The 121,896-nt window shown below is 44.3% G+C and overlaps 1 protein-coding gene across 5 annotated transcripts; it reads left to right on the top strand.

Moving 5' to 3' along the window:
- Positions 1–404: 404 nt before the first annotated feature.
- Positions 405–111,356, top strand: NFATC1 (nuclear factor of activated T cells 1). Of its 5 annotated transcripts, XM_082291891.1 has the most exons (11): positions 405–867; positions 9,720–10,818; positions 19,866–20,025; positions 43,983–44,185; positions 47,299–47,471; positions 49,459–49,599; positions 64,698–64,753; positions 66,011–66,143; positions 78,950–79,329; positions 79,441–79,636; positions 108,786–111,356. In XM_082291891.1, exons 1-11 carry the CDS (start codon positions 735–737, stop codon positions 108,833–108,835), a joined length of 2,724 nt encoding a protein of 907 aa, XP_082148017.1. In that variant the 5' UTR covers positions 405–734; the 3' UTR covers positions 108,836–111,356. The 5 variants fall into 5 exon arrangements, with proteins under 5 accessions (XP_082148017.1, XP_082148019.1, XP_082148016.1 ...); XM_082291893.1 differs by lacking the exon at positions 79,441–79,636; XM_082291890.1 differs by having other exon boundaries at positions 78,950–79,636.
- Positions 111,357–121,896: the final 10,540 nt, after the last annotated feature.

Genomic DNA, 121,896 nt, shown 5'->3' with positions numbered 1-121,896 from the left:
CTGCCTCGCCTTTTTTTCTTTTTTTTTCCCCCTCTCTCTGCCTGCCTCTTTCGCTCCCTGGTCTCCCTTCTTTCCCCACCTTCACTTTGCGACCCCGGCGCGCCGCCCGTTCTCCCGCAGGAGGGCACCCGGCTCCCGCAGGCTGAGGGGACCCCGCGGGCGGTGGCGGCGGAGCCGGGGCCGGGCGGGCGCCGTGCCCCGCGGAGGGGCGGGCGGGCGGCCGGGGCCCGTCGGTGCCCGCCGGTGCCCGCCTCCCGCTGGCCGCCCGCCGGCGGCGAGGCCGGGGCCCGGCTGACATCACGGGGCCGGGGCGGGGAGAGGGGCCGGGAGGGGAAGGGAGGTGGGGGGGTGTTTTCCAGCTTTAAAAAGGCGGCGCCGGGCGCGCAGCCCTGCGTCAGAGCGAGACTTCCCCGCTCCGCACACTCACTGCCCCGTCCCCCTCCTGCGGGTCTCCGCGGGCGGCAGCGCCTGCCGCCCCATCCCGTCGCCTCAGCGCGGGCAGTGCTTCCGAAGTCCCCACGCACACCCGCCCTCCTCTCCATGCCCCGTCCCCGGGGGGGCGGCGGCGGCGAGCTCCTGTGCCTCCGCGGGCGCGGCTACCACGCCGGGGGCGGCGCGGCCCCGGTCACCGGGTCGTGAAGGCGGGCGGGGGGGCGCGGGACAGGCGGGACAGGCGACGAGGGGCCGGCAGTGGCCCAGGGCGCGGCTCCGGGCTCCGCCGCCCCGCCGGGTGGATGCCAAGCGCTGCCCCGCCGGCCGCCGCCGCGCCGCCGTCGCGGGACCCATCCAGCGGGAGAGAGAGGCCGGCGGCGGCCCCGCAGGACGGCGCCCGCCCGCTCGGCAGCACCATGAAGGCGGCGGAGGAAGGTAACTGGCGGCGCTGCGGGGGGCGGAGGGCGGGCGGGCGGGCAGCGGTGTCCCCCGGTGTTTCCCCGCGGCGGCCCGGAGGTTCGCCGGCGGCCGCTTGCCAATAGGTGTCTCTTTCGCCTCTCGCACGGCGCCGCCGCGGCCGCGCCGCTGCTCCCGGCCGCTTCCCGCCGGCCCTGGGCCCGGGCCCGCTCCCGGCGAGGGCGTCTGGGATCCGGTCAGTGGGACACGCTTGGGGATTCCCTCCCCATCCCGCGGTTTGATCTAGGGGAGGTCAGTAAACAGCCCACCACTGCAGCCAACCCACGCTCCTGGGAAAAGGAAGGAGTCCCGGGCAGTGCCAGGCGCTGTACCGGCGCTCCCGGCACACGGAGACAGGGGGCCGGGCTGCGGGGCTCTGCCGCCCCGCGTACCCCGCGCCCCGCCGGGCGGGCGCCCTGCCGCCGCCGGCCCGTCTACGGGGAAGCGCTTGCCCCGCTATCCCAGCTCTGAATCGCGGCTTCATTCTCTGCCCCTGCTGCGAAAAGTGCCCTGAAAACACAGAGGCAAAGTTTCTAGAGAGACAGATGGTGGGAGCGGGGCTCGGGACGCGCGCAGCTCCTCCGGGCTGAACTTGGCCCTGCCAGGGGTAGCGTCTGGCTGGTGAGGGGACCGACTTCACCCTCCCCTCTTGCCAATCGGGACGCTGTTCTTCCCCCGGAGCATCGCTATCCAGCACCGCTCTGCCTATCGCCGAAACTTTCGCACTGCGTCGCTCCTTACGGCGCCTTTCGGCCCCGGCAGCGGGACCCCGGGGGCATCCCCGCCGGGCATCTCCTCCGCGCCGCGGCAGGTGCGGGGCAGCTCCCGGCTCCCCGCTGCGGGCTCGGCGGCTGCCCTGTCCCGTGCTCCCTCCTCCCCTCCCGGCTGGTCCCCGGCTCCCAAGTTTCCTCCCTGTCCGGTGGTGCCGCCGCGTTGCAGAGGCTGCTGCTGAGGCTCGAGCAGCGCGCAACGAGCCCGCACGTCCCGGCCAGAGAAAGTTGTGAGGAAGCGAAGCGGGGGGCTCATCTATGTCCAGCGCGTTCATTCTGCAGCGTGGGACAACGGGACTCCATTCCCCGGGCTTTTCCCCGGAAACCTGGAAGGGAGCTCAAGACCCATGTCTTTTAAATTTTTTTTTATAATTATTTTTATTTTTACATAGCTATTTTCACCCCAGGAGTTCATTGCAGTTGACGAGATTCTGCCAGGGCAAAAGCTACAAGCGGAGCTCTGACTGTGGCTAAACTTGTGAAGCATGGAGAGCCTTTTAGGATGGAAAGGATGGAAGCTAATTACACTGTATTTAATAGAAGTGGCTGGCATGCCAGTCGCACGCTCGGACATCCGTGGGCTGCACGCACGGCGCTTCCAATGCCCTGGGCTCCAAGGGCACTGAATACACCCACTTGTAAAAACTACATCCAGAGGCAGCTGACACAGAAAGCGTTCTGCAGCTTCTTGTAAAGGGAAAAAAAATCCCCCCTCTTTATTTCTGTGGCATTTCTGATACCTATGTTAAAATGCACCAACCCTCGTCGATAGTTCTCTTCCATGGTAGTGTATTTTGTAAGGGATTAAGAAAATAAGTCCAGCCAGAAAGCGTGACCCAATCCAGGAAACACGTAGGGGAGCCCTGTGTGTCAGGATTGCTGCCTGCAAATTAAGGTGCCACTTGATTGCCAAACTACAACAGTCAAAGAAAATACTTTATTTCTTGCTTAGTCTGGGAAGAAATTCGCAAAGAGTCCCAGTGGGAAGACCTCGCTTTTTTCTCTGTGTGGTAGCGAGGTGTGGAGTCCTTTACCTTTGAAAATGCCAGTGGTTATACCAGGTTTAATGCCATGGACAAGTTAAATTCCCCTTCAGCCTGGGGGGCTGCAGCTGGAGCAGACTGTCTGATGCATCCCTTGTTGAACCTGCTTTATGGAGTTAGAACAACTCCAGTTAACTCCAAGGAGAGGCTGGGTGGGCAGCGGCTGAGCTGGTGGATCGGTCCGTGGGTCGTGCAAGGGCGGCTGGTGACACGGAAATGGCCTTGCTGGGGTGTACCGCCCTCCCCATCGCTCCTTCCCTTTTACTCCGTTTAATGACACTGTTTCAAACTGGACTATTAACGGGAGGGTCACTGTTACTCTGGCCCCACATGGGATATCACTTCGTTTCTAACCTTTCCATGACACATCTTTCCTATTTCTCCAAGGGAAGGGTGCCAATCGAAATATTTCATTGACAGCACTAATAATGATGTCACTGGCAAATCAAGCCGTCCGTAAATAGTGTGGGACAATTTACCCACCCTGCAGGTACCACATGCGGGAGAGGCGAAGGATCGAGGGCAGCAGGTACTTGGGAGCTTCTCCTCGCCTCCCCGCCGGAGCAGAGATGGGCAGAGCGGCCGCAGGGGGGGTGACACTGGTGGTGGCTGGGGCGAGGCGGCTGTCCCGCCTGTAGGCCCTGGGCAAAGCGGCGGGAGCACATCCGTACCCGCCGCTGGGGCAAGGGCTGGGGGACGTGCACGAGTGAAGCGGGACGCTCGTCCCTGCGGCGCGGCGCCTCTCCCCAGCCGGGGCGGGCCGCCCGCGGCCTGCTCCGGCACCCCGGGGCGAGCACGGTCGGGGCAGGCGCAGGGGGAGGGGTTCCCCTGTAGCCAAGGCCTTTAGCACACTCGGGTGACTCAAGCCCGGCACTTCGGCACTCAGGGGCCCTCCGGGGCAAAGCCCAGCTCGGCTCCTGCGAGAGCCCAGCCTGCAGCGAGGCTCGTCCCGGCGAGGAGGGAGAAAAGTATAATGGGCTCAGATGGAAAAAAATTGTGTTTTCCTGGCACTTTCTGATGGAGATTTCAATCGCAAGCCTGGAAAATGGTATTCCCTGAGTTTATAACAGAATACTATTTCCATAACTGCTTAAAAAAACCTGTTCCTTTTGAAATCTGGCCTGAAGCTTCGGCAACTCAGGAGCCGAGCCGAGCCGAGCCGAGCCGAGCTGCTGGGGCGGGCGCTCCTTTGCCTGGCGGGGACCTTTAGACCGGCCGGTGTAACATGACTGGAAAGCACCTCGAAATATAAAGAAAGGCTTAATTTACTTTTTCCCTAATTTTATCCTGTACTACCGGAAAGAGGGACAGGCCGGGCAGAACCGTGCCCACACCGCCACCAGAGCCCTTTGCAGGCGCCCTCCCGGTGTGTGGCTGCGGCCCGGAGAGGACCTTTCCCTCCCCGGCACACGGAGGCGGCCGGCAGCGTTCCGAGCCCCGCTTTACTGCGCTTTTTATAGCATCTGGCACTAGTGGGTGCTGCGACTAAGTGAAATAAATAATAAATAAATGAAAGCGGAGCCTCCTGCCTCACAGACGCGGCGTGGTGGGCACCCACGTAAGAAACCTTATCAGCCCTCAGTGAAGAGGGGACACGCCGGTGTCGCCCCTGAGTGGGCTGAGTAGCCCTCTCTCCCCACTTCCCTCCCGCCGGAGCGCGGAAAAGAGCCGCTCCGGTCCCCCGCCGTTACCGCCGGTCGGGAGCAGGTGAAGTCCTGCTCCCCACCCACCCCCGGGCTCCCCATCCCGCCCACGGCGAACCCTCGGCGGTCTGGGGTCTCCCCCGGTGCCGGGTTCCCCTGCTGGGGCGAGGGCTGCCCGCGGTGCACGAGCTGCGCTGCAGGGGCAGAGCCCCGGCGGGGAGGTACGGGGGAGGCCGGGCACCGCGGTTGTTTGCATCGACCCGGAAACATCAACAGCGAGCGGGAGGGCGGATCGGAGGCGGCGGCAGCGGCGGCGGCAACGAGACAGGCCGCCCGTCGGGGCCGAGGTCACGTTACCGAGCGCAGCAGTGGCCGACGTCCCACGCCGCGCCGGGGCTCCGCGCAGCCCGGCCCGCCGGCAGCAGGTGTCCGGGCGCGACGAGGCGAGCCCGACGGGGCGGGCCGGGGCTGCGCCACCGCCGCTGCCAGGGTGCCGGAGCGTGGCGGGGGTCGCGGCGGGAGCCATGACGGGCGTGGAGGCCGAGCAGGAGTTTGACTTCGATTTCCTCTTCGAGTTCAAGCACAGCGATGAGGGTGGAGGTGGGTCGCGGCGGGGCGGCCGGGGCACCTCCGGGGGTGCTGGCGGCGGGATGCTGCGGGGCGCCCTCCTTGCGCTGCGCCGTTCGGGAGGGGGAAAGGCTACCTCCCCTCGCGGGGAGCGGGGCGGGGGAGCCGGCAGTCCCGTCCGGACAGGTCGGCCCGGCCTCGGGTGGCGCTTGTCGCCTGAGCCGCGCCGGGAAGCTGCGAGCGGGGCCGCGGTGACCGGGATAGAGTCCTGCCCGGGCGGCCGGCGCTCATCTGGCGCGGTCCTGGCAGCAGCTGAACCAGGCGCAAGGGGAGACGACCCGGGAGGCCGCCGGTGCAGAGTTTTTAGAAGTCTGGAGTTGTTTGAGATGTGCGGACCCCCTCGTTGGCCGCTCGCACGGCTTTCCCCGCTGTCTTTGTGTCTTGCCCGTGACAGAGGTTGCCCCGCTGAAAACTTCAGCCCCCTTTCCCCATCCCCCCGTGAGCCGGACATAGGCTCAGGGTTTAGCTTGAAGGTCATCTGCAAATAAAAATAACGGGCGTGAATTTGTCACGGGTCACAACTGTTCCCAACTCTGGTGACTCGGTCCGGCTGTCTGTTTTATGACTTTTAGCAATACTTGAGGTGGAAATGAGGCGAACAAGCCTGGAACTGGCGGAGAGAGGAGGTTGCCGCTTCCTGGTGCGTGGTTAACTCGTTGCGCTGTCGGTGATAGCGGATCACCGTAAAGAGGTCGTGTACAAGTGGATGACTTAACGCTGCCTCAGAGTAGGGCTGTTTGCTATGTGCCTTATTTTTTTGCCTGTAAATTCTAGCAGGTTTCCAAATCCTTGCCTGCCTAATGCAACCTGCCAGGATATGAGTGAAGGTGTTTGCACCTTCCTAGCTCTTCCCAGTTGCCCACCTCTCTGGCACAATGTCAGTGTCCAAATAGTTGTTATGAGCTTCTAATTTTCAGAAAAAGGCAGTTTCAAGAGTTTCACACCAAGCTTTCCAGATGAGTGTTCTAGTGATTAGACACATAAGTGTCTAAAGTGGAGGGGCCTAAGCAAATTAAGTGTCAAAGTCCTAGTCTGAGAAAAGTACTTAACTCTATTACGCAATTTTGAGAGCATGAATTTAAACACAGGCATAGATGTGGCTTTATCTTGAGCAATGTACCACAGCCCTCATCTTCTCTGAAGACCCTACAGACTGCAGGTGTTCAGCATTCCTATTTAAAGTATTTAAATATAAAACGGTGGTGCCCAGTGCCTTGCAGGATCAGCCCATTAATGAAAGGAATAAAACTTGCTTGCTGTGAAATTAACTAGAGGAAAAAAGGAGTTTTTTAACTACTACAAAGGGAAATGTACTATATGGAGGTGTGCTCACAACTCAAAAGGGTCCAGTCTCTTGTCCTAGTTATACTTAAGTGTGGATTTGTTGGAACTGTTACAAACCTACTGATCTATCTGATACTGGGGTTTGGCTCAGGATATTAGAATACACTATTAAAAGTGTCTTGGTAGTCAGTACACTGGTCCTGGATGCCTCTGTGAATCACAGTCATAACAGTGATGCCATGGCAAAGCATTACCTGCCTTTCATCCCTGTCAGGACTGTTAAAATATCCTACACAGCTGCATTACGTGATGCAGCATTTTATTTCTGCCTGTCTTATTCACCCTGGTGAGGAAAACATCAGCATGTTATAAATGCCGGCTATGGATGTGTGTTTGATGAATTTTGTAAATATGGAAGTTTTGGAGAATGAGCTTTTTGAGAAATTGTAGCTGGTGGTTTTTAGCTCACAAACCAAGGGCTCTATCCTGTTCCTAGTTCTGGCTTTGAGGCTTTTATATTTGGTGGACATATTTTCTACATGCTGCCTGTAGTTTTAGGATACCTAAATATGCTTGGAGGGCTTTGGATCTTGCATCTTTCTATTTTGAGTACTATTGTATGAGTTGTATGATGTGATTTTTCTTGGTCCTTTAAAAGTTGGCTTTAAAAAAATGCATAATAGTTCTAAAAGTGGCTATTCCTTGCCATGTGAATTAGGGAACTTGTTGCTCATAGCACTTGAGCCTGTCTTTTAATAATTTGTTTTTAACTGGATTCCAAAGGCTCGTCTGAGCTTTATATTGCCTATTCAGCCTGGGCTGCAGATCTCCAGCAGACTGCAGTGTTTGAATTTCACCCTAGTCATGCATTAGAATTTAAGTCAGTTGCTGGGCTCACAGTACTTACCCCTGTTATTTTGTTTGTTTACTTATTTATTTTTAATACAAGATCTGAAAGCACTGATTTTGCAGTCAGCAGAGGCAAAGCCCGCTTGGTGGGTGCAGAGCTGCGGCAGCCTGCTGAGCCCCTGGTCCCCTGCCTGGGCTGTCTGGCTGCATGGTGGGGACTGGCTGGAAAGCGATTCCCAGCTGTGCCATGTCACCAGTGCCTTCCAACTATATGCCAGACCAGGAGGCTGTGGAAGAGTATGTAGAAGAAGAGCATAGCCAGTGTCCCAGCAGCAGTGTGGTGCCATGGACATCACCTTCTTCTGGAGCTGGAGGAAGCAGTGAAGGGGCTGAAGCTGCCCTGAAGGCGCTACTGTAGACCCTTTCTCTGAGCTAATTTCTGAAACAGATAAGGTCTTACCACTGTTGTACAAAGGGCAGGAGAGGAGTGGTGGTGGTTGTAGTGACACCGGCTGGTACGGCCAAGTGGCAGGGCAGCAACAAAAGGGAACTGATTTTGGAAGGAGGGGATTCTGATCCCCCAGGCAGATCTACACCTCCATGTGACCAATGCAGTTGGATTTTGTCAAGTAGCACCTCTTTTGCTGTATTTCCTGCCTGCCTGGTTGTTTGAATAGAGCATGAAGCTGCAGCAATGTTTTGAATAATCCAGTGTTATTTGTGGCACACTGCAGTGTAATTTAATGACCCTTCCTCAGCAAATGGCCAGTATCTGAGGGCAGACTAGAGAGCGAGTTCAAAAGGTGTTGTTGCTCATCATTCCTGACCGTTACCTGCCATGACATACATCAGCTGGAGCTGCTGTGAAGCTGCCACAGCACATTAATTTTTCCTAAGTACCGTTTGCCTTGGAGTCGTTGCCAATGAGAAAGGTGAGCATGGGATCACAGGTGGATGACACCAGAGAGGGCTGAGCTGATAAACAAGAGAAAGAGAATAGCTGGCTGTGCTGGTTACCAGCTCAGAGGCTCGTTTGCATTTGCAGAGCTCCCTGGTCGCCTCGGGAGTAGCAGCTGCAGTAATTAATACAGCTTTTCCATATCTTCCGAGGGAAGGTGTGCAAGGTGACTGCCAAGGGATCTTGCCTCCTGGGATGGAAAGGGACAGGTTTCCCATGTGGACTGGCTGTGGCCACAGGGGATGTAGTGTTTCCCTCTGTCCTGCAGAAAAGTGATGCTGTTGCCATAATAAACCTCGGGGAAGGCTGATGCACTGCAAGCACATCATGGGGCTGGAGCTGGGTGCATTTCCAGATTGCTGAGAAGAACCTGTACCCAGACTCAGAGTTCAGTGGTCATTGTCCCTGATACAAAGGTTTTGCTCTCTTTTCCCAGTAAAGTAAGAGATACTGGCATAAGGGCTTGCATGTCTGGCTCATGTGTCCTGGTGACACAGAGCCTCCCTATTTTGGAAAGACTAGAGATGGTGATTCCTCATCCCACCACAGCTCAGAGCACCAGGGGCATGTTGTCCTTGGTTGAGGGCTGCCCATCTCCCTCATGGGCAGTCCACTGATACCTCTGGCTGGCAAAAAGAGTCACATATGCATCCCTGGAACGGGGGAGCAGAGCTCAAGGAGTCCCTTCAGCAGGCAGACAGTGAGGCGAGGCAGAGATGATCCCGTGTGGACCAGCTTTGAGACGCTGGCTCCTGTAGTGCAGCAGGGATGGAGGCATGTGAAGGGCATGTTGTTCCCTGTGCTCCGTCAGGGAGCCCATTGGCACAAGGCTGTGAAGTGATCTGTCACCTTCCAGGTTTTCCACAGTGGCTGTGCAGCTCTGCTCTTGCTTGTGTACACCCGGCACTGTTAAATGGTTGGAGAGCTGTCCCAGAGCACGCTGCTGGCAGCGCTTGATGTGGTATGCGCAATAACCAGCAATTTCAGTGGAATTTCAGCTGTTGCTGAGTAGTGAGACATCCATGTTTATCCTTCACCTGGCCTCTGCCAGTTGGGCTGGAGGATAAGTGGTCCCAGAAACCAAGCAGGTCAATAGATCCATCTTTTTCCAAAATCCTAGTTAACTGGAACCAGTTGGAAACTTGCTGTAATGGAAATTTCAGTTGTGTATAATTTTTTTAACAGAATGCAATTGATCTTGTTCTTTGCGTTAGTCTGCCTCCACTTTTTTTTTTGTCCAGTGTTTTTTGTGTATTCCAACTTTTCAGGGAGGGAATTAGGCTCACTTATGTAAAAACACATCTCTTTAGTTGCATCTCTGAGTGCTGCAGTCTCCTGGAATCCTGAAACAGTGTTGTTTGAAGACTCAATTTTTTGCTCTGAAGGTTCACCTAAGAAGCATGTACTCAAGACCAACTCTGTGTACATCCTCCATCCCAAGATACCTTGTCTTGTGCTGTTCAGTTAGTGTCATTTTCAAGGATGCTAGTCTGCAGCCTCTCCCCCCACATGGCACACCTGTGGGCTGGGTTGTTAAGGAGAGCTGTGCTTTTGTGTGTTGTGCCATGTCCCTCCATTTCAGCTGGGTATGTTACTAAGTGAGTATTATTTGTGCAGCACCTCATGTCATTCTTCGTTGTTTGTTTGTTTCTTCCAGAACACTATAATTATGCATCTTCAAATGTAAGTGCTGGCTTGCCTCTAAATGTGGCACATTCCTCATTGTCAACTCCATGTCATGGCCTGCAGACATCAAATCCCGTCATTTCAGTTGTCCCATCGGCAAACCATCCCTCTGGATATGGAGGACACATTGACAGCGCGGCCTCCGAATACTACCTGCCACCAAACATGAGACCTAATGGAGCTCCAGCACTGGAGAGCCCCAGAATTGAGATCACGTCTTACATGGGATTGCATCATAACAACAACCAGTTTTTCCACGATGAGGTGGAGGAGGCCATCCCTAACACCAAGCGGTCACCTTCCACTGCCACTTTGAACTTGCCAAACATCGAGGCATACAGAGACCCGTCGTGCCTCAGTCCAGCAAGTAGCTTGTCTTCCAGAAGCTGCAACTCTGAAGCGTCTTCCTATGAGTCTAACTACTCGTATCCATACACTTCACCTCAGACCTCTCCGTGGCAATCCCCGTGTGTCTCTCCGAAGACCACCGACACAGAGGAGGGCTACCAACGCAGCATGGTGGCCTGTACTTTGCTCAGTTCCCCAAGGCACTCTCCATCAACATCTCCTAGAACGAGCATCACAGAGGAGAACTGGCTGGGGGCTCGCAACTCCAGGCCTCCGTCTCCCTGCAACAAGAGGAAGTACAGCCTTAATGGCCGGCAGACCTCCTATTCCCCACACCACTCCCCCACTCCTTCTCCGCAAAACTCACCGCGGGTGAGTGTCACGGATGACACTTGGCTGGGAAACACAAACCAGTACACCAGCTCCGCCATCGTCGCTGCCATCAATGCCCTCACCACTGACAGCACCATCGATATGAATGATGGGATTCCCATCAAGTCGAGGAAGACCGCCATTGATCACACCCCATCCATGACTCTCAAAACTGAACCAGCTGGCGAGGATCATGGGACCATATCGCCAACTGCTGATTTGTCACCAGAAGACTTCTCCAGCTTTCAGCACATCAGGAAGGGAAACTTCTGCGAGCAGTACCTGTCTGTGCCACAGCATCCCTACCAGTGGGCCAAACCAAAGCCTCTGTCTCCAACATCCTACATGAGGTAAGGAACCCCAACTCAGGGAAATCCCAATAGTATCTTTACTGCATGCTTTTGTTTCCTCCTTCCCTTTTCTGTCTCTGCTTCCTCCCAAATCTGCCCATCCACTCACTCCACTTAACTGTGTCTTGTGACACTGCCTCTGTTGTTGGTGTGGTGTGACCACAAGTAAAGCCTTGAAGGGTAAAAGAGGCTGTTCTAGGAGCTGGCTATGCATAGGTTGTAACCAGTTATCCACTTCCCAGGGGATGAGCCCCAATCTGGGCAGTCTGGAAATGGGGCGTTCAAAAGCTCAGGCAGTGGGCCAATTGGGTGCCATGAAACCTGTGGCTTTACTTAAAGTTTATTAAGTCTCAGTATTTTTATATGGTAGGACAAGGATATGGTCTCATTATGGTGACTGTTGCAGGGCCTTTTACATTTATGCTTTATGCACAGTGAATACAAGTTAAGTAAGAATATGGTTCTTTTGTGAATTATTTCAGCTTGTCTGAAATTATTTCAGCTCATCCGGAGGCTGTCTATCAATCTTTTTCTGTCTCTTCAGGACAGTGGTTTTCTGGTTTTTTCCATCTTTCCCACCACTTCTGTTTAAAGAAGCAAACCTAATTTTTCAGCGGATAGTGGTTCAATCTGTTCATCAAATTTATTTATCACAAAAGGGCTCTGGGTAGGAAGCAGCACAGAATAGCCAAAATCTGAGTTACATTCATTGCATTATCTTTCTGTCTCAGTTATACACTTTATTTTGGAGTTTTCTGGAAGCTGTAATATGTAGAAGCATGTGGTTCAGGAAAATAGTTCAGCTTTCCAAGGGTTAGTAGGCTGTTCCCAGTCCCTGGTTTTGATGGTCTCCCCTTTTTCTCCTCTTCCCCAAGCACGCCTGGCTTCTTGCTCTTGACAGTGAAGCTGCCTTTCTCAAAATGAAAGCAGTGAGAATGTAGCTGAAATGTTTCAATTAGCAATGCATTCCCTGGTTCTCAACCTTGTCAGTCTCACCTTTCTTTAGCCAGCACCTCTCTGCCATGTGCTGTCTCCCGAAACTGTGGTGGAATGGTGCATGGCTCTTTATGTTACAGCACACTCCCCTTCCTCATCGTTCTCCTTCTCCTCTGCATTGCCAAGCTCCTTTCAAGACCCTGGCTCAATTTAGCACTGGGAAACCAACAACCCCTTTGGGTCTGGCCACCCAAAGTTAGGCACTCACTGCCTTTCAGAGCTGGGGTGGAGACTTCTAACACCAGGTAAATCCTTCAGAGCCTTCCCATTTACTTAGAAAAAGCCTTTTATGTTCACCCACTGTAGTGCCAAGTAGCCCACGTTCAACAGAGAGGCCGGCCCTTGGCTGTTGTGTCCAGGGCAGCTTTTTGTCGACGACTTCAAGGGCAGGAGTAGGACAGTTTGACCAAACAGGCTTTTATCTTTCCGTTGCAGCAAGCGGCTGTAGGCGCTGTGCCGCGGTCCGTCAGGAGGCACCCGGTGTGCCTGTGCACTAACACAAACAAGAAAGGTGAAGTGCACAGAACGAAGCCCCACTATGTTGTGTATTTAACTTTTTTTTCCACTGTTTTGGTCTTGTATAAAATATGTTTCCTGGTTTGCAGTATGTTTCCATGTGATCTCATTAACTCGTGCTCTAGGGCAGTTGGAAGTTACTGTTGAAATGTGATTTTTAAGTTATTTTACCAATCGGATACTCTGACAGTGCTTCCTTCCACCAAAAATACCTCTCGTTTTATGTATATGAAAGTGCTGGGCTACTGAACACAGACGTCAACAGGATCACAGCCTACGCAACAGAAACTGTTATTTTAAATCTTTCCAAAAAAATTGGTTAAGAATTTGTCACAATAGAGCTGGATTTTTTTCCTGTTATGTTGCACATCTGTTCTATTTCAAACGCGAGGGCTGGAGGGGTGGATTCCAACAAACAACTCCGGCTCCAAAATCTACCCGGTCATAATGATTTTGAGATAACCAGATTTGATTACCTCCTCTCTCTCTTCCTGAATATGCGGTACAGTTTTCATCAAAAGCCAGCATGCCTTGGAAAATCACTGATGCTTTTCCCTCCCTCTCTTGCATTCCCATCTCTCTGGGAGCAGAAGGGAGCAGGCTCAGGCAGACCATCGGCTGAGTGCTGTCTCCTTTCCCAAGGTTTTATAGTGGGCATCAGTCTAAAAGGGGAACTGCTTTTTGCTGTTGTTTCTAAAATTGATGATGTTTTTAATTTGTCATAATTAAAGTTCAGTCTGCTTTAGGCTTTTCGAATCCTGGAGCAGGGGAGTAATAAGAGTATGTAATGAGAGTCTAATAATGCCTGCCTTAACAAAAATAGAGTCTTTATGTGTTTCGTGAGCTCGGATGCTCAGCCCAGTCCCCAGGCTGTGGGCTCTTTGCTGCAGGTCTGGGCTCACACTTCTCCTCCAGACTACGAACATGTGACTGTTCTTGCATGGGACTCGGCACGCAGGTGCAGGGGATCACAGGACGGGGTGGGAGGGTAGAGCCTGACCTTGCAGCTGAGGCTTGAGCTGCACAGGTTAACCCAGGACTGGTGGGGATTTGTCTGCAGTCCTTTGGTTGTAGCCCAGGGCCTTGCACCAAATCTTTGGATATAGAAAGTACTTAGAGACCAAGCACAGGTTTCAGGAGAAGCATTGGAACAAACCCTGAGGTAACAAGGGGAATCATACCTTTTCTAGATCGAAATGAGTTATCTAAATAACCAGTCTGCCTCAAAAAGTCCTGGAGGTAAATCATGATGCAGAGAGTCAAGAGATGGTCTTTATGAAGCTCTCTTTCAGCTTTTATCTCAAAGATCTTTTTTTATTTCGATATTTATGCATTGTGCTGTCTCACTCAAATGCAACAAGTTTCTGTCTGGAGTCTCTCTCTTAGAGTTAACACAGCAAATAGTTTTAAGAGAACCACTCCACTGGGCAGTTACTGTACAAGCAGGTGATGGTCTGTGTTTCTCAAGCCCTTGCTGTGTCAGTGGTGTTCCTTCTGTGCCGTTTCTCCGTCGCTCCTAAGTGCTGTGTAATGCAGAATGTATTGTGGACAAAAATGTCAAAATGGAAGTACAGGACTGGACTTCTGCCCTCGGCTATGGGGGCACTGTTAGGGATTATTTCGAAACTAAAATCCCATTTTTTGCTCATATGCATGTCCTAAATCACCCTGTATCACAGCAAAAAGTATAGGCACTCACCAAAGTGCCATGCTGCTGAGTATCTTACACATTTTATATGACTTCCTCTTCACCTGCTGTATTTGAGTAAACACAACCTGAAATTTCCTGGAGGCAGTTTCTTACTCTTTGAAAAGTAATGCACTGTAGTTATATCAAGTGTTATCGATTTAATCCAAGGAGTGTGTTGGCCTTTAACACTTGAGTTTGCACTAAAAGCAGTGTTTTTCAGGAGGAGGAGAAATGGTTGGGTTTGTTGGTTGGGCGTATGGCATATATGAGGTCTACCACACCAAAAGGAGTTTCCAGGAGTAGACAGGTAAATTTTAAAAGCTCCCTGTGATGTTTTCTTCCACAGTTTATTTTTTTAACCGTCAAAAGCCACATTTTCTTTAGCTGCAGTCTCTTTTTCAACCTCAACAATATGCATGTATGTTTTTGACCTCAGAGACACATGGTCATGTAGTTTTACATATGGAGACTGAAGTTTTTACCTAGGGAATGTATGGTTGGATACCTGTCTGCAAGTTGCAAAAGCACATTTGGCTTTTGTTTGCATCAATGAGCTTTTTTGGGGTTTTTTGTGGATTTTTGGATTCTACTTTCGGGACTCTGACAGTATTAAACTCAAGCATGCAAAAATTGAGTTCCCAAACCATATGATTTCCATACAAGCTATGATTTTAAAATGTTGCAGACATTTTTCTTCTTTCTTTTGATTTGTGGGCTTTTCAGATGCCTTTGATTTTGCCTTTTTTTTTTTTAAGAGGTGTTTTGTTCCAGATCATGAGATAGAGGGCAACCCTACTAGGGAAAAGTTGAGTTTCTCAAGAAATTGGGGTTTTCTGAAGGAGGAAAAAGGCACCAGCAATCTTGAGATGAGAAGAGATAGTCAGCAGTGCAGTAGAACCGGATTTGCTGACCTGTGCATCCATGGCAAGTTTGCGTGTTTATGGCAGGCGAGAGGAAGTTCCTCAGACAAAGCAAAGGCAGGGCTGTCTGGGCAAGACTCAGTGAAGTGGGGACTTGTGGTTGTGTGGCAGTGACCATCTCCTGGGACTCGTTAGTGTTAATTGAGGGGCCAGCGCTGGGACGTGGATGGGGAAGAGCCTGAAATGCTGCTAACCTTTTTCTCTTTTCTGCTATATTCCTGCTGGATAGGGATATTTGGATGCTTTCAACATGTTTCATTTGCCATCATGTAGCAGGGACTTTTGATTACATTTGGTTGCTGTACCATAAGGCTGAAGACTACTTGGAAGGCTGTCTCAGTAAACTGATACATTTTTGTTTGTTTGTTTGATTTAATCCTCCCCAAGCTATCTCCCGACTGTTTTTCAGTTCATTCAAACAACCCTGTGAGCATCTTATTAATGGCCTTCCTCCACCAGCTCATTTTAACACCCCAGGATTCTAAATTCAGAACAAGCAGAAATGCAATGCCAGCCACTTGTTATCTCCATTCCTGCAGCAATAGTTTCTTGTCCTTTCTCTGAGCCATCAAATGTGAAACTTCCCATGCAAACCAATCTCTGAGTGTGAATTTTTAGGACAGCAGTGTGAAAGTATTATGTGGGAGAATGACAACGACTCATGTTTTCAGACTTCAGCATGAGGAATTCCAGTGCGCCTCATGCACTTCACGGAGGAGCTCCTTGCTCCGCATGCCAGCAAAATACAGCCAAGTCTGAGGTGGGACACAGCATCTATTTTAACAGCTCGCAGCCAGATTGCTCAATTGTCAGACAGGAAATTCAAAAAAAGAGAGAGTAAAATCTGCCCACGTTAAGTCATAGGTGAAATATAAAGCAGGTGTATCTTTCAGACCACAGTCAAGCCTGGTGGACACGTAGCCATCACCGTTGTTTTCTTACTCTTTCAAAATCACACACAGGGATCTTTCACAGGCATCCACTTCAATGTGAGACAAGTAATAAATAATAAATTGTAACCATATTTGCATTTGGTGCAGAGTTGGAGCAGGTTCAAGCTAGCAGCCTGGTAGAAGTTTCAGCAGCCCTGTGGTTTTTCTAGTTTGTGATTTTGTTTCTATAGGAAAACTCCTTGTCATAAAAACATAAGTTTAGCACAGGGCACCCAGTCTCAGCTGTCCTCCTTCTAGGTCACTCACTTTACTTCAGGTGCTGAAAGACACTGAGCATCTTCTCCTAGGCAGCTGTCTGGGGTAGATGACTGTGCTGTGGTACTTGGCCAAGAGCAGGGTTAGTCCCAGGGTGAGACTGGCAGTTGTTCTTATACCTTCTTCAGTTTGGGACAAAAAGTGTTTGTGAATCTCTTTTTCAAGTGGCCGTGGGCATCTCGTAGCTTAGAAAGCATAATGGTAATTTAATTCCCAAATGAATAGCAGTCATGTGAAAATGGAGTTTAAAGACCTTTACAAAGTTTAGCAGAAGTTTTGGCTTTGTTTCCTCCCTGTCTATATTCCAGTGGGCTGCTTAGTATCTTTCTTTTTTTTTTTTTTTTTTCTGTTTTTTTTGTAACTTGATAAATCTTTCTGCTAAAGACAGAAGTCAGCCAGACTGGATAATCTGTTTTTGATTTAATCATATTGTGTATCTGGTGTATGCAAAATAAATCACTATTCATCTGGTTTTTAATCTGATTTATGTAGGATGGAGTTATATTGAGCCAGTTTTCTACAGCCTAGCACCAGGTTTTGTGAACCTGCCTTGAAGCAACCATACCTCATTACAGCATTTAGGAGGACTGCAGTGAAATTTATTATGGCGCAGAAAGGAACGGGACAGGTTTTCAGCTGGTGGAAAATGCGATCTGAGGGAAAAACACTGATGTGTATTTGATAGGAAGACTTCATGAAGACATTTTAGTCCTCTTCTTGACTGCTGTGGTAGGGCTCTTCTCCCCTCCATGTGACACACTGGCTTGATGAGGTAGTTTGGGCCTTTTCAAATTGATATTTGCAGCAACCAGATTTGATTTTACCACTACACCATTTGCTCCGTGGCTTTTTCCTTTAACCACGTTTAGCCACAGGAAATTAAGTGCATGATGAAGATAACCTAACATAGGAAATAGCTCTGGCAGCCCCAGTCCATGACACTGCTAAAGGCATCACTTCGCTTCCTTTATCAGGAAAACTCCCATTAATTGTCAATTTATAATTGGACAGGTGGTGCTTTGGAATTTTGATTGTAGATTTCAGGCTAACAGCACACTGTATTTATATTTGCGGGCTTTACTTGAGAACATGAATTTTACAACTTAATTATATTAACATTTTCAGGTGCTGATTTGAAAGGAGTTTGTGTGTTTTTTCTTTGGTTCTATTTTTTTAAAGAGATATCATTAATTACAAAGCTATCACTTGAATGCATCTTAAAAAAAACCCAACCCTCTTCACTTGAGGGCTTCATGCTGTCAGTCAGAGTTGTCCTTTTTAATTAAGTGTTAAAAATTTCTAACCTGATGGATGTTGTGTCCTCAGAAAAAAAAAAAAATCCATCAAGTGAGAATTTACTTAAAACCAGAAACATCTGTTTAAAAATGTGTGCTGATCATCACCAGGAGAGGCACAGCTGTTTTGCTCTGCTCTTTGTCATTTATCATTAGTCAAATATGTTTCATCCAGAATTTTTTTTCAGACTAAAATATGTGTATCTAAAGTGCTAGGCAAAGAGCAGTGGCTACACACAATGGCCATTTGTCTGTAATTTTCTGCTGTCTCTTCATTCCTTGTATGAGTGTGTAGTAGTAGAAGAGCTTCCCCTCACCTCCAGGCTGGGCCCTGGGCATTTTGGGGGAGAGGCTTGCACAGGAGCTCAGAAGGTGCAACATCCTGCCTATAGCCGAGGCAGGGGCTTCCATGTGTGGAGTGGCAGAAGGCAAATTCAGGGTTTGTCCCTGGCAGTGGAGAGAGAGTACCCCCCTGGCTTCTTCTGACTCCAGTTGTTCATGGAAGCTCGGAACCTGCACCGAGACAATGAGTTTCTTTTAGATGAGCTCCCACTTAGAGTGAGCTGGGATGGATACTTCCTCTCTGTTACGGGTCTCCATGTCCTGAGGGCTGGAGAACAGAATAGCTGGAAGTTTGGCAACTTGCCAGTGAGCCGTCCTGGGGTAACAGGAGGTGCCCAGGAAGCAAAGGTGATCCTGGTCCTCACCCAGGATGGGACTTAGTGGCTCCAGCTGACCCCTGTAATGTGTATGGTGTGTGTCCATAGACATGCAAATACATGGTTCAGACTTGTAAACAATGAAGATAATGTAGGAAAACTTAGCACCACCTGAAGTCTCAGCAGTGCATATGCACACAGGCAGTAGCAGATATGAGTTCAATATGCTCATGATACAGGGCTGGGTAAGCACTCACAAAAACCCAAAAGGCAAAGCAAAAAACCTGCCTGTGCTAGTGGTAGAAACCCCGTTCTGCAGTGGAGCCAGCAGGGCTGCCTTGGGGAATGTGAGAGCTGTAATGCCGGAGAAGCAACAAGTGCAGCGAGTGTGGATCACTGGGGTGGTAAGATGGAATATCCAGCCTCCAGCTGAATATTTGCAGTATATGCATCCATTGTGGAAGCTCTTGCACATCCTTTCCCTCTCGGGCAGCTCATTGCAGCCGTGATCCCTGCTGCTCAGACTGTCCTTGCTCCTGGGCTGTAGCAGTGAGGCGAGGATCCAGTAAACCCTCAGTGCCCGGACTCCTTGCAGGCTGGGGAGAGCTGTTGAGCCCTCAGTGTCCTCACCTGCAGGTGGTGGTGGCCCAAGTCCTCTCACAGCACCAGGGAGCCTTGGCCCATGGCAGCTACAAAGGTTTGAGGGACACAATTTTCTGCTTGCTGGTCATCTTCTCCAGGCTGATGGGAGAAGTAACAAAGTTTTACGTAAGAGGGCAGGGGAATGTGTTGCAGTTGTGCTGTTTAACTACTTGTAAAGACTTTTGAACGACACTCAGTGAAGACAATTCACCAAAGAAAATAATATAGAGTGGACACGAAATTAGTGTTTTAATTGTGAAGCTTATTGCTTCAATTTTAAGATTAGTAAGTCTGTCTCAGGGCTGCTGTTTCTACAGTCCTTGTTTCTTTTCTTTCAAAGCATCAAGTTGGCATTTCTTAGAGGTCTCCCAGCTATTTTCAAGTGTGCTTTTGTACTGGAAGAGGGTTTCTAAGAATGCCTCTTCCCCACCATTGCATGCTGTCGGGCTGCATGATGGTAATGAGTCCTTAGTATTTTAGTTAATTGCAGAGTCAGTACTGAGCCAGAAGAGTGAGCTGCGTTTTCTGCAGGCTTGCTCATCACCATCAATAGGATTCATAAGCAAGTTCTGACTTCAGAGCTTGCTCCTTTGCAGTGCGTTAACCCAAAAGAGATCGGCTTTGCTTCACAAGACTCTCAGACATGCTTTGTGTTGGGAGTGAAGCAGGGAAATGGCTTTTTTTCTTCTTTCTACCCCCTGTAAACAGAACAGATTTGTTGAAACCCATTAGATTCATTAAATGCTAAACTAGTTTGGCATTCACTTTCACTGCAGAAATCTTCTTCCTAAAACTCCCCGTGTCTTTCTGCCTACCTTTTTTCTTTTGCTTCAAGAGTTAATATATTAAGATATTTTTAATCTGTGTCTTAAAAATTATCGATTTTGGATACAAATCAGATAGCATCTGGTCCAACAGATACGCTCAACCCATAAATCTTCCTAAAATAGCCATTAGCTTCTAAATTACTTACAGCATTATCCTTATTGGTGAAATTTTAACTGTAAGATGGTGAAGGATGAACTCTGAGAAACGGTGTCTAAAGTAATAGTGACAGCCGCTTGTGGTTTATGATCGCGTACTTGATGTTAATTTTTAATCCGTTTTCCTTTCCATTGCAGCCCATCCCTGCCTGCTCTTGATTGGCAGCTGCCATCTCACTCAGGACCTTACGAACTACGTATCGAAGTGCAGCCGAAATCCCACCACCGAGCTCATTATGAGACAGAAGGCAGTCGAGGGGCTGTGAAGGCATCTGCGGGGGGCCACCCCATTGTGCAGGTACAAAACCCATGTAATGAGCAGCACAGGTTGTTTATCTCAGTGCTCTGTGGCGAGCACTGTTTCTTCTCTGAAACCAAAAAGTAATGAGAGATTTTTCCTGTCCTCAGAGATTCCTGCATGTGAACACACCTTAGAGCATATTTCAAACTGGGTGGACCAAGCCTTTGGTGAAAACAATGCAAGAGCAATACAGGGCGAGTGGATTAGTGCTCTGTCCATGCAGGACTCAGCGAGTGTTCAGCTAGCAAGTGGTGACCATGGACCTATTTGTGCAATCAGACTCCAGACATGTGGTTTATACTTAAATCAGCTGGGGACATGCCTCAGTACATTTAGTCCTTAACTTGCAGTTGGATCTAATCAGAACTGTGAGTGCATGTTGGAGTGCAGAGCTGTAGCAGTGACGTAGAAGTATGTCGCTGGTTTGGATGTTGCAGTGAGTTCTGAGCTTTTAGAGTTTCTTCTGTTCAGTTCCTAAAACCCTTCCAGCTACTCTGGAAAGCATCTGAGGTCTGAATCTAGTTTCATGAATTCTACCAAGCTCTTTAGTTGCTCTGTATAAAGCTTTTAATTTAACGACACTCTAAACTGACCCTTAATTCGTTTATATGAGTAGTCTCATTCATTTTTAAAGGACTTCGCTCAGGAGTAGGAAGAACAAGATTTGGTTGTTTAAAACAAAAAAAGAAAAAGTAGTGGGAGAGAGTGGGAGACAGTGCCTGTCCCTCCTTAGCTGCTGCTTTCTCACCCAGCAGTTAAACTCCCAGTGCCACCCGTCAAGGTTGTGACCCTCTGTGCATCAGAGCCCAGGTTTTATTGCTGCCCAGATGCCACAGGACCCATGGATGCCAGGGCACTGCTGCCATGCTTGCACTGCTTGGGCTCATGCCACAAGCCATGCTGCAGGAGCAGTAGCTCATTGAAAGCCCAGATGGCTCAAGATGATGTACGGACCACACATGCAGGGCTGTGCATGTTTGTTTATTTGCTGTAAACCCCTGTTAGCAAACACATCGTTGGAAGGAATGGTGGGAGGTTGGGATGACACCAGGCAGAGAATGCTGCTGTGTAAATGTGTGCTGCTGCCACAGCTGGAAAAGGAAAGTGAGGGGAGTTGTCTGCAGCAAACACACTTTAGCTCTGCCAGAACTCATCAGTGACATGGGATTATGAAAGTTGTCTGCTGCAAGTTGAAAGGTTTTAGCAGAACATTTGTGAATGATATTAAAGAGGGGCTTGTGGCAGACATGCTTGCTGACAATTAAAGCTTCTCTGTTTGTGGCTTGATGCAAGAAAATGCAAATGGGGAGGCATCAATTTGCAATGGCCAGCTTGGCACTTAAAGTTTCTTACGTGCTTTTTGGAAAGACTGAATGTGATGCCAACATTTAATTGGACTAAATGTGTCCAGACATTTCCCCTCTCATCCCCTGTCCCAGTCTGTCAGGAGTGAGCATGCTGCTTCCAAACACAAACAAGTGTCAGAAGAGTGGAGAGGAAATTACAGAAGGGCATGAAGGGAGAGGGGAGGAAGCAGACAGTCCCAGCCCTGTCAATTGGCTTTACCGGCTTAATAAGGATTAATGTATTTTTCAGTCCTTTTATTACAACCCAAACATCCTTTTCTCCAAAAAGAACAGAAACATAAAGAGGTGCAGAAAAGTGTCTCTGTGCTGACATTGCCATCATGGCCAGTTATGTGTTTGAAGAAATGCATAAAAGTTCTGACTTAGACCAGAGGTGAATAGATGGATGGATTAAAAGTACTTCCAAAAAGAAAGAAAGTATTTATAAATAATTTTTGTAACAGAAATAGTAAGTATCTACAAATAAAGAAGTACCTGAAAAACAAAAGTATGTATAAATAAACAGAGGAGGAGGAAATCTAGGGAGTAATTTCTGATAAATTGGTGACAGACAAAACCTGAAAAATGCGTCTCTGAATCAACGTATTTCCAGATGTTGCAGCTGTTTGGGTCAGGTTTGATTCATTCCACTGGGTTATACAGAAAGGAGCCCAAGTTTTGAAGTTCAAACTCAGATGTGAACTCAAACAGAATCTTAGTGTCTTCAGGTCAGAGATTTTGTATCAAGCTTTTAGCTCTTCAACATTTCTAATATTTTCTATTCTGTTGACTCAGGGAAAACTCTCATAAAATTGCTTTGACCTCTTGTACTACCTTTTTGTGTTACATTTTTTCCCATGTTGATAGTCAGGTGTTTCTTATGTCAGTACTTTAGGGAAACTTGCTTTAACTTTGCTGTTGTTAAAGCTCTTCCCCTTTATCTTCAATGAGAAGAGAATATGGATGAGGTCTCTCTTGTCTCTCTGTTTTTCTGTTTTGCTCTCTTTGTTTCAAACCCCCTCTCGTTTGCATCTTGCTTCCGAAGCTAGGAGATGTTCTCACATTAATACCTCCACAAATCTGTTGGGCATGCTAAGGCAGAGGAGAAGTAAATCCAAAAAGCATCTGCTGTTCATGGCATGGTTCCCAAGCAAAATTGCCAGGAGGTTGCTTTCTCTGCAGCCAGAGCAGGTTTATCCATTTTTTCCAGGCAACATTAGCTTCCTTGCTGCTGATCCATCTCTTCTTTTAGGAGGTGGAATGTCTGAGGCTCAAAGGTTTCTGAGGCAAGCATGCTGAATGAGGAGAGCGGTGGCATAGGAGGCCTGGAGTCTCTCTTGGGTATGACTTGAAGCTCAAGGTTGGAGACCAGTTTTTTCCCTGGCTCCTCCAGGCTGGTGACTTTACTGTGCAGCTGGAGAGGGCCACATGTGAAGCTGAGGACCTGGCACTGTGCGCAATGCCGGCGCTGTATGAGATTGCTTTTCTCTCCCAAACCTGAGCATGGCAGGCTGCCTGAGGAGTTCATACTGACCCATGGAAAGGGCAAACCTGGTGGGTACGGGAGGCTGCAGTCATGTCCACCACTTGCTCCTTATCATCTCTGCATCATGTATGGGACTTGCTCACTGGAAGCTCCTGTGGGCCATCTCCCAGGCCTATTTCATGCCAGTAGGATTTCCTGTGGATTTCCTTCTGTGGAATGGCAGCACCTTCCCCACTGCACTTAGGAACGATACGGTTTGGAGCACTTCAAGTTGCCTGTGAAGGCTCATGAGCCTGGTAACACAATAATTCTCTCACATTTCACTTTTGCCTGTTTGGGTGTTTGGCTGCCATGGCAGCTCCAAGCTATCGCTGTTCCCGATTGCTAAACGTTTGGAGAGTGGGATGAGCCGGCGCGCCTAGCGAGCTAAAAATGCCGCAGAGGATTGGCAAGCGAGTGGTGCTGGGGAGCGGTGCTGGTGAGCTCACAGCTGGCACTGGCTTCCACCCCTTGGCTTGGGGAAGTATTTTGCGAGTTGCTGTTGCCTTTGGTGATTTCAGACTGGAGTACTCCCACCTCTGAGTCAGAACAGGGATGGTGCCCTGGCTGGCATCAGGCATTGTGAAGCTTCATGTTGTGTCAGGTGAGGGTTAAACCTGGGACCACTCTGAGAAGCAAAACCCTGTCTGCTAGCATCCTGCTGCCACCTATTCCTTCTCAAGAGTTCATGGCTGGGGTGAGGATTTTTCGAACAAAGCAAGATGAAGTGAATGGGGTATTTAGGAAACTCACAGCATTACATAGCTACAGACACATATTAAATGAGGTGAATTTAATTCAAGGGGTTTACATCCAGAACATCTTAAAAATGTCCTCCGTTTGGACCTATCTCCCATTCTTTATTTTGAGAGTAATTGTGAGGAGTTGCCCGAGATGAGGTTTGCATTTCAGCCAGCAGTGGCCCTGTTTCAGCTGCAGGTAAGTAATCCAGCAGATAAAAGTTTGGGCTCCCCAGGGAGGGATGGCACCAGATTATAAATATATGGTCTGTAGATATTCCAATTAATAACTCATCTTTGAAATAAGTCAAGCACTTTGACTGCCTGAGATGGAATTTTTACAAGCAGGGTGTGGTGTATCTGTGAGATAAAATCCAAATACTCAAGAATGTTTAATTAAAGGGCATGATGTACTCCCATAGAAGATTGTATTCAATGGTGAAAGAAAATATTCAAATGCACGGAGTAGCACTAGTAAGCACTTTCAAAAGCCATGATTATATTTAAGTTTTCTGACACAAAATATGCCAGGAATTCTCTTCAAGATCTCTCCTAACATGAAGTAGATAAATTGGTTAGAAAAAGGAAAGAAAAGAAGTTGTAAGGGTTTTCCATTTTTATCTAAGTAAACAGTACTATCCAGTATTTGTTTTCCTCTTGAAAAATTAAGTTAATATGGAATACACAGTGAACACTGTCTTGCCTTTCACTGTACCTCTTTGCAGTGAGGTGGTAGAGGTTGTGTATGGCTCCTGTGCTCCCTTACGAAATTTGATCTGAGCCTGTGAACAGCTAAATAGTCTGAACTCCCTCATTTTACAGGCAAAACACAATGATTTGTCTGCTGATTTACATAGGCAAAATGTTGTCTGTGCCAGGAGATTTGCTCACAAGAGTCGTCCGTGTTCTTTCTTGACAAGATCCCTAGTAGACATTTCGGGTCTGATTTTCAAAGGCCTTGAGGCATTTGTTGGGACTTTTAAATCCCCTTATGACTAACAAGTGTCAGACTCTCCTCTATGGCAATTACTGCCTCAGTATTTTTTGTACATCTCCACATCACCATAATTAGGCACCAACATGCCCCTGAGTTATTTGTGCGCCTTGGTAACACATGGAGCGTGTTATTGTTTGCTTCCCATGGATCAGTTGGTTTTGTTGCTTTCTGATAACAAGCACAAAGTCCCAGTGAAGGTACTGGCCACCACAGGTACCTGCCAGAGCCCTTTCATCTTCAGACCCATAAGCAAAGAATACCTTTTGCAAACCCCTTGGGGAATAGAAAGCCTCACTGACAAAGCACTGTAACTTCAGGGGGCATCACACTCTGATCAGCACCTCTCTTCACACACAGCCAGCAGCACGAGGTCAGACAGTCCTGTGATAACCAGAAGACTAGATGGGAAGAAGAGAGAGCTGAAGTGTGAAAGGGAAAGACTGAAAAGAGGTTTCATTCACCATTGATGGCAGGAAGAAGATGAAGGTACAAGGAAGCCAAGAGGAAGGCTCTTCCAGACAGAGCAGGCCAAGTCCTTTGCAGCAATGTTCTGGTGCTGCACAGCAAAAGTGAACTCATGGCAAGTCCCATTGTATGGGACCTGCAGTGTGTTCAAAAGTGCTTTTCTTGGTAGGAGTCCCCCACTGCTGCAAGTTTGTTTTACACAACAGAGCTGCCACCGTTGCTGAGTGAGTCAAGGGGATTAGAGAGAAAAAATAGTCCCTGGTGGGTCCAGCTCATGGCCATCTGACACCTGACCAAGAGGAGAGGATGTGGGAAAAACAGTGTTAGCTGCTTTCCCCTTCCCTCTCTGGGTCAAGCAGAGCAGAGCAGAGGGCATATTCTTGTTAGTAAGCAGTGATTCAACTCATCATGCCACAGTGGACTTCCTCTCTGTGCTGCTCTTAGCTTCTTTTTAGAAGGCAGCATCACCGTTTTGTTCAGATGGAAATACAATCCTTCCTTATGGCAGGCATATAAAGACATTGGCAAGCACCTGTTAGCCAGGTTGCAATTAATAGCACAAAGCCATGCAATCACACAACTAACCAGACAGGGAGCCTACACTTTATAGCCTTGTTTTAGACAGCCGGTACTTCTTAAGGTTAAATCTGAGCTGAATGGCCTTCTCACTTCTTGCATCTGTATAGTTAAAGCTAAACCTCGTACTAGCAGACAGATAATCAAAACTGAAATGTAGAATGATTTGGCAGATGTTTTAAAGCTGCTATTGCTTCTATAAATCCAGCAAATGGAAGAACGCCCATTGAAAGCTTTTCATCACATTTTTTGATTTTGGTTAGGAAAGTGTATTTTGGAAAGGAGGGAGTTTCTCATTTTTGGGTTTTGCATGAAGCTGGTCCCACAGAGTAGCTCCACAAGCACAGCTGTATCATTAGCTTGTGGCCTCCCTGAGGAGGGGTAAGTCCAGAAGGGAGCCATCCTGGAAAGTGTGCTGCTGTCAGCCAGAGAAGATTTCATGACCCTGACAATGCAACTTCAGCTCTGATTTATGAGCCATCCTGGGGACAGGCCTCTGCTGTTTGGTGCAAGGGTCCTTTCCAAATGAAAAACAAAGTTTCCATCAGCCAGTGCTTGGGGGGTGTACTCTGCTCTCTGTTAAAAATGATACCTCGCCCACACTCAGCATGATGGACGCCACAGTACATATTCCAGCTGCTAGGATGCTGAGATATTCAATCTGGCTTTCCAGCCCGAAGGCTTTAGCCCTTGGTTTGCCTTCAGTTTGGACTCGGTGGCTGCAGGCAAAGCAGAAGTTGGTTGTGGCCTTCAGGGAGGAGAGGATGGAAAGCATTCCCCCTCCTCTGCTGGTGCTGTCTCCATTCCCTTGGGAAAGGGGATGATGATCTCAGCTCCTGATTTGCCTTTTCATTGGCCTCTTCTGGTTTCCTTTCTGCCTCCTTCTTTGCAACAAGGGAGTCAGTGGCATTGCTGTCACTGTGTGGGGTATCCTCTAGCTGTCCTCTGGTGGCAGTTGATAAGGCAAAGTCCTTCTAGATTACGGGGGAAGCAGAGCAGTCATCTCTATCTCCAGCACTGCTCACATTCTGCTTCCCTTGTCAGGCTGGTGGTCTTGGTGACAAGCAGCACATGCACCCTGAGTGTCTACAACCAGTGTGATAGAAGTCTCAGCAAGGCCAAGAAAGGCAGAACATAAATGTAGTAGTCCTCTCTGATTCTTCATTTACTTTTCCTCAGGCCTTGTGCTGTATCTTTTTAACTTGGTGAACTGCTTTCATTGTGGACAGAGGTTTTTTTCTGCATGTTTTCTAAAAGGGTGGGTCATCATAATTTTAGAAATGTACCTCTAAAATGTGTACTACTACTTTTCAGGGAGGAATCAGGACTCATCCTTGATTGTTAGTGTGATAGGTTTTTTTGCCCTTTCTTTCCTTTTGTCCTGTACTTAATACTGCATCTGCTAAAAGATGCAGATGCTTTCTCTGTCACAGAATCAGAAGGCAGAGACAAAGTTGCAGATGCTTCTGGTTAACCAGAAGAGGCTACCAGTAGTGGTAGAAATGGCTACCCGCTTTTCTAAGGAAAAATACTACATGGGTAGATCTTTTGCTTGTCTGAAATTACCAGACCTCAATTGAAAAAAACAACAAAACCCCAGACTCTAACCAAATTACATTCAAAGCACTGTTGGAGCACTCCTGAATTTAGGCAGCTTAGCTTGCTTAATTCAGGCACATGCTTTGGGGTTTGCTGACTCTTAGTTAGTTAAGCCATTTTTGAGAAAATAAGACTGGATGGGTGAGGTGTTGACAACTGGATTTAAAATAGCTTTTCAGGGAGATTCAGGTGGTATGTGAGGCTGTGGTCTGGGCATGAACCACAGTTGTCACTTGACTTAGTTTTGGTTGCAGTTGAGAAGACCTATGCCAAAGTTACCAATCAGCAAATCTGCTCCAGACTTGCCAGATTATTGCACATTAACATGCACCCAAAATCTGAAATGAAACACAGTTAAAATTAAAGTGCAGGTTTACCAGAAGCCAGATGCTTCATTATGAGCTGAGCTAACCTACCTGCCAAATACTGCTAACCTCCATGAGGCGGGTGATTAATTTTTTATAAGTCTGCTTTGGGAACTAGACATCTGTCCTCTATTCCTAAAAGTAATATCTCAGGGCAAATGATATTTTTTTTCTTGGTACTCCAAATTACATAAAACATGTATCATGAAAATCATATTGTCTGCATTCTGCATGAAGATATACTGGGGGCTAGTTCGTATTTCAGGTCCCTTTCACACCAGCGTAGCTCCATTGGAATTTCTTATTTTATACTTTATAATTTTTATATGTAAGAAGAGTTACATCTGTAACACACCTTGTGATATGGAATATCAGTATATATGGTTATAGTATAGATTTTCCATTTTAATTAGTCATTATTTCAACTAACAGGCTGAATCAGTGGAAAATATGGTGTCAAATTACTCAGTTGCTGTCTCAAAGTACATTTCATCTTCCATTATGAGCAGGGGTTTATAATTTCTTTCCTTGTGAAGAATAGCTCAAGATCTTCTTTGATACATGCCATGAAAGGGAGATCATCTGCTGTACACATACACAGAAGTAAAATTTGTTGCATGCTGTCAGTGCAGTGAAATCAAATAAACTTTTTCTTCCCTCCACATGTTTAAGAAATAATTTAACAGGAGTTGCATATTTTCACTGAAACAGTTGAAACATGCTAATGATCAATTTACTTACACATGGTAAAAATAATATAGGTTGCAGACAGATTTGTAATGCAGTTTTTAAACACCTGTTTTTAATGTTTAAATACCCAATAAAGCAGAGGAACTCCTGCTTTTGGTTTGCATGCAGACATTATGCACACTGGGATTTAAAAGTCTGCTGCCTAGGTTTCAAGTGCAGTAAACAGCACTTGCAGGCACAGTGTGGGTACATTTTGGGGAGTTACAGACGCTGGAGTGTCCCTCAATGAGTTTTGCTCTTTGGGACACTGATAACATGGTGTTACATGTGAATCCTGGCAAAAACCCATAGTCCTCAAGAGAAAGAGAACTGATCCCTTGCCACTTGCAGTCCTACTCATGTAGAAATACTGCTGGTCCAGTTCTGTGTAATGAGAGGGGGAAGAAATGTAGAAGAGATGGAGCAAAGTGATCTCTTACAGTGAAACCGAGCACTTAAATACATCCTTAAACTTTCATAAAGTGGGATTAAATGTTGAATATGTGCTTAAGTTTTCTACCAAGCAAGTATACACTGACAACTGGCAATTAATTGTGCAATGTATTGTCACTCAGGTTACTTGGCTGCAAAATCTGGTGTAAGACAATTTTGCTGCCTTGCCACGGGTGTTAAAAGAGATTGGGTGTCAGGCGTGAGTGTGTGGAGCTACCAGCTGCCCAAAAATAGCATGATAAAGGGGAGCAAGTTTCATTCTGTTCTTGCAGGCCTCTGCTGCTTTTCAGGAGACCTACTAGGTTTTCTCTCTTAAAAATCTGATGCTTTTTGGGCATCAGTTGCAGGTTCGCTGTATATTGCTACTTCCTTCTGATGGCTTTCAGGTGAATGCTACTAACTGGATCCTCATTTTCATCTGTCTTCAGTCCCTTTGATTTTGTGATCCCTTAGGATGACTGCATCTTGTATTTGTTCTGCCACCATTGTAGCAGTCCACATCTAAAGGTCACGAAGTCTGAAGCTTTTACTGTATGTCTTGATAGCAAGTCAGGCATCATGATACTGGATCCAAGCTTTCCATCACTGTCCAAAATCTTCCCATTACTTTTCTCTGTCTTTGGGCAAACTGTTCCTTTCTTCATGTCATCCAAGTCTATAATTTTGACTGTTCAGTGAAGTCTATTACATTTAGCTGCTTGCTGTCACTGTGCTGGCATGAAAACAGCAGTATCAGCATGTCATGCATGTTCCCTGCAGGACAGGGATGCCCATGCTTGCTGTGCTTAATAAGCCACACGTTCCTGTCCCCTCAGCTCTCTGCCTGTGAAAGGACAGTGGGTTGCCTTCGGGAAGCCCGCAGTACATCGTGACTGCACAAACAGATAAATATCTAGAAGGGAGCAGGGTGGGAGAGAGATCATGTTTCGTTTCTGGAGAGCTGTTCAGAGATGCGCTGTGCATGAAGCCCAGGTGCAGCTCACGCATAGAGGGTTAGTCCCGAGCTTTCATCCCCCTCTTAGTGTTTTCACTTGAGGCAGCTGCTTGGTTTAGCACTGCAAGCAGAGACACCTGAGCCTGAGATGGTTGCAACATGTCAGGATTAAGAAGCTTGAGCAGGGCTTGCACGAGGCTGCTTGTGCTCACCAGCGGCCAGGACTAGCAGCGCCTTGGCTCTCCTGCATGTGCACACTGGCATGTAATGCTTTGCTCCTGAGCATGGGCAGAGAAGGGATGCAAGTGCCTGTTTTGGATAAAACTGATCATTGCCAAGACGAGCACCAACACACAGGGCACTGGATGGAGCCATGGGGCAAGGGGATGGATGTGGGGCAAGGGGTGGATACTGTGTGGGTGCTTCCAGCACTGTGCTGGGGACAGCAGGCAGCACTGGGGCTGGTGAGGGGCTGAGCTCCTGCTGCCACCCCATTCCCTGTGTATCCTGGCCTGACATATTGTTGTTATGATTGCTATGGAAATAATTTCAATATGTTTTGCAGCTCTGAGATTCTGTGTCTTGCATTGTTTGGCTGGAAAGCTGCTTGACTGGTTTTGGAGGGTGGCTGTACATGCACAAATACTAGCTGATTTTTTTTTTTGTGGTGGAAAGTAGGAGATTCACAGCATGGTTTTAATTAGAACTGCTCATTTAGTCTTTCATTGCAGTGTGTTCTTTAGTTGAAAGATAATTTAATTTTCTTTGTTTTGGAAGATTTTCGTGCTTGTCTGTGTGAAATGTCTTTATTTACTGTGCCTCATTGTGCTTTGTGCATAGCTTTGATTAAGGAGAGTGAAAAACAAAACTTCCCTGGGCTGTATTATTTTCTACCTGCTGTGGCTTTTAATACAGTCTCACTGGTATATATGTACCAAGTGTCTGCATTTCTAGGACAAAATCACCAGAGAAAATTGGCAAAGCATGCAGGGTTACATTTAGCTTTAAAACTCTTACTGACTTGAACAGGAATAGCATGTCTGAAAGTTGTGATGTGCTGAAGAAGTGTAACTGGTATGGGTCAGTTTGGTTTTTCATCCTGGAGAAGTCCACAGAAGATACCACTTTTTGATAAAAAGGCAAAACCCCCAAAAAATCCTCCCTCCTCTTGCAGAACTCTGTATTAAGATCTTGTAACACCTCCTCTTCAGTGAAGAGTATTTAGTCTAGTTGTAACACAATGCAGCACGGATCAGTCTTGTTTATATGTACAAGAATATTTAGATAGTGCCTGTCATATCAGAAAAAAAAATAGCTATATAAAATATGTAAATCTCTCCCGTAGGTGCAGGAACTCATAAAATTGCACAGAATATACAGCTGCAAAAAGAAAGAATTCTAGATGGCGTTTTTAAATCAATCCCTAATAATACTGAAATAATTTTCTAAATAGGTTTCAAATTAATTTTCAACCACCTCTTTTGAAGTGATGTTGTTTTCATTATGTGGGCATTATGTGCTGTCGCTCATATTCTGCAACAATATAGTAATCTTTAATATAGACTCAAATATTGTTACTGAATACAGGCTATAGAGTGTTATTGACCACAGACTGGCATGCAGTTATAGAATTGTACAGAAACTCCACCCACAGCTGCAAACTTGAGCTTCCAGGGACAAACAAATTTAGACCACAACTTGCAGGCACATGTGCTATCGTCTAGGTACACAAGTAATCTCAAGCACATGTCCTGAATACATCAAAGCCTCATTTTCTAATCCCTCAAGGTTGTGAGGAAAACCTTAAAATATGTGAACTGTCATGGCCCCACTGCTGGCTCCAAGAGCCCCAGTTGAGATGGAAGCAGGTTGGAGAGGCTTTGCAAAGAGCAAGGCAGTGCAGTGAAAATACTGGAGCTGGGCTATGGCTCTGCAGTTGTGCTGTCCTAAATGAAATCCCTGAAGCTCTTAGCTCAAATGGATTTGACAGGGGTAGTTGCTCTAATCACAAGGCAGCATTAGCCTGGAAGCATATCTATAGTAGTAGATGTTTGTAGGAATATGGTCTGATGAGTAAAAGCATTCTTCTTCCTCCAGTTTGAGTAAAAATAAAGAAAAATATTATGAAATTTGGCCCTTGGGTTCTCAAATTATTATCAAATTATCTTTTCTCTTTTTGTAGTGGAAAAAGGTGTGTAATACATGTTTGAATTGAATGTAAAAAGTGGTCATTAGCAGGAACAGTGCTCAGGATTCTATTTTTATTATGATTTTAGCATGCCATCCAGTTTTGAAACAATGTCAACAGCAAGGCCACTGAAACTGTATGTGATGGTGCTCCAGAATTTCCTGTGTGCTCCAGAGCAGAGGTCAGGAGCACTGCTGGGACTAGGGGGCTTGCTGCAGTCTTTGCAGGAAAATGAGCTGCTCCTTTGTGACACCCTTCTGAGGAAGGGAGGGAGGGGTGAGTAGTCCTATCACGGGCACAGGGAGGGAGGCTGCGGAGGAAGCTGGTCAAGTGTGTTCTGGCCGTGACCACCTTGTGCCCAACCTGTGGTGAGGCTGACTCCAGGACGAGGGTAAAGCAGGCCCCCAAGGTCAGGGTGGAGAAGCCAAAGCACTGAATTTAAGCTGTGGTGGAGCCGACTTTGATCTTTCCCTCTGGGAGGGGAAAGGGCTGCAAAGTACCACTGTCCGAGGCAATGGTCTTGTACCCCTGCTGTGGAAAGCTATGGGCAGCTGCTCCAAATGAAACACCTGATGGTGAAGTGCAGAGCGTTGTGTCTGTAGTGGGCTCTGCCTCTGCAGGGGCCTTCTCCCAAGAGCTCTGCTCCATGTCTCTTCAGGTAAAGTGCAGCGTGTGCCTCACAGCACTGCCCTGGGCTTGTGGGACACTCATGCTTTGAACTGTGGCCTGGACAGGTGGCAGGGGCAAGTCCACATTTTAGGGCTTATTACATGTCTGCTGCTGAGCTAATTGCCTTGGTTTCTCTCTGTAATCAGGGGAAGGCTCATCGGTGTAGACTTTAGTGAGCTATTAATTTTATTCTGATGTGAACATCTGAAGCTGCTTGGGTAAGTCACACCTTCAGAGTGCCTGTCTCATTTTGGTGGCTGTGACGGCAGCCAAGGTGACTAGACCCTGTTGTTGTCCAGCCTGTACGTGTTAGAAGTTAGGTGGGATGAATCACCTGGCTTTTCCCTTTTTCTTTTGACTGGATGTTTTGTGTACAATTGTTTCTAACTGTGCTCAGCAGGCTTTAAGGTCTTACCAGTTTGCCAAGACTGAGATGTACTTCTTAGGTTGGATACCCAGGTGAGGCTTAAGTATGGCTGGAAGGAGCAGTGCGTTTTAAGACCTTGTCATTTCTATCTCTGGCTTGGAATTTGACCCATACTAGAGCCTCGTGTTTGAAGTCAGCAGGTTGATAGAGACACAGTCTTGGGTGTAAAAACACAGGTTCTGATCACCATCACCTTCTCATCATACCTCCCTTCAAAGGAGAAATTGCTACCCTGAGTCAGCATCCTCCTTAATTCCCAGTCATGCACTCACATCCCACTCCATTGACTGCAGCAGGGTGTTGTCCATTTGCAGCAGCAGATAAGCTACTCTATGAGGCGTTTATTGGCAAGTTCTACTATTAATATTTGCAACATTTTACTTGGCTGTCTTACTGGCTTTAAGCAGGGTTGTGGTGTTAGCTTGTCAGTATTCAAGTCAGAAATTCTAGTGCAACAGCTGTTGCTAAATAATGTTATTCAGTGTGACAATATTTAGAATGATTGATTGAAAATAGTCCCTGTATGTTGAGAAAGTGTATTTAGGAGTCTTTCATGCTTATTTTATTTACTTGCAGTTGGAGATCTCAGGCCTTTCAGTTCATTGTTGCCCTTCTGGCAGAGCACCTCATGTTATGTTCATCGGTCTGAGTCTTGTCTGTTCCATCCTTTTGGTTTTTGGAGGGTTTTTTGTTAAAAAAAGAAGTGACATAAACCAATGGCATCATCCTCAAACAGCTCACAGTGTGGAATCCAATCTCTCTAGATTTCTCATAGTTTAATCAGACTGTTCTGGAGGTCAAAACCTTGAATCCGAGCTATAAGGTAGACCTGACCTATTTTTATTGCTGCATTTGAATGCTTTCCATGGAAGACACGCTCTCAGATAAAACTGCAGCATAATCGGAGCTTTTGCACCAGGTGGATCAAAGGTGGTTTGGGGAAGTAGTGTAAGACCAGAAGTGTAAAGTGACCTGGCAGAGCCACAGCCCCTTTCTGCTCTGAGACAGGAGTCATTTTTATGAATCCTGTGCATGTGACAATGACACTTCTTTAGGGTTGAAACAACAGAAGCAGAGAGCCTGTCTAAAGGAACATACACATGCAGATGACACTTCTCTGACTCCAAATAGCAGTGGGGTTGCATTAATCTGGTTTATTCCTCAAGAAACATGGCTGCAAATTGTGCAAGGATTGGAACCAGGGGGCTGCTAGTGCTGTATTTTCATAGTGAAGAAAGGGTTACCTGGCCTTCTGGCACTGTGGTTACTGGCTTTTGTTTTGTGAGGAGGCTGAAGCACAGATTGATTAAACAAAGAAGTCTGGAAATAGGTAAAAAGTTGTTATGATTTTTTTTTTCTGCTCTAATCAAGTCATGATCTGTGATAAAGCAAAAACTCTCTGGCAGGGTTGGAGATGGGAACTTGATCACTCCATGCCCAGCTCACTGCTCCTTCATCTGCTAATGCATCCTTGCTCTGCACTTTTATAAAATGCCTTGAAATGTTTTCCTTCTTTTAATTCATTCCTACATTAAAAAAATAAACCCAGCCAAAAATGGACAGCAGTTCTGTGAAATTTGGAAGCCATCGGTATTCATGTGACTTTCAGAAGAAGCAAGGTTTATTTCAGACATTCAGCCAGCCTCCCTTCCCACTTCCTCCTTTCCCCAAACACAGAAAGCAGTCAGGGCTTGATTCATGGACTGTCTGATTATAATAAGTCTCACTTGGGGCATACAGCTGTATACCATGCTAGTGCACTACATGCTTTTTCTGCCTCCAGCACTGGGTTTTCAGTTCCTGCTCTGTGCTGTGGCTTTTGACTCCAGTGGCTAATTAAATAGCAAAATGTCTCACATAAGATTTCTTTTGGTCTTTTCAAACGAGTGCTTGGCAAATCAGAGAAATTAATAATTGGAAGTATATCTGTAGTAATTTTCATGGCAACAGAACAGTAAGTGCAATATTCGTATTATGAATATAGCTCAGTATTTATAGCTCTCCAAATATTTACAGAGATAAAGCCTTTAAACATAGCCCCAGCTTTCTGTCTTCAGTAGCAGTTTAAATAAATGTCATTTGGATAGAAGTTAAGATTGAGGAGAAAGGCAGCCATTTCTTCTTGTCTAATACTGTCTCACTGGTATCCAAAAATTTTATGCCTGAAACTATGTTGTCCCTGTCCCATATAAGCCAGTGTTCATCTTGATATGCACCTCAAAAGCATTGGCCCCTAATCAGATAACTCCTGTGGGTAGATGGGTGTCCCATTGTCCTCAAATTCGCAAGGGTGAGAATTCGAAGTCATGCAGTTGCTGAAGCATTCGTGAGCCACCGAGTTGAAATGTGGCATTGAGGGTGTGTCTCAGATTGGTGGCGTCACCGAGGGATGCTGGCAGTGGCAGTGTAGCATGGCTGGGATGGGCACTGGTGAAGGGCATCATGCTGACGGCACCTGACACACGCCCGAGGATCCTGGGCCAGCCTGTGCTCACCACAAACGGGAGCGTGCTGGGTGCGAGCAGTGCGTCAGCAGCATGGCGAAAGGCAGGCTCACAAGTATGAGCTTGTCCAGGGTATCTGCCTAAGAACATGTAATAATTCCTTCTACAGAGCTCTTGTGATAATTTATTTTTAACTTGTGCATGTCCATGGGTATGATGGATGCTGAGGGCAAATGTTTTGAGTAGAAACTCAGTAGACTGAGGGGTTGGATAGTTTCAGGGAGGGCACTGTTGTGCTGGACTTACCCCAGATGTGGGTTTATAATCCTTGGAGCGCGATGAGGCAGCAAGGATTACAGGAAGAACATTTCTTTGGTCTTGTGGTAGAAGATATTTTGAGAGCAGTAATGATTTCTCTGTGTCCCAGTGAATAAGGTGCCCAGGACTTAAAAATTCATTCCATTAGTAACTCCTTTTCTGATGGGCATCCCTCTTATGAGTCTAATAGTTTTAGGAGGAGTGTGACATGGGTTGGTTTTTAGGTATGTGTATTTTTGAGGAGGAAAATCCTTCCTAGAAGTCGGGAGCAGTGTCTTGCAGCTGGTTAGACAAGCAGATTTCATGGCTGTGCTGAGAGCTAGCTGCCACGAAGGCTGTTTTTCCCTGGATAGAGACTGAAATTACTTGTGAGCCAGTGACTGAGTGTACAGCGTCTCTATTACATTAAGATTAATAATTCCTCAGTGTATTTGCAGCTGGAAGTTTTATATAGATCTTTATTCATCATGATGTGAACAGCTGCTCTTTTGCTGCTCTGTTGAGTTAAGGTCCAAGTGGCAGCACTAGAAAGTGCCACATAAAACACACTCCTGCTGTTTCCATTCACTGTTCTCCCATCCAGCTCTAGTCCTTGGCCCAGGGTTGGCCCTTTGCAGGAGCAAGCCATCTTAATTTATTTGTGGACCAGCTCTGACTACATTTGGGTCTTAAAACAGTTTGAGTGAATCCAAGGAAAATCACTTTCAGAAAGAAAAAATAAATCCTGAAAGTAGCACAAAAATCTGTAGGAATTCCTGTTACAATTTTATTTTAAGTAAGTGGAGGCCTATGGGGTAGTAACATGTTTCATTGCACAGAGCATAATTTATTCACTTTTTTTGCTTAACTGCATCAGATGAAGTACAGCAAAATTTGTCACAGCCAGAGGGTCACCTCAGCTCCTAAGGAAGTGTTTTATTTTTGAGGGGTTGTTCTGTTTTGCTGTGTTTTACGTTTACATTCTGAAGTCCGTCTGCTCTGGTGTTTTGAGTAAGATGCTCCTCTTTTTTTGGCTTGTGCTCTCATCAGGAGTGTCCCAAGCAGACCAAGTTTAGCACCTGAATACTCACTGATGAAGAGTCTGGAGCTGAGCTGTGCACCTCATCCAAAAACCGGCACCCCCTGTTGCTGCCTGGTTGCTGGCAAAGGGAGGATTTTCCTGGTCATCCTGGTCAGGATGATGTGCCTTGCTCAATCCTAGCTACACGGAAGCCTGTGTCGAGAGATCTGGAAAGAGCAAGGGACACACGGGTAGTATGGCAGTGACTGAAACGTGTACACCTGCAGAGTGTGAGCTTTAAGGTGGAGAGAAACAGCTGGAAAGAGACGGGGATTCTTCAACACACAGAGCAAGGGACATGCCTCAGTGGTTTGTCGGTGCTCTGTTGATGCTGCCTGTCTGCCTCATTGGCACTGCCAGGGCTGCTTGCTCCTTGTGCTGTGGGGACCTGAATCCCCAGAGTGGGGGCTGCCAGCCCCTGCCTGGCTCCTGCTTTGTAGCTCAGGGTACAGGTGCCTGCTCGTGCTCTGCTGCTGCCCTTCAGCATGCAGTACACCCCTGAGCTGCAGGACTGCCCAGCTTCCCTCTGGAGCAGAGGAGTTGAGTGGAGTTCCATAAACCAGTTCCCATGGTATCTGGGGTTTGGGAGAGGAGACTGGAAGGAGAGCTGCTACTGTTCCACTGCCTCAGGGCATCTGAGGTGTGTTTTTTTCTCAGACGTCCCCAAGCAAAAGAGTTCAGGGCCAAACCAGGTCAGAATAGGTAGAGGGAATTTTGTGATGAAGGGGGCAGTCTTTTCCTGACTTTTTCCCAGAGGCGTAGGTTACTGGCTCCCTGAGCCTTCAGCAGCAGGTCCCTGGGCATTTTCAGCCGGGGGCATGGGGCAGGGCAGCTTGGTGGCTGCCCAGGCGAAGGTCGGGCAGGATCTCTGCAGCGCACACCAGAATAGATGCCCTGGTCTCCTGACCTCACCCCCTGTGCCTGCGCTTCACATGACAGTCACTGCCCACAAGATCAGCTTTTCCCTCCTGCTGTTCAAACCCATGATGCAGTGGCTTACGTCTTCCAGTGCTTCTACGTGGGAGATGAAAGTAAATTCTTTTTCTTGAAAATCAGATTGATAACACTATTTTTATGCATGCTCGGTGCTAACAACTGAAATCAATACCCAAAATGTTTGTGCACTTTCTTTGTAGTTTAAACAGCTTGATCTTTGATTTGGTTTTAAAAAATCAGGATGCTGAGCACTCACTGATGATATTTTATTGAGGCTGTCTATTAGGTACACTTTTAAAACATGACAATTTGTTTCATTTTATTATTCATCATGTGCAGTTCCTGCAAAAAAAAAAGAAAGACCTGCTGCTTGAGAAAGTGAGCAATAAAGCTATTTGGTGTGTAGCTCCAAAGCTCTAGCTTAAAGAGACAAGCAGCACTTGTCTTGACTTAAAAATGTCACTATGTTATAGATTTTATTCTGTTTGACCTTATTTGAAAGCATTTCAATTACTTTCCAAAGCATCAATGGGAGTAAAGGGGAAAGAAGACCCCTTACACCAGACTGGGTTGTTAGTCTCCCCAGTGATTCTCACCAGACTGACTTGGGTATTCCTTGAACAGCTCTGGGAATACAAATGGGACAGATGGATGTGTAAGGCATTGCTGAGCATAAGCACTGTGGTACCTGCTGCATGCAGCATGGCCATCAGTTACATGGTCAGATAAGAAAACGTAGTTATTGTTCTGAATATTTTTAGAGGCATAAACGGGTGTATTTACTTGTTGTCTTTATATACCAAACATACAAAAACAGGCACGCACACAAGAAGTATTACTGATATGGATGTTCCCTGTGGCATTTTTTTGGCACATCATTATCATTAAGGAGGCAGCCCTTACGGGCCTCAAGAGTCTCAAGCAGAAGCTGCTGACTACTTTTGAGAGTGAATACTAAGTCCCTGGTCATGCCCTGCTTTGTTATTAGTGGGAGCTCAGCCTTTAATGCATTGGGACAGGCTAAGCCCTAAATTATACCCCAGTGTTCACTTAATATATTTGCAGAAGAGTCTGGGTCTGGAGCAATGCACCACTGTAGGATTCTTGCAGTCCTTTCCTCAAACTCCCAGTAAGTACACTTGAAAGCTATTACATAGTATAGCTCCCTTTCTTCCTGACTGATGTCATGGGTGGTGCAGAGGGTGTATCCGGCTGGTGCGTCCCGTGAGAACAGGACCATTCTTTCGGTGGCCTCCAGGAGCCTCTCCAGTCAGAGGGCTCCTTGTTGTGACAGGTAGCTTTCTGAGCATTTCAACAGATGCTTGGGCATGCCAAAAGCATAAAGCACTTGGAAAGGGAACATGCAGAATATTTCAACTGCGATTCTTAAAATAAATGCCATGGCTTAGATAATAGAAGTTTTCCTCACAGCCTGTAGAATAACCACTGAAGCTGAAATAGCATTTGAGTTAATGGATGTGGCGTTTGCAAAATTTCCTCAAAATTATTAACTGTAGCAAGGCTTGGGAGGGTTTTGCTTTTTTTTTTTCTAGTGCTTATGTTTGAAACACTTCATCTCCTTCTGCTCATCATTCTCCAAGTCTGTTCAATTCCAGTTGGCAGATTTAATAGATGTGTCCCAGGCACACCTTTGGAATCCAGGCAGCCTCAGTATGCTCATGTGTGTGATAAACCTGAGGTCGTCATAGCTCTAGGACTGAATCAGATAGTACCTTGCAGTCAGCTCATGGCTGTGAGGGTGACAGCCCTGTTTCCCTCACACTTTGCTGGCCACTGGAGGAAGATTCCTGCTTTTCAGTGCTGTGGCACCCAGACACATGAAAACATCCAGCCACAGCACACAAGTGCATCTCCTCAGGGAAAGGCTGGGGTTTGCTTTGGCACACTGCACTGAGATGAGCAGCAGCCTACTGGTGAGAATCAAGACATGTTGGTGGGAGATGGTGCTGGGAAAGTGATGATGGAGAGGTGTAGGAATCCCAGGGAAGGCTTGATGCGGTGGCGCAGCCGGTGCAGCCTTTTCACTCGCTCTTGCATAAGACAGTGTAAGGTGACAAAGAGCTTAGCTGTGATCAGTCCTGTTCTGGTGTTAATTACCAGTGACTGCATCGCTTTTGATAGAATTAGAGGAGTGTATAATAGGCCTGCAATTAAGTCTGATTTTGATCTTAGCAGCTTCAGACAATAAAAATGAAAATATTATTTGAGATGAGTTCAAGTATTTTTTAACAGTGTTGCTCAAAGAGGAAAAGAGCAGAGTAGTCAGTGTTGGTCAGAGCAAGCGAATATGACCTATTTTCATTTCAAAACCAATCATTCTTGGCCACACAGTTCTTATCTGCATACTTAAGTTTTTCCTGCATCTTTCCTTAGTACTGAACCAGGTGACTGCTGTATCACTGTCTTCACTTGGGAAGGGAAACTCATTCAGAAACATTGTGCTCCGGGTCCTCTTTTGCAGCTAATTCCTTTTACAGTTTCCACAGCAGGGGAAAGTACACCTCTTTCCACTTGAATCTATGTATTGCCAAGCAAAGCATGCTTGGTAGGAAAGACATATCCTTTACTATGTATGCTGTAGCACCTTTGTCACCCATACTCAGCCACTGGGTTATTAAGAGCTTTGGACTCTGTTACACAGAGAAAAAGATAAAAATAGGATGTCTGACGCATGCATCCCATGTTGCAGGCCAGGAAACTGAATCGCTTTTCCACCTAGTACAGTACCCCAGAGCATACATGGAAAATATGCATGGATATGAACATGCGAGATCTTTCCTCACCAAGAAAAATGCTCAGTCACCCTTTTTTCCCATCCCATTGTACATTGATCTTGTTCAATATTCCCTTTGACTGCTGGCAAATCTAACAGCCTAAAGTACCACAACTCTGCCTTTACTGACACTGCTCCTCACTGTTGAACATGTGACAGTAATATCATTCTCCCATGTTTTGAGAGAACATTCTTACCCAGCTGACAGTAAGCAGGATCTTGCCCATTCTCCAGACATCTGCAGCATGCTGAAAACTCCCAAGGCTCAACACTGTCTGTCAAAGAAATCATGCACTGGGTGCATAACCTAAATTAAGTCATTCACAGTATATGCCCCTTTAAATGTTAATCCTTGCATCACTTTCTCTTATTGCTTCTGTTGGCATACATGATTATGTGACATAATATAAAAGTAAATAATGTGATGCAATGGGTAAAGCTCAAAGGGAAATACAAATTGAAGATCAGATGCCTTGTAAGACATAATATGACATCAAACTGACAGTGATGTGAGTGTGAGGTTTTCTTATTTTGAGAGCAGCAAAATCAAGCATATAGTGATTGCATGAGTCTTTCTGGGTGTTTCTGGCACTAAGGGAGTGAGTAACTTGGGTAATGGATCCAAAGCAAAGCATGGCATGGCTCTAGGACAAGGCCTTTAAAAAAAGCAAACATAAATTTATCTTGAAGATTACAAACCTTAAAAAACAATGCAAAACATGCATCTGAGATCTTATTATTTATTTTCCAGCATGTGAACACTTTTCAGGGGAAGGCAGGTGTGCAAAGCTGAGGGCTATGGGTGTTTGATTGCCTCCTGGTAGGAAACCTGTGGGAAAAGCACAAGCTGAGACACTGCAGTAGGTTACAAAGTATGGCAGCAGCCAAGTTCAGATTTTGAAATAAAGCCTGAAATAGCAGAACCCAATGCAAGACCAACATTTTTGGTCCTCTTTGCCCGTATTCAGTAAAAATATGGGTACCTTGGTGTGCGATTTTGCTTTTGCTGAATTGAGGTTTGAGTTACTCGCTAGTCTATTTTTACATTTTAAGCGGCCTTGTAATTCAATATGTGTTTGTTTTAATTTTACACTCTCCATAAAAAGCATCCTCCATGACGACTGGAGGCAATGCATAGAAATTTATTTGCCTGGCATGTCACACTGTCTTACTTTTCCCCCTGCAAACCCGCATGCTGGTCTTGACCAAAAATACCCCGGGATACCTTGTGTCTCCTCCGTTACCTAAGCTTTGCTGCTGAGGCTCTGGAAATAGTGAGGTGGGGAAGATCAGCCTGGGACAAATCCAGGTCACTCTGCCAGCCCTGCTCACACACACCATTGGAATTAATGAGCAGCCAGGGCTGTCATGTGGGGGGACAGAGTGGTGATGAGGAGGACAGTGGCTTCCCTGTGGCCACTGGCTGTAGCAGGAGCACACCTGCAATCACTGACCTGTAGCTCAAGCTGCATGTCTGTCTCTGGGGGAGAAAGCCAGAAATCCCTCTTTTTGCAGTACAGTGCTGATGTGTGTGTTAGGGGCCATAGGAGTGGGTGTTCCATATGGAGCTGGAGGGAGGTTCATAGCCCATGGCACCCTGCTAAAGGTAGTATACAGGCATGGCTCTGCTTTTCTCTCTCCGTTGTTTTGCTGATAGTGCAGATTTTCAAACTGCCACTAATGTGTTTTAAGTTTGACAATGCTGGTATGGAACCCCCATATCATATCATATCAATCATATCATGTCACAACCCTCTGGCTCTGAGCTGCCTTTGTATGGTGTCTCAGGAATGCAGAGCTGATAAAATAGCGTAGTACTAGAAATGAGCCTTGTCCTCCTTCTATCCCTGTAACCTTCCAGCATCCACATGCCTTAGGTAAGGATATAAAAATTGCCGCACCAAATCAAGCAAACTAAAATGCTTCTGTTCTCCCCTTGGCTTTTCTGACCAAAGTGTGGGGTGAAAAATTTACGGTATGCCTGATTAGTGATGGCAGATGTATCTAGGCTCATCGTCCTTCCTTGCTCATGCACTGGTCACTGGGGTACCTGAAACTTTGCCGCTATGAATTGCTGTTGCCATTCAGCATGTTTGATAGTAGAGGGAGGGCTTTGGGCCTGTTAGCACCCACCAGAATTTAGCAGGGCTTAAGGAGTAAAAATGATTCAATATCTTTGTTTTTAATAGCATTCCTGCTATCAGATGGTAAAATACCCTAAAGAGGTAACATGAAATTGTTTTGTAAGATTTCAGGAGAGTGAAAACAGAAAAAAACCAAATAAAACCAGCATTTGATACATAAGTTTCACCACTTGCTTTCAGCTTTATTTAACTTTGAGCTTGCATGTACCATAAAACTAGTGTTGCTCCTCACCAAATTATGATAAATTTTGATCTGTCATACTCAGTGATGGTGAATAACTCATGCCCAAAACGACCTGAACCATTCACAGAGGAGCATAAACCTACAACAAAGTGAACAGGTTTGCTCTAGGGTAGGTCATCTCCTGGGACAGTGCACCTTCCCAACGTTCCTCTCTCCTGTAGTTGCTCCATCCTCCCTTCCCTTGAGACAAGGCTTCACCACTAACCCCTGCAAGATAACTGTTTTTGTGAGACTCATTTCCTAATGTCAGGTGGCAGCCACAAGTGGGACTTTGGGGACTCCACAGCAGTGGGAACCCTGAGTAGCTTCTACAGGTTATGGTGCGGATGAGGTCAGGCTCTGGTTCCTCCACAGCCTGTGGCAGAAATAACTATTGTTGTCATCAGAGCAGTCACTGTAACATGGATGAGGTTCAAGGCAGGCCCAAGAGCTTCAATGAGATTTTTGTGCGATTATAACAAGAATGTGACACACATGGTTAGCTACTAATCATGTGTATGTGATCTGTCTCCATACTGTCCCAGGAGGTATTTACTAGCATAAAAATCAGCTAGTGAGGGGACGGGTCACAAGCAGCAGAGTGCTGCTGCATGAAGGGTGTCCTAGGAAGCATGGGGATGGATGAGCTGTGTCCTTTCCACTTGCAGACTCCGTCAGTTTGCCTCCCTCAGTACTTTGAAAGAACATAGAGTTCATTGTGGTTTTTTGCAGAACACTGCAGCAGAATTTATGCAAAGTTTTCTGTGGATGTAGCAAGAGTACTCAAAAGCTCAGCCCATCTAAAGTGCCTCAGGTCCTTTAGGATAATGAGACATTTTGTGAGTGCACCTTTTTATTGTACCAATATTACATTACAGGAAAAATGGAGGGGGGGAACTTAACACATAGCACCTGTCACAAGTTCTCTCCTTGAATTAGGCTCTCCCGCTTATAAAAATTTAATTGATTCCTAGCAGTTTATGTGCTTGGTGCTCAGTGGGCGTTTTCTGTTCTCTTGCCAGCTCCATGGTTACTTAGAAAGCGAGCCGCTCACGCTGCAGCTGTTCATTGGGACTGCAGACGACCGCCTGCTGCGACCCCATGCCTTCTACCAGGTTCACCGGATCACCGGCAAGACCGTGTCCACCACCAGCCATGAAACAATACTTTCCAACACCAAAGTCCTGGAAATTCCACTTCTTCCAGAGAACAACATGAGAGCAATGTAAGACCAAGCACCAGATCTGACTCCTAGAAATTTCCTCTTGGTCACCTCACTTAATTTCTCTGGTGTTTGTTTGGTTTTTTTTTTTGTATACAATTTTTCTTACCCTATCTTTTTTTTTCCCCTAAATTTCTCTCTGTAATAGTAGGTTTTTACAACTTTGCTGAGACAAATTGCCCCTAATCAGCTTAACAGCAAAATGAACTAAACAAATATTTGTGACAACTGATTTGCTTTCATTCTAGAGTTTCAGCCAATGTGCTTATTTGCCATTTAAAATAAGTATCTCGGTTACTGAGCTGTAAATATCTCCTACCTCAGCTCCTGCATTTAGTTTCTAAATATGACACCTGTTGCTCCTATACGCACTAGCACAAGGAACAGAGCTGATTAAAATTTATCTTTTGATGTCAAAGGAAACTCTTAGAGAGCATTTCCAAGTACCCTCGTGGTTTTTCTGTGACAAATAAAACCACTCATTTCTCATATAATAAAACTCAGCATTTTTCATGGCACTTAGTTCTAGACGATCTGCTTCTAAACAAGAAGAGTTACCTCTGAGAACCTTTGTTCAAAGGTGATGCAGTTTACAGATTGAGTTGTTAAACTGGACTGTTTAGTGCTATGCAGAAAAGCAAGCATGGATGTCTTAGGATCTCTGAGTTATCTGAGTGATAATTAAGTGCCCTGTAGGCCCATTAAACATCTGTAAACATCATTACAGGATGGTATATAATGGCTAAAATAGCCTTCTGTGTAAGTGACGTACATGAGACCTTCCACATTATTTAATCCTGTCCTCTCTGTCCCCCTCCCTCAAATCAACCTAGCCCTTATCTGAGTTGTCTCCCTCCTCATTCAAATCATCCTAACCCTTATGTGAGGTGTCTGCCTTGGGAGGAATTTGTGTGCTTGCATGCAAGTCCAGCTCTTGGTGTGTGTGTGTGTAAATATAAATGTATTCATATTTATATACAGATGCACGCACCTTTGTGTGTATATATAGGAAGATAGAAAGCAAGCAAGAAATCCTGACCTCCACCAAACCACATACCATGGGAAAATTACGATTTCACTCCCTTTTTATTCATACAGCTTTCCATGCCTTAACGAAGTGGAAAATGGTATCAGACACCTGAAGTCCTTCTGCACATAGTGGTTATTAGAACCTGGTTTGCAGTGTCATGTACAACACGCCCTGGAGTGCCTCATGTAAATAAAAGAGTCAGAATATGCTTAGCTGCATTGCCAGCTGGGCTTAGAGTGATCACTCAAGACCTGAGAACCTCTCTCAGTGCATTGTGTTAAAAGTCATGACAAGCCTGCAAAAATACTGGCCCTGTTTGCTGCCATCGTAAGTTCATGGGGCTACATTAGGATTAAGGAAATGTCACCAATTTGTACCCACACATATTTATCTGGCCCTTTATTTATCCAGTTTGAATCAAATTTTTGGTCATCTAGGGACATCATTACCATTTCATTCATCTATCTCCCTAAAATAAAGGTAAGTTACACAGTTTGGGAGCCAAGCTGAATATTTTTGTGGTGTGAGTGTGAGACTGTAGCACAGCTCACTCAAGAATCACAAATAATGCTTTGGCATATATAAACCTTACATGTCAGTAGTCTAAAACTTCATGTAGCGCTAACAATGAATTGAAATTTGGAGCCAAGGACTTTCCTCACACTTTGTGTGTTCAGGCCTGATTCAGTGAAACACCAGAGCTCATCTGCACATTTAAACTTTTGCACATTTAGCTGTTCCTATTGACTTCAGATTTAATGTCCATGACTTTACAAGCTTGAATTTAAGTACTTTTTCTCCTCTGAACTTTGGGTGTGAATTGTATGTTACTAATTACTCTGTTTAATTTACAAGTGTTGCTATAGGAGAGACAATATTGAGAAATGCACTGTTTCTTCCATATCTTATGGATCTTTGCATAGAATTTTGACATGGGTACAAATACTCTGTAATTCTTACAGCTTCACCTGCTAATATGCATTGTTGAGAAGCTTTATTACTTTCATTAGTTTCTTTGATCATATCAGCAAGGGCATTTTTTAATTCTGAAGTCCATACTTGAGAATAAATGCAGATCAAAACCGTGCTGCCATAGTGCTTGTTTGCAGTTTGCTTCAGAACAGAGCTTCAAAGGTCTGGAGGGGGAATTAAACTCTTTGAATACAAAATAAAATCAACTATGCATATTCAGTGTAATAAAATGCCAGACACCAGTACCCAGAAGAAATTGCCATGTAGGCTTTGTAGTCATGGCCAAGGCAGAGGTATTTTTGCAGTGGGTTTTCGAGTGCGTATGTTTATATGTCTTTTGTTCTGGGAATTTCTTTGTTGAAATATTCTTTGACAAAAATCCTGACTTGTAAATCATCCAAGAGAAAACCAAAGTTAAAAAAAATGAGAGTGAGGTCAGAAATGGTAGTAGTTGTATCTGATGAAAAGCACATTTTTCCCTAATGTGGTGGGAGGACTCTGAGTTTAGTTTTTTTCATGCAGAGCTTCAGCTCAGCCCTCAGCTTGGGAGTATTTCCAACTCATTGAAATACAAACAAATTGACAGTAGAACTGACCTCGGGGAGAGCTGTGCTCATTAATAAGCATTTTCAGGACTTTGCCCTAGATTGAAAATCATGTCAGATTTTTCTCCAAATTAGCTGTAATGAGTAAAATTGTTAGTAGCCTGGAATTCTAGGTTAGTAACAGTTTCTGCACTGCTGTCACATCCCATTGACTTCTCTAGTCTCACTGTTTCTTTGGGCTTTGGTTAATCTTTAAGTACAATCCTTACAGAATGTGTTGGGGAGGACGGATCTTTTAGATTTTCTTCCTCTGGGAACTGCGATAACATCTTAAATTTGTGTGCTTAACAGCAGCCACTACCTGCTGCTACAGATAGCCCCAACTCAGCTGCTTGTGAGTGCAAGTACTAGAGTAAACAAAGTCTGCTGCGTTCAGCCTGATCATTGAGTTGTGCCTGATGCAGGTTTTTAAGAAGAGCATGCAGGAGAGAGGGAAGATACTGCAAACTTTTGTCTTCCTGAAGTCTTCTTGAAGTGAATTGAATTGCCCTGTGTTTCCTTTTGGATAGCATCGACTGTGCTGGGATATTAAAGCTCCGAAACTCTGACATTGAGCTGCGCAAGGGAGAGACAGACATCGGTCGGAAGAACACACGTGTGCGTCTGGTCTTCAGGGTTCATATCCCACAAGCCAATGGCAGGACCCTCTCCTTGCAAGTAGCTTCCAACCCCATTGAGTGCTGTAAGTAGCAACAAACATCCTCCTCTTGCTGGGTATTATCAGAAAATCTTTTGATCAGTAAGGTTGAAAAAGACATCTAAGATCATTGAGTCCATGGTTAACTCAGCACTGCCATGTCCACACAGCTTTTGAACAGTTTTTAACACTTCCACCACATATGCAGTCTTTATCCACACCAACATGCTCTACATTGGTTTTGCTGTACCTGTCTAGTTAGTGAACTTTAATCTGCTTTCCAAAAGTACGTGGTTTATATTGCAAACAGAGTACCTCTGTCTTAGGAAAAAATGTGTAGCTTTGTGCATTGAGTGCTGTAGAAAAATACATACTTACAAGTAAAGAGCAATTAAACTAATAGCAGACCTGGGAGTGACAGAGCCTTTTGTTTTGGTGACTCCTTATCATAAAGGTAACTGCTGTAGAAGTTTCAGAAAACACCTCTTGTGTCCTATTCACTCTGTCTCCCCCATCATAAAGCAAAAACCAGCAAACAGAACCCCAGCCCCTTTGACAAGGAGCGAGCAATATACTAGAGCTGACACGCTGGCACAAGCTGCCTGCAGCTTCAGAAAACCTCCAGAAACCAGGTTTCTGCACCTTTTTTTCTGCACCTTCTGGGGCTCTTTAAATGAACAGACTGTATTTTATCAGATACACTGGAGCACTCTTCAAAGATACCTATATCATGTTTGCTCTGTAAGCCTCATCAGCCTCCCCCATACAAAACAAAACCTATCTGCTTTGTGTAGCTTTAGCACTCCAGTGTAAGTGGTGGAAGCTGAATTTCAGTCTAACTCCCAATGCTAATTTGATTTGCTGGATGGACGGAAACAATTTTTTAAGGTTTTGTTGAATTCCATCCACAAAGTGGATCTTTCTGATGATGCCAGAGAAGGGAGGAAATTTAACATCTGGCAGGTATATGGGGGGTGAGCTCTGGCAGAGGGAATGGGGAGGAAAACCTGACCATCCCTAGCTCCATTCGTGCTAGAGGGCAAAGCAAAAAATGTGAGGAGTCATGGTTTCATCCTGCAGTTGAAGTTTATGAGAGCTTTCAGTTGCTACATAGCAGGATAAGTTGCTACATAGCAGGATAAGGCACAATTTGAATCTATCCTGAACTGGTCTGTGCAAAGGTGCCAAGGTCAGGGAGCCACTAAATGTGAAGCTGATTGGATTTGAGTGTGTAATGAGCCAAAGCATGGCACATGCCCACTGAAAGAAGCAGAAAACAGGAGAAAAAGTAAGTGCTAGTGTTATTTCCAGTGCAGAATGTGGAATAAGCTGGTGCCAAAAACTTCATATATTTCTTAGTGCATGTGACACCAGAAGGAACCATATAATCTGGATAAAATGCCACATTGTCCCTTGAAGCAGCACTCTCTTCATGTCCCAGTTGAAGGGGGATAAAATTTGTGCCACAAGAATACCAGGTTCAGTTTACATGGGTTCATGAGTGCTTTGGCACTCAGGTTCTTTTGGAAATACACTCTCTGAAGTGTGAGCTGCTGCTGGATCACAAGGGCCATGGCTGCTGCTGATGCTGCTGCTGCTGTGAGACAGTTGGCAGAATTGACAGTAGGGTGTATACTGACTGAAACAAATTTTGGACATGCATGATCACCTTGTCATGTGTGCCTTGTGAACACACAGCATATATGCTAGAGTGAGAGAAAATGATTTAAGATAAATGAGTTTCCATAAAAATACACTTTCTGATATAGTACATATCAAGCTGAGTTTTAAAACACTTGGCCTTTTTGAGTATTTTGAATCTGTACTGCTGTTTAACACTATTGTTTACAATCAAAGTACTTGAAAATGAACCATGTTTCCTGTAAACCTTGTGACCTTTCTTTGTTTCTGTATCAAACTCAGCTTATCTTACGAGGGTAAGCATTAAGTTACTTACTAATGTAGTTCTTACTTTTTTGTGTGTTTGTGGTTGCCTTTTTTTTTTTTTTTAATGTTCTTTATAACTCTCCAGCTCAGAGATCTGCCCAAGAACTGCCTCTGGTGGAGAAGCAAAGTACCGACAGCTTTCCTGTTACTGGAGGGAAAAAAATGGTACTGACTGGTCATAACTTTCTGCAAGACTCCAAAGTCATCTTTGTGGAGAAAGCGCCAGGTATGTCTTTTCAATCTAGACTCCAGTCTGCCTTCCCCCCCACCTCATCTGTGTCAAATGATGAAAGCACAAATATGGTAATGACAGTTTCTTCTGCAAGTAATATGTTTTCCATGTCACTGGGCAAAGCTGTGGAAAGGATCTGAGCCGTGCCTAATGCTGAGGTTTCACACTGTGGCAACTGTAGTTACAGGTAGACAATAGAGACATTAAAAGTCAACCTTTGGCATTTGTTTATTTTTATTTACTTGCTAGTCATGAGTGTAGCAGGCAGGACCTGTGAGAGGGGTTCGAAATCTCCGGTGCCGTGTCCCCCTAAAGCCTGCAATACAGTGCATCTTTTTAAACATTTCTGTCATTTGTGGTGTGCGTGCACCTGTGTTTCCTGTGGCTTTTTCGAGGCACTGGCTGAGCAGGACTTGGAGCACACACAATCATTTGAAGGACAGGTTTACCTTGAGAACTGAGGGAAGGACTGAACACAACTTCCCCCTAACCCAGCACTGCTCCTGTGGTGCTGTGGTGATGCAACTGGTTCTGCTGGAGAACAGTCACAGGCCAGGCTGAAGCAGGGAAAATGGCATGGAGTGGGAGCTGGAGCTGGGGCAGGATATGCCTGGAGGAGTGGTGGATCACAGGGTGACAGTGATGTGTGTGAATGCCCTCTGCGGGAATAGGCAGTGGGAGTGGAGCTGCGAGTCAAAGTCAGACTCTGAAACGAGACTGTTAAGGATAGTTTTGAGTCTTGTTTTGGAAAGGGTTTCCCTGGCGCTGGCACAAGCTATGAATTCCTCAGCTGCCGACTGAACCCCCCACCCCCACCCCGAACTTAAAACAGTCTTGGGCACTCCTCAGGCCGCCTGCACCGGCTTTGACGCTGTGCCTGTTTAACCGCATGTGTCCACAGAGTTCCCACGCTGTTCTCCTGCCCACAGCCCCTACCGGCACCACAGGAACTCAGGCTGTGGGGCAGGGTGGCAGGGAGAGCAGGGGAGGCTCTAGAGGCAAAGACACCCAAGTCTTTGGGCTCAGCAAGCTCAGGACAATAGCAGAAGACTCCCCTGAAATTCCCCAACAGAGTCCTGCATTGATAAGGTTTAAGTTGCCAGAAGCACGTGGGCAGAGGCAGTGCCCTGGCTTCTTGGGGAGAGCCAGTTGGCACATTCCTGTGAACCCCAACCACTGCAGCACACACAGTGGGGACATGGCTGTGACATCAGCAGAAACATGCTTTTTGTTTCTTAAGACAGTTAAAAAAGAAAGGAAAAAAGGTGGTATTGCAATTTAAAAAACCTGAATTCTGCTTTCTGTGTTCCCCCTGGGGGGGGGGGGAGGAGAAAGTTAACGTCTACTTTATTTATATTTAAACTTCCTTTGCTGCACAGAACTGGGTTAGTGTGACATGTCAGGAGTCCTCGATCTGTCTCATTACAAGAAAGAAACCACATTAAAGGATGCCTTCCTTAATACTTATTTCCTTTCCTCTTCCGTTTTTGAGTTGGAAAATTTGAAGTATTGCATTCCAAAGGATGTGGAATTGTGATGGTGATACTGTTTGCCCACAGCAGGTACCACAGCGTGGATCTGAACACTGTTTCCCTGCTCCTATATTCCTATACTACATTAGGTACACGAAAAGCAGGATATTCACTATATAGCTTTCAATTACAGTATTTAAGGTCCTGCCTGTTTTTAGTAGTCTCACCGTAGGTTTGTTTCAGGGTAGTATAGCCTGCAGGGGCTGAGCCCTCAGAGTCAGAGTGTAGCACCTCCAGGAGCTGCAATAATTGTGTCAGTAGAAATGACACACAAAAAGCAAAGCTGCTGGCTGATCTTGGCTGAGCAATTTTTAAAGCTTCCATGGTTTGTGTGCTGTGCCGCCTCACACAGCTCGATGCATCAGAAGCAAACAAGAGCGCTGTATCATTGCCTTAGTGGCAGACTACTCTGGCTGGATTTTTGAACAGTCACTGTATTTAATGTCAAATGAACAAGCATTAGCAGCCTTCACTTTTGTAAATCAGCACAGGGTGTTTCTTTCCCTTTCAGCTCTTGAACGTCAGTGAAAGTAGGTCAAGAGAAGGAACACCAGCATAGTTTCTCTTTCTCTTAGAGAGCTGGTTATGAACTTCTGTGATTAGCTGGAGACATTCATTAGTTTTGCTGCTGTTACCACTTTTGTTTTTGAATTTGGAATGCTAATCACGTTCCTAGTAGGTAGCAGCCAAACACAGCTATTACAGAGTAATAGATCAAAGTAATAGATCATTGTGCTCGTAAAGAGAATATATCTTTTGTATAAAATTTAAATATTGTACTGTGTCAACTCATGTCTTCAGTCCTTACTCAGGCAGAGTCCCCAAGCTGGGAGGCAGTCTCCTGGAGCTTGTCTAATTCCTCCTAGTCTGCATACTTAATTGGATAATGCAGGGAGTTTGAGAACACTTTTTGTTTGCCCTTTTTTTCCCCTAGCTTTCTCTAAATCTGCTGAGTGCATTGTGGTCTGCTGAATGTTTTTCCAAGCATGAGTCCCAGGCTTTCAGTCTTCAAGGGCTAGCCCTCAGCTGTTGTAGTCTCTGGAGGAATGGCATTATCCTGGCCTCCTTTGGTGGGGGAGTCAGTCTGAGCAGTGACTCATACAAGAGGGAATCCCTGAAGAATGATCAAATCAATCTTTCTGCTGGGGCAGCAGTGGCTTCCTGCTTTCAGCTTAACCCCTTACTAGCTGCTGTTCAGCCAAGAAGCATATGAAACAGAGCAAAACAAACTTTGCAGCCCTGTGACTCTGTGTCTCACACAGGGAGAATGAGGCATCCAGGGGGTGAAGGCACAGCACACTGAAAGGACCACGGGAGAACCGCTGTGAGGACCTTCTCTGGAAGGAGAATGCCTCATGGTGAGGTCAGGCAGAAGGCACCCCTTTGGATAAATAATGAGCGTTCAGAAGTGGATCAAATTTGCTCAAGAGTCTACAGTACTGTAAAAAAGTTCTTACGTGTTGATGTGAGGCCTTATTTTGGCAATATTCTGTTGCTTGTACCTCACACCATATTTTCCAGTGATGATCAATGGTGTAAAATGACCATCAAAGAAACCTAGCAGTAGTGAAAATGTGAATGTTAAATGTACTTTGAGAGGTTCACTCTTTTGAATTCAGAATTTCCTTAGACTAGGGAGTCCCACAATGATTTTGTTTCTTGAAAATTACACTAATAACTTTTTTTCTTATCTCCTTTCACTTTCTATCTCTCTTTGTAGTCATGCATTTCTCTTCCTGAGGTTCAAAAGTGTCTTGTGTGTGTCATGCCATGTTGGGGACAGCCAACACCTGTCTGTTTTTCTCTGGAAGAATTAGTACTTTGTAAAATATTGAAAAGTCTGCAACTCCTTACTGGCAAGGGCCCTTGATGTCCGTTGGCTGGGGTTTGCTGTGGCAGCAAGGTGTGCATTTTAGTTACAGAAATAGGTGAAGTTGGTGTTTGTTAGCTATGGCAGGAAGTGTTTGGCTAGGAGTGAGAAAATGCTTCCTGTTAGCACCTGCATCTGCATGAATGATGATATGGAATTATAACAAAAGACTGATTTAGTTACTCAAAATTTTAAAACTTTTTATGTCATTTGTAGATTATAAATGTATGGGGAGCAAAAGTCTTGAGGGAAGTTCAGAAAATGCAGAGATGCTTGGAAAGTGTGTTTTAGGGATTGCATATCTATCAGCTAGTTTTTTTTGGTAACGTTTTCTACAAACACTCTGTTTTCAAAGCTAGTTTTTTAAAGGTAATGTGAGTTACTGAATACAAGCAGCACAAAAGCCTAACTAGCCAAAATGACCAGACTGCTGGCTCTTAGTATGTCAGATTATGATTAGTGATCTATAAAACTGATCACTGCTGTGAAAAAATCCTGGTTTTCTTCCCTTGGTTCACAAAATGTATCCTGTAAATGATGAGTGAAAGCTCAGTGATGAAACACAAACCCAGGATCCCAAGGAACAAAGCATAGGAAAATTATGGGTATGCTGTGGTACAGGTAAATTATGGCTTATAGTTCCTGGCATGCTGTAGGATGTTTTGGGATAGAAAGAGTATTTTGGGTATTAGAAAAAGTCTTGTATAGAAATCTGAAAGAGTTAATCTACCCTGAAAATCTCTCCTTGCTCAAAAATTGCTCCTTGCTCCTGTAGCTTTTAACACTGGAACTAGCTCAAGTATTTCCAGACTTCACGGATTTGGCCAAGTCTGGACATACCTAAGAGATCAGGTTAAACTGATGAAATCTTTCTAATCAATTTGTGATCTATTGGCAGAAATGGTCATTTGGTGTACTGTTATTAATTATCATTGGGTTGCACTGCCACTACTTAAGTCAGAGCTCCAAACCCAGTTCTTTGCTTTTGTGCTTAGTTACGAGAGCTTAAGGCAAGGATTTTAAAGAGCAAAAAGGCAGAAATGTAACACCCAACTTCACTATGGGATTGGTTTCTCAAATAACATGACTTTGGTACTTTGACTCTGGGCTGTTAATGTTGAGGTTCATTTTGTCCTGGTCAAAGGCTGTGTCTAAGCTTCCCTGTAATAAATGCCCCTCCCTGAAGATGCATCACTCTCTTTGATGGACATCTGTAGAATTCACAATTTGTAATGCTGTATCTCTGAGTAACTCCAGACTTACAGACTTCAATGGTTTTGAACGAGTTGTTAATTACTCAGACTTCAACAGTAATCCTGGCACCTACACACTTCAGTAACCTAATTGCATAATATCCTCAGCTATTGTGCCCAAAGCCTTTGACACTCAAAGTTCCTGAAAGAGAAATAAACAGTGTGTAAGCAACATTTCTTCCTGGGATTTTTCTTTTTGAATATTTTCAAACAATTAGGAAGCTTTTCAGATTTAGTTACTGCTTCAAATCCTTCATTCTGCTCTTGTTTTTATTTTGTTAAATGGATTTTTCTGTCAAAACTGTTCCTCCTCTCTGCTGAACAGGTTTTGCTCTTAGAACATGAAGGTGTTGATGTGTAATAGTTATAACTAGAGCAGATGAAAGATAACTGGGTGAAATCACCAATTTAATTTTTTTTTGTATATATGCCAAAGGAAATCATAGCTTTCTGTAAGTATTTCAGATGGGAAAACTTAACAGTTTGCCTCCTCTTAGACGTGTGGTCAAGCTCAGTCAGCTGAATTTTTGCACAAGGTAAATGCAATACGAAAAAGAAGGAAACTGGATGAATTTAAGTGTCCACTCCAGCATTTCACAGCTTTTTTGTTCCTCTCAAATTTTCCTGTCTCTGGCAAAGATCAGAATTAATCAGTTGCTGCCTTAAGGTACAATTGTCAGTCTTATAAATTCAGTTCTGTTTCCCACATGTTGTGTGAGCAGAATTTATCTTGTCATATGGCAGGTAACTCAAACACAGTCTTTTAGCTTCAGGAGAACTTACAAAAAGTTCTGGAAAGTGATATGTTGATGAAGCATTTGAGTGGCATGTGAATGGAACTGATGCATTGAGGAAGCATGTGGGCTTTTTGGTTTGACTCAGATACACTGTGGAGCTTAGGGTTTGGAGTCTGTTTTGACGTGATGTGATGTGATGGTGAGATGGGTGACCTGAGTCTTGGCAGAGGTCCACTTGGTAAAAGATCTTACATTCTCAGAGATCTTTCCATTGCTCTTTCCATTGCCAGTAGCAGTTTGGGGGGCAACTGGCCAAAAAGGGGTCATGTTTCACGCTGGTAATCATACTGTAGCTCACATAATAAATAAGCAAGTGGCAAAACTCCCCTTCCCCCTCTAGTCAGATAGACAGATACTACTTAATTTTGTCTTTATCTGTCTGTTTATCCAAGTTCAGGACACACGTTCCAGTTGGCAGTGAGCAATTGCACTCTGACTCACGCACAGTGAGGTTAAAAATTCGGGAAACTAGATAAACTGGAAACTTCAAAGGCATACAACTTGGGAGCATGGAGTTCATGTAAAGGTCACCTGAACCTAGATCCTAGAGATGTATTGATAGCTGAAGGGGTTTCTGGCCACTGCCCAGAAATAGATATCCTTGGGCAAATTGTGTCATCAGATGCTGGAGTCATTTGATGGTGGAACCCTTTCACGCACACCGAGGAGTAGTGATGCAGCTTGTAGGAAATGTCAGCACGTTTCAGTTTTTCCTGGCTGTTTAGTCTAGGGAATGGTGAAGACAGAGCGGGACAGCAGCCATACACATGAGATGGTGTCAGCAGCAGCAAGTCTCATCCAGGGTGTTGCTCTCACCGTGAAGAATGAGATCAATCAATCACAGATACTTACTGTGGACAACAAAGAAATAAGGAATAACCATATGGTCTCAAAAGTCACTTGTGTGAGTAATCCTGTAAATTTTTTATTATTACAGAAAGTGCAGTTGAATGCTTCAAGTTTATTCTTTCATGTCTTCCAGACTAAGTGTCTTCAAGCAGCTGTATCTGTGCAATCAAAGCTTTGTCTCTGAACTTTTACAACTAGCACAAGATTTCAAATAGTTTTTACTGTTACTGTTCCAGTAGGACTGTCTGTCCAAACACACAGGAATTCGCAGCCTTTACAAGAAAGCTGAGAGTCTAATGAAGCGATCAGTGCCTAAATACAGTGGGGGAAACAAGTACAGTTGGGTTGACCTTGGCTGGCTACCAGGTGCCCACCAAGTGGCTCTCTCACTCCCCCTCCTCAACAGGACAGGGGGGAGAAAATAAGATGAAAAAGCTCATGGGTCAAGATAAAGACAAGGAGATTGCATATCAGTTACTGTCACAGGCAAAATGGGCTCCACTTGGGGAAAATAATTTATTGCTAATTAAAAATAGAGTAGGATAGTGAAAAACAAAGGTAAAACTGAAAACCACCTTTACCCCTGCCTCCCTTCCCAAGCTCAACTTCACTCCTTCATTCTCAGCTTCTATTTCCTCCCCCTGAGTGGCACAGAGGGTCAGGGAATGGAGGCTTTGGTCAGTCCATAACAACTCCTCTTTACCATTCCTTCCTTCCCATGCTGTTCTCTTGCTCCAGTGTGGGGTCCTCCCATGGCAGACAGTCCTTCATGTACTGCTTCAGCGTGAGTCTTCTCCATGAGGTTCCATCTTTCAGGAACAGCTTGCTTCAGCATGGGTCCCCTGCAGCCATCATTCCTGTTAGAAAACCTGGTTCTGCCTGGGCTCCCCTTCAGAGGCTGCAGCTCCTGTCAGGAGTGTGGGCTCTGACTGGCTGCATGTGGATCTCTGCTCTGGTGTGGTTGTCTCAGTGGGCTGCAGGGGCACAGCTGCCTCACCATGGTCATCACGACAGGCTGACGGAAAATCTCTGTTCTGGCCGCTGGAGCACCTCCTCCCCCTTCTTCACTGTTGTGGGGGTCTGCAGGGGTGTGTTCCTCTCACTTATTCTCACTCCTCTCTCACAGCTGCTGCAGTTTTTTTCCCCTTCTTAAGTATGTTGGCAGCCATAGCTTTGCTGATGGGCTCAGGTTTGGCTGACTCAGGGTCCATCTTGGAGCCATCAGGAACTGGTTCTGTCAGACATGGGGGTAACTTCTGGAATCTTCTCCACCCCTGCAGCCCAACCACTAGCCAGACCTTGCTATGTAAACCAATAAAAGGGGATACCTTTGAAGTACTTAGTTTTTGGAGGGAATGCCTACCTCTTTTGGGAAAGGACAACTTGTCTCCTGTTGCTTTCCTGACATCATTAAGAATTGGTTCATGTCTCAGATGGGTATCACAGGAAAAGTGGGGAGAGCTGGGGGAAGAGGAGCATCTTCCTTTTAGGTCTGTTAAGGAAGTAAGATTACACCTTCAATGTGGAAGAAAATACAATGACATTTAAGAGAGGAATAGAGAGATAAATTGTTTCCAACATGTGCCTTGTTGCTGGGATGGTGATGTCAAGGCAGAAAATCAAAAGATTGGAGGAGGGATCTCTAAGATTCTTGGACCTTCTTGGACAAGAGAAACAAGAAAAGGGACATGAGGGGGACAATGAGATGGAAAAAAATAAAAATGCTGTTCAAAAGTATCTGCCAAAAAGTCACAAAGAGTTGCCATAATGAGATGTTTCTGGGAGTTGGGAAGTTGTGGTCATGCAGTTGAAGAGTTTGTGTCTCAAAAAATAAAGAAGAAGATTTGAAAGCATTTGGATCAAATTTACATCTTAAGATGAGAAATAACTAGAAGTAGCTATAATACAGGTGGTGGTGTTGGCATCCAGCACAGAAGTAGAGGAAAAGAATTGTTCATGGAAGAAAAATTTGGAACTTGATTTAAACTGGCTGTGAGGTTCGTTACTCCAATAGTCTGAGAAAATACAAGACAGATTAGACTGAAGAAGATGGACCAGGAATATGTTACTCAGTTTCAGCTGCAGAGACACAGGTTCAGCCTACTAGAGTTTCCCAGAGGAAAGTAAAATTGTGAAGACAAGGAGATGATGTGAATGTAATCAAAACCACAGTGAAGTGCTGTCATGACTGCCGGTGGGTGACTGTGCTGGGTGTGCTTTGTTTGACCTGCCTGCCCTAGAGAGATTTTTCAGGGATGTCAAGCTGCAGTTTTACTTGGAAGTTGTGCGTCTTAGACCTGGAATTACTCTAAATTAATAAATAAAACCCTCAGACCAACGATAATTTGAATAGGGGGAGGTGCCAGAGAGCACAAATTGCACAACCAGCTTCCATTCTGCTGAAAATAGTATCTGGCAGGTCTTTCCAATGGTTTTGGCTCAAAATGAACCCCGATCTGTCAGTTGTCAGCACTGTGCCTCTTTTTAATTACCTGGGCTAAAATTACAGTTCATTTGCAAACACTGGAACTCAGAATAATTACATCTGTTAGACATGCTGTGGTGAAAGGCAGCTAAAAATCCTGACCATTCAGGCAAAGTGAGTCCCTCAGCTTTTGGCTTGCCCAGCTGAGCAGCCAGAGAGGAAGTACGTGCCTGGCACAGATTCCAAAGTACCGTAAGATCCCTTTTGTGCTGGATTTTTACACCTGGTCGCTGCATGGCATTCTTATTGTTAATTCAAGGTAAAGAAGAGAGAAAAAGTAGCTCAAGAGTATCACACTGATGGCGGACACACCTAAGTCTGCATGGTACTCAGCTCAATACTGCAAAAATGTATAGCTGAAGGAGTGGACAAAATACATATGTTGCAAAAATGCTTATGAGGACACACCAACAAATACAGCACCTTTGATGTGGAAATAAAAATAGGTCAGTTATGCCTGAGCCCTGCCGCGCATGGACAGAGGCATGCCAGAAGGCATGCCAGGGATGGGGAGTAAAGCTGTGGGGAAGTCTCTGTAGCAGGCCAGTAGGCTCTGAGGAGGGCAGAAGTACAGCTGGGGGACTTCCTGGCATGGAAGAGGAAAATAAAGTAAGTGAAAACCAGACCAGCTGTGTGGTCTCATAGCAAAAGTAGTGTAAGAGCAAAGAGTGGAGATGAGGGTGGCTGGAGAGGCAATCAGGGACAACATACTGGGCAGTAGGCAGGCCATGGCACCAACAGGAGCGGCAGCAGGAGGTAGAGCTGCTCTGAAGGTTGCTCTGGGACGAGGAGGCATCTCGCTGCTCACAGATCCCTAAGAGGCTGAGATCTCAGGAGAGCTAAGTGCTACTGAGGAGATCAAAAGAAAGGTCCTGGCCACTTACAATTCATATACTTACTCTCTGCTAGCACACACTGTATTTCTGAATGTTTTATTGCTCTCTTGCCCCATCTTCCCTGTACATCCCATGTCAGACTGCTTGGCTGGTGTGGTTCCTCCTTAGTGCCTGATCCCTGTAAATGTCTTTAAGGTGTACGCCAGTGTGTCAGCAAGGCATAGAATTCCACCCACTTGGTGGAATCCTCTTCACTTGCTGGTGTCCAGCCGGGGAAATGTTGTTCACAGCTGGACACCTGTAAGACCAGCTGAGAAAAGTGCCCTGACTGCTTGTGGCATCCCCAGATCCAAAAGGCTTCTGCCCCTGCAAAATCTGGCATTAGTATATCCATGCCAACCCATGAGCACCAGCTGGTGAGATGGTGCCAGTGGGTCATGCCCAGGACTGGCATGGGGGTTTCTGTCCTCTAGGCATCAGAGCTTCCTCCTCGCCTCTTTCATTGCCAGTCCAGCTTGCACTTCTCCTAGAAGCCGATGGCATCTCTGCAGAGAACTGGGTAACTCTTAAGTCTGAATGATGAGACTTTGCCATAGGTTCTTCATCCTCTTCTTTGCACAGAAATCTGTCCATTCCTTCTGAACATCTTCACAGATCAGTCATCTCAGTGTCATGAGGGTACTCACCAGGGAAGAAGGGTAGCAGTGCAAGTTGAAAGTTTCCAAATTCTTCATTCCTTGGGGATTTAAATATGCATTGTTAAGGCCAAACAGGAGGGTAGACAGCCTTTGCAGAGCACCTCAAAGTGACGCTGCATTGCAGCTGTGCCCTGCCTGTTGTGGACATGTTAAAGTAATCTGGGCTATAACACAGTAATTATTGTTCAGGGTAATCTCACAATTCATTAAGTAGTGGGTTCCTTTGGGAGGGTAGGGCTTGTTTCACCATTTTACTTGGAGTATATGAATGTAAATACAGATTTACAGTGCAGCCAGTGCAGTCAAACTCTGTTGAAGCGCAGACTGGAAGAATATAAAATGTACCCTGTGTATAGGCAGTGAAATCCTAGGTAATGTTTATTCTTATCATATCTCAAGTGAACACAGGTCCACTAAAGAATATAGACTGTTTTAACCTCTTGTAGTAAAGTGGAATCACTTAAAATATATCTAAACGCTCCCAACATGCCTGTTTTATAGCAACAAGATTTAAGTGGTTTCCAGATGTTATACCCTCCTGAGTTTCCAAGCTTAGTTTTTTTTGTGTTTGTATATTCTTCCTCCTTTCTGCAATCCATCAGTTTGGGAAGTTATGCTGGTGGTTTGATTGTTTTGAGCTTGAAAACCCCTGACACTGTGCTTGCAGTTCCCTGGGATACAAAGGTAAATCCAGCCCTAGAAACCCCAAGGGATCTCTCTGGATGGGCAGTGATGAGGAGAAGATGCTACAAAAATGTCTTTGGAAAGTCTTTACAGCTCTTTGTGTTGCTCTCCCATGAGGACAATCTGTATGTCATGGTCTGCAAGGCTCTATGTGTGTATAACTGATGCTGCTAGATTTGCACAACTACTTTTTAGCCCTGCTTCTGTGTTAACACAGACCTTTACAGTGCCTTTTTATGTGGAAATCTTGTAGCTGGGTGTGGTGGGGAAGCCGCTTGGTGACTCATACTGCAGGGAATTCCCTGATGAATTAGAGTATTTTTACTTCTGGACTTGTGCACAGTTTCCTTCAACGCTGGAGTAAGTGGCCGATAAGAGCAGGCTACAAAGGCCCATTCACCATTCAGCTACCCCATGTTAAAACAGGGTGTTTGTGCTTAGCAGAGCTGAAAAATCCACCCCCCATAATGCGTAGGTTCACAGCATTTTCGTCATTAGCAATCCCAGGTGCTCCAAGTGTCACAGCGATGAAGAAAACAAGGCAGGAGTGGATGGTGGTGAAGCACACACAGAGCTGGGATGGCTATAAATAACAGGGATCAGTCTGTAAATGTCAGGCTTCCTGACAAACCTGGTGTCTTCAGCTGGCAGTAGTGCTGATCGCCACCTGTCAGCACAGTGTCCAGCCTGTGCAGAATGGGTGGGAGCAGCTTCTCCTTCCCCCAGCACTGCCATGCTCCTGTGCTGCCTCTTTGGAGGAGGTGGGATTTGTGGGTCATTCATCCAGCCCGTGCACGGTTCCACCGTGAAGCTTTGGCTCTCTCGGGTTAGTGGCTGTTGCTACTGGCAGCGAGCGAGCTGAGCACTCCACCGGGGACTCTGCAGGGCTCCTGCCCTACCCTTCTGTGCATGGATGTTTTGGGTTTATTTCCATTTGGTAAAAAAACCCTCACAAAACATAAGAAACCAGTATAATACCTTGACCCAACTTTTTTAGCTATATAAAGAGCTGTCTTTCTCTTCAAAATATTGCACTATAAATCTTAAAAACGCCAAAACAAAGCCAGGCATTTGGTTTGGAGAAGACACTTCTTATTACTTGGTAAAAGTAAATAGTGAAATGAAAGGGAATGAAATAAGACCTTTGGAAAAGCCGTTTTCTCCCTTTTCCTTTGTGCCTCCTCCTCCTCTCCTTCCTCTCCTGACTCCATCTCTCCCCCTCCCTGTATAACAACTGCCCATTTGGGTACGGTAATTCCAGAGAGCAAACTTTAACGGGAATGCCTGAAATGTGTCTGCTTCAGCTTTGTGTTATGTCTGTAATTTGAATTATTTGCATTTTGGAAAGGTATAAATTGCTCTGGTGTACTTGGGTTGGCTGGTGGCCAGGAGGGAGTTGCCTCGGGCCCAGACCAGGCGCGTTGCTGCAGATGTGGCAGGCGTACAATGGAAACTTTTGTGGGCGAGCAGCCCTCACTCCTCCAGCACACGCTGACAGGAGGCGGCATCCCGCCTGCTCGCCAGGCTCCCCGGCAGATGGGCACTGGGGCAAAACCATTTTCTCCAGCATAGGCAGACTATCTTGAGGCTTAGGGCTCCCACAAATGATTCCAAAGCCATTATTCCTTTTTTTTTTTATTTTTTTTTAATTTCAGCTGAACTGTTTAAACCTGCAAAACATGTTTACTGTAAAAGGTTGACGTAGTGGTCTAAGGTTTCCCTCCTGGAGCCGGTCCCAGTCCGTGGGCGTTGAGATTTCCCTCTTGGTTCACCAGACGTAATATGAGGAATTGTCTTTCTTTCTCTTTTTTTTTTTTTTTTTGGTCTCTTGCTTCATAACAACTTTTCCTCCCTGTGTTTTTGTTAAATGAAATGTCACTAGCTGTTAATGAGTTGTCTATTCCCTACTTCTTCCCTATCTTCCCATTCCCCTCAGTTGCTGATGGTCTGGACATTCCCAAGGGAATTTCTTGGAGCAAAACCCGTATTGTTCTTACTAGCTTCCAAAGACAAGCCATGGCTCTGGATTTTTATTTTCCTAATAGTTAGATCACAGCATCTAAAATATTTCTGAAGAAACTCCTTTTGTCATCATAAAAATTTCAAAAATGCTTAAAGGCAATGCTGCGTGAAATAATTGAAAGATTAGCTGGAGATGGAGTAATATTGAATTTTACTGAGATATCAGCAGGAAACCTGAATCAGATCATTCATCTTGCAAAGCACAAATTACACATAGCAAAAAACCTGAACTTCTGGTAATCCGTTTACAAAGGCAAATTTAACACATGTTAACTACTAGTCTGGACGTCTGGAGGTTTAAAAAAAACAACCCAGCAAACCCCTTCCAAAGCAGTTCCTACACTTCAAAAAAATGTGTGATTGTGTCAGTGTTGTGTTGCTTTTATAACTGATTGAATTAATTAGGGGCAGGGAGGGAGGGCTACAGGGGCTGGAGAAGGAGGCTGCTCCCAGACAGGGGATGTGTCCTGGCTTGCCGAATTTTGGTCAGGTTTTTTCTACTGACAGCCCAGGGGAAGCATCTGTTGGATAAATTGTGAAGTGATCGCCAGTCCTCCCAAGAAGCCTACTTCAATTCTGGCACTCTCCAAAGGCATCATTAAGGAGACTCAAGCGCAGTCTGGCTGCTCCTTCTCTCCCTGCAGCTGAACGTGGCAGTACCAATTAAAGGGATTCCTTTTCCAGAGTCACAAGTTAAAATGTGGGAAGACACTGAGGGTAGATCTGCTAATTGTTTTCCTGTGGAATGACCTGCCAAATCCACTGTGGTATTTGTGCTGTAGCCTTCATGTTGTCCTTCTTTCCATACATTAAAAAGAAAGGGGTTTTGGACATTAAAAACAATCACCAGGGATAGTTCTTCAGCAGCGTTCCTTTCACAGTAGGACAGCTGTACACAAAAATACTATTTACAGACATTTGTAATAAATCAGGCAGTTCTAAATGCGTCACCTCCATCCTGGCCATGAAAGCAAAGAGAAAAGAAAAAGTGCATTCACTCTTTTACCTTTAAGAGAGCTGTTTTTCTAAGACAGGCCCACATCCATGCGATGAAGTTCAAAATAGCCAATATTTGCGTGTCCCAATGCTGCAATAAATGTACAAAAGAGATGACATGAAGTCTCAGTTTCCCCTTATTTCAGTAGCATCTGACAGTGGTGGGACTTGTGAAGCTGCATGTGTCTCTGCTGCCTGGCTTATCCAGCACTCTGCTTATGGCCTTTCATTTGTGTTTTTTTAGGCCTTCAGAATGGAAACCTTACATTCTGTATTATTTTTCTTGTTTCTTTCCTATTGAGGTTTGAAGATGCACGGAAATAACTTGTCCAGTGATTTCTGTATCAGTAATGTGCAGGAAAAATGACCAGACACAGCCAGTTTCTTCCAAAAGACATGTTGCCAGAAAAAGTTATAGATGTGGCTTAAATCTATGTTTGCTTGAAAACAGAAATTCAGTAAATTTGGAGGACCCAACATACCACTAAAAGCAGCTCCAGAAGTGGGACCACTGTAGCTGAACTAAACCAACTTCAAAATGGAGTCTAAAGCTGTCTGTAAAGCCTATGGCCTTGCCTTTTGACCCAAGCAGCAGAATTATGACAAGCCAGACTAGGAGTATATTAAAATCAAATCCTGCATGGCTGAGTAGCTTCCTTAATACTACCTTTTGTTTTGTATTGTTTAATATTAGTATTGAATATGACTTGCAGCATAGTGGTCAAAAGGCATCATAGTATTGTTTCTGAAAGTTCAGCGAGCTGAGATGTAAAACAGTTTCATATTTTGTCCAGGCTAATGGCAGAGCAAACTCACAGTGGATCTCCCCCATCACGGTATCATGCATTCTGGATTGTGGTTCTTCCCTTCAGACAATATGAAGGGACTCCTGTCACAGGTTACCCAGATGGTCTCTTAGCTGGGCAACATTTTGGGCAGTGCGTTGTGAGAACTCCTTTTCATATATGCAGTGCCCCTTCGAAGAGATTGTTTTTGCAAAAGTTGTTCCTTTCTTGGCTTGGGAGAGGAAGAAAGGACAGAACTAGATATCTTTTTCTTTTGTCTTTTAGATGGTCACCATGTGTGGGAAATGGAAGCCAAAACCGACAAAGAAATGTGCAAGCCAGTAAGTCTGCCTTAAATATTTTAACATCAAGATGAACAACATATATTGCCTTCTCCAGCACTGTTACTAAAGAGGGATTTCCAAGGCTTTGGCACTGAAACAGAACAAGTACTTAGGCCTCCCCTCCTGGAAATCTTTCCTTATGTGAGCATGGGGTAAAAAGCCTTCACTGGAAGCTCTCCCAAAAGTAGGAGAGACTATTTGGAAAATATTTTTTCATTGTCCAGGATGGGCCAGTTCCATCTGCTCATCTTTTGTCTTGCTGGGTCAGTTCTTTCCGCTGCTCCCAAAGCAATTTCTGATCATTTTCCTTGGCTTTCATCTATCTTCGGCAGAGGAAACATGAGTCCCCCTCACAGGAGATCAGCCCCACGTTGGAGAAGTGTGGCTCCCTCAGCCATGACTCTTAAGTGGGAAGTACATCCACTATTCCACGTCTGCAGAAATATGCAATCCTTGCAAACCTGCAGGCAAACAATTTAAAGATCTCGGCTGAATTCAGGCCAAATGCTAAGAAGAGCATTCCGTTACTCTTTCAAAAAGTGCCAAGGGAGATTTTGATGGTCATAGCAGATTCACTGTGCATATGTGTAAGCTGATGCCCTAGAAGCTAAGTCATTCCTTAGCCCTGTGCTGGAGCATTTGGTTTCTGACAGTGGAGGATCATCTACACATTCTCCAGCCCTTTTTCGTGTTGCACTAGATGTTCTTGCAACAGTGAATCTCCCATCCACAGAAGCTAGCATGCTTAAAATTTCCTGAGTTGTTATACGAAAAAATATTGCTCTGTGGAAAATGGAAATATTTGAGTAATGCTGTCCCTAATGCCTTTCAGAGGAAATTTTGTTAGGTTCAGATATATCAGGGATGACCTGCCAACCAAGCCATTGTGCTTTCTCTTGCTGGGTTAGAGACCACAATTTGATTGTGGTCCCAGATTCTTCACAGAGGCAGGATGGATAGAGCCTTGCCTATATGCAGTATCATATTTGCTGTCCAAAGGGAAGAAGTGAAGGCTAGTGATTTTGTAAAGATCTGAGCCATGCTAAGATAATTTCCCTACATTTAGAATCCTTGGCATGGACACTGGGGCTGGTGGGAAGCCATCCTTGCCCCACAAAGCCCACCAGTTTCCCTTCATAGAGTGTTTCTCCTTGTATGCCTGGGCACCTCCTTCTTGGGGTTAGCTTTTCAATACTATTGTACAGCTCAACTGCCTTAGTCATGCCTTGACTTCCTGATTTGTTGCTTTTGCAGAATTCATTGGTGGTTGAGATACCGCCTTTCCGCAATCAGAGAATTACCAGCCCTGTTCAGGTCAACTTCTATGTCTGCAACGGGAAAAGAAAGAGAAGCCAGTACCAGCTTTTCACCTATCTTCCTGCTAATGGTAACAAAACAAATTACTTACCTCTGCTAGTAAAAGTGAGAGATAATGATGATACATGGTTCTGATAATTCTTTAGTAATTTGAGTATTCTGGATTTATACCTGGTGCTATGAGAGTGAGAATAAATCCAGGAGAGCTGCCTTTGTCTCTGCTGCCCACACAAGAGACTGCCTCTGCAGATTATTTCCATTTGCATTGGTGGCAGAGACCTGTTGAAACAAGGACTTTTGCTTTTGGGAGCTGAAGAGCCACAGCACGAATTCACATGTTTGTGAAGGCACTGAGCTCTCTGCTAAGGTGCTGTCAACCCTTGGTCTGACTTTCTAACCCCAGAGGGTAAATTGCATTTGAATAACATTTCAGAATTCACACCACAACATTTTAAGCATGCTGGGCTCTGAGCTGGAGGTGGTGTGTGGATTCTCCTTGCAGTCATCTCACACCTTGCTGCCTTGCACAGAGTGAAAATTGAGGTGGACAATGTGGGTAGAGATCAGAGTGCGCCATGTAAAATGCTTTATGGATGAGAAATGTTCAGAAACATGTGCCAGTATTTTTTTTTGAGCTTATATTGGTACCTGTGAAGTGACAATAAAGTCACTCATGATAGCTGAATTCCAAGCAGGCTTATATGAAAATTTTAATAGCTAGTAAATTTAGAGGGGGTTTTTTATTATTATTTGAAATGGCTCTTATTCTGAGAACACTCTTAGGGGGAAAGTAGGAAAAGAAGGGTGGTTGTTTTGTTGTTGTTTTGGAAGGAAGAGGAATTAGAAAAAATTATTAGGTTATGCTTTATTGCAGACTTTCCAAGCAAAAATAATCCTTCTATGGGAAATATCCACAAATCAATATTCAAGTCATGTCACATGACATGAAGAGACATGCTAAATTTTTGTAGGTGAAATCCCATAAAGTACACATTTGGAATTTCACCCAGTTAGCATGCGTGCACTTTTATCGGGACTTAAATTTAAACTAGGAGTACAGGAAACCTGACATGGCAACGGAGTGCTTATTGCATATGTTCCGTGTAGCTATGCTTCACTGAATCAGCCTACTTATGCAAACTTCATCCTCAGTGGGGATGTCTGTGTATATTTAAAGACTGTTCATCTCTTAAATTGGAAAGAAAAAGAGTTGTTATTCTCTTTCACAACACTTTTCAGCAACAAAAATCAGTTGTAGAGGCAATTGGGTATTGCCTTGTCACCCAAGTTACCCTCATAAATATTTCAGATTCAGGCCTCTTGTTAACTGCTGTTTATTAAGCAGCATCTTCCCTCCAGCCTTTACATAGGCCCTTTTTTACCATTGTATTCTAAACCCTGGGAACAGTGTGCACTCCTGCAGAGTTGGTTTATGCTATCACCATTCTGTCTTTGAAACGTTTGATGTGAAGAGATGGGTGTATATACCTAGTGACAACAGGGAACCAGCCTAGGCTTTATTCTGCAAAGACATCTTTAATTATGGTAATTGTTGAAAACTTTAGGAATCTTGTTTAGTCTGTTGTATCAATTTAAACTCAAGTGAAATCTTTTCATTTCAGTGTAAGGAAACCTGAAAAAAAAATGTAACACCAGGGTAGGGTAAAGGAAAGCAGGTATTCCTAGTAAATATTCCTTCCATTCCTGTTTGGTTCTCCACTCACGTTCTCTTAATACATATGTATATGTGTGCATATAGGTAATTGAAAAGCATATTGCAGCCTCTCCTGTAACAGTGGTAAAAGTGAATGTGCTTCTGCAATCATCAGAATTAGTAGTATAGTATGTTTTTATGTTTTTATTATGCTTGTGTTGTAATGCCTGTGTTACAGCTGTAAGGTTTTGCCCTTATGTGGCTGGTACTTTTTTCCATCATTCCTTTCAAAGATAGATACAATCACCTCAGCTATGTATTTAGGAACCATGTACAGTGACTGAATCAGTCGTTTATGTTGCTGTATTTCTAGAAGTCATTTTAGGCTTTATTTGATTTCAGTCACAACATTCTTTTACTGTTTAAAGACATTGTAGAAAACCGAAGTTTAGCTCATGAAGAAAAAAATACCTGAGTCAAGAACTACTGGGTGGTCAGTGTAAAAAAATGTGGATGAGATAAGCATGATTTTGGCCCAGGTAATACTTTGTCTGTTGTTTAAACCAGTCCCACAAACAGAGAAGGTGTAGGGTTTTGACACGCAAATGTCAGAGTGATCATTAAGTGTAAGATGTGGTTTTACACAAATGAGATGGTATCCTTTAAGCTGCTTCTCCTTCTGTGCTTTAGGACTACAAATGCTACATTTCAGTGCTTACTGTAGTTTTGCAGGTATTTCTGTGGGAGGGAGCTTTTAAAAGCTTCATGATGCACATCAGACATATATTTTACAGCTCAACTGGACTGTGCCAAAGCAAAATACTGAATATGGAGTAAAGCTTCAATATTGTGTGAGCCCCTGGCTGTGGTCCTGGGGTGGGTGTGGGCACACACAGAGCAGTGGGAGAGCCATGGGCTCGCTGTGCAGCTCCCACCCCCACCACAAGGCAGTAGGTGTTCTTTCCTGTAGCTCCTATTTCTCCTCATTCCCTAGGGGAAAACAGCCAGTGGATCCAGGGACACGTGACCTCACTCATCCCACCTCCCATGAATGGTCCTATAGCGTCTCCATGGAGTACAGCTCTGTGACATGCAGCCAGCACAAGCTGCCATCTTCAGCAGTGTTATTTCGCCGCCACAGGGCTTCTCCCATGCTGCGGAGATGTGGCAGGACTGTACCTTCCCTCAGTTAGCTCAAGTGTTTCACAGAGCAGGGACTTACTTGATGAAGATGAGTTCCTGCTTCAGAAATAAAAAAACTGCTGTAAAAATGAAAATCTTACTGCTCTGTAAATGGAAAGTTTAAATAACAAAACAAAACAGAAAGTAGATGCTTCACAAAAGGAGCCAAGGTCTTGAAAACAGAAACAGTCTTTGGCTTGGGATAGACTGTAAACCTAAGTACTCATAATCCACTTTTAATTGAAATTTTGATTTACTGTTCTGCTAAATTTGAGCAACTCCTGAATCCTGTGTTAGCCTATATTGTACAGAAATGACTGTAATGTCATTTTTTTAGTATTACTTCAAACGCATCACTGGGCAGTTGCGTATCAGTTTTGTCCTGGAGCCTGCAGGCTGTAGGCTCTTGAGACTCCTCCACAGACATGCCTGGTGCAGAAATATAAGTAGTTTCCATACCATTCTGGCACAGGTGAATTCCCGCAGTTCATATGGTAAGTACTGATACATTTTGCATTGCCACATCCCATCAGAATTTGAGGAGGAAGGCTCTGGACCAGACACTGCAGTCAGGAGCGCGAGCAGAGCACAATGAGCTGAGCCTTGGATGTTCAGCTTTTAAAGCGCCTCTGCTGCTGCAGCTCTGTGCAGGGGGACTCTGCAGCTCCATTATGTGCAGCAGAACATTTTGGAAAACCCTTGGCAAACACTGCACTTACGAACCTTACCCTCTAGAAGAATGCTTTGTTTCAATTTCTGTTCATGACTGTGTATCATTTTGCTTCTATGAATTTATTATATCATTGGCGCATATATGCATTTGAAACAGGGGGAACAGTCTTCTGAAATCACCAGATGTAAGCAGTAGCATTTCAGGGTTAAACTAACCTGGAGAGTCTGAAGAAGCGCACAGGCGTGTATGCTGTGGTTCCAAATCCTGTGTTTTCATCTGCTAAGAAAGCTGAAGAAGTTTTCCTGCTCAGAAGACTTTAAACAATGAATGATAAGGATTAGATGTGTGACTGTTTTGATTTCTTTTAAGTAGGTACAAAAAATAGAGGAAATGTGTTCAAGAACTTATTTTTACAGATAGGAGCGAGTGTTCTCTGTGTTTTCTGTTATCCAACAAGTATTGATATCAAGAATGTTGAACACAGGAAGGATTTTCTTTGAATTTTATTTAGAAAAGTAGTGATATTTGACTAACCAAAGACAGTCTAGATTGTCTAAGAAATATTTAATAAAAAGGAAAAAGGAAAGTTGATGTGCTTTTTTTACTGGAATGAAAAATACGCTTTTGCAAAGAGTTGATGATAAAGTATTTCCAGTTTCTGTTTCTGTCAGGCTTCTTAACTGTCAAAGCATTATTAAAAGATCATTTCATTGCTTCTAATATTTATTAAAATGGTATTGATATTCTGGGTAACTTTTACTTTGAGATGTGTTTCACTACCCACAGGACCAGATTTCCAACTGCACAGCCTTCACTCACAGAGCCAGCTTTTCTGCAATTCCTTTTCCTCCCTGCAGTCATCTGCACAAGTCTCCGAGGTGTTGAGCTCCTCTGAAAACCTGGCCACAGTGACTTGGTGGGGATGGAAGTCCTTTGAATCTGTGGGTGTGGAGTTGTGCTGAGAGCCTGCCTGTGGTGACTAGGTGTGCCTTAATATTGTGGTTTACAGTCCAGTGGCACAAAAGTTAAGCTCTTAACATTGTAGAATAGAATCATAAAATATCTCATGTTGGAAGGGACCCATAAGGATCATTAAGTCCAACTCCCCTCTCCTTGCAGGACCACTCCTTGGTGTACATCTGAAAAGGGTGAGCACTGCCCATTGCACATTGTTGTCAGCATCCTCCTGACTTCCTGCCTCTGCTCTAAAATTATCCCCTGCTCACGATACAGATGGGTGCAACAACACTTTTCTCATGGCTGCATTGAGCAGCCATGTCTCTGTTTCACCTCAGCTCTTCCACCCACACTTCACTCTCTAAGTTAAAAGATTACATCAGCCCCCGTAGCAGAAAACTACAAAATGAGGATGCAAAGCATTGCCACTGTAATGTGACACAGCATGTGGCTTGTGCTGATTGTCTCCTGACACCTCTCACCTCTCAGTATTTGTTGAATTTTCCTGCTTGAGGTTGGCAAAATTATTAGCCTAGTCCTTTATGCAAAACGATGGTGATGTGGGCTCTGCTGGGGGAGTAGGGCCAAATGCAGGGCCTGTGTTGTGAAGGGACCGTAACCGGTGGCTGGTGCAGTATGACCACAGCAGCACCTCGACAAGGGGACTGAGCATAGCTTAGTCGGGCCTGGAGCCTCGGACGTGCTGGAGGTGTTTCCATCCCCCAGGAGCAGCTGGACTGCTGCAAAGCCAGCACATGGCAGGACAGGGCAACAGAAGGGATGGGGTGAAAGGTTGGCCCCAGGGGACTTTATTTTAGGTGAAGATAGGAATCACGGTTACTCATTTCACACTGTACACTGACGCAGGTTATTTAATTTTGGCTACTCAGTGGCTGATTGTTACTTTTGACATTTAGCAGAGTAACTAAAAGCAGGTGAGGTTTTATCAGAGTCCTGTTCTCATTTAAGTCAATCACAAAGTTCATCATTGTCAGGTGCATCAGCCCCTCCACTCCCATCCAGGAGCCACGTGGCGGAGCAGAGGAGGCATGTGTTGCTCTCAACAGCATTCGACTCCCAGGTGCTGAGTACCCACTGGAGCTGCCCATGCTTCATCCATTGCCCACACTTCATCCAAGTGACATCCGTTTTCAGCAGTCAGACAGAGCCTAGCCAGCCACATCTGACCTGCAGACAGTCTGTCTTATCTATATATAGAGGCAGAATGCTGCCTCTCTGTGGTGCTCCATCTTCACCTGGAAGGACAGGAAAAAACATCACCTGTGTGATGTCTCTGAGACAGGCAGGGGTGCACAAACACTATGTAGAAGCCCCTGGCTGTGTCTGACCATCAGCAATGATCACCCATAATAGTTAACTTCCAGTGCATAAAATAATCTTTTGTCAGTACCTCCCTTTTCAAATATTCCCCTTCAGATAAAAAAAACCCAGCCTGTAGTTTTGGTCATTGAACTCCTCTGCATGAGCATTTTAAGGACTCCTTCCCTTGCTTCCCAGTGATTTCACATGCAAGCAGGGGTAAAGTCAGCACTGGTGGTGTAATGTTGTGTATCATCATCAAAAAATACCTCAGCCCAGTGGATTTTAACATGTCTGACACAGATGACTTAGAAAGTCTTGGCCAGTGCAGCCTGGGTGTTGTGCACAGTTAAACCTGCAGCTGAAGGCAGTAGTGGAGCCAGGTGCTGCACCTCACTGGAAGCAGCACTAGAGCAGCCCAAATGAGCATATCACAGGACTTGAATTTCCTATTCAACGTTGTAGGATTTAACAAAGTGTTATGGTGGAAAGTTGCATCTTTTAAGAATTTTCATCTCTTTGTTTTGAATGAAAGCCCATGCATAATCTTCTGTACTAGCACAACCCAAAATGCCCTCTACCTACCTTTTACTTCTCCTCACCTGATTCAGCAGTGCATGCAACAAGCTACCATATATAATCTTCTGTCTCATAAATATGTGTAGAATAACCTAATAGTTTAACAGCTGTTGAAAAGCATTTAGCAAATGAGTTAGCTGGAAAGCACTTCCAAATCAGATAATGACACTGTCCGAGATTATATGGTGAGGTGTATGTGCAAGGCTTCCAACTCTCCCTGGAGCTGTTCTTGTATTAAACTGTACATATTCATCTGAACCTGTAAAAATCTATACACAAAACCCAAAAAGGGCAGGCAGGCATGTTTTAGAGTTACCCTCCTGATGAGCAGCACCAGTAGCAGTGTACTAGCAAGAGAGGGTGAGTTCAGATACTTGTGCAGATACAAATTGCATACACATGTGCTGCCTGCAGTGTCTTGTTAGCAAGAGGCTCCCTTTGTGTCTGAGTCACCATTCTCTGGATTTAGTAACTAGAAGCAAAGCCTTGATAGCAGCTTGACCTTTAAAAATGTTTTGCTTTAATAGGTGCCATGGGAAAAACACCAATTTCAGAGACAGCATCTACGTGGGTCCCTGTAGTTGACTGTCTCACAAGATTCCTGGGACTGAGTGCTCATCCCTTGTCACTGAGATTGCCACTGCTGCACATATGTTGGCAGGGCATTTCAGAAAGTTTTGCTCAGCCACTGCTGCTCGGGTCTTACTGAAGAAGGGATTATGTTTTGTGAGGGCAGCCAGCCCTTTGCCTCTCCCCAACACTGACTGTTCCACAGTCAGAACAAGGGGTGAGGCCTCAAGTATGCTGGATCCAGCCAGTGCTGCAGCAGCAGCCAGGATTTTGTCTTTGCACAAATCCAGAGTGGCTGAACTGTACATGGACATGTGTCCACATCCCTAACTAGTCTCTGGTCAACCAGCAGCAAAGCAGTGACAGGAACTGGGGTGACCTGTGCAGTGTCTTCTGAAGGTGTGTTGCCAGTATCAAAACTGACTGAGAAGGAAGGATTTCAAAGGCACAAACAGCCTTTCAGAGCTCAAGTCAGTAATGGAGATTCAGATACCTAACTCCTCAGCTCTCTTCGAAAGTCTCATCCCAAATTCCTACCAATTGCCAGGCATTTAGTCCAGAAGTTGAAGAAATGTGTGTGTGCACATGATGAAAAAAGTAGTGTTTTGATTTTCGTACTCTTAACTAAAATCTGTGTGCAGGTGCCAAGGAACTACATCATAGTCTGCACCATGAAAGGAAGCTATTTTGTTGGATAGGTTCAATCAAACTTAAGGGTAAAATAAATACATTGTAGTGCCCTAAATGTCTACACTGATAATACTACATGGAAATGGGAATTTGATAGTTAAATGTTAATCAGGATAAACATCTGTTTAATTTATAAGATTTTATTTTTCAGTTCACATATTTTAAAAACATCCCCTCCCACCCCAAAAAAAAAAAGTTTAAAAACCCATCTGGATTGCTAAAGTGCAAAAGCAAACACACTTGTTAGAATTGTCAAAAAATACATATAATTTATTTCTGAGTACTTTCTAACTCCCTTTACTGAATGTGCATGATTTATTATTTTTCTTCTAGGTTTGATATATTAACTTTTTACCTGCTAGAAAGGCCTTTCATTTAAATGTGGGCTTGCAGAACTGGCTGAAATATTTCTCCCAGATTCAGACACACACAGAAGGACCATTGTCTTCCACCGGTGCCTTGGTATGATGTCATAACCCTGATCTCTCTGAGTAGGAAGCTTTGATTTATAGCTAGGGCTGCTGCCAATGTGTGGTTCTCAGAACTTCATATTAAATTAGATGACATAATGACATGAGTTCAGAGTCTAAGAAGGCATCACCAAACCATTGAAAACCAATTAGAAATTAATTTGCTTATCAGACTAATTTAGAACAGTGACCTCTGTCATATTATAATATTCAAAATCGAGGACTGTTTAAAACAGTCTGTCAGCTGACCTAATGTATTGTGAAGTAACAGGCATTTAAAAATTCACTGTACAAACCAAACTTGCATTCTTTTTTACCTTTTTAGGGCAAGGGCCAGATCCTTCAGCACTCTTAAATGAATAATGTTGCTTCTGAGTCTGAGCATACGTAGAAAGAGTATCATCTTTTGTGTTTTCAATTTCACAAATTCTGGCTTCATTGCTGCAGTTTATTATAGGTGAATCTCAGCGGATGGCAAACTCAGTCACAGTTTTTCATTCTAGCCAGCTGAGAGTCTTCAAGACTGGGTGCTACCTCAGCACCACAGAACAGTTTTGAGACAGAACAATTGTTGGTATTTGATATGGCTCTGCTGGATTTAAGAAATGACTGTTTTCACTGAAACTGCATGCAGGTTCTGAACAGCTGTAGGCTTTGCAATTAATCGCCAGCCCAGGCCTGCTGTGTGACTGACTAGGAGTGTCTCTTAGCTGGCAGGGTTATACCAAGTCATTCAAGATTTGAAATATTTGAGCGAGAAGTTAGTTAGGCTAATACTGTTCTCTGTTAAATATTAATCCTGGGAAAATTAACAGTACTGTCTATATCACATTGCACCTCCCTGTGTGAAATACTCACTTGTGGAAGTCAGTGACAATGGAAATAGATGTGTGTTACGGCAGCTAGCTTACCATGCCTTCATGTATAACAGGGCTCAAAACCCCTTTTTCAGTCTTGGGTTTTTAAAGACTTGCAGTCCATCGAGCATGAGTCAGTAGGTAAGTGGTAGTACAAGTACCCAGCTGGCCAGTGAACAGCCTTGTCTGCTGTGTTGTCTTGTGCAGAGGGTTCTCCTGTGGATTGCCCAGGGTTCTCCTGTGCAGAGCCAGGATTTGGACTTGATCCTTGAGGGTCCCTTCCAAGTCAGGGTATTCTATTTTCTTATCTAGGAGAAAATGATGAAGGTGGGCACTAAGGTTTGTATCCTGTTCTAAGTCAGGTGTAGTTGCTCACCCCAGCTGAGCATCTCAGTCCCCAAGAAGTGAGTGAGACAGTGGGTGGGGGTGTGTTAGTTCCTTGTAGCCTCATTACATTGAGTAATGCTGTAGACACTGTGATGGTAAGTGGGTAGCCAGTGAGTACAGTTGCAGGCTGTTCCTACATTGGTTTGGTGAGGTGTGCCTTGAAACACCCATAGCTCTTACTTTGGGTGCTCTAAAGTCCTTTGAAAAGTGGAAGAAAACAGTTGTCCTTTCAAAGAAAGAATATAAGGTGATTCACACCAGCTTTTGACACAATCAGAGTATTTTCAGAACGACCAGATCAGACCCACAGCTAGTTTGAGTTTGCAAATACAAATATTGGCAAAGATTTTTGGCCTTTTTTACTCCGTTTGTTGAAGTTACATAGGCTGGGGAAAAGCAGGTAGCAGGACAGAGTAGCACAAATAAACCATTAACTGATGTAATGTAGCAATTTGTGGTGGTGTGTCCTCCACACACAGTTATTCCTGTCAAATACTAAAGTTGCAATCTGGCCAGAAAGGGGAATGTTAATGTCTTACATTTCTTCTGACGTGCTCAGCTTTACAGGTCTGATTCCACATAACCTGGATCATTAGTAATGGTTTCTTCATGGAAAAAAAAATCCTACAGAACTTCCTTCTCCAAACTGGTACCTCATGAAGACATTTGCAGTTTTTTAAAGGGGGTTGAGGGGCTGCCATCCCAGTTTGCAGGATTCATGCACTCACTCTGCACAGGGTTAATGGCTACGCAACTGGCAAAACACAGAAAAGTCCAATACAAATCCCTTCACCATTTCAGCAGGAATACTTTTTCTGTCTTCCAGTGTGATACTTATTCTAGTGATGAGATTAGCATACAAACAAAATATATGACACTGAGCAAGTGGTGACTTTTTTTATTGTATTGAAAAAACACATTATAAAAGGTAAGGAAGACAGTTCAATTGAACAAGTTCAGGTGACTCTAAGCGTAGGTGCAGGTAATATCTGTCCATTTAAAGACAGTTTGTTTCCCATTACATGAAATAACTGATGCCCAGAAGTATTAGTTCAGAGCAAAACAATGTCAACAGATGTCAAAGAAAATGGAGGTGCCACTTACTCTCATATCCCTCCTTCTTGTTTCCGTCTCTGGCTACCAACCTGCCATTAGCAAACAAGCTACTGTGGCTTACCCTGACTAGTCCTAACCAGTCTCTGTTTTCCCCTCTGAATTTGTAGGCACCAGGAGTGTCTTTGGTTGCTGTCACCATCTCCAAGTGAGTTGTTGGACTAAGAGGTGTGGAATAGAGTCCCTCCCACCCATCAGTCCTTCACCTGGTGCAGAGCAGGACTTACTGGTGATCCTCCATTGGCTGCAGCATGTGTATTTCAGTGTAGCAACATGCAAAAAGAGATTCACAATATTCATGGCCACTAATCAGAGCTCCAAATGGACCCCCATGGCATTGCTTTTGTAAAGAAAAAACTAGGACTGAAGTGACAAAAAAGTGCTTGGCAAACCAGGTAGCAAAGATGTGCTATAGAAGAGCTACAATGAAAAGCCAGCCTGAGATCAGGAACCTGCCTTCTGTAAAGCCTCCAGCCTGCCTGCCACCAGGGCTATAACCCTTCCCTAGGTTATAACAAGTCAGACAACTCCAGGGTTTATTGGAGTTGTATTGCCAGTGATTGAGCTTGGAATTATTTAGCACAGGTGTTTCTATAACAGTGATATATTGGGAAAACTCAGTGCTCAACAACCATCATATTTCCAGCTGTGCTGTGGTTAGTGCTAGCACAGTGAACCTAATATAAAACATGTGAGAATATTTGCTAGCTCAGGAACTTGTTAAAGGTATTTTCTTACAATATCTGAGTTGCTGTGTTTATCTAGGTGCGTTTCTTTGGTCTTGCATTTTCCTAAAGGGTGTGATAGTGGTTTTGTCACTGAACCTGGAATCTGCTTCTCTGCAGCCAAGTGCATTAGTAGCCCTGCTGGCCTGTGTGCAGCACACAAGCTGGTGAAAATAAGATTATGAGAAATCCAATGACAGTCCATCACACCTAACATATTTGTCTTGAGCAGCACCTGTGCATCTGTTACATATATAGACCTGATTTTACTAGGGTGCTAGAAATCTTGAAACAAGTGTTGCAAGCATCTACATGTTAAAGAACATAAAAGGAACAAAGTTAAAAAGGGGCCTGGGGACTGTAAAACAAGGGTAGTGAAGTGCATTCACCACCACCAAAGTCTGTGAGTGTTAAATGAGGTTTTATATGTACAGATGGACACATGTGCATTTAAAGGGGCTCAAAAAGACTCATACACAAACATAATAAATGGCTGGACAATATATAAGGGTTTTGTAAAACACGTGCAAATAAAAATACAGTCAGAGACACTCATGCGACACACGTGTATCTGAGCTGAGTTGTGGAAAGATGTTACATTATTGACTTCATGCCACAATGGGTTGGTTATTGGAATATTCTGAAAAATATTTTCTGGTGTCACCAGAAATTTTTTAGAAAGAAGATAAATGCCACTATGCATCCATACTCAAAATCGTTGTATGCATTAGAGTTGCATCTGTCTAGGAAAAAAATACATCTACAGTCTAGCTTGGCCCTACTATTTGTAATTCTCCTGATAGAGAAAGTGAATAAATTTTACCTGTGCACTCCATCTGTTGTAGGAGAAGCTTCAAAGACACCTCTCTTTGATTTGAGAGAGAAAGCAAATGTTGAAAAGACACTTCAATCTGAGAAAGGATCTTTCTGATTTGAGAAAGCAGCTCTGCATTTGTCATGACTGAGTTGATGCTCACTGACAATCGTTTTTGTTCACATTCTGGTAGTTTTTAGAGACATGACAGCTCATATAGGACATCATTTGAGACAGTGGGTAGAGCAAGCAGAGGTCTAGAACAGGAGTCAGTTTTTCCTGGTAGCCAGAGGCTAACATTTTTTAGGAGCTGGCATTAGCAGAAATTAAATGCAATTATGTAAAAGACTAAATAAATCAGATCATACTCTTTCAAAAATATCCTTATAATTGAAAACTTCTTGTACATAGCACTTTGTCATGTATCTTTGCAACTTTATTTTCATGGAACTTTGAAAGTCCCATCTCTACCTTATGCTCCAGTTTACTGTGTGTACAGGCATTTATCAAATGGGCCATCAGTAGCTGTAGAAATGCAGTAGTCTATCCAAGTTTAAATTCTTGCCTTGATTACTACAAATCCATGGAGCCCTTGGGTCCAAAGCTTCCACTGAAGCACAGCTATTTGCAAATAGATTTTTATAGCACATTAGTGCTGGAGGAGAGTCCAAAGAAAATAGTCCTTTTCAATATTAGAACCAGCTGTGACTTTCTTGTGCTGATGACTCATTCATTTTTTTTTATAGGGTGGGAGAACTAGGCAAAAGACACACAGAGTCTTATTCACGACGTTGTTTGTTTTGCAAAGGGTATCCTAGCCACAAGCCAACTTGATCATACCAATACGCAACTCATGTTTATTTAAAACCTTTTTTCTTTTAACAGTTCCAATTATAAAAACAGAACCCACAGATGACTATGAGCCTGCTCAAACCTGTGGACCAATGAACCAAGGCTTAAGCCCTCTCTCTAAACCGTACTACAGTCAGCAGATCATGATGCCCCCTGATCCTGGTTCGTGCCTCGTGGCTGGCTTTGCCTCCTGTCAGCAGAGAAACGCTGTGATGTCACCTTCTCCCAACGCAAGCCCCAAGCTGCATGACCTTTCCTCCTCTCCTTACAAGTGCATCCCCAACCCGGGCCACAGTCACCTCGGACTTCAGCAGCCCACTGGAGGTGTCCCCACCATACAGGAAGTGCCAAGGTCTATAGTTGTGCACCCAAGCCCCCCCGAGCAATCATCTCACGTCATGCTGCAGCCGCAGGTGAGTCAACATCTGAGCAGTAGCTGTCCCCTTGGTTATCAACAAACACTCTATCCCAACAGTCCCTCTTCTCCAGTTCCATCTGTTACCCAAGAGCCAACCTATTTGCAGTCCTGCAGTCCAACTCACTCATCCATAATGGGTCAACAGCAGCAGCAACTGCCGAAGGTTCACAGAAATGAGTCTCCAACAACCCAACCACTGTCATTGCCAGAGTTGCATGAGGAAAGTAATCATAATTTGGCCCCTATTCCTGTAACGATCAAGCGAGAACCTGAGGAATTGGACCAGATGTACCTGGATGATGGTAAGTCTTCCACAGCATAGGTTTGCATTCACCATGTTGCTCTATCAGGGAGTTCCCTTAACCCCCTCCCCTTCTTTCGAGTCCTGGTGGAAAAAAAGTTCAATTAATAGCCTGGTGGAAAGGTGCGAACTTTGCTTGGATTGTCTTTATATAGGGAAGGACCATTTCATTTCATTTACAATAATGAAACCACATAATCTAAGCATTAAATGTTGTTTGTTAGCATAGAGCTCTAGCTGCATGACCAGTAGTTATGTTGTAATAACCTTAACTGTATGTTCTTGGCTTACGCCCATGCCAGTGACCTGTGGAGCTGCAGTGAAAACATATTTAACATTGTCCCATTCATAATGCAGTGAAACGTCTGATGTGCAAATCTGTTCACTGAAACTAAATGTTAAACTGCTCTACTTCAGTTGAGAAGGTTCAAATTAAAAATGGAGACGTATCTTTCAGCGTCACTTTTCAGTCTCTTTGCATCTGACATTAAGACTACTGCTTTTTCCCGGTTTTATTGCAGCCTTGCTGCTGCTTTTTCCTTTTTTTTTTCTTTTTCTGGTTTTGTCAGATTCTGTATGTGTATATATTCTACATGCACCACTGAATAGTTGAAATGCCGTGATAAACTTGTAAGACGCTAGTTCCCAAATAAAAGGGATAGTATGGAATTCGGTTATGTGACCTTATTGAACTGCGATTTAGCATTTGCTGCTAAGTATCCCAGTAGTATTCTGGACCCTCACCTTAATGCAGGATGTGAATTCCCTTCCAATAGCCACATAACTATATAGCATACCATGCTAGTTGAAGAAGAAATGTCACTTAAACGGCTGCATTGAAACTAACTGGTGCCAAGGAACATCTGAATTTTATTGTCCTTCAGGGAGGATTTAAGGACAAGTCATTGCACTATTTTTTTTTTAAAAAAGGACATTTTGTCATTCTATTTTAAACAGCATGTTACTCACTGAATTAGGATTGCAAATTAATATTCTGGAGCCTGAGTAGCAGCTCTTTGCTTTTAAACTCTAGGAAAATTATTTTTCTTAACAGAAGTTGTTACTGGTTACATGATAGAGAGGTCTCGAGAACTTTTCCTAATTAGGAGTTAATTAAGGTCATTAGTTTTGCACAACACATCTTTTGTGACAAGGTTTTCTTCATACAGTGTGCATTTTTATCACTTACCTATGCGGTAAGAAGCACGATTTCAAAAAGCTAAATGAGAAACATATACAAACCAAAACAAAAAGCCATGCCAGAATTTTGGGTTTGAGAGAAAACAGAATTTATGTAAGGAAAAGAATTTAGATAAATCTAAATATAGTGTATAGCTGCCTTTTGTAGAAAAGCACAAGAAAGGGGCAGCTTTTACCTGCTTTACCTCTCAAAAATCCAGCAACCTCTTCTCTGACAGAACCATGAAAGTTGCCTTTGGCTGGTCCCTAGTGGAGAGATGGGACTGTATCTCAGGGATGAAGGGTGAATGAAGTTCCTCAGCCATGTCTTCTGTAGGTTTCTCGTGGAGGAACAGAGGAACTTTGCTACCATGTGGTCTCAGAGAGAGGTTTTAGTTTTTCAGCAATGCTCATTCTCTCTGAAAAAGTGTAAATGGTTTAGCCTTAAACGTCATCTCTGTTCCATCATTCTTCTCTGGGCACACATACACACCAGTCCTCTAACTGATGATCAGAACTAATTGTAGAAGCCACCATGTATATCTGCACTGATACTTGAGGCTGACTTTGAAGATCTCTTCAGCTAGCCAAATCTGGATATAGTTCCCTTTGGCATCCAGCAGGCTTTTAAAATTGTTCTGTGGCTGACAACAAGAACTGTAGACCAAGAAAGAGTTCATAGATGTAACAGTCCCTGTAACAGCATATAATAGGAAGAAACCCAAGCCTTTGTAGTTCAAAGAATTAAACACCACCAGTTCCCTCTAAGGGAGTCAATCAGAAATGGCTAAACTGATATTTAGGTTTGTCTCAGGGGTCACACTGATGGAGCTCAACCCACATGAGCTGCCTTTTCCTATCTAAACCTTATCTCACTGCCTGGAGAAAAGGTCTGTGTATATCTGGAGTGGACTACTACCCTCTTCATATTTGTCTCGGTATCTGGATAATAGAGAAAGAAAGCATGCAGCAGAGGGGCTAAAGGCAGGAAGTGTTTCTTGTTGGATTTGTGCTGGCCAAGATGCTCTGTTCAAACCATGCAGAGCTCTGGCACACCTCAGACATGCAGCACAGGAGCATGAAGCTGGAAGCCTGTTTTAGGTCTATGCTATATTCACTTCATGAAGGCAGCCTTTTTACCACTACTGCAGATACTGGTTTCACATTACATTTAATCTGATGGAACTGCAGGCTTCTATGAAAAGGGTGGCCTCAATCCATCTTGCTCTGTCACATGTTCTTGCTGCTTCCTTCGAGTCGTATCAATTGATTATGGAGCAGCAGAGCAGGCTAATGGAAAATTAGCCTGCCCAAAACAGCAAAATCCACATCGTTTTCTGTTGGGTCAGCTCATGGAACCATGTCCAGTAGCTAGGTCCAGCCCTCAAGAAGAGGGGCAGGAAGCCTCGTGCTGTGAGTTGAGGGGTGCTGCAGGGTCGCTCTGGGTGGCAGAAGCCCACCAATAGGCCAGAGTATGTGTGAGTTGAAGCCCCATCTGATGTGATCTTACCCTCCCCAGCAACTATCTAATCACTCATCCTGTTTCGGTTAAAAATCCCCTTCTCATGCTCACCTGTCAGTTACAGAATGGTGGTGTCTGGGCTGCGTCACACAGTCTCAAAGGGCAGGTTGGCCACTCTGGTGACTGCCTGGAAACCACCAGTGTTTGCTCCTGGTGTCCCAGGATGTGCTGCTCACTGAGATCAGCATGGAAAAGGCAAAGCATGTGTACAGCACCTTTGTGCCTGGTGCTGCTCCATTCACACCTCTGGCCATAAAGGTGGAACAAGGGATCGTGGGTTTTGACGAGTGGCTCGTACCAAATAGGAGCAACTCGTTTGTCCATGGGCCTGACTTTTTTTTAGAATAGGAGTTTTTTTTAAGCTATCACCATTTTTAATTACTAGTATATCCACCTCTAATCGTTTTTCTTGTTGGGGGAGTAGGTGGAATATCTGTAGCACTTGTGAACAATGTGAAAGCCAGAGACTAGTCAGGTGTACTTAACTGCATTCCTTTCCTGCTACTCCAAGTATAACAACTCTTTTTCTATTCCCTGATTATGAAATATTTTAATGACATTAAAAATTAAATTCTCAAAGCATCTCTCATTTTAATAAGTATATCTTCACAACATCTTGTAGCTATCTAATACCTCCAGTTTTACCTAAAATTATTTAAGAAGTGTGAGGTATTGACATCTGACAGGGGACTACCGGACAAATAAAATATCCAATGGATTTTCCCAGATTATATCTGATAAAATTCTGGTTGTTTGTTTACCACTTTAGGGAGGTTTGATTTATGTATTTCATATACACAGAGAAGTTTTGGACCAGGTATAAACAGAAATCTTTTGGTTTCAGCTTACGGGTTCAAAGTAATATTTATTCATTTTGTTCTGGAATATGTTCAAATATAGACCATTTACACTGCAAAGTATAGATGGAAAAAAACAGTCAATGAATTTATATAAATATAGATCCTTTATATGACATTTTTCTGCTTTGGTAAAGGTGGGTAGCTGAAGTGATATAAAGGGAGCACACAAAGAGAATTCCATTTTGGCAAGTAAGTTCTAGTCTTGGCAATCATATTTTAAATCAAAATCTACAGTAGCCACCTGGGCTACTCATTAAATGTGCTGTCCATTTCAGTATGTGAATATATGATTCCACATATAGAACATATTTAAAATGCAGGCTGTAAAGTGATACCTGATATATTATGGCTATGCTCTTGATACTGAAAGGTATCTGGCTTGGATACCAGCACCCGTTTCAAATAATTTTGAGTTCAGCCTCTTAGCAAAGATTATGGCTGACTGCCTTTGCTGGTTTCACAGGAAAATTTGATTAAAAGTGGTTGAAATTGTGACATTTATGCCTGGTCCTCTGCAAGAGTCCATGGTCCTTTGCATCTGGAGAGGGAGTATCTCCTGTTCTCTGCACCAGGAGCTCTTGCAGAAACCAGCAGGACATTGAGGCACTCTGGTGGGTGATGCCAAGACTGACAGTGTCTCCATGGGCATGTGCCACCCCTGCCCTAGACAGTGAAGGTTAAGTGGCGTTTGCCTTTCAGATCTAACCTGGGAGTAGTGTGGGATGCTAGGGCGGTGGAGCTCATGGAAAATCATTAGGCAGGCAGGCAGGCTTGAGGGGCCTCTTTAGAACAAGTCCACACTGTAATTTCTTTTAAGAGAATACATGTTATTTAGGTATTGATGTGTCTGCTCTACAGCCCTTTGAGACGTGAAGTGGAATTAGTATTGCCCGAAGAGATGGATAGTTTGGGGAAGCTACAAGCTGATGAGAATTCTTCCTGCTCCCTTGAACCAGATGTGAAAATTTACCTAATTTATATCTTTGACATCTTTATATTTATGAGTGTGCTCCTCTCTGCAGTTGTCTAACTAGTACTTGGGTCAAAAGCTATGCTAGTCTGCTCTTGAACTAATCCTCCTTCTTTTCTGTTGACTAGGGCAGCTCAGACAATTTTTCAGAATTTTAAGTGCTTTTCTTAGTGGTAGAAGAAACCCAAAGCCAGAGGCAGGAGAGTGGAAGTTCCCACAGCTTTCCAGATGTTCAGATAGCTGGGAACTGGCCAGGCTCACAGCAGAAGATGCTGAAGGTGACTTGAAATCACCTTCCTCATCCCCATTTCCGTTTCCTGGACCTAGTGTAGCCTGTGTAGAACACAGAACTGGGCTCCAAATCTTTCATTTCGCCAGGATGGAGAGAGTTCAGTTAAGCATGCTAATGCCAAGAAACATTTTTCAGGTTGTAACTGGCACTCCCACGAGCTATTAGATATTTTATCTGCAGCAGAATGACACTTGTTTGTGAAATTATTTCCTGCTGTTAGAAACATCAAATAATGTAGTTTTCATTACCGATCAAAATTAAGCTATTTTGAAAAAGCAAAACATTGGTACTAACAGGAAAAAATGTATCACTTATATTCTCAGCAGATTTCAAGGTGTATTGTACATTCTGTAATCCCATTTGTTACATTAAGGCACAAAACTTTACAAAAGCAGTTTTTAATTGAAAGCGAAGCAGCATCCTGGAGGATTCTTTGATCAAGGTACTTGATTACTCAGTGCTTGAGTACTGAAGGTCTGGTTTCTAATCTCAGATTTTGAGATGCAGTGCCAGCTTAGTTGAAACCAGGAGCACACTCCTATTGCTGGCCTTGAGTCCAGGGTTCCACATGCTGCTGAAAAAAATGTTTTCCAGAATGCCCTGAGTCCTGCGTAGGAGCCAGAACTGAAATAACAGTATCTGAAAGAGAGATCTCCTGTCTGAAGTTTTGTATATTAATTCAGCCTCCTCCTCTGCACATGAATGCTTTCATAAAGGTCTCTATCCTGATCTTGACTTGATCAGATCTATAAATCTTTGCATAGTAAGATGAAAATACACAGGCCATAAACAAAGGTATCTGATGTTTGGATATATGGCTAGCAGAAAGTATCAGAACCACATAATCATCTTTTTTAAAACAAGGAGGCTTTTGTTCTTGTGATTGTCTTTGCACAGCTGTGAGTTTTATAGCACCATGCCAATGAATGCACTCATTGCGACTTGTATTTTACTCTGCAAAGGTAAATTGGGAGTATTAAGCCCCCAATAAGTATGTAAAAGTGGCAAAACCACAGGTAAAGTGTTACTGAAAGCTGCAGTCTCGCCAGCCATTTCATTTTAAACATGGCTCTTTTAAAAATAACTTTTGCAGTAAAAGCTGTAACTCCTGGATGTAATATGAGCTATTGCTAATGTCATTCCCATGAATTGCTTACAGTGTTGAACCGTTAGATGTCTGACAAGTCCATATATCTCCTATACAGTATATATGAAAGTTTTTTGCGTCTAAACCATATGTTCTTTTTTTTACTCCTCTGTATTCTGGAAATGCACGTGGTTTGGTGATATAGTTTATTTGAACAGGAACCATAGCAGACAGAATTATTCTTTCGCTGAAATGTATCCTTTTTCATACATCTCAGCTTCATGATTAAAGCGATTGGCTCTTGAGGCGTTAAGTTTAGTCTGCTTCTGCCACAATTATGCCTTTGAAAACTCCTGAGTTCACTCAGTGATTTCCAGTAGTCCAAATGTCATTAGAACAACATGCAGGTAGTCTGCAAAGTCCAGTAACACTGTCTACACTTTTGGCTAGGGCGAGCTTTTCCCTTCCTCCCTCTTGGTGAAGCCTTGCAGCTCTGGGAGAAAACAAATAGCTTTCCTCATGGAAAGTTTTACTTAACCTGGCGTGGTTCCTGAGCCTAGACCCTCCTCGTCTCTAATGATGATTGAAAGTGTACATGCTACTGTGATAAAACATGCTGAGTCGTTAACATTTGGGGCTTGGATTGTAGGCGATGAGTAAGGGAGGGCTGAAGTAATGCGTTCGAGTCAGACCTTCGGTGGACTGGCACGTCTGGGTTGGAGGGGGATCCTGTTACATGAAACCACACACCCACAGGAATGGGTTTGCTCTTTCTAGCAGGTTTGATGAATTGGGTCTCCCAGGAGGCCCACCAGAAGAAAGCTCCCAGAAGCACAGATGACCAGACTAGGTGTCTTTCCTGGTTTTCTGCAGCCCCAGGTGTGCAGTTGCCCGCAGAGCAGACCTGCCTACCTCTTAGCTGTGGTATGCTGTGAAATATAGTAGGGAACTTTTCTTTCTTTCAATGTCAGCACTTATATTTCCAGGGAGGTCCTTGAGTATAAGGCTTTCAAGGAAGTGTCAGTGATCCCAGACACTGGTGGAAGGAGCAGGAGGCTGACCAAGCAACAGGAAATCTGCAGAAAGCTGTATTTTTAGTGTTGAAAAAACAGCCTTTGTTTGATGTGCATCTGCATGCACACCTTCACGTTAACACTTGAAATCATTAAGTGTTTGTCTGAAGCTGCATTGCTCTCCCTCTTTCCAGCTGAGAGCATCTTGGAAGAAGTTGCTTCTCACTCCCATGCCTGATTGATTCTTCCATTTCTATATCAATGGCTGTTGGTGTTGCCATTTCAAATGGTAAAGATTTTGCTGGTTATTTTCTGTAAGCTTTCTGTGGCAGTTGGGAGAGGAGAAGTTGCTGTATCTGAGCCTTGGTAACATTTACATCTGCTTTTAAGCCTGAAGCAGTGCCAAGGAAAATACATGGCTTGCAGAAGCACAAGCTTCGTGAGAAAGCTTTGTTCCGATGCAAATTATTTTAGGAATATGTTGTTTGTTTGAATCGTTTCTGCTGAGCTGAGCAATGTTAGCTGCTCAGGTGTGGCCTCATGCCTTGGCCTCTGTGCTCCTGTGTCCTGAACCCCTTCTGTCAAAACACTTGTGGGGAAGTTGTGGTAGCAGCCCCCTCTTCTCGAGGGAGGAGAATATGGCACGGGCCCCCACAGCGCCTCCACAGAGCTGGGCTGGTGGCTCAGCCCAGCAAACACATCCATGTCAGAGGGAGCAGCCTCCCTGACTTCATGTACGGGGCACTTGGAGAGGCACTGGCAAGCTGCTGGATCCCCAAGCTGTGGAGGGCCTGCCTCTGCTCCCACTTAAGTCAATAACACAGTTCCCTTTAGGTTCGTTGGGAACAGGACCAAGGGCTGGTAGTTAAAGCACACATAATAGCTGCATTCATGGAAGCCAGGTCCCTGATAGACAGGCAGAGAGGGAGTTTTTCCGAGCAGATTTCTGCACGGCACCACTCATTGTTTCATCTGCTTCTGCTGGACAGCGGGGGGCTGGGTCAGGGGCCTGATAGTGGCTTGACCATCGCTGCAGAGAACAGGCTGCTTGATAACCTGGCTCTGGCTCTTTCCTCCTCTCTGAGGAGCTGATGTTGATTGCAACCAAAGGGGCACAGGCTTCCACAACAGGCTTATCACCAGTCTGGGAGGAAGCTTATGAAAAAAAGCAGACCCTCAAAATGTTCCCCTCCTTCTCTGTCAACTGAGGAAGTCTGCAAAGCCTGGGCACTGAAAATGCCTGGGAACAATCGGTGAGTAAGAAATACGGTAGGAAAACTGCAGTCCTGTTCCTCATTGGCCAGCCTGGTTGGGTTTGTCAGCAAACCAGGGAGCTGGACCAGCCCTCTACCCCCTTTACAGGCTTCACTTTGTCAGTAGGTCTACATTTTGCACACCATGAAACCTACTGCAAGACAAATAGCAGAAAGCTGAGTGAGACGGTACTGCAAGTGTGTCAAAACTCCCAAACCATATTGTTCCTGAACTTGTAAATTGCAGTGTGAGTGCTGGAACAGTCTTGAAAAAGCAATGCTACAGGCTATCCAAATCCATAATTAGTTGATTAATTCTTTGATCCTTACATAGCTATAGCTTGTTATTGAAGCATCATGTAAACGCAAGAATGTTCTTCACTTGCCTTTCCTTTGCATAACTAAAACATGATTTCTCTACTTAATTTTGACCCTTCTGCAGCCATAGTGCTGCAGAGAGTCCAGAAGACAAGATTTGACTCTTCAAGTCTGTTCTGTCCCAATTGCTCTTGATGTTAGATTTCTGTGGGAGCTAGGGCTGAAGATCTGTTCCATTTCATAGCTCTTGTGATACCTCTGAGATTGCAGAATAGGTATTGCTGTAGATATTATTAATCCATTTTGATACCCTGGGAGCAGCAGTCAGTTCCTTTTCTAGTGCTTCAGGGAAAATAGGTGTTTCAGTGCCACCTCATAAGCAAAATCTCCTGCAGATTACTTAAAAAGTAGAAAAAATGCTATTTGGGGTCGGAGGAGAAGCCTCCAAAAATACAAAACTGAAGAATATTTATTTTAACTTTTTTTCTATCCTGCATATGCAAATCCATACACAGATAAAGGGTGTCTGAAATGATCTATGAGACTTTCTATTCTAATTCTTTTGCATCTTTGTAGTTGTGGTGGGTGAGAGTGATCTAAGTCTCTTCTACTCGTGACTGACTTTTCTGAAAATCCTGCAGGTGCCTGTTGAGTAAAGCATTTTAGAAACATGAGGTCAGGTGGAGAAGTCCATCCTGTGGAGGTTCTGTTGTGCAGTCAGTTCCTGAACCATTGCAGCTCCATGCTGCTGCACACCTCTGAGCTGTGATTGTCACTAGTGCTGGCTTCCAAGCTTTTGCTATCCAGTTATTCTTCTGGAAGACTGAAGTGACTGTGATGATTGTGTTCCACTAAGCTCCAGACTGCACTTGTACTCAGCTATTGGCTTGAGGCTTTTCACCTCAGAGCATCTGCATGAGGCATTAGCAGCTTCTCCAGGCATCTTCTTATAGTAATGTCTTTGGGTCAGTAGTACTGGAAGGTTCAAATGTTCTTCTCAATCTAAAATGACTTTGTGTGAAACTGCCAAATAAAAAGAGAAACTGGTCCTGATTTTTTTCAATTACACTGTTTGTTTTCTTTGTCCTGAGAAATTTCCTTGCCTCATTAGCTGTTAACCATTGCACGACATACCATGGGCCCCAGCAGCCAAAGATTAGAGCTCCCTGAAGTTGCAAGAATTGATGCCACGCATATTCTGGTTTTGCAGAGTGTTGTAATGGGTCCAAGTTCTGGCAAGTTGTACCTCAGCCAGACACTGCACAAGATCTCTCTGGAAGGGCCATCAGAAATGGAGGTGACTGTTCTGTTCCAGACCCTGAGCTCCTAGGTAACTCTGAAAGAGTTTTCAGACATTTTGTCTTGTTTTTTTCTTCCTCACAGAGAGTATGCTAGGATGAGGAAACATCTCATTACAAAAGAAAAAGAAGCAAAACTGATTCTAGGGCAGAAAGTGCCATCAGCCACAGAGAGAAGACTATGCTTTTTGCATCAGCAGACAAACCCAGGGGCAGTGGCTGCTTCAGAGAAATTTCCAGGATTTCTCCCACTATTTCTGGAAACCTGTGCTGGGCCTTTACAGGCCAGAAAAGCACACACTACCATCTATTTAAACAACAGACTCACAGTTGGATGAGTTGTCACCACTTGGTAGGAACCTGCAAACCTCCATTGTTACCAGATAAACTGCTGATTTCTCCCCTGTTCAGCACATAGTCAGAGTTGGAGAGATAAAGGTGACCATGGCCTTTGGGGTTAGAGGGTTCAGACTTACCTTTTTGCAGGCTGATATCCCAGATATTTCATGCCATTTCAATGGTAAACTAAAGTCTTTAAGAGGAACCAGCTGTGCTGAAGTCAAGGAAAGGTTTGCCAGAAGGACATGCTAATGTGAAAGCAGCTTCTTGTGCTATTTTAGTAGCTAACTCACAATTCCAGAGATAGCTGCAGCCCTCAGCTGAGTTGGTGTGTGCTTGCTGGCAGAGGCAGATCTGTGTTGCAAGACTCCAGGACCCCTAGTCAAAGCTGGGGCTCTGCATGGGCTGCAAAGGATTCAGCACATTGGAAGGGATGAGAGGAAGCTTACGAACTTGTGTACATACACACATGCACTTGCCTGTACTTCTCACCCTTGTGACAAGTACAGGCGAGTGTATGTGTGTATATACATTCACTCTATTTGGGAAACTTAGTAAAAAAAAAAGAACCTTTCTCATGAAGCTGTAGCAAGGTTAGCAAGCATTTTAAAGTTTCAGACTTCGAGTATGGCTGTGAAACTACCTGATGGCTTAATTAGAGTGAAAGAAGGCCTGAGAAAAAGAGAAATGAGAGGAGGGTTAAATATAACATCCCCGTTTAAAAAAAAAAAAAAAAAAAGCATAGATGAATTCTGGAAGAAGAGGGGAAAGGATGAGTGTGGGTGTGAGAGAGAGGAGTTTGTCTAAAAGTGAAATGGTACAAATGAGTAGTAAGAGTCCAGGATTTGACTACCATGGAAGAGTGTGTCTAAAGAATACCTCACTTTGCCCCAAAATAATTTTCTAATAGTTTAGTAAATAATAATTTTCTAATAGTTTAGAGAAAAATGAGATGTTGAAATGAGCACTGTGCTCCTTAAACTTACATAGATCCAAGGAGAGAGGGTAGAGGAGCCTGTCTGTCTGTATTGATCTGCAGTGAGATGGCTGCATTGCCTGCAGGTGGAAAGGTTTGGTGGGCAGCTCCCCTGGGGCAGGACCCTCAAATAACCCCATGGCTTATTTCCATGTTCTATGGACAGGTTTTCTAAGGGGCAGGGAAAGGGCTTCAGAGCTGCCACTGGGTGGAGAAAGCTCCCGTCGGGAGACTAAAACCCCTCAGAAATATGGTGAAAATGAAGGGGGTAGAAAGTAGTCTGTGAGTAAATATAGTCCCATCACCTGAACTTAGTGAGAAATTTTCATATCAGTTTTAAGACTTAGAGGGTAACAGGGCAGTCAGTAAAAATGAGAAAAATAAGCATATATTATCCATTGACTTTTCCCCAGTTGGAAACTACCCAAAAAAAATAGCGCTACAAGGAGTAGAAGTGATCAGACCTTGACAAGGCAGTTGAGGATTTGCAAAAGCTCACTTTCAAGGTTATACAGTTGAAGAATAAAACAGGAAATCCCCTTACTTTGCAACTTTCGAAAGATGGCATTCAAGTTACATTTAGGATGTGATCCAAGTGCCATGAAAATTTTTTCCATCAGCTTCGATGGATGTTCTAAAACAGGATGTGTTAAATCAGAGGAAATAATAACAGACTCTAAAGTAAATTAACAGAAGATTCACAACAGATTAAGAATCACTGTATTAAAGAATCAATTAGAGTCAGCTACTTACATAAAGGCAGAGTAGTAGCAAAAGAAATTTTTAAGTAGAAAAAATCAGAACATCTGCTGAAGTTTCCAAAGCTATATTTAATATTATCTTAGGAAAAGCACCTGGACTGAATGGTGTCTCATCCAAATAAGTGTTTCCAGACCAAAATCACTTGGATACTTCTGGAAAAAAAAAAAAATCATCTGCTAAAGTAAAAGAGAAAACTCCTCTGTAATCCCTTCCCTTCCACTGAATTTTGTCATGAGGAACATCACCATCACCACAGAGCACCTTCTGCTGCCATGAACTATTTTGTTGGAACCAGGGCCGGCCCTTGCATAACAGTACCATCAGCGAACTGTAGGGTAGACTTTATTATTATAAGGAATATTTTGGATTCAAGGACTCAGCACAGAGGAGAGTATGAAAAGTGAGCAGACTTCGGTAGAGATGCCAGATTTCCTGCCAAGAAATCTACAAATGGATGGACCTTTTCTTTGGATGTTAGATGAATATTCAGAAAAAAAATCTGCTTTTGAAATTTGCAGTAAACATACTGTAATTTATTTTAATGAGGAAGGGGGTAAGATACAAGGCTGTCCACGTCTCGTGGTGTGAGTTGTGACCCTAAAAACGTTTGGTCAGCCAGCCGGAGGTCAGCCAGACGTATACCTGATGTTTCAAGGCTATTTTTATGGTTTCTCTGATGATAAAATCTAGATTTCTGCAGCAGCCAACAAAATTTCTCTGCTGTCAGTTAAGACCCTGCTTCAGGGAGGAGCTGGCAGATGCTTGTGACATCAGGTGAGGCTGTATCATGCTTTGTGTCGTGCATGGTCCCCTGAGGGATGCGGCCACCATCCCCCTGTGCCTATTTTTGGAAAAATGTCTGTGTTCAGAAAGTTGTCTGAAGACAGATTTACATTTCATATGAAAAACTTTCATTGGGGGGAAGCACCACTGAAGGGGGAAAACCCCACATCTTGTGACATTAAAATGATTGTAAGAATTCTTCGGTAAGATGTCTAGGTGGGAATATTTCTCATAATATGGAAAAGACATCTAGATTTTACATTGCTGCTGCAAAATGAAAGTGTTATGAATGGGAAAACTTACCTTTGGGTATTCTTGATAGAGGCAACTGGAGTAAGTCAGCATAGAACAATCTAGTTGTAGTGCAGCTGCACTGATTTCTACCTGTTCAGACCCAAAACCAATTCTTCTAGCTACATCCTTACTTGAGATTACCTTGCTTTTAAGTACTAACAGACATTTCTGTGTATCTTTTTCTTTTCCTCTGCAAACTTTTATTTCTGTTATGTATCTGTATCTCATGTGCCAGTGGAAATCAGGAAGGGAAATTAATTTGTATGAACGGACTTCATAATCTTCATGATTTACCAGTAATGAAATCCGGGTTTGCAGAATGAGAAATAATAGGGCTTTTCCAAAATATCTTAATCCTTGGCTCTGATTAGTGGCATAAAATGAACCATTCTTTCCTACGTGTCTAAAGTCCAAGTTGTGCTCCATGTGATATTCTTTCCAGCCTCATGTCAGTAAATAATTGCCATGCTGCTCTTTAGTCTGTCTCTGACCTTCCCTATGCTCACTTTTCTTGAACAAAAGTTGGGAATTGTTGCAGATTGATCTCCTACTGTGATCTGATCTAGTCTAGTGTAAAAGGAAAGCTCGTTAATCCTACTCCCAAATTCTTTACCCAGTTTACTATAAATGTACTGCTCTATAAGCATACGTAATACAGCACAGCCATAACAGTGCTTAAAACAGGATTAGGCAATGCCTCATATTTTCTAACTACTTCTACTTTTGCAGGAATACAAATTCACTTTCTTTGTATTGTCAAGGGTGACTTCTTTTAAAAAAAAATGATTTAGCTAGTTTCAGTTTTATGATTTTATGCCAGAATATTTTCTAGTCTGCCTAAACTTGGCCATTTTGTTTAATTACCTGAATATGAACTAAATATGGTTCATATCTTAAGGAGCCTCTTTTGTGGATGGGAAAAACCAAGTACCTTAACATGATCTTGTTTTAACAATTAACAATTGGCATCTGTGCTGTGTACTCAATGAAGCAAGGATTTTTAGTCCTAGAGAAATGGTTTAAAATCTAGAAAAGAAAAACTGCATGCTGCTACTAAAACCCTGTACATTGTTTTCCACAGTTCCCTAGAAAGTGGGTAGAGCTCTAGGATCAAACTGTACCCACATGCGTATGAACTAAAACCAACACACTGAAGTTAACACAGAAATGTGCTTGTTCTGTTTGAGTGGTGGAAATCAGAAGTAAGTCTGCTGACATCAGGGAAGTCTTGCATGCTTCAAAATTCAGGCAAAATAAGAGAATAGATCTACTTGCCTCTCTTTTTAATCAACATTAAAACATTTCAAATGATCTTTTGGGAATAATGAACAAAATAGAATGTTTACAGTACAGTGACTGATATTTTTTCCTGCCAAGCCATCAGACCAGTACATTGCACATTTGTAGACCACCTCTCCATATATCTGTCTGTGTTTAATAAGAACTTGATGCAAAGCTCATTGAAGTGAGTAGGAATTCTTCTATTGTCTCCTGTGCTCTTTGGATCAGGCTCCAATTCGCAATCACGATAACCTATCACTTAATGCTCTTTTAAAAAGCCCTGTGTTGAAAAGAAGTAGTGCATGAAAATCTCTAACACTGGGTGAAAATTTCAGGACCCAAAACTTGATACAGACTCAAGTTACGGTTCCCAGAGTAACTGTAGAATTACATTAATATGTTAAGGTTAATGGCAAATACAATAACCTGAAATACTGCCTGTATTTCACTAACTGGCAATGTTTCAAGAACACTCCCTTTGGTTGTTTGGATGTGCTGATATTTAAAGCAGTGTTTGTGTTGGTGGCAAGGGATCTCAAGGAGATCTCAGTATGTTCTTGCACACTGAATGGTGCATAAGTATATTTCGTATGAGTGCACCATGTCTGTTTCTGTCCCCCTTTATGCCAGTAGGACAGAGACATTCTGCTGCTGCCATAGTTCTCATACAAATATGTAAGGTCCCTTTGTGGGACCATTTTGGAAGTCTCTTGAGTGGCTGTACTCATTCATGTGGTTTGTAATGAGACAATGATAACACTGCACCATATGTTCTCCGTGGAAAACAATGTAATTTCAACAATTTTCCATGTTCTGTCATGTTTTTCTCTAAAGACTGGGCCTTCTGTATATGTACAAAGATTTCTGTTGCAGCTCTCCATAGATAGTCACACCAAAGAGAAAGCATGAAAACTTCTACGGCAGAACATTCATCCTCACTTATCTGACCCTCCTCAGAGACATTAGCTAATCGAGGCACGATACTCCATACAATAGGACAAGTGCTGTAAAGCTACCTCTGTTATCCCAGCAAACATGGAGACTTATCATTCCCATGGCCATTTACAGGATTTGTTTTCTTCTGACAACAACATCCACAGCCTATGGTGCTATCAACTCCAGCAATTAATCTGATGCTGGCTCTCTGTGTTATCATCTCCCTAATAAGTGTCTTTTTTCTTCCTTTTTTTTTCTTTCCCACCCCGTTTGTGAGAATTTCTCCCCTGGAGCTCTTCTCTATCAGGCCCCTGCAGCTGCTGTTATTTTAGATATGGCAGGAAGTAGGTATCGGAAAACAGCAAGAGCTCACAGCACTCAGAAAAATCTAGAAATTCCTCTGATTTACCCCAGGCTCTGGCTCCAATCAAAGCTGGTCGAAAAAAGAAAATGAAAAGAGAGAGGGGGGAATGTTGGCGGAAGGAAAGGCCCAAGCAGACAACTGTGTCTGGGCTGCGTGTGTTAGGAAGGAGAGTTTCAGCCATCACCTCCTGCAGGGTACTGGGGGGATGCTCTACATGGCCGTGTGGGATGGGGAATGCTTGGCTGGGAGCAGCATTCCATGGCAGAGCTGGGGCCGGCACCCTCTCCAACAGCCAAGAAAACCCCTTCTTGCCTCCCCAGGGACATGTGTTTCTCATCCCTTTTTCACATTCTCCCCCTTGCATGTCCGGTGCGTGCCTGAAGCAGATCAGCTTCCCCGGCCATCCGGCAGCTCCTGTAAATGCTTTTAGCAGCACTTACCAAGGAGCGCCAGCCAAAGACACTGGTGGAAAGTCACTGGAGCAGGAAACCTACATCACTTCTATTATTATTATTAGTAGTAGTGGTAGTAGTAGTAGTATTACCACTATTATTTTTATTATAATTTTACAGCTTAGACGGGATACTTCTTAATCTGCTCAGCAAAGATATTTTTAGTCACTCCAAGTGCTTTTTAAATCAGACTGACTTTGGAGATGACTTCTGAAAGAAAGGAAGAAAAACTATAAAGAAAAACACCTCCAAACCCTTCATTCAGCAAGCAGTTTAGAAGACACCACCATCCCCAAAGATGTATGCAGAAAAATTACTACCTTTAGAACTGGTTTTAATAAAGAAATTGTCCTCTTTGACACAGCAGATAAGGAGGATGATGTCCACCCACAGACATCTCACACTATTAGCAATCTAGTTAACATCTGTAAATGTTTTAGGGAAAGAAATTACACTTTGAGACATTTCTTTTTTAATTACAGGCTCCAGATGAGATTTGTTAGAGCAGGGAAATGTATCCCATAGCGACTGATGTCAATAGCAAGCAGTCCCTAAAGCCAGCCAGGATTGGGAAAGCCGTGCTGTTTGCTGCTTTTGGCACTGCTCCCTGCTTTCACAATGTCAAAGTTAGAACCGCCTTTATATGCACTTTCCATTTTTTTTTTTCCACAGTAGCTGTTGCCAGCAAGCTGTAAACTACCGTATATCACTCAGATTTAAGAACCTAAACTTTAAAACAAATTAAACTCTTGTTGACATTGTAGTAAAAATCAGAATCGAACTGAACAGCTCAGTAAAACTGCACTTCAATTATTTTATGGATTTAAGATTGTTTTCTAGGATTCCCAGACTCCCAATACAGTGAAGTTATTTCCTCTTGGCAGATGTCTGGAAAAAAAAATCACTGAATGGATAAAATTATGTGGCAGACACTAGGTTGAAGCCTAAAGGGAGGAAATAGTGTCTCCCCAGCACCTGTAAATATTTGCTCAGTGTCTTGACCAGGAGAACCTTTCGTCCATGCTTTGAAAGACAATTTTCAAGGTTTTTATTTTGTGAGTTTTTAAGAAAATAGAGTTTTCATCTGTCAAAACCCAGTTTCTAACTAGGTGTTTATGTGGGTTTGAACGAGAACGGCAAACACAGATCTGACCCACCCTTTAGAACCACGTCCAAGTGCAGGTAAATGCATGCAGCACACCAGTGCTCCCAGTCCCTGGCCTCTGCTTATCTTTCATTTCCCTACTTAGCAGTTAGTGTTGGGTATTCTTTTTATAATTCTCTCTTCTCTTTTTCCTATTCTGTAAAATGGAAACAAAGGTTTCCATCTGATTAATTGCCAGGTTTCCATTCTTTTTAATGTTTCCTCTCAAAACAGTTCAGAATGAAAGTATTTCAGAAATGTGTGTAGAAGGAAGCTACTAGAGATAATAATTTGTTTCATGGAACTATGTTTTACAAAAGGTGTGGTGCACCAGAGGGGCTGTTGTGTGGAGCAAACAACAATCAATTTGTGCAGCCTTTCATCAGAACCTTTGTTGCGCTTTTATCTCATCAGTGGAATGTCCTTGATATCCCCAAAGCTCCAGCCTGAAAAGCGTTTGGTTCACAGGGTCTTCAGCAAGAGCTGACTCTTGCTGGGTTGCTCTAGTCTCAAGGATGCTTCTGAAAAGAGAGCCAGATGTTGCACATATGCAATGCCCACAGCTAGGTCCTGTGGTGTGCATGTCCTGGCTGAGCTCCCCAGGGAGCGGGGCCCTGCCTGCCCCTTCAAGCAATGCGTAGTTATGTGGATTTTCCAAAGCTGCTGTGTTAGCCTCCATGCGTTTACCTCCTGCTCTGAATTAGCTGGTTTGACCTGACTGAATCTCATGAAAGCAGCCAGTTTTCTTCATTGTAGCATTAATAAATTTTTTAAAGCTCCTCTTGAATTACTGTTAAAGTTCTTCCACTCATTTTGTTGCCTGGAGCACCTCTCAAAAGCGCAGGCCAACTCCTGCTGGCGTTTGGATGTGCTGCAAGATCACAGCCTGGGCCATGGAAGCACCCTGTCATTTTTGAGCTATTGAGAAGTAAGGGTTTTGAAGTCCAGGTACTCAAGAAGAGACAGAAAAGAAGCTTGTTGCACATTGCAAGTGATTGTTTGGAAAGTGTAATGCAAACATTTTGCATAAAATTTCGGGTCCTTAAGTGTGTTTGAGAGATGAGTGTTGTACACCTGCTCTCAAGTGCCTTTTTCCTAGTTCTCTGGTGCTGGCTGCAGGTTTACAGTGCTTCATTCTTGGGGCAGAATCAATTTCCTCTCTGGAGAAGAGCACTGAGCATCATCAGGGTTCTTGTGTCAAGCACTGAGATGCAAGGGGGACGGTTTTGTCTTCCCTGGGAGCCCAGCTGTGATTCTTACTGAATTCTTGCAACCGTATGTGGTGTTTTTACTGTTGACATTGCTCTGTCAGTCCAGCCAGAGCTTGAGCCATTCTGCAGCTAGGCACAGCATGTGGGAGAGGAGAAAAGAGGAAAAGACATTTTGTCATGTTTGCAGCTCTGTAACACTGGGACCATGTACAAATAACAGTATTCTTTCAGCTGCTATAATCTGAGATGCTTGCTGTAGGTGGTTTTAGCATCCAAGGAGTACTGGAATCCAGGAACAGTCTGGGTGCAGTGACTTTCACAGCCACATCTCCACACTGGGGACAGCATCTACTAACACCCACCTGGGGTTTTCCACACTGTGCCCAAGCTGCATTGGTATGTCTCCAGTGTGAGTCCACTTAAATCAGCCTTTGGATCAAACCTTCCCAGCCAAACCGAATGGGAGTTTTGTTATGAAAAGGTCTTTCCCTAGTTAAGGTGGTACAAAGCCAATGCAAGAGTGTCATTAAGCACTGCCAGTGCTCTTGTCCAAGGAGCCATGATGAAGAGGACATGCACTTCTCTTTGAACTGCAGTGTTGTCCAGCAACTGTGGTTGAAACAAAATCCTGTGGCATTACAGCTCACATTATGGTGGTGACCAGGTCATCATGCCAAAAGCAAATTCTTTGTATGATGGCTTTTTATCGCATCCATTTTCTTGCAGGCTGTTTGCAGCCACCAGTTCAGATTCCCAGAGCCAGCCCTGCTTCTGTGCCCACTGCTGAAGATTAGCAGCTGTGTTCCATCACCTAAGGATTTCCCCCAGCTAGCGTGACCTTTCCCAGCCTAGTCCCCAGCAGGCTCATAGGTGGATTTCTTTTCCCTTATCAAACACATAAGAATTTTAATTAGCCCCACCCAGCCTTTCTCTCCATTCAGCAGCATGTGGATGCTCACTGAGTCACTTCATGGCCATCATTTTATCTGACTGAGCAAAACCCCTGTGCATCAGAGGTTACCAAACAAGGCTCAGCCTTCACACAGGCAAGGTGCAGATGTGTCCCAGCAGTGTGCCATAGGCACGTTGTGTATGGTCTGTGCAGTGGCATCCTCCTGTTGTCCCTGCCTAGGTGCCCTCTTCACTGGGTGATGTGAATAATGGCACTGATCTTTTCTGTTTGGCATGCACTTTGCTGATGAAAAGGGCTATAAAGGAAAGAGGTGTTGATCATGGTGATGATAATAGGGCAAGTTGGGTCCATTAAAAAAAAAAAAAAAAAAAGACAACCAAACCCTTCTTGCTCAGAAGAAGATCATATAGACCATGTTTAATCTATCTCCAGGACACTTACATTGTTGAGACCATGTTACTCCTGCTCAAGTCCGTCAGACTTTGAGGCTGGTTGAGTGGAAGAAGAGTCAAGTCTCTTGGCCATTCTCTAGCTATGGCAAGGAAAGGGCACTCAGCAAATACTGCTGTTTGACCTAAGATGCTTCTTTCTTTCCTCCATTTATTGTTTCTTTGTTTTATTTGATATGCCCAGCTGCACACAAGCTGTTTTTTTATGAACAGCAGTGCAAGGTGGCTCATTTTGGAGGATTCCAGAGGATCACTAGGGGCGACCCTATTATTACATAAAGTCAATTAAAGAGCATACATGCACATCCCATTGATTTGATTTAGAACTAACGAAAGCTTCAGTAATGTGCAATTACAAGAAACTTAATGACCCCTTTATATTGAATGCAACTTCTGTGGCACCTAATATGCTTTGATGAATTGCTCATTATGTGCAATGTTGGAAAAGCTTCTAAAAAGATTAATAATTGTATAATCGATAGAGAAAATTCAGTTTTATTTGGCTTTTTTAAAACTCTGAAATCAGTGAGACACAGAGATTACAGACCTTTTCCTGCTCCCTTTTTTTCTCCTGTACCCCCAGAATTACTTTTTTTCTAAAGCTAATCTGTCACTTTTCCAGCACTTGGAGAAAAGCCCTTTCTTGTGTTAGGTAGAAAGGTCTGGCCTGATACAGATGGCCATGTGAGGTCCTAAAGGCTGGTGTCAGCTGCCCAGAGAAATCACCAGTGCTCAGCTGAATGCCTGCACATGGGATGCTCCTTTGGCAGGGCATGAAGTCTCAAAGTAGCAGCCTTCAGCATCAGGCTCAGAGCTTTGTGACATGGTCCAGTCCCACTCCCTCTTCCCCATTCACTGCTGGTAAAACCTTGGAAGCTGCCAGCCCTTGGGACCGTCAGGTGGGCTTTAACCTTGTTCTTCTAACCCTAGGACACTTCGAGAGCACACTCTCAAGTGTTCTCCGTGCTTCAGTTGACAGCTAGTTGTGAGGTACAGCAAACCTTGAGGGATGGGATCAGGAATATGAGAGTAAAAAGACAAGAAAAAGGAAGTTTCATTTTGGTTACATTCAGGATTTAACACTGTCAGAGACATCTGGAGGCTAGAAAAATAGGCAAATGCAGATTTGCTTAAAATTTGTTTTGATTTTGAATCCAATCTTGTCATGCTTCAGGGCATGAATCATGAGTTTGGAATGCCAGGGTCTGACAGCTCTGTTCACTGTTGGGCACTAGACTGAAAAGGAGTACTCTTCACCAGGATCAATTGTTTTACTGTATTGCTCATGACAGGGGCAAATTCCTGTTGTCTATGGCAAAGGGGTGCCTGGTCTTCCTTACTCCTTCCAGACTGGTACCTACAAAGCTTCCAGCAGCGCTGATCTCAGATTTTGGCTGCCTTAGGTAGCATTTGTGTAGTTTGTCTGTCATGTGGAAATTTTGTGTAAAACGTAAAATATGTCTGTTTTGATTCCCTTACAGATGCTCTTAGGAACGTAAACAGATCATTTTGGTTACAATGTGGTTTATTTGTTCATTGCCCAGCCTTACCCTCACACGTGTGTGTATGTGTGTGTCAGATGAGGCTTGCATCATACTGGGGCAGATCCTGAAGCCTCTGTGCAGCCCAAATCCCCATCTCCCCAGGCAAGGCTTGCCTCAGTGAGGGCTACCTGAAATTCCTGTTGAGTCTCTGATTCTTCAGTTAAAAGGGCAAATCAGATTGAATACAGCCATCCTCAGACTGAGAGTAAAAACAAGCTGAAGTTTAGACTCCAATGTGTTGGAAATCACTGCAGTTCTGCAGATTCCTGCGCTAATTTCCAGCAGCCGGGGAATTCATCCCTAAGTGTTTGCAGAGCAAGAGATGCAGGGCATTTCCAGGGCTGCATATGGGAGGGATAAAAAAAATCGAAACCCAGAAATTTTGGTGCGATAGGATGGGACTCATTTAGCCTGGGCACCTATTCAAGGGCCCCAGTTAAATTGCTGTCGCACAGTGCTGTCATCACACTACAAGGAACCTTTCCCATTAGCCCTCCGCAGTGCAGCTGCCCTGGGAGACTTGGAGTTGTTAAACTAAGTAAGGCAGAGGGTAGAGCAGGTAGGAAAACTTAATGGCTGTCATGCACAACAATGCCATCCATCGTGCCAAGCTGACGTTCTTATGGGAGGATCATGTTTTATTAAAACCTGCTACTTGTTGTCCCTCACTTGCTCCACTGTCCTATTTGCTGTCTCCAAAAATAGCATGCCCTGTGGTAGTGGCTTATTATGATTAAATAGATAAAAATAAGTGTAAAGTTTAAACACATCCAGGACACCTGAGGTAATACAAGATCTGACTTCTTCATGGAACGTGTGAAGTTATATTTTCCACTGCTTCACAAGACTTGTTTGGTTTGGTTTTTAATTCAGTAAGCTTTAATGTGATCTACAGTTTTGCATCACAGTCTGGCACCTCAGGAATTTATATCACTGTTTTCTGATGTTTTGTCTTACTCACAGGACAATACTTACTAGTTTTGAAAAAAGAGTTTCTGTAAGAAAAACCCTTTTTTCAGTGATGTGAGTACCAATTCTATGTTGTTTGTTGCAGCTTTCATATGTCAGAAAGTAGTGATGCTTATTAATAGTGAGGAAGTAGGTACCCTGATAAAAACTGTAGAGTTTTAGTCATGGGATGGAGTTCATATGAGGAGCTTAATTTTTTTAGTCGCTGTATATGCATTATATTTAGCCATTTTTCTCTTAAAACAAAATCCATACATGGAGATAAGAAAAAGAAGCTTTCCTCCTGTATTTCTGCTTCCTCTGCATTCATCTGCAACTTTGAATTCCTCTTCAGTGATGCTAACATGTTGCATTTCATCTTAAACAAGGGCATACGAGAGCACAGTAGCCTTATGGAGCAAGATATGGCCTCTCCGCTGGTGGAAAAAATCTGAGGGCAATAATTATAGGCAGCAAAGTGAACGTCATACTACAAAGCATTACTACAGGTAGCGTGGTGTCAGCGTTAAAACTCATGTAGTCACTCCAGAGCTATGTGTCCCAGGCTCTCTTTGTGTGCTGAATAGTGACTGCAGAAATTCGGAGCACTTGTGGGTACATCCACGCTGTGTAATGAGCTGTGTGGAGAGATCCCTGACCTGGATGTCGGTGTAATTGTACCCATGTAAGGCTTGACCTGAGCTAGTGAGTTCTGCCAGAAGGCAAAAACAATGAGCCAAACCAAGGAAGTTTTGCTTTCAGGATTGCTACTGGTTTCTGGAGGTTGCTCAAACCTTCCACAGGCCTTCTGGAGGCTGTGACACAGCTGTGCAGTCTGACCAGTGTCAAACATGGTCCAAATGAGGTCTCCAGTCATGGCACTGCCCTGCTTGGGCAGTTACTCCCATCTGAAAGATGAAGCATTATTGTCCAGACATGGCAGAATCGGAGCATGATTTTACCGCAGGCTTTCCACACATATAGCCTGAAAGGTGCAGCTGGTATTACTTGTATTTTCCACACCGTGAGAACCAGTCAGAGCAGGCTGCTTTCGTTCATTTTCATCAAGAGAGCGTTACGGCATCTCAGCCTCTTGTCTTCGGTTCTGCTCCATGTTAGAGGCAGTGGTCCCCAGCAGACACAGGTGGACACGAAGTAATGAGCAAAGGTTGGTTAGTCAGCCGTGGATAGAAGCTTCATGTGAACCTGACTGCCTGGATGTCTTGGGACATGCCGTGTGGCACTTTCTGTTGATAAGGAAACCAAAAACCATCCTGAAGGAGCTGAGTTGATGCCATCGCTATTTACAGGGGAACAGGGACATGTGAATCACAAGGTGTCAGCTCAGTGCAGAACCTCTGAGTGCCCTTTTGCCTAAACTCTTATCATACCTCGGTCTATTAAAAAGGAGTGGAGTGGAGAGCCATGAAGCTCACTTGTGGGAGAGAAGAGTGCATCATAAAGGGGCGCAACAGTAAATACAATCTAGAGTTCCACTACTCAGTCTCCTTTGTGCAAGCCTTTCTGGGCTCCTGCTGACATGGATTGAAGTCATGGGAACAACGGCCTTTGACATCCACATGTGTGACAAGACAGCAACTTAATCCAGCCAGAAAACGGAGATTTAATGTTACTGCTTGCAAAGTGAAAAGGAATGGGTCATGTTTTCAAACTGATACCATTCACCAACAAAACTGTAGACTCAGCTCTTCATAATTGTGAGTTTGAGCATGGCTCTCAGCTCACTACCCATTTTTTCAGACTCCTGGGGGACATTCACCTTTAGGAGTATGAAGTCTTCCAGACTGACACCCCATGCATGTGCCCTCTTCCTACTCCCTGCACCACTGCCCTTGTAATTTCTTTGCTCTGATTTGAGCTGGAAGGCAGGACTTTGTCTCGGAAGAACAGGTATTTTGTTAAAACAAAAGGCCACATTGTTACCCATATCAGTAGTCGGATGCAAGGAAAGAAGAAATCTGCAGAAAGTTAAAGTTTTGCCAGTTGATGGAATCCATGTACAGCCACTAAATGTTAAAAATATTACATTTCCTATGAAGTTCACATCTATATATGGAACCCACATTTGTACAGATATATCTGGTTGTCCTGTTCCATGCAGGAACCCAAACTGGTGCATTGGTAAGACACTGATTTTGCTAATTAGTAAAGCAGAAATTTCCATTGCAAGGGCATTTCAAAGCAAAATTAAATACAAGAGGAAAAAACTCCTTGTTAAACTAAAATGTGGGGTAACAGCTCACCACATCCTGCTACTGTGGCATCTGCTGTTTAGCAAAGGAAAGGTTCCTCTTTCAGAAGCCTTGACAGGTAGAGAGGTCACGTGTTACCTGCATTTCTCAGCATTATTATTTTTTGCCTTTTCTGTCAGTGGAAAAGCTGAACATGACAATGGAAAATACCAGTTGAGAGAAGGCACTGTGGGGAACTGTAGGTGTTATCTGTGAAAGCGACAGTGGCCTCCTACCCCAAAGCCAGCAGAAAAACAGTGAAAAAAAAAATCTGATGACAAAGGTGCTGTAAATCGTAGTACTCAGCTGTTTGGTCTGATAGGGATCAACCTGGTGCTTTAAGGGAAGTGTTGTGCTACTCTAGGCCTTGAAGATTAAACATCTTGCATGCTATTCCAGATCTGCTGCTAAGCTGTATGTAGGGCCTGCAACGAGCTGGATAATTACTTGGATCTCATCTGTCGTGGTTATAAAACAGGTCTTTGTTAGTACTCAGGTTATGTTGTTTTAAAAATGAGTGTAAAGCCATTGCAACCTTTCTTTGAAGAATGTTGTGCTTATTCAAAACCCAGCTACTGCTGGAATGGTACTGCAGACATGAATGGATGTGTATCCAAGCATCTGGGGAATCAAAGACCAGCGTTTGCTTTAGGAATGAAACTCAAACCTGGGCCAAAATACTGCTTGCACTGAATACTGCTGTTCTGTGAAGCACATACAATCCTCTTGTAATAGTAATGGGTTTGTAAGTCAAAACTTGAGCATTCAAGTCTGCAACCAGCTGATTCTCCTTAACTACATAATAAATATTTTGTTACAAAGGTGGGAGCTAAGAGAAAAATGCCAATTACTTTATCTGCCTGATCAGATTTTGCCTCTCTGGGAAGTTCTGCAGTGGTCCTGCAGGATCAAGTGGAGCTCTGAGAATACCAAAGGGATAGATGGCAAAGGAGATAGTGAACAGGGAACAGTCAGCTCATTTACTTGAAACATGAATTAAATTTACAATAAACAAATTTAAAACAGAAAAAATGAATGCTTTTTCCACCCTTACATGTGTACACTGTGGAACCCATTGCTACAGGAAACTGTGAAGGCCAAAACAGGTTCAGAAGGTTATTATAAAACTTAATGGAAGAAATTTCATCAAAGTTCACTAGAAGCAAGGATGCAGACCTCTGGCTCATTAAGTCCTGCAGCCGAGCAAAAGTGTACTAGAAAAAGCATCACTGCAGGTGTGCTGGTTCTTAACGCTCTTTCCCAAAGAACTGACAGTAGTGGTAGCTGTGACACTGGTGTGGATGGGCACACAGGATGCTTCAGCAGAACCATTCTTCAGTAACAAAGGGTTTGATTTGCTGTTGGGAAGGACAATCTTGGGTCAGCCTACAAGAAGAATATTGATGTTTTCTTGCCAAACAAAAGAAAAATCACTTTGGGGTCAAACAAAACATTCCAAGACATTCCATTTGATGCAAAATAAAACATTTCCTAACATGCAGCAAAAATGTTAACATGTTTTGGAATATTAAAAGGAAGCAAATTTCCCAGAAATCAGAAATAAAAAATGTGGAGAGTCTTCATGGGAGTGCTGGCCCATGCAGTTGGGGGTGGCGGGAAGCATCCTTCTAGCCAAACCCAGCAAGCATCACCCAGCACACTTCACATGCGCTTGCCTCCTGGTTTCCCCCCATTCCCACCCACCAGAGGGTTTTCCTTGCAGCCTCAGGTGCCTCAGTGGGCAGTGAGGGAAAGCCCACTCACATCACACTTCCCCTTTCATCTCTGCTAGCGGTCTGCTGCAAGATCCGCTGTGCTGCCATGTATTCCCCCACCTGGGCCTTTTGCGTGCACCCTTGTACCTCTCTGCAGGTTTTTTCCACTGCATTATTGGGAATTTTTTTCATTTTTGACACTGCAGTGGGTAAAGGGAAAACAAGCAAGTGAAATAGAGAGCTGTGTCTGACCCACACTGTTCCACAGATCACTGTGGAGGAGAGAGATGTTGAGTGTCCTCTTGGTAGTTTTGGCCCCGTTTGATTGTTTCATCCGGTGGCAATGGGTGCACTTGGGTTGAGGTTCAGCTGTCTCCCAAGTCCGTGGTGACGTTGTCTAGTGACTGTTGTTGAACAGCTGCCACATGTTGTAACATGAGGACACCAGGCTTACTCATCAAGGTAGCAGAAGTCCACCTCTCTTAAGAAAGTAGTATAAAATAAAAGCAAACAATAAACTGCTGTGAGTCAATAACAAAGTACGAGTGATTTCGGCTGGGGACAGACTGATTTGGCTGCTGAGAGATGGGGAGAGTGTGACCGAAGGAGCACCGTGGTCTCACAGGCTGAGGCAAGGCAGGTGGGTTCCCAGCTGAAAGGAGAACTCATGTCATATGTGGAGTAAGACGTATCCTACAGTATTCAAGTGACAGAGGATCAGCTAAGGGTACCTGGAGTGACTGGAAGGGGCAGCCTCTTGAGGGCCTTAGCTGGTTTTGGAGATGGACCTTTGGCTCATGTCATCAAGTTGCTTCCAAAATACCTTTGCTACATGCTTTAATAGGGGAAAGTGTGGGCTGGCAGGCTGAGGCTGTTGTTTTTGAAAGTTTTACTGAAAGAATCAAGCAAGAATAACTCAGCACATGCTACAGCATTAGTCACAGATTTGAGATGCCTTGGTGCTAATCCTGACTGAGATGGGGAGGTCCTTCGCATTTCCACTTCTCTGTCCCCATGAAGTACCGGTGATGTTTATATCCACATTTTACAGAAGCACTGTGAAGATTCATTATTTAATGTTTCTAAGCACTAAGTAACTGTACAAAGAGTGAGGATAGCCCTGACTAGTATCTTAATTTTATTTGATGTAACAAAAGCTTTGAGAGAAAGTTAGCAAAACTATGACACTGCCTGGCCAGTAGGAGGATTTGTTTTCATTGTCACATAAAACACAAAGGTATCGCTGTGTGGTTTTGATGCAGACCCAAGAGTGCCTTGAGAAGTTTATCACAGAAGCTATCTTTACAAAAGCATCATGGAAGAATCATTCCACAGAAGTGTGCTGTTTGCATTCAAGGCAAAGACTCAGTCCTAAAGCTGTCTGGCGTCTGGCCACATGGAAATGGGGCGGCACTTGTGGCTGGGTTTGGATGCATGCAGAGCAGTCTTTGCCTCAGTGCAGGGCTTGCTGCTTGAATTTGGTTTTGCTGTTTGGTAATACTAAAGATGAACTCCACAGCACTCTCAAGAGGAAGAACTGCTTTGTCTTTTCACAGCTCGTTTCCATACTTCTTAGTTTGCTGCTGTAAATAGATTGTTACAAATGCAACTGATAGTTCCTTTCTTTAGTATGGTGTGTGTATCCATTGGTAGAATTGGTTTTGGTGGCCAGGACCTGTGACACAAATCCTGACTGATTCATCTGCTGCAATTACTAAGTGGGCAATAGGTCTGCAGGGAAAAAAAAAAACAGGCCATAAAAACCAACACCAAACGTACCCAACTAATTGCTTCAGGAAGCTGGTTTTAGACAGGCTTGGTCTTTTCCAGTAAACACATGAAGTTATCTGGATTACTGTGAAAAGCAGCCCACAAGGAAAGGAAAATGCAGGCTTTTCTGTGGTGCTTCCATGACGTGGGCACGTGTTTCCCACTCCTGGCAATGTTAGGGAAACTCAGAAGCAGTGATAGCCCTGCTGATGGCATTTTGCTAATCTTCATGTAAATCAGGTGGTGGCAGTTGCTGTAGGGAGGTAGAGTGGAAATAAAAGGGATGTTGTGTAGTCCACTGTTGATGACCTTTGCCAGGTTCAGTCATTTCCTGTCCATCTGCCAAAAATCACATGGACATAATTGGAGTGTGGGAAACTGTGTTGCTTGATGATCTTCACGGGAGGGGGAAAAGAAAGAAAGAAGACTTGTGAATAAAGAAAACAACACTATCAGTGGAGATGCAGTCTGACTGGCTGATGCTGAGATAGCAGACCTTGTTTATTCTCTCCTCTGACTCTTGCCAAGAGAGTTTTTTAACTTGTTTGTCCCTCTCATCTGTTTGTGTGGATAGAAGTAAAGAGTGCATGTCCATGTGTGATCACCACGAAAGGAGGGTGTTTATTTAAACATGTTACCAGCTCCACGAATGGGCAAGCATGCAGCAGTTTCCTCTCTTCTTTTTTTTTTTTTTCCTGATATCAACCCACAGTGGAAAAAATCAGCATGTGAAGTTGTATTCTATCTAGGCATTGCAGCTGCACATACCCAGGTTCAGTGACTCGCGGCTTTCTGCCACCAGTACCTACCATGGCTAACATACATTCCAAGCAGCTCTTTTTATGGAGTAGATTATTCTAGGATCTCCTGTGGTCCTCCTGGCTTTACATTTCTGAGGCAGTTTTCTAGAGCAAATGGAATGTTTTACTTGTAACCAGTTTGAAATGTTAAGTATGTTTGATGCAGTCAAGGATCCAGGATGCTGCTGTTCTTGTGAGGCCTGGTTTTACATGGTATTTAGCATGTTAATAACCTTGGTTAATGCTGCTGGTTTTGCACTGTGATCAGCCTGCACAAGCTACCTGGTGATGTCACACTTACTGTTCAGAGCTGTACTGAAGCTGTCAAGGAACGAGTGCGAGCTCGGGGGGGTTATGGACTGAGGAGAACTGCCTGCAGCAGTGGGATACTAATCGATTCCTTTTCTTGTCTTCTTTCTTTGCAGTAAATGAAATTATAAGGAATGACCTTTCCAGTACCAATGTCCACTCGTAGCTTTCAGTGTGGGCCTGGTATGAAATACACACTTTTGACTTGGCTGGCGCGTCACTTCAAGTCGGGAGATGCCGAATGAACTGAAGACGTTGCCTGGTACCACTCTGATCTTCCACCTTAATGAATGTCAGGAACTGAAGATTTACCTCTTGCTTACAAAGAAGTAGCTCCTCAACATCAACTGATGAAACAGCTTTTTTTAAAGAAAATCATCTCAGAAGAGAGAAGAAGGATACACTCCAAGACGGCGCATTTCGTGGGACAAAACTAGGAAACTCAGCAAAATCTGAGCGCTTCTTCCCAATGCTGATCCTTTTGGCACGGCACCGCTGAAATACAGCCCTGGAAGTGCCTTATTTTACCAGGTTGTGGCATCAGGGCATTTTTAATAACCTTTGAATTCGCTACCATTAAAAGTGTTGGTAGGTGCAGAAACTCTAGAGCTTGAATTCTGGAGAGTGATATTGGAAAAAAGCATAGGACACTGCAGCAGAGTAGGGAGAGCAATCCCGACTCCAGTAAGACACGTTTATGAATTCCAGAATTTCCTCAGCTTTTCTTCTGCTGTAATGTACAGCCTATTGCCTTATTCTCAGTGCATTTCAAAAGCCTCCTGATTCATCATCATCTCAGCTTTCTTTTGCATATGTCTTTGTTATGTGCTAATGAATCATAGGGTCGGTAGTAGTAGCATGGTTAAGATTTTGATTTTGATCCGGCTTCTGTCATAGCACAAGTGAGTTGAATAGCACAAAATAGAAAAGGTTGATGGACAAAAAATTGAAATCTATCTTTTACATGATAGATGAATGTGTATGCATGTACATACATACTAGTATATATGCATATATTTATATATGACAAATAATATAGATGATTGCCTAGTAAGGGCACTGAATTTAGCAATAATTTCAATTTCTGAGAATGCATTTCAAATCCACAGCAAATATTTCAGCTACTTCTTTTGAGGGTTTGTTGCACCTAAAGCAGGTATGCATTTTCTTTCCTCACGCAGTTAAGCAAGCACTTTAGATAGGCAAGAAGGATGCATACAAGATACATGTTATTTACCAAATGCCAGAATATGAGTTATAGTAACTGTAAATACCATTATGGAAGAGTGTAAAATATTTGTTCAGTTATAATGTTATTATTCCGCAGAAGCCTTATAACTCTCTGCTACATGTATGGAAAAGGATGTTACCAAAAACCCGCCTTGGTTTCACATGTGGCGCTGTATAGTGTGTTTTCAGATTAGCTAATGTTCCTGGAGCTACAGGTAGGCATGTAGTGTAGGCTTCAACATGGTATTTTTTACAATCAACTGCTTATTATATAACTAGCAACGACCTATTACTTCACATAACCAAAAAAAAAAGAAAACCAACATAAAAATAAAAACTAAACTGAACTAAACTAAACTAAACTAGCATGACTTTAAATTAAAAATGTTTAACATTAATATTGTGCCTTAGGAATCTGTGCCCCCTCCTGGAAACACACCCAAACTACACCCCCGAACTGGGGTGGCTCCTTAACCCTGATGCAATGAAGACAGAACAGGTTTCACAAAAAGGTGAAATCCAACTAAGTGTTTTAAAACATTATTCTGTATAATTATGTCTTACTTTCTTTAGGAAAAAAAAAATGAAAGCCATATTTGTCACATTTGCACATTACTGTGAAGACATGAGAATATAATATGGCTCTATGTACATAATATGCTGTTACTGGTCCTTATAATAGTCTGTTATTCCTCACCTGTTTAATCCCAATTATTTACCCTGTATTTAGCATTGTAGACGTTGCATGAAACGTTTCTTATAGACTGCCATATGAAAAGTTAAAAAGCTCGACAGATGTCAGCTTGACTTGTAGCTAGAAAACAGAACTAATAAAGCAAAATGTTTTGCTGGAAGCTAGTCTTAGAGTGGTTCATTCTATGTTATCTTGAAAAATCTTCTTTTCTCATATAAAATAGCATTTTTACATTATATACATATATCTCTCCATCTCTTCTATATGAAGCTGCTTGCATCCTGCTGCATCCTGCTAATATAACCATCTTAGTATGGAAGCAAAGTCTCTTGTCAACAGACTCCTCTTCATTTCCCCACTGCATTTAAAGATATTGCTCCCAAGAGGAGGAAATTGTATATGATATAATCCTCAGATTTTATTCTCTCATTATTTCAGAAATGTCAATAAACTGTGCATGGAGGAATCTCTGATTATGCCAAAGCATTTTTTATTCATATACTAAATACCTTGGGTGAGGCTTTAACCATGCGGGACAATAGAGACACACACACACAGAGACACATTTCAGCAGTAATTTTAGCAGAGTTTTCAAATGTATGGTTTGGCTATGTTGCAGCTCCTTCATTCTGATTTTTATTTTCCTTTTTAAGCCATTTTGGAAAAAAAAAAAGATCCCAACCTGTTACCTTTAAGCCTGGATAATGGAAGATTATGCATCTGTTGTATATGTATTCATAAAATAAAAATGAAAGCAGAAATATTTCCTGTATGAGACTGCTATCTTGTTTCTGTACATGTGTTATGGTTGTTGCTGTCAGTTTAGGAAAATGGTTTTCATCAACCTTTTTGTAAACAAAGCAAAACCAAAAAGCCACAACACTCTGAACTTGGAGCTTAGGTACATGCAAAAATAGGTGCATTCAAAAATACCTTTGCAGGGATGATTCTGACTATTAAAAAGCCCTTTGGATGAATTTTAAGTGGTGAAACAAGCTACCTTATTAATCATGCAACAAAGTACTTGGCATCTGAGCACATTGCTTGGACAACAGTTTCTTTTGCTCTGCCTGGTACTATTTCTGAAACGTGTGGGTTGTTAAGGGTGGGCTTGGGATCTGTGGCCTTCAGTGCAGTAGATACAAGAGACATTTTTGTTGGGCTGGAGGCTTTGCTAGCCCTGTGAGGGGAGGGCTGGCCACCAGCTGCCTATGATGTGATAGATGGATCTGATCGGTATGATGTGTCCCGCTCCCTGAACCCCCTCACTGCTCTGCCCCGGAAGAGAAGGGGCGACAGGAGAGTGTCAGCTCTGTCAAAGCTGGGCTGAACACCAGCTCTGGGCTTCTATCAGCTCATGAGGTGGTGCTTCTGTATGTACCAACATCTGACACCTGATGGGCTAAAGAGAAAAGTTGAAAAGTATACAAGCATGCCTACCACAGCAGTCTGAGTTTACATAAGCACTTAAAAACCATTCCAAAATTCCTCAAGAAGGAGACAAAAGTATGCGTTGAAGTCTTTGTTGAAAGAAGACCTTGCTCTGCCTTGGGCTTCTCTTCCTATGAGTATGAGGTGTCACTGCCTGCTCGGTCCATCACACCTGTCTTCCTTGGGGCTGGTACCCAACCCCTGGCCATTGAAAGAGAGGCAGATTCGCCAAGCTCATCAAAACCCAGATATGGCCCAGCTCTTCAGAGATTAGTCAAAGGACTCTTTCTCTGCTTCCCACTCTGGAGGGTGGAAATAGTGATATTTGTGCCTCATGGACAGCATGAGCTGTATTGTTGGTGAGGTTCCTGGAAAAAGGAAAATACTGAAAACTCAGTTGCAAATTCTCCTGGAGACTGTGGCACTTTGTATCAAAGCAAAACGTCACAAGCTGAATTCACCCGAGCAGCATACTTCAGTCATTGTGTTACCTGGCCTCCTGTGAGCTTCTGTTCCCTCTCATTTCCACACATCCTTCACTCAAAGCACAGCAGACCCAAGCACAGCTATGTTAACCGCATCTTGACCAGACTTCTCCAGGCAAAAACAGCCTTCAGCGAACTCCTAACTGACTACTTTCATTCATAACCAAAGCAGAAGGTGAATCCCACACATCCATCTGGTACTGTTTGACTAAATAGCCTTTGCTGGAGTCATGCCTTTGAGACTTTTCCTTTCCAGCTGAAAATGGCAAATTTCAAGGAGTTAAGTTTCTTGGACAGAGTTATACTGCCTTGAAGCTAAGCTTTCCTTCACCATGTGTATAATTTTATTGCATTCATCACTGTAAATCTATTGAATTTGTCTCAGTAAAAATAAAACAAAATCCCCCTCATCAAGTACATTACAGAGGAGTGTTAAGGTCAATGGCATAAAATCGTCTTGGTTTCTGTAGCTCTTTTTCAAACATAGAGTCTAATTTTATGTCATAAGCAGTGGTTGGATTGTTCATCAAACTAAATTGAGTCCTCTCTTCTCGACCTTTACACACACTTGTCCAATATAGAGGTCAAGCTTTTGCCTTCTTTAGTTTGCCCATACAATTTCCTTTCTCAACAAGTTAAGTATTTTTCTTCTTTGTGCTTCTTTCCAAAAAAATAAAAATGTTTTGATTCTCTTCAGGTAGCCAAATAATTTGTTCTGAGCAGATCAGTTACAGATCCTCATACTGTTGGCTTTAATTACAGGTTGTCCTTGATTCCAAAACTAGCTTTTTTTTGGCCAAAGAGACTGTCTTTTTGTACTGTGCAAACTTGTAGAGCTTTCACAGTTCAAATGTTTGTGTTTTCAGGATTTAAGACAACTGGTATTGTACCTGGAACTTGCCATCACCCATGGGCACATTAGCAGTTGTCATTTAAACTGAAAAGTTGCTGACTGTAACGCTTCCTTAGCTACTTTCAGGGACAGATAACCCACAAGCCACTCTTTGCAGATGTGGCAAATTCATTTTCAATCATTTTAGGAAATCCTTTTTTTTTCAGCTTGGGGAAAGAGTTTCCAAAGATGCTGTCAGCCTCAGTTTCCAGCACCTCTTCTGAATTAGTTTCGCACTCGTAGCTCCTGTACCCATCCTGTTTCCAGTGATGCTGATGGAGAGCTTTTGGGTCCAGAGTAACAAAGCAAACACTGGCAGTGGGTACTGGTGGCAGAGCTGCAAAACTTCCAAGAACACACATGGTGTGGCATCCCAAAACTCAGTGTGATGATGTTCCCATCCAGCTGGGGGACATTCCAATAACACCAGCTTCATGGTACTAGGGGGGAGGATAGACCTCTGGGCCTCACCAGAAAATATTTCAGTGCATGTCAGGAATCTTTTAACTGCAAAATCTGGGAGTTTTCTGGTCTGGTATGTTTTGGTTTTTAATAGGAAAAATTACATTTCCTCCAACATGAAATCATTTGCTCTACTTACTTTTTTTGGGGTCCTTTTTTCTTTAATTTTCTACTTAGAAAATACAAACCACATATTATTTTGGATCAGGTTGATCCAGACTGCACCTTCTTTCCCCCTCGCTCCCCTCCAAATCTCCAGAACGGGCTGCTTTCCCAGAGAACGGCTCCCTCTCCACCCAAGCAGAGCCGCACAGGCGTCACATGTACACTGCCTCTGCCCAATTTCTTGAACAGTTTCTTTGCAGGAAACTCCTCATGGATCTTTCCTGCCTCCCTGGCCCCTTTCCAGGGCTCCTGCCTGGGCTGAGCTGATCCAGCTTCTCATCCTCATGGCAATCTCTTCATCATTATTTTTACCACAAGTTTTTTGTACATTTTATTTTACAAAACAAATCAGCCCTGGTCAGATGACAACAGTAAATTAAGCCGACACCTTTTGGTGTATATAATGACTTACTCCTGTGCTTTTCTCCCACCCCATGCATGGAGAGCCACTCTGGTGCTGAACCCCGTGTGCCCTGCCGGCACACCGTGATGGCTCCGGCAGCTTCCTGAGAAGGCAGCAGGAGCCACAGCCTTTCCCTCCCAGCGCCGTCAGCCAGGCAGGGAAGGGAGACCCACCACAGCACACCCACGGGGCCCTGGCTGCACTGCCCCACCGGGGCTGAGCGTGGGCTGGCCGGGCGTGGGCTGAGAACGGCCACAATTCAGCACACCTGTGGAAACAAACCCGGTGCCAGCGCGGCCCTGGGACGTGCCCCAGGGAGACTATGCTGGTCAGAGCAATTAAAATGGGTTTGTGGTGCCTTCTCCACCCAGGAGCGGGGGGGGGGAGGGGGGAGGAGATGGGAGAGGGGGCTCCAGGGCCAAGGCTGAGCAGCAGAGGCGATGCGTGGGAGGGAGGGAGAACAAACTCTGCCTGACTTGCAGGATGAGTCTGCAGAGGTGGGTGTATGAAAACTCATCTATTTTCTTTAACTTTCCAATTGAGCAGTGTGGTCTGGGCAGAGAAGGTGTGGAAGGGGGAACCCCATCACTCTTTCCCTGTCCCTCCTTGTCTTCAAGAGCAAAGTACTTTCATCAGGGAAGTGCCCCTGGGAGAAGAGGCACTGGGTTTTTTCAGGGGTTCTCTGGTGCAGCCCCTCCCAGGACTGGTGACCCCAGCCATGCAAATGACAACTGAGCATCTACACGAACACTCAGACCAGCGTAGGAGTTTCTGGTTTGGTTTTCCCTGCAGTGCACGTTGCTACTGATGCTTTAGAAAGCCAGTTTCAAGAGAGGCAAATGAGATGAGAAAACTCTCACTCACAAATTAGAAAATCAGTAGTTTCAGGGTTTAATCCATATAATGCGATGGAATGGGCCAGAGGGATGAGACAGCACTTGGGGGCTGCTCCTATTGAGCGCTACAAGCCCGCTGAAGCACAGTGATGAAGCACCTGGCTCATCCCAGGGCCACCCTCAGGGCAGGTGATTGCTTGAACCTCCCTGTTATTAGGAGGAAATTCTTTGCTGTGAGGGTGGTGAGTTACGGGAACAGGTTGCCCAGAGAAGCTGTGGATGCCCCATCCCTGGAAGTGTTTAAGGCCAGGCTGGATGGGGCTCTGAGCAACCTGGTCTAATGCAAGGTGTCCCTGCCCATGGCAGGAAGGCTGTGACTAGATGAGCTTTAAGCTCCCTTCCAAGCCATTCTATGATTCCATGGCAACACTCTTCTTGTTTCAGTATAAGCTGGCAGGCACCGGGGACCTCTGGCAATGTTTGTAGGCACAAGGTGCCAGAGCATCTCTAGCAGTAATCCCAGCTTGCAGAGGGGCATGCTGCCTTTAGCAGACCAGCCCCTTGGTATTTCTGCCAGTGACCAAGAGGGCCAGGACCACTGCATTAGCAGGATGTGTTTGTGAAGCAGGTAGTCATGTAATAAAGAGCATCATAAAGGCTTAGATGCAGAAAAAAATGTTTCTCTTTCTAAAATATGTGCATGTACCAAACAATAAAGAAAGAAATAAAACTTGGTGCTAAAAATAATAATGGAAAATTATTGTTATATTTGTGGTTCCAATGCACATGATCTGTATGAGCTTTATAGGTCTACAGAGTTACTTGATTGACTAATAGTGTTAAATAACTTCTTACATAATACATTGTGTTATGTATTATGTTTTAACATTTTTGTGGCTGAAGGATGTGCATTTTTGGTGACTCAAGTGCACAATCTGAGCTCTAAAGCAGTGGTCAAGCCCAGGAATGGCACATCACTCATCACTGCTACCTACTGGCCCAGTGGTTGACTCGAAACCCCCATTTCCTTTCCTCACAGCCAGCGTTGTGAAGTGTGGGATAACAGACACGGTGTGCGTGTCTGCTGACGCACTTTGGTCCCGGTGCAGATCACAGCACAGTTTTGCAGGGTGTCACTCCCACTGGCCGCCCGTGCTGGGTGATGGAAAACACAGAAAGGCCTTTTCTTTCGAGGCAGATCTGTATCAGTTTAATGTGTCTGAGCTGCTCAGCTTGAAAGGAAAGACACTGAGGCGGCCTGGCCCTGGGGTTTGTGGTTTACATAAAGCTGGTGCTTTATCCAGACTCTAGTGGCTGCCTCAGTCGGGCCTCCCCGGTTTGAGGGCAGTTTTCAGAAGAGCAGAGGGTACCTGTGTTTGCCTCCCAGTGCTGGGGACCTCTCCTGCCACCGGCTCCCTCAAACACACTCCTGATTGCTGCTGAGCTCTTGCAGAACTGGTGTGGACCCAGCACCTGGCATGGCATTTGGTCAAAACCCTTTGGGATCTTTTGATTCAAGAAATTAAGATTTTAGCCTCCCTGGGCCTTCTCTGTGCTTAAGAGGGCTGACTGCACATAAAGCCTCTCATTTGCTCAACCCAGTGAGTCACATGACACAGCACTGGACTGTACTGTGTGAAGGCTCTAAATATCTTTGTTTCTAGCAATTCTTGTGCTTCACAGCCATGCTTCGTAACCATGATGAGGAATGAGTTTAAGCCTCTGTGGTCACACATTCAGTTAATCTGGACCGATTCTCAGCTGGAAGATAAACCCAGTCAGTGCCTGGGGTTCCTCTCTCCTCCCATCTTCTCCCAGCGTGGCTGCCTGTAGTTTGGCAGGCAGACACCCTTTGGCAAGGCACCACATCCACAGCTTCCCCCATTCACTGGCTGTGCTGTCAGCACGTCGCATGCTGTGCGTGCATCCCAGCGAGCTCCTGACGATCCAGCTGCCCCGGCTGCCTCAGAGAGCAGAGGGGGTTTGAACCCTGGGGGTTCCCAGGTGGTGTTGGCATTGAAACCAGACCTGCAGGGGTAGCTGTCACAGCAGGACTCTCACTATCCTTGGAGGGCTTTTTTAGCTCCCAGTTGCTTTGTAGCTGACTGATCATGGTAGCTCAGTAAGGCCTGCTACACGAGTTTTACCTGCTGGATGCTGTTCCTCAGCACTGACCTTACACATGAGGGTGGAAAAAGAGCAGTGTTTTTTCAGCTCTGTTTTCTGAATACCCACTTGACTTCGTTTGATGGGTTCAGTCAGTGCTCTGAAATAAGTGAAACCACACATCCCAGCAGTGCCACATCCTGTCTTATAATACAAGTTGCCACTGGAGACAATATCAGAAGTAGTTTCAGCTAATGGGAATTTTCCAATTTTTGCTTTCTTCTATAAAATTTTGCATCACATAAAGAGCTAGCCAAAAAAATACTGAACTTCGAAGAGGAAAACACAATCTCCTTCTTCAGCTGGCTCCATTGTTCACATCTTTGATTATTTTCTTCTTTCTGTGGACCAGTAATTTGCCCAGTTAAAAGGAACTGGACTGATTTTGATCTTCTACAAATACAACTGTAGTTATTGCTGAATTATGCCAGAATAAGTGAAATGAGAGTTGGGCTCAAAATGCTGCTTCTCCAGAGCTTTATGATCAAAGTTATGTTGTGCAAGAAACAGAGAAAGGGTGAAGGGAGTAGAAGACAATTAGCTTTATTTAAGTCCAAAGAAGGGTCAGTGCATCAGCTGTGCTACACACTTTGCCCTTTGGCTGCCTTGCAGAAGGGAAAAGCTCATGTGCCTCAGCCCCATCCTGGCTCTTTAAAGGAGGTGAAGTTGCATCACTTTTATCCCAGCTGATTTCAGAGAAGGTGAAGTTGCATCACTTTCATCCCAACTGATTTCCAGGCTCTGGCTGGCTGCATTCTTGGGCCCAGAGATGCTGATTATCGGCAATGCAAGCGTCCTGACTGGGGACGTTTGGCTGAACTGGTGGGTCTGAGGTCATGCCTGCTCCTGCCAGCCTCCAGTCTGTTCCTCTTCCTTCAGCAGGTCAGTGACTTAGCTGCATAGCACAGAGAGCACAGCAGCGACAATCCCATAATTTCCTGTTTCTGTCTTCTGCTGATTGGAATCCTAGAGAGGCAAGTTTGGAGAGAGGAAAATGCTGTCTGCACACCAGGTCTTGGAGGGGGGTCTCATTTTAGATGGTGCAAAGCACTGAGGGATGTGTGCAAGTGGGGAAACCTGAAGCATCTGGTGAAAGGCTTTAACACAGGCTGCCAGGAGGCAATAGATGAGTGACCAGTGAGTCACCCAGCAGGCACTGAGTCAGGGAGACCTTACTGTACAGGCTCTTACGCAGCTGAAGAAGGCTCTCTGCAGCCCAGATGCACCAAAATGGTGAGGCCAAATCCTGTCCTTCTCTCATTGCAATGTCCCAGTCTGCAACCCAGTGGGAAGTGAACAGAGTGAAGAGAAAATCTCAGTGCAGGAGCAATGATCGTGTTTGGAAAAATTTGAGCACGAGTGTTGGTATAAATGCTGCTGTCTCTAGTCTTACAGTATTTCAAGTTCCTAGACCAGTATTGCAGCTCCTAGACCCAAAGCAGGTGTCCCTGCCACAGATGGATGCACCTCCTTGGGTATGCATCCTCTACCAGAAGGAATTGGGCCATTACCTGCTGCTGCCACCTCCAGGCTGTTGTGACAGAAACCCAGTCTCTGGTCAGTCTGATCCTGTGGCCTTTGATGGTTTTATTCTTACTCTGCTAACGTGTGCAGCTTGTGTCTCATGGAGCTGGGATGCTTCACAACTTAGCAATGATATATATTTACATAGCCTCAAAGATGCCCAAAGAAATCCTTTTTGGGGCTTTACTCACAGATAGAGTAATGATAAAAGAATGAAAAAAATAGAAGGAAACATGCCTCAAAATAACTCATTTTGTTTATACTTGAGGTTGGTTTTGCTCCTTATTTTAGGAAGACATTTTTTGTTGAGTTTCATATGTATAACTTTTCAGTTATGCTGACTAAAAATAGAAGTCAGTGCTGACTATCAATATTTATGCATGAAGCAATTATTTTAGAAGGCCTGTAGCTACAACACAATCTTTCCTCTGTACAGTTTCCGTCATGATTTCAAATTGCAAAACGGAAGCTTCAGAAAGAGAGGTCTGTACAGAGCTTTGGATAGGGAATGCATCCTGGTTCCCAGATTTAAAAGCAAAGGTTGAGAGCGTTTCAAGTGTCTGTGTGGTGAGGACAATGGAAAAAATAGTATTTTAGCCTTGGTTGTGTACAATGTTTAGGCCAAGTTGGATGGGGCTTTGAGTAACCTGATCCAGTGGAAGGTGTCCCTGCCCATGGCAGAGGGGTTGGAACAAGATGATCTCTAAGGTCCCTTCCAACCCAAACCAGTCTATGGTTCTATGAATATTTACTGCCAAATTGATGAATTTGAGGTTTTGGGTTAACCCTCCTTTGTTCCCGCGTGGTTTTACAGACATTACTGAAGCTCGGAGCAGTGCCTTGTTCCTGGTGGTCTCAGGTCCTCCTTGCTCTGCTGGTGCAATTAAGGGATTCGAGCTTGACCTGATGGAAATCCCTGCAGCTGTGGGGCCGTAACCCAAGCTGGAGTTTGCCCAGCTCAGTTTATGCTGCACAAGACATTAACAGAGGCCTTGCTGTCTGAGCTCGTGCAGAGTGGCAACCTCCAACAAAGATGCAACACCACCAACAAAAGGAAGAGATTAGAGTCACACCAGGAGTTTTGCTTCACTTTTAATCACCACCAGTTCTTTCTTGGCAAAGTTTTCAGTGTTGTGTTTTTCAGCTTGGGTACCTACATTATCTGTCTGGTCCTGTAGTTTATGGGCTCTATAGTAATATGCACTCACTCTTCACCATTCACTTAATGCCCTAAACAGAAGACCTGAATACTCTGTTTGCAAATTTGGCTCTCTGAGAAGAGGTTTAATAATTAAAAAAAAAAAAAAGAAAAGAAAAGAAAGAAGCGGGGGAGGTTTTTGGAAGGGCTGTGTTACACTAACAGCTATAAAGCAGTCTCTGAAAGCGAGGCAGTGTCTGCCACTGCCAAACAACCGGGTTTCATTACTTTAGAGCCACATTTTAGGGCTCAGGCAGCTTGTTTAAGTACATTTATAGTGCACCACCACCATGGGCAGACCTGCTGCAGCCTCACCTTGGGTGTCTGTCATTTCTGTCTGGTTCTGCAGGGCAGCTCTCTTCCAGCCCTGGGCATGGGGCTTCTGCTTATCCCAAAGGATATGGAAGATATCAGGATGTGGGCTTTGCCATCCTCTGGAGCAGCAGGGTAGGGATACAGCAGTGCCAGCTGTTAATGCACAAATCGGCTGCTAAGGAAGGGAGGTGAGAAACAGCTCCTGCAATTAGGAGCACAGAGGTGATTGTGAGTAGGTAAACTGCCAGAGCTGGTGGAGTGCCAGAACAGGATTTGGCCAGGACACCACAGCTAACACCTGCATGTTTACAAGGAGCGACACGGGATCATTGGCTCCTCAGAGCCTCCCACCTCCTGTGTCGCCTCTCCCCTCCGGCAGCACGGCACCAAAGGGCAACATCTGGTCTGCAGTTGACATCAGAAACATCATTATTATGAACTGGTCCAGCGAAGACTCAGCCTGAAAACCACAACCTAATGAACCTCCAGTCCCACACTGTGCAAAGGCTCCCAGCCCAGTGCTGGTTGGTCCAGGGATGGTGGAGACTACTGGAAAACCTCTCCTGCGGGCTGCCAGGCAGCTATCAGGCCAGATTGGTTCCTGTAACGTGTGAGCTCCAACGAGAATGCAGCAAAAAATGAGAGAGCTGACCACAGGCAGATTTCTTCCTAACTGTGTCACTGGTGAATGCTGTAATTCCAAGCCGGAGGTGGGAGAATGGGTTTGTTTTTACAAGAAACCTGTCAATGGAGAAAAGAAAAATTTGAGGAGAATTTAGCAACTGGCTGAATTTGGCAAATAATTTCAGCTGGAGAAAATAGCTAAAATAGTTCAAACTTGGAGCAAGGAGTGGGAGACGAGAAATTCTGAAAATCCATTATTTGCACAGCTCTCCTCCAAAGAGCTTATATTATACTGCCCGCTACCAGCTGGCCCGAGATTTAGGTTGCCTAATATTTTCCGTTATAAAAGATTCTTTCAACATTTTTATTTTTTTAGAAGCTCTAACACCTCCATTGTTTGCAGTAGGCCCTTATAATTTGGCAGGGACAAAGCCCCTGGGCTAGAGAAGTGCCTTTTCTTTCATCCATGAAATTCCAGTCAGGTTTGGCTGGATAAAATAAAAAAATTTTTTTTTTTAATTTTAAAAAAACCCACACACACAAAAAAACCTGTTAAAGATCACCATTTCCCTTCTCTCTCTTATGTGCCTCAAGAAAATATGCTGGCAGACTGCCAGCATAGCAAGTGAACGTGAACGTTCTCATTAAATTGAGCCCAGGTTGTCACCAAAGCAGCCATCCAGACTCTGCTGGGAATGTCTGGGGGCTTCCAGGGCAGCTGCAGCAGCAGGAGAAGAGTTGCAGGAGACCAAGCACCACCCCAAGGAGTTTTCCCAACAGGCAAAGGAGGCAGAGAGGGAAG

This window comes from Coloeus monedula (genome assembly GCF_965178545.1).
Source record: "Coloeus monedula genome assembly, chromosome: 1".
In the NCBI taxonomy this organism is placed as follows: domain Eukaryota; kingdom Metazoa; phylum Chordata; class Aves; order Passeriformes; family Corvidae; genus Coloeus; species Coloeus monedula.
Note: the sequence above shows the minus strand (reverse complement) of the source record. Positions and strands in the feature narration are given on the sequence as shown.

Coding starts and splice junctions, on each gene's coding strand:
- NFATC1 (XM_082291890.1), top strand. CDS start 735: ATGCCAAGCGCTGCCCCGCCGGCCGCCGCCGCGCCGCCGTCGCGGGAC. Junction 10,819..19,865: donor TCTCCAACATCCTACATGAG/GTAAGGAACCCC, acceptor TTTCCATTGCAG/CCCATCCCTGCCTGCTCTTG. Junction 20,026..43,982: donor GGGGCCACCCCATTGTGCAG/GTACAAAACCCA, acceptor TTCTCTTGCCAG/CTCCATGGTTACTTAGAAAG.